Raw genomic sequence first — 144,179 nt, forward strand, 5'->3', positions numbered from 1 at the left:
ATTTAATATATGTGTTGATGAATGTAATGCCTAATTAAAGAGCTTTTCCTTTTGGTTTCACAAGCCCATATGTTCTTATTTTGTGCCTAACTAAATAGGAAGGTATCATACAGATCTGCCCTATTACAGACTGAAGAAACAGGTCCAGGGAGAGGAAAGAACATGCTAAATTTACATACAGATACAACTTTAAAACAAGACTTAAAAGTTCAGCTATCCTAATTCAGCATATATATGTATATGTACTCAAACATTGTTATTTTCTGTGTGTGTAGACTTAGAGACATTTTAATCTCATAGATATCTCTCTTTTGCCTTCACTACTCCTTTGAGTTCATTTACATAATACTTCAATCAACTTTGACAATGAAAATGCACCTGTGTTTGGCTGGTTGGGCCAGTTCTGCAATATGTCATTCCAGTGAAGACTGGGCATGACTAAACGTAGTGCAGGAACAAAAACCGAAGTAGGAGATAAATCATACCTGTGACTATTTGAATCTTGGGCAAAAAATAAATGAACAGGCCTGGCGCGGTGGCTCACATCTGTAATCCCAGCACTTTGTGAGGCCGAGGCGGGCGGATCACGAGGTCGGGAGATGGAGACCATACCATCCTGGCTAACACGGTGAAACCCCGTCTCTACTAAAAATGCAAAAAAATTAGCCTGGCGTGGTGGCAGGCGCCTGTAGTCCCAGCTACTCCAGAGGCTGAGGCAGGAGAATGGCATGAACCCGGGAGTCGGAGCTTGCAGTGAGCCGAGATCGCGCCACTGCACTCCAGCCTGGGCGACAGAGCGAGACTCCGCCTCAAAAATAATAATAATAATAACAATAATAATTGAATAACAATTTGAAATTGTTCATATTTCTCATCAAAATTAATAGAAATCTTTTTCTACTTTACCAGTTTTTGTTCTGTACTACTATATGTATAGTAATTATTTTAGGTATCTTTATTTTTTTTTATTTCAATAGGTTTTGGGGGAACAGGTGGTGTTTGGTAAGATGAATAAGTTCTTTAGCGGTGATTCCTGAAATTTTGGTCCACCCATCACCCAAGCAGTGTACACAGTCCCCTATATACACAGTCCCCCTTACACCCTTTCCCTCAGTCCCCAAAGTCCGTTGTATCATTCTTATACCTTTGCAAGGGATCTTGATACATATTGCCAAATTGCTTTCCAGTAACTTTTTGATCAATCTATTCTGAATACAGCTGCCAGAGTGCCCTTTTTTATTTATTTATTTTGATTATACTTTAAGTTTTAGGGTACATGTGTACAACGTGCAGGTTTGTTACATATATATACGTGTGCTATGTTGGTGTGCTGCACCCATTAACTCCTCATTTAACATGTTAATGCTATCCCTCCCCCCTCCCCCACCCCACAACAGGCCCCAGTGTATGATGTTCCCCTTCCTGTGTACATGTGTTATCATTGTTCAATTCCCACCTATGAGTGAGAACATGTGGTGTTTGGTTTTTTGTCCTTGCGATAGTTTGCTGAGAATGATGGTTTCCAGCTTCATCCATGTCCCTACAAAGGACATGAACTCATCGTTTTCTATGGCTGCATAGTATTCCATGGTGTATATGTGCCACATTTTCTTAATCCAGTCTACCATTGGACATTTGGGTTGGTTCCAAGTCTTTGCTATTGTGAATAGTGCCACAATAAACATACGTGTGCATGTGTCTTTATAGCAGCATGATTTATAATCCTTTGGGTATATACCCAGTAATGGGATTGCTAGGTCAAATGGTATTTCCAGTTCAAGATCCCTGAGGAATCGCCACACTGACTTCCACAATGGTTGAACTAGTTTACAGTCCCACCAACAGTGTAAAAGTGTTCCTATTTCTCCACATCCTCTCTAGCACTTGTTGTTTCCTGACTTTTTAATGATCGCCATTCTAACTGGTGTGAGATGGTATCTCATTGTGCTTTTGATTTGCATTTCTCTGATGGCCAGTGATGATGAGCATTTTTTTCATGTGTCTTTTGGCTGCATAAATGTCTTCTTTTGAGAAGTGTCTGTTCATATCCTTCGCCCACTTTTTGATGGGGCTGTTTGTTTTTTTCTTGTAAATTTGTTGGAGTTCATTGTAGATTCTGGATATTAGCCCTTTGTCAGATGAATAGATTGCAAACATTTTCTCCCATTCTGTAGGATGCCTGTTCACTCTGATGGTAGTTTCTTTTGCTGTGCAGAAGCTCTTTAGTTTAATTAGATCCCATTTGTCAATTTTGTCTTTTGTTACCATTGCTTTTGGTGTTTTAGACATGAAGTCCTTGCCCATGCCTATGTCCTGAATGGTATTGCTTCGGTTTTCTTCTAGGGTTTTTATGGTTTTAGGTCTAACATTTAAGTCTTTAATCCATCTTGAATTAATTTTTGTATAAGGTGTAAGGTTTCAGCTTTCTACATATGCTAGCCAGTTTTCCCAGCACCATTTATTAAATAGGGAATCCTTTTCCCATTGCTTGTTTTTGTCAGGTTTGTCAAAGATCAGATGGTTGTAGATGTTTGGTATTATTTCTGAGGGCTCTGTTCTGTTCCATTGGTCTATATCTCTGTTTTGGTACCAGTACCATGCTGTTTTGGTTACTGTAGCCTTGTAGTATAGTTTGAAGTCAGGTAGCGTGATGCCTCCAGCTTTGTTCTTTTGGCTTAGGATTGACTTGGCAATGCGGGCTCTTTTTTCATTCCATATGAACTTTAAAGTAGTTTTTTCCAATTCTGTGAAGAAAGTCATTGGTAGCTTGATGGGGATGGCATTGAATCTATGAATTACCTTGGGCAGTATGGCCATTTTCACGATATTGATTCTTCCTACCCATGAGCATGGAATGTTGTTCCATTTGTTTGTATCCTCTTTTATTTCCTTGAGCAGTGGTTTGTAGTTCTCCTTGAACAGGTCCTTCATGTCCCTTGTAAGTTGAATTCCTAGGTATTTTATTCTCTTTGAAGCAATTGTGAATGTGAGTTCACTCATGATTTGGCTGTCTGTTTGTCTGTTATTGGTGTATAAGAATGCTTGTGATTTTTGCACATTGATTTTGTATCCAGAGTGCCCTTTTTTAGAGGCAAATCACATCATGTACATACTGGCCTAAAATATCTCAATGGATTTCTGGTCCTCTCAGAATAAAATACAAACTCTTAAATCTGGTCCACATGGTTCCAGTAAAACTTGATCCTGTCTGTGTCTCCACATCTCAAACCAACCTCCGTTTCACTCACTATCCTCCGTCTACCACTAGATACCCACCAAGGTTGGTACTTGTACCCACCACAGAAAGCCTGATCATAGGCTCACCAACCCAATCTCACCCAGTTTTGCACTTTCCAGCTGCTTAGGTTGTAGAGTGTAGTGGAATCCCTGAATGCCCCAGGTTACCATGTCCCAAGGGACACCCTGGTACCTTCTCCAATCAACAAAGGCCAAGTAAAAAATTTCACTGCTATTTTGTATGCAATTGCCTCTTGCTTGCAAGTGTCACCTACTGACGTGAAGATCAAATTGCATTTCCTATTACAACATCTGGTGATATCAGTGTACAGTGCTCACCTGGCTCTAATCTGCAACAACCATCTACTGGCCTTTAAGGTGAACTAAAAAATCCAGTATAATTCCTGCTGACAGCAATGCACAGCACTGGGGAATAAGCCTTCCAAGATGTCCACCTCCCCATCTCCGTAGAAGTCAGTGAGCCTGACCATGTGTCCAGCATGCCTTTACTACAACTGACAAACAACTAGCATTTGAGACAACCGTTACAATAAGGCTCTTCATGCCAAGAAATTCGTATAATACCTTTGATCCCTAAAACCAATAGGTGCAAAGCCAAAGGATGACACCTAACTTGCATGACAGGGACACTTTCAGGAAGGAAAGGAAAAAAAAATCCACTCAAATTAAGGTAATGAAAAAATAATAAGTGACAGCTTCTACAGATAAGAAGGAACCAGCACAATAACTCCAGCAGCATAAAGAAACAGAATGTTGTGATACACGCCCCCCCCCACACACACAAAGGGACACACTAGCTCTCTAGCAATAGATCCTAACAACATGAAAACTTTAAAATAAGAAATAAAGAATTCAAGATATGAATTGTAAGAAAGCTCAATGAGATCCCAGAGAAAGTTAGAAACTAACATTAAAAAATCAGGACAGCAACTTGGGAGACAAAAGATGTAGTAGATATATTTTACAGAACAAAATAGAACTTATAGAAATGAAAAATTTACTGAAGGCATTTCAAAACACAGTTGAAAGCTTTAACAATTTACCAGATCAGATGGAAGAAACATATTTAGAGTTTGCAGACTGTTTTGTTGAATTAACCCAGGCAGATTAAAACAAAGCAAGTTGAATTTTAAAAAATGAACAAAGCCTTCAAGAGATACAGGACTATGTAAATATATCAAGTCTACAACTTATAGGTATTCTTGAAGTAGAAAAAAAGTAAAAAGTTTGTAAAACACAATTGAGGGAATAATTCAGAAAAAAGTTACAGATCTTGCTAGAAGATATCCAGATATAAGAACTTCAGAAAATACCTGGAGGATACTATACAAGATGAAAATCACCAAAGCATATTGTCATTAGACTATGCAAGGGCAAAAATGAAAGAACAAGTCTTAAAGGCAGCCAGAGAGAAGTGTCAAATCACTTGTAAAGAAAATCCCATCAGACAAACAGTGGACTTCTCAGCAGAAACCTTACAAGCCATAAGAGATTTGGGTTCTATTTTTAGCATCCTTAAACAAATGTCAGTCAATAAGTTTATATCCTGTGTGAACTCCCAAAAATTGAGACAGGTCTCAGTTAATTGCCAGGGTTGCCAAGGTTGAAGACATGTGCCTGTGACACAAACTCAGGAGGTCCTGATGATATGTGCCCAAGGTGGTCAGAGCACAGTTTGGTTTTATACATATTAGGGAGACGAGACATCAATCAACATATGTAAGATGAACATTGTTTCAGTCTGGAAAGGCAGGACAACTCAAAGCAGGAAGGGGGCTTCCAGGTCCTAGGTAGATAAGAGACAAATGGTTGCATTGTTTTGAGTTTCAGATTAGCCTCTCCAAAGGAGGCAATCAGATATGCATTTATCTCAGTGAGCAGAGGGATGACTTTGAATAGAATGGGAGGCAGGTTTTTCCTAAGCAGTTCCCAGCTTGACTTTTCCCTTTAGCTTAGTGATTTTGGGAGCCCAAGATATTTTCCTTTCATACCTGCCAAGCTAAGCTTCTTAAACGAAGGAGAAATAAAGTTTTTGTCATACAAGCAAATTCTAAAGGAATGTGGCTTTTGTTTGGCTGGTCATATAAGAAATGCTCAGAAGAGTTCTAAACATGAAATGAAAGGACAATATTGTCCATCATAAAAGCATATGCAGGTAGAGAGCTCACATATCCTATAAGGCAGTTACACAATTGAGACTCCAAGGCAACTAGCTAACAAAACTATGACAAGAACAAACCTCACATGTCAACGTTAACCTTGAACATAAATTGCCTAAATGCTGTACTTAAAAGATGTAAACTGGAAAAGTGAATTAAAAAAATAAGACCCAACAATCTGCTACCTACAAGAGATGAATCTAATGGTTAAAGATGGCTACATAGAGAAAGTAAAGAGGTGGGCAAAGATATATCAAGCCAATCGAAAACACAATCAAGCTGAATAACTATTCTTATATCAGATAAAACAGACTTTAAACCAACAACAGTAAAGACATGCACACACACAGGCACACACACACACACAATCACATGCAGAAGGACATTATATAATGATAAAGTGTTCAATACAATAGGAAGATTTAATTATCCTAAATATATATGGACCCAACACTTGAGCACTCAGATTCAGAAAACAAATACAACTAGACCTAAGAAAATAGAGTGACAGCAATACAATAATAGTGGGGAACATCAACATCACTGACAACACTAGAAACATCATTGAGGCAAAAAGTCAACAAAAATACTCTGGTCTTAAACTGGACTCTAGACCAAATGGACCTAATACACATTTATAGAATATTCTATACAACAACTGCAGAATATACATTTTTCTCATCTGCACATGGAATATTCTCCAAAATTGGCTATATTCTTGACCACAAAGCAAGTCCCAATAAATTCAAAAATCAAAATTATATTAAATATCTTCTTAGACCACAGTGGAATAAAATTAGAAATCAATGCCAAGAGGAACTCTCAAAACCACAGAAACACATGAGAAGTAAACAACTTGTTACTGAATGACCTTGAGTAAACAACAAAATTAATGCAGAAATAAAAAAAAATTGAAATGAATGAAAATAGGTACAGAACTTGCCAAAACCTCTGGAATATGGCAAAAGCAGTGCTAAGAAGAGAACTTATAGTTTTAAATGCCTATGTCAAAAAGATAGAAAAATCTTAAGTTAAAAAACAAATGTCACATCTCAAAGAACTAGAAAAGCAAAATCAAATCAAATCTAAAGTTAACAGAAGAAAAGAAATAACACAGATCAAAACAGAACTAAATGAGACTGACACCAAAAAAGAATACAAAAGATCAAAGAAAGTATAAGTTTGTTCTTTGAAAAGGTAAACAAAATCGATAGACTACTAGTTAGTTTAATCAAGAGAAAAAGAGAGGAGATTCAAAAAACACAATCAGAAATGATGACATTACAACTGATAAAGAGAAATATAAAAGATCCTCAGAGATTACTATGAATATCTCTATGCACACAACCTAGAAAACCTAGAGGAAATTGATACATTTCTGGAAGTATACAACCTACCAAGATTGAATCAGAAAGAAATAGAAATCCTAAACTGACCAATAACAAGCAATGAAATTGAAGCAGAAATGAAAATTATTCTAACCAAACTGACTTGGATCCAATGGATGTATAGACAAATTTTATCAGATGTACAAAGAAGGACTAGTATTAATTCTACAGAAAATATTCCCAAAAATGAAGGAGGAGGAATTGTACCCCAACTCATTCTATAAAACCAGTCCTACCCTGATAGAAAAAATCAGTTGCGGACACAACAACAACAAAAAAGACAACTGCGGTCCAATATCCCTGATGAACATAGATGCAAAGATCCTCAGTAAAATACAAGTAAATGGAATCTAACAGCATATCAAAAAGAAAATTCATCATGATAAAGTGGGTTTTATTACAGCAAATACAAAGATGGTTAAACCTTTACAAATCAATAAATGGGATTCACCACAAAAACAGACTTAAAAACTAAACCACATTTATTACTTACAATAATTGTTATAGATGCGGAAAAAAGCATTTCATTAAACATCCCTTCAAGATAAAAATAATTAACAAATTAGATATTGAAGGCACATACCTCAAAATAATAAGATTACATATATAGCAAACTGACAACTATCATCATACTGAATAGAGAAAAGTTGAAAGGACTCCTCCTATGAACTGGAAAAAGACAAAGATGTTCATTCTCACCACTCATATTCAACATTGCTACTGGAAGCTGTAGCCAAAGCAGTCAAGTAAGATAAAATTTTTAAAAGCATCTAAATTAGAAAAGATGAAGCCAAATTACCTCTGTTCACTGATGACACGATCTTATAACAAGGAAACTGTAAGAACTCTTTCAAAAGACTCAGACTTAATAAGATACTTTAGTAAAGTTTCAGAATATACAATCAATATAAAAAATCAGTAGTACTTCTATATACCAATAACATTCAAGCTGAGTATAGCACACAGCAGGGGGACCTGGGCCTGTCTGGATATTTGTTTATTAATTTCATACCAATGCAGTTTAAAAAATCTATTTATTTAATTTTTAGAGGGCATGCCCATGTCATGCTAGGTTGTTATCTTGATAAACCAACAATCACATTCCCTAGCGTATGTCCTCCTGCATCTCCCCTTGGCCTTTGTCCCTAAACCCACATTGTGTTTTGACTACGATGTTATCTCTGGGTAGTTTTCCTACATGATCTTCTTAACTCTGTTTTTGGATAAAACATAGTCTAACTCTTGTCTATGAATCTGCAATGACAATCTGCCACTTTAAAGCTATCCTCTTCATTTGGGTAATCCCTTACCCCAATTCTTTTACCCCTTTCACATTTCAGAACTCCTGTTGCTAGGTTAAAATATATTATTTAACTCAATTTAGCAATTCACCTTTGTGACCCTTAATTATTTAGACGGCAAGATTAAGATTTCCTTTACAAAGTAATTGTAAAATAATTGAAAATGGGAAAGTAATAACTGAACTCTGTAATAGAGTCTTAAGCGCTGGCTAGGGATATTTTAGTTTTAACAATGGGAATAGGGTGAGGAGTCACATCACCAGGCTTTAATGAAATTAGCTTTATGTAATGTTTGGCCTTATATTTGTTATGAGAATATTATAATAAAGGGTAGAATAAAAATATACTCAGAGATTCTGGAACATTCCTACTGGCAGAATAAGCCGTACAATGTATTTCATCATAGAAATTTTTTCTTTAAAATGTTATTTATATTGAAAACATGTAATATCAAAATTTTTCATATTCTATAATTTTTGTGACCTAGATGATTTGTAATTATTTATGACTTGAAGATGAAGATTGCATTTCTGAGAAGTGAGACAGTAAATTTGTAGTTTACAATGCATAGGGGAATACCCTGACCATGGTGCCATAGCTAAGAAGAAAGACTTCTTCTATTTTATATTTCTTTATTCATGATTAAAATATATACATGGAATATATGGCTAGGCAAGAGTAGGTCAGGATCCTGCCCTCTTTCCCTGTCAGGGTTGTGTGAAGATGTAAGTTTCCGAAATGAGAAGTGTTCTCTCCAGCAATGCTATATAAATATGGGAGTCAGGAGTAATTTCTCCAAAGAAAATCAGCATGCTATTTGGAAAGGAGATGGATACTGAACTCCACCCTTTCACCCAATAACTACCAAAAAGTCTCAGTAGACAGATCAGAAGAGAGAGAAACTTTTCACCCCCTATATGGAGGTCACATGGACATTCTATATAAGATAAAAATCCACAGCAACACTATGTATGGTTGGAGAGAGAGTCCCCTGGCAGGAATACGTGTTTGCTGACTGTTGTGGTTTAATATACCTCTACTGCCTTCTGAAGCTTTCAGCTTGAAAACTGGCTCACTTAGAAAAGAGGCATAAAACATGCCTTATTATGACATCCCAAAAACAGAGAGGTAAAGTGATTGAAAGAATGTCTTCTATGATCATAGGTTGAGAGAAGGCTTTTAATTTTAATCACCAAACTATACATGCAAACAAATAGCTTTGTCATATTCTATATGCACAGAGTACATTTAATAAAGTAATTCTAATGTAAATATGACAGCTATTTTAAAAAATGAAAAATCTTTGTCCTAATAGATATCACTTGCTATAATTAAAGGCTTCTTTATTCCATTAAATTTGATCGATAGAATGAAATCCCTTTTGGTTTGAGATCATGGGACTAGTAGAGCATCTCTCTCTCTCTCTGCCCTTCTTTAGAAGGTAATTTCTAATTTCTTTGAATATTGTTATTAAAATTTATTTTTTTTATTTTTAAGTGAGGTTTTTATTGATCTATTTCTGTTTTGGGAATGCTTCAGTCTGTCACCTCAACTGCCACAGCTTTTGTTTCAATGTGTGGGTCCCAAGTAACAGCTGCAATGTATGAATACTCTCATTTGGTTTGCAAGAGAAAATGCTGCAAAATTTCCTGATCATGATGAATTATAGTGCTAATGAGCCAATGAGCAGGAGGTGAGTTCATTGTGAGAATTTGTGACACTTCTCAAATTTTGAACATTCTGCTATAAGCTTTGGAATTAAAAGCTAAAGTTATTCCAGTGACTTTAGCAAGAGAAATTAATTACCCCTCCTGGCAATAAATATTGGAAATTTTTCAGAGAATCATTCCTCTGCCCATTAGTGTCTTTGTAATGTATTTCCTCACAGCCAGTGGGATGGTTGAATGTGCTACTACAGCACATTCTCTGTATGATGTATAAAGATTAGGATTTAGTATCTCTGGTTTCATGCAGAATTAACTGATTTTGATACTAACCCAAGTAAATGACTCATGTCTTTCTCACCATCATTTTAGAAATCCCTGTGGACAAAATGTACAGCTCTAATGTACTTGCTACAGCAGTAAGTGTTAGGATGGTTAATAAATTGATTGCAATGTAGCAGAAAAAGTTGCCTTTTGTTTTTGCTGTTTGTTTTTAAGAGAATGGGCTGCAAATTACAGAATTAACAGTTATATGCCATCCAACAATTTCTTTCCTTTTAAATTCCTTGTCTGGTAAAGGAACTGATTTAGAACACATGGTGATTGATGACTCCCTTTCAGCACAATATATCACTGCTACTTCCAGACATTTCCAATGGTGAATAGAAATTCTGTGTGTGCAGTCCAACCAAAGGGAATGACCAAATTATTTGACATATACTTAGAAATGTGTAGAGAAGTCGTAACTGATATAAAGTGAAGATGTCACACCACTTTCAGAAAAACACGTATTTTGCAACCTTTCAGACATGCCCTTTATGTGCCTAAGATACACCGAGATAGAAAAAATATTTTTGAAATAAAAGAGCCAAATAACCGCATATATAACACCTCTACTTTATAGTGACGAATTCTCTCATGATATAATGCCTGTCAAATCACTGTCATAATTAAACTATGAAGTGAGTTTTCTCTGCTGAAGGATGTCAGCTAGTAGTTTGGATATATTCCTCTGACCACACTATGCATGCTTCCTGCATGAACATTTCAAGCAATACTGGTCATTTGCTCTGTGCTCATTAGTGACTCATCTTAGACTTCTTTGAAGTGCCTGACCTTGAAAAATAAAGTTAGTGAAGTGTGACAGAAGAGTAATATACTGTAAAGAACAAAGTGATAGTACATGAAGGATTACAATTTGACTAGAGTGATCTGAAATGAAATTAAAGCGCACACCAAGTTCCTTGGTTAATGCTTCATCTCTGGTGTCTGTTTTTAAGTGGAGAAATAAAGACACACTTTCTGAGAAAGTGACATAGATCTCCATTTCCCATGTTTTTGAGCCCTATTAGAGTCAGAAAATATCTTTCTTTTTGATTGAAATTTCCTTTTCCAATGGGTCACAGCTTTAACTTTGAAGACGCACTTTAAAAATTACTTTGCACATGAACAGTTCAGGAGTGTGGTAAAACTCATTTAGCTGTAATGGGAAAATAAAAATTTTATTCCTTTTACTTCTTCATTTTACAAACTCAGTAAATTGCTTAAATTTTGTTTTATAGTATGTTCTTTTTTAAATATAACTCTGAGTTTTAAGATATCTCGCAATCGTAAAAATAAAAAGTATAATGTTACCAAAATATATTTGTATATATTTACTTTAGATAAATCAGTGAATAGAATTTGAAGGGCTTGTAAGGCTACTATGGAAAGATAAAGTCCTCTTTTGACCTGTTGTCTACTTTGGACTATCACAGTCTCAGATTATACAGAGCCCAAAATTGACTAGGCCTAAGGTCTAACTCATACCAATTAAACTATTGTAGAAACTGTAATGTCTTCAGATGACACCAGGGCCTGAGTCCGAATAGCAGTAAATACATTGGCTACCTTGAGCAACAATCACTTAGTTGGACACACAGTCCTGTTGCGGGGGGCAGGGGGCAGGGTGCATGTGTGTGTACATTTGCTGTATACCTATAAAGAACAATTAAGAGAAAATTAATAAAATCTGAGTTTGACTAGTTACTATGTTATACTAAAAGTTTTTCTTGGTTGTAAAAAAAATGGTGTTATAGTTAAGTAGAAAGACGTTTATTTTTAAGATTTATTTACCGTAGTATTGATGATTGAAACATCATTGTGCCAATATGTTATATCAAAACGATCCAGTCAAATGTGTGTATGTTTACTCCCTTCAGGCAAAAAGATAAGGGTTAAAAACAAAAGATCGTTGTGCTTCAGTTTTTGTCTGTAGCGTCTCATGATAATAATCAGTTTCATTATAATCAAGTTGATTCAGACTGATTTTTACTGAGTTTTACTTTTCCCGTTCAATAAATGAATAATGTGGACCAGGAAGGATCAATGCTTAGAGTGTGTCGTGAAGATAAAATCATACTTAGTCCAAGTTTGTACACGTGAGATTCAAAACAAGTGAATAAAATACCCAAATAACAGATATTCTTATTTACAGTTTCTATTACTGCACTTGTTAGCCAAAACAATTCTTTATGGACTGCATGGTCATTGGTTAAGAAAATGTGAACAGACATTAAATTTAGAGAAACCCAAAGTAAGTAGTTAAAAACTAGGGTGTGAAACCTGACATCATCAGTACATTCAAGATAACTTATGAACCAGAATCAGACATTCTCTGAATTGGAAATGAAGCCCCAGGAGTGATGGGAACTGCTGAGGGCCAGGAAATATAGGAATCAGGTGTCTAGGTAAGGAGAAGTAACCAGAAGATGGGCACATCCCTGCCCAACTATTGTAGTAGGTAGATCTACTCCCTCCCTTAACAGCTGTGTTCTAACCAAAGTAATGATTGGTGATAACTTCCTGAATGCACCATGCCCTGCCTTTGTACAACATGGCATTCTACCTAGTATAGTTTTCCCTTTTCTTCAACTAGATGACGTCTCCCAATCTTTCGAGTCTCAGCCCCCAGCACCAGGGTTATTTCTGAGATTCCCTCCCTGTATCCCAGTGTGCACTGAGTACTGCTTCCCTGCCTCTATGATTATGTTCTTAGCTCTGTCACAGCACTTTATCACGTTGCCTTCCTTCTCAGTTTATTCACCTGTCTTGCCTACTGTGTGCACACCATCAGATTGACACCATCTTGATTTATCTTTGTATATTTAGTGCATGTCTGCTATATGCTGAATTAATAAATGAAAGAAATTTTTGAATTTGAAACTAGGGCTCTATCTGAGGGCCATATTACAAGCTGTAAAGGTGATGACTTGAATTCATAAGCAGAGAACATACATCAATACATTTCCTCAGACCTAAGTTCAGAAAAAAATACAATATTGCTCAGCACTCTAAATCTTCCTGCAAAATTCTTAAATTAAAAAAAAATTGACCTTCAAATGTACTTGTATTTAAACTTACACTGTTATATAATATGGATGAGAGTAAGGTAGGATTTTGGAATTTGAATTCTACCTATTATTACTGTTTTACTCTGTGAGTCCCATAAAAAGCAACAACATAATGAGAAATTTCCATAGTATAAATTATGTCTGCCTAGTAAATTCTCTCTCAGGCTTTAATAAAAGTTACTTATATCCTAAGATTTAGAGAGGACTGGCTATATAATTTGAGGGACCAGTATAAAATTAAAAGCCAGAGGCTCTCATTAAAGAGAGAGAATAAAGTATCACAAAAGCTACTAAGCACACAGGTTTTTCCTTTACAAATACTTCAATCCTTATAAAACATAAGGGTGATATATGAATAACATTAGTAACAAAAATTGCATAAACATATTTTGGTATCATGTTTTTATATTACAAAGTAAATAACTCCACTTTAGTAATTCAATAGTTTGATTGATTATAAGACTCTTCTAAGATTTTTTTCTAAAATAATTTTTTGGTAATTAATATTTCTGCATCTAGAAATTTATTTTCAATTGAGGTAGTTGAAAAAATCAGTTTTCTAAGATTTTTTTCTAAAATAATTTTTTGGTAATTAATATTTCTGCATCTAGAAATTTATTTTCAATTGAGGTAGTTGAAACAATCAGTTTTCTAAGATTTTTTTCTAAAATAATTTTTTGGTAATTAATATTTCTGCATCTAGAAATTTATTTTCAATTGAGGTAGTTGAAAAAATTAGTTGATCTTAGTAAATGTAAGATCACATATAATTTTCTACGATTTTAATTTTGAGAAGAATCTTCCCGATAATATAATAGCTGTTAAGAATTTTCATAGGTTGTGACAATATTGGGATAAGTTTCTGATAGAGCATTTTAAAATGTAATTTTTATGCATCTACAGCTTATGATTTTCATGAATCAATTTTTCTAAATATATTTAGCATACCATACAAATCACTTCCTTGTATGTTTGAATTTAATTCAAAATGTAAGTTTATACAATGCTATTTCAGTATTTCTTCCTCTTTTTTTAAATTTTACTTTTAAGTTCCAGGATACACGTGCAGAATGTGCAGTTTGTTACACAGGCATGCATGTGCTATGGCAGTTTGCTGCACTTATCAAATCTTCATCTAGGTTTTAAGCCCCGCGTGCATTCCGTATTTGTCCTCATGCTCTCCTTCCCCTTGACCTTCACCCCCAACAGGCCCCAGTGTGTGATGTTCCCCTCCCTATGTCCATGTGTTCTCATTGTTCAACTCCCACTTATGAGTGAGAACATGCAGTGTTTGGTTTTCTGTTCCTGTGTCAGTTTGCTGAGAATGATGGCTTCCAGCTTCATCCATGTCCCTGCAAAGGACATGATTTCATTCTTTTTTGTTTGTGGGTGCATAGTATTCCATGGTGTATATGTGCCACATTTTCTTTATCCAGTATATCATTGATAGGCATTTAGTTTGGTTCCAACTCTTTGCTATTGTAAAGAGTGCTACAATAAACAGAAGTGTGCATGTGTCTTCATAATAGAATGATTTATAATATTTAGGTTATATACCTAGTAATGGAATATATATATGTATATATATATGTGTGTGTGTGTATGTGTGTGTGTATATATATATATATATATATATATATAGAGAGAGAGAGAGAGAGAGAGAGAGATTCTTGCTATCTTGATTTGTCTTGGCACTCAATTTTACCACTGCAGCAAAGTTGGGCTTAAAATATGAGTCAGCTTAATTCTCTCTGGATAATACTGTCCTATGGAATACTTTTTTTTTGGTAGAATATAGCAGGTTTAAAGGTCTTATGGATATGAAGAATTTGACACATCCAAATAAATGAGTTAAGGCAGAGTGGCACAGATCACATATAGACTGTATTGAGGGATTTGATTATTATTTTCAGTTTATAAAGGAAGCTAATAAAACAAACATTTTAAGTAGAGAAAATAAAAATTCAATGTACATTTGACAACGATTATTGGTTGACATATTCATTAAAGTCTAATAAGCATGGAAGGTAGGAGAGGATTCAAAAAGCTACCTCCAAAAGTTTTGTTTCATCCTAGGAGGTAGCCCTCATTCAATAACTGACGGATGTGGAGATGGAAAGGCACAGCCCCTGTTCCTTATTTCAGGACAGTTCTGGAGAGCCACGCAACTTCACATTATCTCCATGATTGGGGGGAGAATTGCACATTTTCCCTCTGCCTCATCTCACTTCCTTCTTTCCTTCATAAGTATTGTTCTAGATGCACCTCCCATAATCTTCCTGCACACACCATTTCCCAGTCCATTTTTAGGAAACTGATAAAAGCTATAGATTTTATTCAATTTCAGCATATAATAAAATAAATACATGTCTCTTTTTCTGTCCTACCTAAAATCATTACTGCAATGAAAGCAAACTCAGTGAAGAAACTAAATTTAGTAGAGGTTCATGCAACTTGAGAGAAACCATTCAAAATCAAATTCATCAAGTAAACAAAAAGCTACCTGGAAATACCAACACTGACGCTCCCTCTGACTTTACAATAACCTGCTCTGATACCTCCGAATAGCCAGTCTGCATCCAATGATTAATTGATGTTAAAAGATAAAGGCAGGTCCATCTCAGCCCCACTTGAGAAAACTTTGATGAGCTACGTTAGCTCCAGAGATACCTGGTGTATAGGTCAAGACAGTCATTAGACTTAAAACACAACTGGACTTGGCTTCTTCCTCTGCTCATTCCTGCCTCCTTCCACTCACTTATGAAGGTGATGATTACAAGGGCACTCCCTAATAAAACATCTACCTGCTAAATGCAGTCTCAGTCGTCTGCCGCTTGAAGAACTAAACTTATGATAGTATTTACAGTATCACACTATAAAAACTGATACATAGGGAAGGTTAGCAAGCTGAAGAATAGGAAAATCAAGATGGAACAGTAACATCTATGGGGGGAATCCAATATCACTCTATTTCAATTTTGTCAGAAATTATTTATTAAATATGTCCTGGATATCAGACACAACTTTATGTACTGAGGATACAATGGTGAATGAAAAGAAACACAAGGAAACTTACTTCGAGAGGCAGAAGTGCTTTCCAAAAGACTGATATTAAACTGAGGTATGAGTACAGGAAAGAATTGCAGGCAGAAGAAACAGTGTATACAAAGACAGGCTAGAATATGGTAAATGCAACAAACAAAAAGGAAGCCAATTATGAAGAGTAGTGAAACAGAGTGGAAGTCTAAGAAAATGCCTAATCCTACAAGGCTTTTGTAACCAATGCTTGAGCCTTTTTAACGTATCCTTAGAATGATGGGAATAAAATGAAGATGTTAGGATCAAGGGACATATATTGAGCTGTAAACCAAGGAAAACTGAAAAAGCAACCTTAAACACATAATAATTTGATTTGCACAATAAGAAATCTTGGAATATGTGGCCCAAGGCTGGTGCAGTTGTCAAAGAATGTCATCAAGCATCTAGACACTTTCTGTTTTTCTGCTCTAGAATCCTTACCATATGCCATCTATCTTCATGTGTTCAGAGTAACTGCTGCCATCTACAAAAAATGGAATGTGTGGGTCAGATAGTAAAAGTAAAAGCAGAGATGAGCATAATGGGCAAAGTGAAAATATAACCTCCCTCAGAGACTTCTGACTAAATTATATTTTCCAGAACATATTAGCAATATATAGCTTAGTCACAGCTAGCTATAAAACGTCTAAAGAAATAGGCTAGTTTAGTTTCCAGGTTTTATTGTAGGAGTCAAGGGAGAGGGTATCTAAATGACTTTCATAGTATTCAATAGAAGAATAAGCTAGAGATGTAGGAGGAAATAAAAAAGAATGTGGTATGTTTAAATCAGAGGAACATTTTTTCACCACTAATCTATTAGACAGTAGTGTTTAATGTTGCTAAAAGTGTAAACAAAATGGTGATTAAGATTATCCAATGATGTAGTGGCAAAAAGGCCAATGGTGACATCAGTGAGAGTTGCTGGCATGGAGTGAAGATGAAGACACCCAAGTGGAATGAATTAATGAATAAAAGATAAAAACACAGAAGTAATAAATGTATATATTGGCTGTGAAAGAGAAGAAAGAGGATCATACTTGGGGAGTGAAATGAGTTGAAAGAGATTTCTGTATCTTGTTTTTTATTTTTGGTTCTTTTATATAAAATGTATTAGAGAACATATGTACATCCAGGATGTGTAGATTCATATGAATTTTAACAACAGGAAGGAAAAAGTTGACAATATGGGGGGGAGTGAACAAAACATATTGTGATCTCCCTGATGTGATGAAAAGATGTGGCATTCAGATATATACTCACACAGACACAACGGAATACCACTGAGCCCTAAAAAAGAAGGAAATTCTGCAGTATGTGACAACATAAACTTTGAGTACATCGTACTAAGTAAATTAAATCATGGAAGAACAAACAATGCACAATTCCAATTATATGAGGTATCTAAAATACTTGAACTCATAGAAACAGAGAGTGGAATGGTGGTTGCCAAGGCCCAAATAAAGGGAGAAATGGGGACCTGCTGTTCAGTGAGCATGAATTTTCAGCTATGAAGGATGAATTAGTTCTAGAGATCTTCTGTACAGCACTGTGCCTATAGTTAACACTGTATTGTACACTTAATGTTTTAAAAGAGATAATCTTATGTTAAATATTCTTATCACAATCAAAAAATGGTTACAGTGGGCAAAGATGAAAAAATAATCTAGAAGGCCGAGAGACTGTGGTAAAAAATCAATAGAATTACTTATTTAGAAGATAGAATGGTTTTAAAAATACACCTCATTGGAAAGATTATCCTGCACAGAGCCATGCAATTTCATGTATCTATTATCCTGCTAGAAGAGAGAGACTAGTAATACAAAATCACTTTCTCTTTAGCAATGACTAACTCTCAACTATCATCTTGGGAGATGTTCAATAAAAGTTTATTTCAAATTCTATTACAATAGAAGCAACTAGGCTATGCCATCAGACTTACATGTATCCACATTTCTGCTTCATTTCTTGGGTCTGTGACTTTGGCAAATGACATAATCTGCGTTTTAATTCCTTTGTAAGTAAATTGAGTGAAGCAATATATTTCTCTATGGATTTTCTTATGTAGTAAGTGGGACGACAAATATGAATCACTAAGCACAATGTCTGACATTTGGCAGACAATTTATGCATAACGACATATTTCCCTAATATTCTAAATGATTGGGTGTAATGAGAAATTTTATTCATTACAAAAATGACTTCCCAAGGTGTTACTATACAATTAGATTAAGGGAGAAGGTGGTAATTTCATGTCCAGCAGTGAAACCATTTTCTTAGCCAGCTCCAGAAATACTTGAAACAAGAATGACTTTACCATGGAAATAAAGAAAAGCAAATGTCCTGGAAAGTTGACCATTAAAAGTATGGATGATTTGTCTTTAGCTAGATGTTTGCTAGATTTTGCTTTCCCAACTCTGCGAAAAAAAATGGAATTGTTTCCACAGAAATGTTAATTCCAGAGTTATCCATGAAGAAGAGACACATGCTACTAGATTTAACTGTTCATTCTGTGAACTGCACATACTCTGTATAAACACACATTTTCATAGTCCTTTTTCAGTTACGCATATTTTATTGAAATTTATGTATGATGATTGATATAACATGTGTCCGTGTGCAAAAGGGAAATCATTAGTGCCCTTGTATTTTATAATTCCAGGGTGAACCAAGTTTAGCATGGAAAATGTTTTATGTTATATCCCTAATACCCATGAACTGTAGTAATGATAAAATGGAAGAAGTATTGAAAGGATCTCAGCAAGATTATAGTTAGATTGAAGTACAAACTTACTTTCAATAGGATAACTGAATATGTACAATTCAGTACAGGATCGTGTGACATCAGATTTTTATGTGTTTTCATTAAATAATTTAAAATCTTACCTTTTTTCTGTCAGAGTCCTACATCATATATCCGTTTCAATAGTCTGATGAAAGTCAACAGAAAGCTTCTGTTCAAATTGATCTGATGTTCTCCCTGGTGATTGCCTTCTTATTTATTCTCGGCTGGACGTCCACTGTCTTGGTGGTCTCTTAACTGGCCCTTTCTTCTCATTAGTTTTCTGTATCTCTCACAGAAGTCAGGTTGACTTTTGTTTCTTACAACTCTGATTATACCTAGCTTTTACTCTGAGACCTTCACAACTGCTTATTGTCCAATACACAAAATGTTTTCAGCTTAGATTTGAAAAATGTTAAGATTTTACTCCAATCTACTTTCCAGTCTTACCTCTCCCTAACTTATGCAACACTATGTATAAACTCCATCTTAGTTGTTATTTTTTTCACCAAAATTTCCCTGATTACATCAGCCTTAGCCAGATGATCTCTCCTATCTCTAATGATTCATAGTTTCTTTGGAAATTTGTTACATTACACCCTGCATAACAGAATAATCATACCCCATACTTCTGAGACTTTACATTTCATAAGAAGAAGAATCTGTTATTTTAAAGCTGATTTTATCCCTGCCCACTTGTTTAGAGAATAAATATTATTATATATTGGTATATATTCGGTTTTACAGTTAAATATCAATCAATGTAACATATCATATCAATAGAATGAAGGACAAAATCAAATTGCCATCTTAAGAGAAAAAATGAAATGTTTGTAAAAATTGAGCACACTTTCATGATTAAAACTTTCAAAAAAAGTAAGAACAGTAAAGAGCTTCCTCAACCTGGAAAAGTTGTATTAGTCCGTTTTCACGCTGCTGATAAAGACATAACTGAGACTGGGTAATTTATTAACAAAAAGAGGTTTAATGAACTCACAGTTCCACATGGCTGAGGGTGCCTCACAATCATGGCAGAAGGTGGAAGGTGAAAGGCACTTCTTACATGGTGGCAGACAAGAGAGAATAAGAGCCAAGTGAAGGGGGTTTCCTCTTATAGAACCATCAGATCTCTTGATACTTATTCACTACCATGAGAACAGTATGGGGGAAACTACCCCTATGATTCAATTATCTCCCACTGGGTGCCTTCCACAACATGAGGGAATTATGGGAGCTACTAGTCAAGATGAGATTTGGGTTGGGACACAGCCAAACCATATCAAGAGTACCTCTAGAAAACCCACAAATCACCGTGTTCTCTTTTTGGATGATGGGTTCACTAGAAGCCCAAACCATAGCATTACACAGTATACACATATAAGAAACCTGCACATGCACCCACTGAATCTCTAATTATAAAATACAATGAGCAATATGCACATGAAATGGTGCCTAACAATATTAGTTATCAGAGAAATTGCAAGGAAACCACAATGATGGCCAGGCGCGGTGGCTCACATCTGTAATCCCAGCACTTTGGGAGGCCAAGGCGGGTGGATCATCTGCGGTCAAGAATTCGAGACCAGCCTGACCAACATGGAGAAACCCCATCTCTACTAAAAATATAAAATTAGCCAGGTGTGGTGGTACTTGCCTGTAATCCCAGCTACTCGGGAGGCTGAGGCAGGGAATCACTTGAACCCGGGAGGCAGAGGTTGTGGTAAGCCGAGATTGTGCCATTGCATGCCAGCCTGGGCAACAAGAGCGAAACTCCATCTAAAAAAAAAAAAAGAGAAAAGAAAACCACAATCATATGCTACTTCATACTCGCTAAGATTTCTCAAATAAAAAAGACATGAACAACTGCAATTGCTGGCAAGGATGTGAATAAATTAAACCCTCATACATTGCTGGTCAAGATGTAAAACAATTGCATCTGCTTTGGAAAAAAGTATGACAGTTTCACATAATGTTAAACATAGAGTTATCACATAACCTAATAATATTGCAGGTATATACTCAATTTAAATGAAAACCTACATCCACAAAAAATTTATATGTGAATGGCATATAGCAGAATTATTCATAATAGCTAAAAATAAAACAAAATAAATGTTCACCAACTGATGAATAAATGGATACAATGTGATATATCCACAGAATGTAATATATTCAGCAAAAAACAGAACTGAAGAATATATGCTATAACATTTCTAATCCTTGAAAATATTATGGTAAATGATAGAAATTGGTCATAAAACACAACATGTACAACTCTGTTTTAATAAGATGTTTAATAAGGTGCTCAGAAGAGGTAATTCCGTATAAACAGATAGTAGATTAGAGATTTTCAGGAACTGGGAGAGGAGAGAATAGAGAATGACTACTAAATTGGTGAAAGATTTCTTTATGAGTCAATGAAAATGTTCTAAAATTAAATAGCAATAATAGTTGTGCAACCCTACAAATATACAAAAATGTGCCAATTTGTACATTATAATTTTAAAATGTTATGGTAAGTATTGAAATTATTTTTCAATAAAGCTTATTTGCATGTGTGTTTTTTTAATTGACTGCTATTAGAAGAATTTTATGGAATTACTGAAAAGACCTGAGTAAAACCTTAGGGCAAACCAATGAAGTAGATCCACAGTAACCTAAAGAAACTGTTCAATTTGATGGTGAAATGATGGGTAAGGAGATGGTATCCGAGAAGCAGTATAAAGTATTAGGTAAACTAACAATTAAGATGAGTACATCTTTGTGACTTGAGCCTTTTATTTGCTAAGTGCTTTAATGAATGTGCAATAAATGAAGTGAAATCTAGTTGGTAATTTTCCCCATTCTCTCCATTTCATCCTCTTTTTGCATAAAGCTGTAGAATAAAACGGTAAAACATTGATTAATCCAAGGTTAAAATAAGAAGAAACTGAAGACGACTGTTATTAAGGAAAATTGAAGAGGAAATTATCTAACTTAACGAACTGGTTGCAATTCCAGCAACATTTGAAAGAGTTAAGTACTTAAAGATTTCTGCAACATTTATATAACCAAAAACCACATGTCTTTATCCAAAGCCAAATATTTTTCTCTCTAAATATAAAATTGCAGGATATAGTTTCCTAGGTTTACTTATTTACATCTACTTATAAAAACATTTCAGTTATAATTAATTTTAGTGGACTCTCTTACTCATTGTCCCCAGCATATTCCTGTATATGCCTTTCTCATGATTACTCTAATATTTGTGACATAAAAGGTACAGTAACGCATTGCTTAACAATGGGGATAAATTCTAAGCAATGTGTAGTTAGGCAATTTACTCACCATGCAAACACCATAGAGTATAGTTACACAAATGTAGATGGTATAGTTAACTACAATATGGGTTTGTGCTCCTGGCTACAAACCTGCACAGCCCATTACTGTACTGAATACTATAGGCAATGATAACATAATGGTAAGTGTCTGTGTATCTAAACAGACAAGGTACAGTAAAAATATGGTCAAAAAATTAAAAAAAAATAAAGGCTGGGCATGGTGGCTCACGCCTGTAATCCCAGCACTTTGGGAGGCCAAGGCGCATGGGTCACTTGAGGTCAGGAGTTCAAGACCAGCATGACCAACATGGTGAAACCCCATCTCTACTGAAAATACAAAATTAGCTGGGTGTGGTGGCACATGCCTGTGGTCCCAGCTACTTGGGAGGCTGAGGCAGGAGAATCACTTGAACCCGGGAGACAGAGTTGCAATGTGCTGAGATCGAGCCACTGCTCTTCAGCCTGGGCATTAGAATAAGACTCTGTTTAAAAAAGAAATTGAGAAAAATAAATAAAGCAAAGGTATACCTGTATAGAGCATTTACCATGAATGGAGCTCATAGAATTGGAAGTTGCTCTGGGTGTGTCAGTGAATTGATGAGAGAGGCTAGGACGTTACTGGAGACTTTTTGTTTGTTTGTCTTTTGAGACATTCTGTCACTCAGGCTGGAGTGCAGTGGTGTGATCATGGCTTACTGCAGCCTGAACTACCTGGGTTCAAGTGATCTGCCCACCTCAGCTCCTGGAGTAGCTGGAACTACAGGCCTGTGCCAACACACTCAGCTAATGTCTTCTTACATTTTTGATAGAGACGATGTCTCATTATGTTTCCCAGGGTGGTCTTGGACTCCTGGCCTCAAGTTGATCTCCCACCTCAGCTTGCTAACATGTGGGAATTACAGGCATGAGCCACTGCGTCTGGCTTGGAGACTTTATAAACACTGTACACATAAGTGACACTAAATTAATTTAAAATGATTTCTCTTTCTTCAGTAATAAATTAACCTTATCTTACTGTGTATTTTTTACTCTGTAAACTGTAAATTTTTAATCTTTTTCCTCTTTTGTAACAATACATAGCTTAAAACACAAGCACATAGTACAACTGTGCAAAAATATTTTCTTTCTTTACATCCTTATTCAATAAGTTTGCCTGTTTTTAAAATTATGTATTTCCTTTTACTTTTTAAACTTTTATGTTAAAAATTAAGTCCCCTACACATTAGCCTAGGCCTACACAGGGTCAGGATCATCAGTATCACTGTCTTCCACCTGTACATCTCCCACTGCAGGGTCTTGAGTGGCAATAACAGGAATTTACACAACACCTTAAAGATACAAACAGGCTAATCCAGAATGCAAGAAACTCCCCAGAACAAATAATTGGATTTCTTCAACAAATATGTTGCATAAAATAACAGAATAGAATTGCTTTTAAGCTAAAAGGTACTTAGGAGATGTGTCAGCCACATGTTTGTGTTTGCATGTGTGTGTGTGTGTGTGTTGGTGTGAACCTTGCTTGGACCCAGATTTAAACAAATCAGTAATATAAATGTCCTTTTTTAATGCAAGCATAATAAATTGAATACAGACTAGATATTAGATTACAGCTGTTTACAGTTACACACTGTTATACTTTTTCAGACTTCTATAAATTCATATGTATATACATTACATAAGTATCATAGGCACATGTCTATTCACACATAGATTTCTATAATGTGTTGTTACTTTATTTGCTCATTTTATAAATTATCTTGGCTTTCCTTTTATGTCCATGTACATAGAGTCACCTTTTACTTTCATAATGCCTACATACTATTTAATTATACAGATATGCCAAAGTAATATTATTCCCTTATTAATGATAGCCATTTTGTTTTGTTTTGTTGTTGTTGCTATTACAAACAATTACATATATCTTTGTGCAAACATTTCTGTTGAGCCAATTGCTAGGAGAAAATACCCAATTTTTAAAAGAAGAGGAAATAGGGTCTCTGAAAGATTGACTTGCCTAGGATTACACAGTCTGTAAACAGCAGAGCTGGCACTGCAAACCTGGTGTCTGTGTCACTAAAAGCTGATCATATTTCCAATCGCTTTCACTGCCTTCTGCACTGGGGACTCATTTAGATGGTACAATATATTGACAGCAAAAATCTCAGAAGGGGGTGCCAGCAGCATCTCACTTATGTCTCTAATATTTCTGTGGTTCAGAAACATTACTCAATTTGGTAGCCGGTAAACTGATGGAATCCACAAACCATCCTCTCTTAGCATCTCAACAGTCCCCTGGAGGAACAAGGTGATGACTAAATGATGAACCAGTGGAAGCTGAAGAATTCCTGGCTAGGAATTATACTTGGTAACAAACACCCAGCCACACCCAGGGGCTTCACTGTCAATTCTATTGACGAGAGAGCACAGGAGAAGGGAAAACAATGATGCCACTTGAGTGGATGGTTCCAAGAGAGGCTTTCCTGTCCTGCCCCCTTCCAAGGGGAAAGGGGGCTACCTGGAAATAAGAAGGCATTTGTTTGTTGTTTGGTTGGTTGGTTGTGGTATCACCCTACCTTGTTTTGTCCATCTTGGGTGAAGAAGGTGTTTCTTAGCAAGAACAATAACATCCTTGCAATATGCTATTCCCTCCATGTGATACGTAATACTGGTTGATTAGGAGCACAAAGACTGGGGAGGTGGCAACCACCTTAAAGAAAAACAAATTCTACAAAGTCACAATGAGACGAAAAGGGGACTTCTGGTGTGGCTTTGGGAAGGATTCTGACTGGTATGAGATTCTCTTAGTTTTCAGAAAGGATCTTTCTTTCTAAGCCCACACGACTTCTTGGTCAAGTGGACAATAGGTGTTAAGAAATATGAGGCATGCCATTTACTCCCTGTAAAACTGAAATCTGTAAAATTGAAATGTAAATGTAGTGTTTGATGGAATGCCTCCCTGGACATTTTTAGCCTTTATACTTTGTAATTACATTAAGCAACTAAAAATAATATTATGTAGGTAATTATGGAACTAATTCGCTTTCTGTGTCATTTTCTTTATTTTTCTTTTCAACTTTTATTTTAGGCTCAGGGGTACATGTACAGGTTTGTTACATGGGTCAATTGTGTGTTGCTGGGTTTTGATGTACAAATAATTTCATCACCCAGGTAGTGAGCATAGGGAGTTTTTCAGTCCTCCTTTCCTCCCATCTTCCAGCCTCAAGTAGGCCCCATTGCCTCTTGTTACCCTCTTTGCATCCATGTGTACTCAGTGTTTAGCTCCCACTTATAAGTGAGAAATTGTGGGATTTGGTTTTCTGTTCCTGCATAAATTTGCCTGAATAATGGCCTCCAGCTGCATCCATGTTACTGCAAAGGACATGATTTCCTTTTTATGGCTGCATAGTAATCTTTGGTGAGAATGTACCACATTTTCTTTATCCAGTCCACCACTGATGAGCATCTACATTGATTCCATGTCTTTGCTACTGCAAGTAGCGCTGCAATGAACATACATGTGCACATGTCTTATGTAATAACAATTTTCATTCCTTTGGGCATATACCCAGTAATGAGATTGCTGGGTTGAATGGGAGTTCTGTTTTAAGTTGTTTGAGAAGTTGACAAAGCATTTTCCAAATTGGCTGAATTGATTACATTCTCAACAACAGTATACAAGAATGCCCTTTCCTCCACAGCCTTATCAGCATCTGTTATTTTCTGACTTCTTAATCATAGCTGTTGTGACTAGCGTGAGATGGTATCTCACTGTGGTTTTGGTTTGCATTTCTCTAATGATTAGTGATGTTGAGCATTTTTCATGTGCTTGTTGGCCATGCATATGTCCTTTTCTGAAAAGTGCCTGTTTGTGTCCTTTGCCCATTTTTAATAAGTTGTTTGTTTTTGCTTACTGATTGTTTAAGTTTCTTAATTTCTGGATATTAGACTTTTGTCAGATGCATAGTTTGCAAATATATTCTCTCATTCTGTAAGTTGTTTACTCTGTTGACAATTTATTTTTCTGTCCAGAAACTCTTTATTTTAATTAAGTCCCAGTTGTCTATTTATTTGGTTTTTGTTAAAATTGCTTTTCAGGACATTGTCATGAAATCTTTGTAAAGGCCTATGTCCAGAATGGTATTTCCTGTGTTTTCCTTTAGGGCTTTTATAGCTTTAGGTTTTAGATTTCAGTTTTTAAACCATCTTGAGTAGATTATTGTACATGGTAAAAGGAAGGAGTCCAGTTTCAATATTCTACATATAGCTAGCCAGTTCTCCCAGCACAATTTTTGACATAGGGAGTACTTTCCCCATTGCTTGGTATGGTTGACTTTGGAAAAAGTCAGATGGGTTGTAGGTATGTGGATTTATTTCTGATTTCTCCAACCTGTTGCTTTGGTCTATGTGTCTGTTTTTGTAGCACTATCATGATGTTTTGTTTACTGTAGCTATGCAGTATAGTTTGAAGTTGGTAGTGTAATGCCTCTGGCTTTTTTCTGTTTGCTTAGGATCACTCTGGGTATTCGGGCTCATTTTTTGTTTCATATATATTTTCAAATATTATTTTTCCAATTCTGTGAAAAACGATATTGGAAGTTGGATACAAATAGCATTGAATCTGAAAATTCCTTTGGGAAGTATGTCCATTTTAACAATATTGATTCTCCCTACATATGAACATGGCATGTTTTTCCATTTGTTTGTATAATCTCTGATTTCTTTCAGCAGTGTTTTGTAGTTCTTTTTTTTTTTTTAAAGTTTTAGGGTATGTGTGCACAACATGCATGTTACTTACATATGTATACGTGTCCCATGTTGGTATGCTGCACCCATTAACTCATCATTTAACATTAGGTATGTCTCCTAATGCTATCCCTCCCCTTCCCTTCACCCCACAACAGGCCCCAGTGTGTGATGTTCCCCTTCCTGTGTCCATGTGTTCTCATTGCTCAATTCCCACCTATGAGTGAGAACAAGCAGTGTTTGGTTTTTTGTCCTTGCGATAGTTTGCTGAGAATGATGGTTTCCAGTTTCATCCATGTCCCTACAAAAACATGAACTCATCCTTTTTTATGGCTGCATAGTATTCCATGGTGTATATGTGCCACATTTTCTTTTTTTATTATTTTATTATTATTATACTTTAAGTTTTAGGGTACATGTGCACAATGTGCAGTTTTGTTACATATGTATACATGTGCCATGTTGGTGTGCTGCACCCATTAACTCGTCATTTAGCATTAGGTATATCTACTAATATATGTGCCACAATTTCTTAATCCAGTCTACCAATGTTGGACATTTGGCTTGTTTCCAAGTCTTTGCTATTGTGAATAGTGCCACAATAAACATACGTGTGTATGTGTCTTTATAGCAGCATGATTTATAATCCTTTGGGTATATACCCAGTAATGGGATGGCTGGGTCAAATGGTATTTCTAGTTCTAGATCCCTGAGGAATCACCACACTGTCTTCCACAGTGGTTGAATTAGTTTACAGTCCCACAAACAGTGTAAAAGTGTTCCTATTTCTCCACATCCTCTCCAGCACCTGTTGTTTCCTGACTTTTTAATGATTGCCATTCTAACTGGTGTGAGATGGTATCTCATTGTGGTTTTGATTTGCATTTGTCTGATGGCCAGTGATAATGAGCATTTTTTCATGTGTCTTTTGGCTGCAAAAATGTCTTCTTTTGAGACGTGTCTGTTCATATCCTTGGCCCATTTTTTGATGGGGTTGTTTGCTTTTTTCTTGTAAATTTGTTGGAGTTCATTGTAGATTCTGGATATTAGCCCTTTATCAGATGAGTAGATTGCAAAACTTTTCTCCCATTCTGTAGGTTGCCTGTTCACTCTGATGGTAGTTTCTTTTGCTGTGCAGAAGCTCTTTAGTTTAATTAGATCCTATCTGTCAATTTTGGCTTTTGTTGCCATTGCTTTTGGTGTTTTAGACATGAAGTCCTTGCCCATGCCTATGTCCTGAATGGTATTGCCTAGGTTTTCTTCTAGGGTTTTTATGCTTTCTGGTCTAACATTTAAGTCTCTAATCCAACTTGAATTAATTTTTGTATAAGGTATAAGGAAGGGATTCAGTTTCAGCTTTCTACATATGGCTAGCCAGTTTTCCCAGCACCATTTATTAAATAGGGAATCCTTTCCCCATTGCTTGTTTTTGTCAGGTTTGTCAAAGATCAGATGGTTGTAGATATGTGGCATTATTTCTGAGGGCTCTGTTCTGTTCCATTGGTCTATATCTCAGTTTTGGTACCACTATCATGCTGTTTTGGTTACTGTAGCCTTGTAGTATAGTTTGAAGTCAGGTAGCGTGATGCCTCCAGCTTTGTTCTTTTGGCTTAGGATTGACTTGGCAATGTGGGCTCTTTTTTGGTTCCATATGAACTTTAAAGTAGTTTTTCCAATTCTGTGAAGAAAGTCATTGGTAGCTTGATGGGGATGGCATTGAATCTATAAATTACCTTGGGCAGTATTGCCATTTTCACAATATTGATACTTCCTACCCATGAGCATGGAATATTCTTCCATTTGTTTGTATCCTCTTTTATTTCATTGAGCAGTGGTTTGTAGTTCTCCTTGAAGAGGTTCTTCAGGTCCCTTTTAAGTTGGATTCCTAGGTATTTTATTCTCTTTGAAGCAATCGTGAATGGGAGTTCACTCATGATTTGGCTCTCTGTTTGTCTGTTATTGGTGTATAGGAATGCTTGTATACACATTGATTTTGTATCCTGAGACTCTGCTAAAGTTGCCTATCAGCTTAAGGAGATTTGCGGCTGAGACGATGGGGTTTTCTAGATATACAATCATGTCATCTGCAAACAGGGACAATTTGACTTCCTCTTTTCCTAATTGAATTCCCTTTATTTCCTTCTGCTGCCTGATTGCCCTGGCCAGAACTTCCAACACTATGTTGAATAGGAGTGGTGAGAGAGGGCACCCCTGTCTTGTGCCAGTTTTCAAAGGGAATGCTTCCAGTTTTTGCCCATTCAGTATGATATTGGCTGTGGTTTTGTCATAGATAGCTCTTATTATTTTGAGATACGTCCCATCAATACCTAATTTATTAACAGTTTTTAGCATGAAGGGTTGTTGAATTTTGTCAAAGGCATCTATTGAGATAATCATATGGTTTTTGTCGTTGGTTCTGTTTATATGCTGGATTACATTTATTGATTTGTGTATGTTGAACCAGCCTTGCATCCCAGGGATGAAGCCCACTTGATCATGGTGGATAAGCTTTTTGATGTGCTGCTAGATTCGGTTTGCCAGGATTTTATTGAAGATTTTTGCAACGATGTTCATCAGGGATATTGGTCTAAAATTCTCTTTTTTTGTTGTGTCTCTGCCTGGCTTTGGTATCAGAATGATGCCGGCCTCATAAAATGAGTTAGGGAGGATTCCCTCTTTTTCTATTGATTGCAATAGTTTCAGAAGGAATGGTACCAGCTCCTCCTTGTACCTCTGGTAGAATTCGGCTGTAAATCCATCTGGTCCTGGACTTGTTTTGGTGGGTAAGCTATTAATTATTGCCTCAATTTCAGAGCCTGTTATTGGTCTATTCAGAGATTCAACTTCTTCCTGGTTTAGTCTTGGGAGGGTGTATGTGTTAAGGAATTTATCCATTTCTTCCAGATTTTCTAGGTTGTTTGCGTAGAGGTGTTTATAGTATTCTCTGATGGTATTTTGTATTTCTGTGGGATTGGTGGTGATATCCCCTTAATCATTTTTTATTGCATCTCTTTGATTCTTCTCTCTTTTCTTTTTTATTAGTCTTGCTAGTGGTCTATCAATTTTGTTGATCTTTTCAAAAAACCAGCTCCTGGATTCATTGATTTTTTGAAGGATTTTTTTGTGTCTCTGTTTCCTTCAGTTCTGCTCTGATTTTAGTTATTTCTTGCCTTCTGCTAGCTTTTGAATGTGTTTGCTCTTGCTTCTCTAGTTCTTTTAATTGTGATCTTAGGGTGTCAGTTTTAGATCTTTCCTGCTTTCTCTTGTGGGCATTTAGTACCATAAATTTGCCTCCCACACTGCTTTGAATGTGTTCCAGAGATTCTGGTATGTTGTGTCCTTACTCTCGTTGGTTTCAAAGAACATCTTTATTTCTGCCTTCATTTCGTTATGTAGCCAGTAGTCATTCAGGAGCAGGTTGTTCAGTTTCCATGTAGTTGAGCGGTTTTGAGCGAGTTTCTTAATCCTGAGTTCTAGTTTGATTGCACTGTGGTCTGACAGACAGTTTGTTATAATTTCCCTTCTTTTACATTTGCTGAGGAGTGCTTTACTTCCAACTACGTGGTCAATTTTGGAATAAGTGTGGTGTGATGCTGAGAAGAATGTATATGCTGTTGATTTGGGGTGGAGAGTTCTGTAGATATCTATTAGGTCCTCTTGGTGCAGAGCTGAGTTCAATTCCTGGATATCCTTGTGAACTTTCTGTCTCATTGATCTGTCTAATGTTGACAGTGGGGTGTTAAAGTCTCCCATTATTATTGTCTGGGAGTCTAAGTCTCTTTCTAAGTCTCTGAGGACTTGCTTTATGAATCTGGGAGCTCCTATATTGGGTGAATATATATTTAGGATAGTTAGCTCTTCTTGTTGAATTGATCCCTTTACCATTATGTAATGGCCTTCTTTGTCTCTTTTGATCTTTGTTGGTTTAAAGTCTGTTTTATCAGAGACTAGGATTGCAACCCCTGCCTTTTTTTGTTATCCATTTGCTTGGTAGATCTTCCTCTATCCTTTTATTTTGAGCCTATGTGTGTCTCTGCACATGAGATGGGTTTCCTGAATACAGCACACTGATGGGTCTTGACTCTTTATCCAATTTGCCAGTCTGTGTCTTTTGATTGGAGCATTTAGTCCATTTACACTTAAGGTTAATATTGTTATGTGTGAATTTGTTCCTGTCATTATGATGTTAGCTGGTTATTTTGCTCGTTGGTTGACGCAGTTTCTTCCTAGCCTCGATGGTCTTTACAATTTGGCATGTTTTTGCAGTGGCTGGTACCAGTTGTTCCTTTCCATGTTTAGTGCTTCCCTCAGGAGCTCTTTTAGGGCAGGCCTGATGGTGACAAAATCTCTCAGCATTTGCTTGCCTGTAAAGTATTTTATTTCTCCTTCACTTATGAAACTTAGTTTGGCTGAATATGAAATTCTGGGTTGAAAATTCTTTTCTTTAAGAATGTTGAATATTGGCCCCCACTCTCTTCTGGCTTGTAGAGTTTCTGCTCAGAGATCAGCTGTTAGTCTGATGGGCTTCCCTTTGTGGGTAACCTGACCTTTGTCTCTGGCTGCACTTAACATTTTTTCTTTCATTTCAACTTTGGTGAATCTGACAATTATGTGTCTTGGAGTTGCTCTTCTCGAGGAGTATCTTTGTGGCGTTCTCTGTATTTCCTGAATTTGAATGTTGGCCTGCCTTCCTAGATTTGGGAAGTTCTCCTGGATAATATCCTGCAGAGTGTTTTCCAACTTGGTTCCATTCTCACCGTCACTTTCAGGTACACCAGTCAGATGTAGATTTGGTCTTTTCACATAGTCCCATATTTCTTGGAGGCTTTGTTCGTTTCTTTTTATTCTTTTTTCTCTAAACTTCTCTTCTCGCTTCATTTCATTCATTTGATCTTCCATCACTGATACCCTTTCTCCAGTTGATCAAATCGGCTACTGAGGCTTGTGCATTCATCATGTAGTTCTTGTGCCTTGGTTTTCAGCTCCATCAGGTCCTTTAAGGACTTCTCTGCATTAGTTATTCTAGTTAGCCATTCATCTAATTTTTTTTCAAGGTTTTTAACTTCTTTGCCATGGGTTCGAAATTCCTCCTTTAGCTCAGAGTAGTTTGTTTGTCTGAAGCCTTCTCTCAACTCATCAAAGTCATTCTCCATCCAGCTTTGTTCCGTTGCTGGTGAGGAGCTGCGTTCCTTTGGAGGAGGAGAGGCGCTCTGATTTTTAGAGTTTCCAGTTTTTCTGCTCTGTTTTTTCCCATCTTTGTGGTTTTATCTACCTTTGGTCTTTGATGATGGTGACGTACAGATGGGGTTTTGGTGTGGATGTCCTTTCTGTTTGTTAGTTTTCCTTCTAACAGTCAGGACCCTCAGCTACAGGTCTGTTGGAGTTTGCTGGAGGTCCACTCCAGACCCTGTTTACCTGGGTATCAGCAGCGGAGGCTGCAGAACAGCGGATACTGGTGAGCAGCAAATGTTGCTGCCTGATCATTCCTCTGGAAGTTTTGTCCCAGAGGAGTACCCAGCTGTGTGAGGTGTCAGTCTGCCTCTACTGGGGGGTGCCTCCCAGTTAGGCTTCTCGGGGGTTAGGGGCCCACTTGAGGAGGCAGTCTGTCTGTTCTCAGATCTCCAGCTGCATGCTGGGAGAACCAGTACTCTGTTCAAAGCTATCAGACAGGGACATTTAAGTCTGCAGAGGATTTTGCTGCCTTTTGTTTGGCTGTTCCCTGCCCCCAGAGGTGAAGTCTACAGAGGCAGGCAGGCCTCCTTGAGCTGTGGTGAGCTCCACCCAGTTCGAGCTTCCTGGCCACTTTGTTTACCTACTCAAGCCTCAGCAATGGCAGGTGCCCCTCCCCGAGCCTCGCTGCCTCCTTGCAGTTTGATCTCAGACTGCTGTGCTAGCAATGAGAGAGGCTCCGTGGGCTTAGGGCCCTCCGAGCCATGCATGGGATATAATCTCATGGTGTGCCGTTTGCTAAGACCATTGGAAAAGCGCAGTATTAGGGTGGGAGTGACCCGATTTTCCAGATGCCATCTGTCACCCCTTTCTTTGACTAGGAAAGGGAATTCCCTGACCCCTTGCGCTTCCTGGGTGAGGCAATGTCTTGCCCTGCTTCTGCTCACGCTGGGTGTAGTGCACCCACTGTCCTGCACCCACTTTCCAACACTCCCCAGTGTCACTCCCCAGTGAGATGAGCCCGGTACCTCAGTTGGAAATGCAGAAATCACCCATCTTCTGCGTTGCTCACGCTGGGAGCTCTAGACTGGAGCTGTTCCTATTCGGCCATCTTGGCTCCACCCAGTCTTTTGTAATTCTAATTGTAGAGATCTCTCATCTCCCTGGTTAGCTGTATTCCGAAATATTTTATTGTTTTTGTGACTATTGTGAATGATATTGAATGCTTGATTTGGCTCCTAGCTTGGACATTATCAGTGTGTACAAATGCTACTGCTCTTTGTACATTAATTTAGTATCCTGAAGCTTTACTGACCTTGTTTATTAGTTCTAGTGGTCATTGTGTAGACACCATGGTTTTCTATGTAAGGAATTGTATCATTTGAGAAGAGAGATAATTTGATTTCATCTCTTCCTGTTTGGATGCCTTTTGTATTTTTCTCATGCCTGATTGTTCTGGCTAGGACTTCCAGTATTATGTTGAATAGGGGTGGTGAGAGTGAACATACTTGTCTTATTCCATTTCTCAAGTGAAATGCTTTCAGCTTTTTCCCATTCAGTATGACATTAACTGTGGGTCTGTTATAGATGGCTGTCATTATTTTGAGGTATATTCCTTCAATGCCTAGTTTGTTGATGGTTTTAATATGAATGGATGTTAAATTTTATCAAAACCCTTTATGCATCTTTTGAGAAGATCATGTGGTTTTTGTTTTTAGTTCTGTTAATGTGATAAATCATATTTATTGATTTGCATATATTGAACTAACCTCACATATCAGAAATAAAGCCTACTTTCTCATGGTGGATTAACTTTTTGATATCCTGCTGACTTTGATTTGCTAGTATTTTATTGAGGATTTTTGTGTCTAAGTTCATCAGGGATATTGTCATGAAGTTTGTGTTTTTCATTGTGTCTCTACCAGGTTTTGGTGTCAGAATGATTCTGGCCTCATAGAATGAATTAGGAAAAAGTCTCTCCTCAGCTTTTTGGCATAGTTTCAGGAGGATTGGTACCAGGTTTCCATTATACATCTAGTAGAATTTGGCTGTGAATTTGTCTGCTCCAAGACTTTTTTGGTTGGTAGCTTTTTTTTTTTTTTTTTTTTGAGGTGGAGTCTCACTCTGTCACCCAGGCTGGAGTGCAGTGGTGTGATCTGGGCTCACTGCAAGCTCTGCCTTCTGGGTTCACGCCATTCTCCTGCGTTAGCCTCCCGAGTAGCTGGGACTACAGGTGCCTGCCAGCGCGATCAGCTAATTTTTTGTATTTTTAGTAGAGACGTGTTTCACCATGGTCTGGATCTCCCGACCTTGTGATCCGCCCGCCTCAGCCTCCCAAAGTGCTGGGATTACAGGTGTGAGCCACTGTGCCCGGCCTGGTAGCTTTTTTATTACTGATTCAATTTTGGAAATTATTATTGATGTCTTCAAGTATTCAATTTCTTCATGGTTCAATCTTGGGAGGTTTTATGTTTCCAGGAACTTACTCATTTATTCTATGTTTTCTAATTTGTGTGCACAGAGGTGTTTGTAATAGTCCCTGAGGACTTCTTGTATTTCTTTGGGTTCATTGATAATGTCACCCTTGTCATTTCTGATTATGTTTATTTAGAGCTTCTCTCTTTTTTCTTTTTTAGCCTAGCTAGCAGTTTATCAATCTCATTTATTTTTTCAAAAAACAAACTTTTGCTTTCATTGAACTTTTGTATGGATTTTTGTGTCTCAAGTTTGTTCAGTACAATTCTGATTTGGGTTATTTATTTTCTTCTGCTAGCTTTGAGGTTGGTTGGCTCTTGTTTTCCTAGTTGCTTTCGGTGTGATGTTAAGTTTCTAATTTAAGATATTTCTAAATTTTTGATATTGGCATTTAATGCTATGATCTTTGATCTTAACACTGCTTTAGCTGTGTCCCAGAGATTCTTTGTATGATGTACCTTTGTTTTCATTAGTTTCAAATAATTTCTTGATTTCTGCTTTAATTTTGTCATTTACCCAAAAGCCATTCGAGAGCAGGTTGTATAATTTCCATATAATTGTATAGTTTTGAGAGATCTTCTTGGTATTAATGTCTATTTTTATTATGCTGTGGCTCAATAGTGTGGTTGGTGTAATTTTCCTTTGTAAAGTTTCCTTAGAATTGCTTTGTGGCAGAGTGTGGTCAATCTTAGAGTATGTGCCATTTACAGATGATAATATTATATATTCTGTTGTTTTGGGTGAAGTGTTCTGTAGATATCTTATAGGTCTATTTGGTCAAGTGTTGAGTTTAGGTCCTGAATATCTGTTAGTCTTCTGCCTCAGTGATCTGTCTAAAACTGTCAGTGAGGTGTTGAAGTCTCCCCCTACTATTGTGTGGTTATCTAAGTCTCTTTGTAGGTCTTTAAAAACTTGTGTTATGAATCTGGGTGCTCCAGTGTTGGGTGCATGTATGTTTAGGATAGTTAAGTCTTCTTGTTTAATTGAACCATTTATCATTATGTAATGCCCTTCTTTTTCCTTTTTGATCATTCTTAAAGTCTGGTTTGTCTTTATAAAAGACAAATAAGAATTAAAAACTCCTGCTTCTTTTGTTTTCTGTCTGCTTTATAGATCTTTCTCCATCCCTTTACTTTGAGCCTGTATGTGTCACTGCATGTGAGGTGAATCTCGTGAAGACAGCATACAGCTGGACCTGCTTTTTTTTATACAATTTGCCACGCTGTGCCTTTTAAGTGGGGCATTTTGCTCATTTACATTCTAAGAGATTATTGATAGGTAAGGATTTGATCATGTCCTCATGCTGTCAGCTGGTTGTTATATAGACTTGATTGTATAGTTGCTTTATAGTGTCAGTGGGCTATGTACTTCAGTGTGTTTTGTGGTGGCAGTTAACAGTCTTTTGTTTCCATGTTTAGCATTCCCTGAAGGACATCTTATAAGGCAGATCTAGTGGTAATGAATTCCCTAGGCATTTGCTTGTCTGAAAATAGTTTTATTGCTCCTTCACTTAGTTTGGCTGGATATGCAATTATTAGTTGGAGTTTCTTTTCATTAAAGATGCTATATAGAGGCCTCAATTTCTTTTGGTTTTTAAGGTTTCTGCCAGAAGTTTTTCTGTTAGCTTGATGGCGTTCCATTTTAAGGTGACCTGTCCCTTCTCCCCATCTGCCTGTAAATTTTTTTTCTTTCAGATTAACCTTGGAGAATCTACTGATTACGTGTTTTGGGGATGGTCATGTTATATACTATCTAACAGGGGTTCTCTGAATTTCCTGAATTTGCACAATGACCTGTCTAGCTAGGTTGGAAAATTTTTGTGGACAATATCCTCAAATATGTCTTCCAAGTTGTTGGTTCTTGTTCTCTCTTTCTCTCTCTCTCCTTCTGGAATGTCAGTGAGTCATAGGTTTGGTCTGTTTACATAATTCTATGTTTCTCAGATATTTTGTTCATTTTTCATTTTTTTTTCATTTTTTTGGTGTGACTGGGTTGATTTGAAAAACTAGTCTTGAAGCTGTGATATTCTTTCCACAGCTTGGTCTATTCTGCTATTAATACTTCCAATTCTATTATGAAATTCTTGTAGTAAGGTTTTGAGCTCTATAATATCATTTTGGTTCTTTCTTAAAATGGCTATTTCATCTTTTAGCTCTTCTATCATTTTATTGGATTCCTTAGTTTCCTTGTATTGGGGTTCAACTTTCTCCTGAAGCTCTGTGAGCTTCATTGCCATCCAGATTCTGAATTCTATGTCTGTCATTTTAACCATTTCAGTCTGGTTAAGGCCATTGCTGGTAAGCTAGTGCAGTCTTCTGGAGGTAGGACAGAAGATACTCTGGCTTTTAGAATTGCCTGAGTTCTCACATTGGTTCTTTCTTATCTGTGTGGACTGATGTTCCTTTAACGTTTGAAATTGCTGTCCTTTGTATGGACCTTTTTACTTTTATATTATTTGATGCCCTTTAGTGTTTAACTGTAGTACAAGTTGGGTTTTGTAATTTGCTTCATTTCTGGGTAATTTCAGAGGGCCAAAATTCAGCTCAGCCTGCTCGGACTGCATATTCTATCTCTGGGAGGCTGAGACAAGGCCTACATTTTTTCTCTGTCCCATTGAGGCTAGAGAAAAGCTTTTTTCTCTGGCCATGAATGTTAAGCACCTGTTGTCTTGAAGGGGCCAAGGTGTTCCCAGTTCTCTGGCAACAACATTCTGTCAAAAGTGTTCTAGTGCACTGCTGGTAGGGAGGGAGTAGGTCCTGGGTGCAGTATGCACTGGCACTGGGGCAGCGGTGGGGTCCGTGCTTCTGTGCATGGTGGCAAAATGATGGAGGAAGGGTGTGGGCAGGTGCATGCCAGTAAGGCTCTGTCTGCAAAACAAGGCAAGGTCTGCCTCTGAAAAAGCCATGGTCGTAGCCACTGGCATGTGCTTCAGTGGGGCAACTAAGGATGCCTTGCAAGTGGGTGCAGCCAGGCAGGGACCCTGGGAGAGGCCAGCAGACAGAGGGACACTCAGATCAGACTGGCTGCATCCCAAAGGCAAGATATCCCTTCTTTGTTCAGATTTGTCACTCAACAAAGGCTAAACCTATGTGCGGGAGTATGGCAAGCCTTGAGGGATGGGCATCCATGGCTATGCTTCACTGAAGCCATTTCCACACCAAACCCAATGGGCTCTATGCAGGCTGGAGTTCTGTCTCTGACAACTGACATGGAAGTTTTCCCTTTCAGCTCAAATGTCTGTGGTGGTTGTGGGGTGTCATATAGGTAGTATTCTGGAGGTCTATGGTGAGAGTGGGCCACTCCATGCCTATTTTACTCAGCCCTTCCCCAGGAGCCAGTCAAGGCCAGAAATGAGTCTTAGTAGTTGGCAATGCCATACAGCATTCCCAGCTTCCTCTCCTTTCAGCCCAGGGTCTGCATCCTTCCTCCATTTACTCTCAATGCCTCCTTTCCTAGAATCTGTTCAGGATGTTCTAGTCTTCTTGGTGGTCTGGTCTCTGTGAGAGAAGCTCTTTCTGGCTGACTCTAGTAAGCCATCTTTGCTAAGAAGATCTGTGTCCTTTTCTATAAGTGTATAAATAGTTCACATTTTTACCTTGGAGTACTATTGACACAGTGGTAGAAGGACTTTTCATAAAGTGATTTCTATCATCAGGTGGATAATTCTAGATCCACTTTTGGTTATTATGAGACTCAAGTGGAAACTTTAAGGAATGATCTTGGAAAAGTCAACTTGGCTTCCTTCTTTTCATAGGAAAATGGCAATAAAAAAGAAAGTACTTGCTCACACAAAAGAGACATAGGGTGTTTTCCAGGGACTTGTGGTCCTAGAGTCAACACAAAGCAAGAATTGTCTTTGCTCAACACTGCAGGGCAAATTACAGTGATTTTGCCAACCTTGACAATCAAAATCCCTATAAAAAGTGAAAGATAAGAAGTCACTGATATTCCAACATCTATAGATCCACTGTTGAGATTTTAGTGCATTTAATTTAAATCCTTTCTCTGTAGTATATGTGTGTTGTGGGATGCAGGGGGTGAGTGGCTTACATGAACTTTGGATAAAGTCATGGCCATATTGTTGGTGTAACTTCACATTCTGCTTATTTCACTATAAACCTTGTTTGTAACATAAACCTATTAACAAAAATAATTGCAATGCTGGCAGTTTGGGGTAGAGTAAGTAATATCTTATCCTCATCCATTGTAAGGTTCATAGCTGACACCCATATAATGAAAAAGAGTTCTACAAAAGAATATCATAACAAATATATTCAGTCAAAGTTTTATATGACATGAGAGCCCTCAGAAATGAAGACCCAAAGATCCAGGGAAAACTGTACGGTGCGTGTGTGTGTGTGTGTATGTGTATACATATATATGTGTATATGAAATACGCACACATACACACGTATATGTGTGTTTCCAACAGATTTGTTTACACAGTGTACATACCTTTCAAATAATAATGTCATAAATAATGCAAGGATTTGGTGCTAACAAATCTACACTACACAAAATAATAAATAAAGCTTGTCAGGGGAACAACATAAAAAGGAAAATCAGACTTTCAGAAGTAAATAAAAACAAATGTGTAGATATAATATATTATGTTTTCTATTTATTTCTTTAAAATACATACTAATAATAAAAAATATGACATTGTCTTGTCAATTTTACAGCATATGTAGATATAGTGCATATAAGAAACATGCCACAAAGAATAGAGAGTATATGTATTAATCTGTTTTCACATTGCTATGAAGATACTATGTGAGACTGGGTAATTTATACACAAAAAAGATTTATTGACTCACAGTTCCACATGACTGAGAGGCCTCAGGTAACTTATGATTATAGTGGAAGGGGAAGCAGGCACACCTTACATGGCAGCAGGCCAGAGAGAGGTACAAACAGGGGAAATGCCAGATGCTCATAAAATCATTAGACCTCATGAGAACGCACTCACTATCATCAGAACAGCATGGGACAAACCACCCCCATAATCCAATCACTTCCCAACCAAGTTTCTCCCTAAACACCTGGGGATTAGAATTCAAGATGAGATTTGGGTGGGAACACAAAGCCTAACCATATTAGTATGTAAGTGCATTTTCAAAGATTTTACATTTGAGATAAAGTGGTATTATTATATATTAATTATAAATAGATTGCAAAAATTTAGGAAAATACATCTTCATTCCTAGAACAACCACTAAAATAAAATGAATTAAATAAAATAAAATAAAGCAATGCAAACAGGCACTGAGTAAAATTTAACAGAAAAATTAAAATGCAATTATAAGTAATATTTACTTGACCCAAAGACAAGAATAATGGAGATGTAACAGGGGTCAGATTTGGACAGATTTCACATACAGTGAGACAAACTTTGGATTCATCATGAGGATCATGGAGAGCTCCCAGAGTGAGAGCTGTAGAATTTCTCTCTAGGAATTGTATTTGTTAACACACACCTGACCACCTGACCACCCCTAGAGGCTTCACTTTCTATTTCATTGAATTGACGACTCAGGAGAATAAAGAACAACCATACTACTTGAGTGGGTTGCTCTGAGAATCTTCCCTATCCTGTCTCCTTCCAACACAGGAAGAACAGTCATTCTTTCATTTCAATTGCAATGGCTGTTTGGCTGGATTTGATTTGCCCTTTAGGAGAATTTAGGTCCTGAATGAAAAGTAGATTAATGAGACATTAAAGTGAGATGAAAATAGGCTAATTAGAAAATTATTATAGAATCAAAATAGAAACTCAGAGAGCCTGAATTATAGCACCAGCAATGGTGTTAGAAAAAAGGAAGGATAGAACACCAAATCCTAATCCTATTCTTCACAGAATTAAAAAAAACTACTTTAAAATTCAAAGGAAGCCAAAAAAGAGCCTATATAGCCAAGACAATACTAAGCAAAAAGAACAAAGCTGGAAGCATCACGCTACCTGACTTCAAACTATACTACAAGGCTACAGTAACTAAAACAGCATGGTACTGGTACAGGGACAGAGACATAGACCAATGAAACAGAATAGAGAACTCAGCAACAAGACCAAACATCTATAACCATCTGGTCTTTGATAAATCTGACAAAAACAAACAATGGGGAATAAATTCCCTATTAAATAAATGGTGCTGGGAGAACTGGCTAGCCACATGCAGAAAACTGAATCTGGACCCCTTCCTCACACCTTTTGCAAAAATTAACTCAAGATGGATTAAAGACTTAAACATAACAACCAAAACTATAAAAACATAGAAGAAAATCTAGGCAATACAATTTAGGACATAGGAACAGGCAAAGATTTCACGATTAAAACACCAAAAGCAATTGCAATGAAAGCAAAAATTGACAATTGGGATCTAATGAAACCCAAGAGCTTCTGCACAGCAAGAGAAACTATCAACAGAGTGAACAGACACCTTATAGAATGACAGAAAATTTTTGTAATCTATCCATCTAACAAAGGTCTAATATCCGGAATCTACATGGAACTTAAACAAATTTACAAGAAAAAAACAAGCCCATTAAAAAGTAGCAAAGCACATGAACAGACACTTCTCAAAAGAAGACATTTATGCAACCAACAGGCATATGAAAAAAAGCTCAACATCACTGATAATTAGAGACATGCAAATCAAAACCACAATGAGATACTATCTCATGCCAGTCAGAATGGCAATTATTTAAAAGTAAGGAAACAACTGATGCTGGTGAGGCTGTGAAGAAATAAGAATGCTTTTACACTGTTGTTGGGAATGTAAATTAGTTCAACCATTGTGGAAGACAGTGTGGGAATTGCTCAAAGATCGAGAAGGAGAAATACCATTTGACCCAGCAATCCCATTACTGGGTATATACCAAAAGGAATATAAATTATTGTATTATAAAGATACATGCACACATGTGTTTATTGCAGCACTATTCACAATAGTAAAGACATGGAATCAACCCAAATGCCCATCAATGAGAGACTGGATACAGAAAATGTGGTACATATACACCATGGAATACTATGCAGCCATAAAAAGAAATGATATAATGTCCTTTGCAGGGACATGGATAAAGCTGGAAGCCACTATCCTCAGCAAACTAATGCAGGAACAGAAAACCAACACCACATGGTCTCATTTATAAGTGGGAAAAAAACACATGAACAATGCGAACACATATACACAAGGAGGGGGAACAACACACATTACATTGATGCCTGACAGAGGAGGGTGGGAGGAAGGAGAGCATCAGGAAAAAAAATGCATTCTGGGCTTAATACATAGGTGATGGGTTGACAGATGCAACAAACCACCATGGCACATGTTTACCTATGTAACGAACCTACATATCCTGCACATGTATCCCGGAGCTTAAAATAAAATAAAAATAAAATAAAATAAAGGGGGAGAAAAGAGTAGAAGGAAGGAATATCATTAAATTTGAGGATAATAGAACTTGTCACACATAGTGACTGACTGGGTTTAGGATTATGATGGGAGATAGGGGAGTTGAAATAACTTTCAGGGGCATAATTGTGTGGTTCATCTAACATTATAAAATTCTTTAATAAAATTCTTGAACTTTAGTGGGAAGGAATATTTTCCTGAGGAGCTAGTTAAAAATTATTTTATGAACTCCACTCACCTCCAGAAATTCTAAAGGATTCTGGCTCAGGTTCAGAAATATTGCCCTCTGGAGTTTAAAGTGGTATTTATAGGCAATTTTCAAATCCAATGTTACAAATATTTCCTGAATGTGAATTGTGATTTCAGCATTGCATACGTAATTCTGGCTCTGATTACTGCCAGCATTTTTTTCAAATACATACGTAGATTTTTTGAATCTTGCCAAGAAAATGGGTAAATAATGAAGCTCTTAAATAATTACAAAATACAAAACACATTGAAATGTCAAAGAGAGTGTCTATAAATAATGAAATTCACTACTGTCCCTAGCTCAAATGATAATGCTTTTTTCCAAACACATTTTCCTGGCCTATAGTTACTGGGCACAATAAAAGGTGTGAAAACATTTTGGCATCCTTAACACCATTTATAAACTATTTCTTTCTAAGAAAATAATACAAATTGTCTGAATATCTAAGTATTTATTTGACTTTCTGTTGTGTTTTTGTGTACTTTCCAAAATATGTAAGTCAGCCAGGTAGAAACAAACCTCTACCTAGATTAAAACAAAAATTTTAGTTGGTCAGTATCTGCTGTTTCTGAATGCCACATCATCCAGTTGTTACTCTCTAATTATTATATAAGAATATAACACTAATATTATTTAAAGATTTTATTTTTAGGTATAGCAGTATAGTGTAGTCTAGTATTAGAGATGTGCAAATCATGTTTAAAGTTAACAGAGAAAATTACACATGTAAGAAAAATAACTAATCCATAGTTTTGTTTGTTTGTTTGTTTTTTTCCTGAAACACTCTGTGAGTGCTGATGGAACTCTGGTGTCAAATATCTTCTAGAATACAAAGAACATTCCATCATCATGATGCACTGTTATGGCTCCCTCTATAGGCAACCCAGGCCTTCTAATTTAAAAGTTGCTGCATTTGTGATGATTTTCATCTTGACTGGGGATGGTAAGTTCAGGGGAAAAAAGAAAAAGATAAAAGACAGAAGCCTCCCTCAGATACAATTTAAATAGACTGGAAGTCTCATGAAGCTCTGAACTATACAGGTCATTGCCATGAAAGAGGTAGTATAGAGTTTCTAAGTGACTCAGAAAATTCCCTTTGCTCAACTACTAGGCAAGGGAACTGACCCTAGAGAGGACTGTTAGGGGCTGAATGGTATCCCTACAAAATTCATATATTGGAGTCCTAAATCCAGTTCCTCAAAATGTCACTGTATTTGGAGATAAGACCTTTAAAGAGCTAATCATATCAACGTGAGGTTACTGGAGTGGGTGCTAATCCAATTATGACTGGCATTCTTATAAGAAGACTAGATTAGGACACAGACTTTCATAGATGAAAGACTGTGCTTTGACACAGAGAGAAGGTAGCCATCTGCAACTAACACATTGACATAACCTCTAGGCTTCATAGTTGTCATTTAAACAGGTAGAGTATGTTTCCAAGGAAGCATTGACTTTGTAGTTCCCTTTTGAATTACTGGAAATTTGATGTGATTTATCTAATTAAGATTATATGTCAGTGCCCTCAAAGCCTTTTTTTGGCCAATTCTGTCTAGGCAGTGAGTCAAGGATGCTTATTGCTTGACATGCTAAAACAGAAAGGTCATCCTTCCATTTTTTTATTTGTAATTAGTACATTTACAATGTCTTTCATGTCCAGGGAATAATCCTGTATATTTTGAAAACCAAATCAGTTCTGGAATTTAAGAGCTATTATTGCACTGTACTTTCATCAAAAAGCAAGTATCCAAGAAAATCAACCTCATTTTTTTTTTTGTACTGGAGAATATATCCTCGAGATATGACCAGAGTCTTCGAAATCCCAAATTGAAAGGCTTGATGTGACAAAGGAATTTTTTTCAATATGAGCTATGAATTCATTTGGATTGAAATTTTACAAATAGATAAATACAAAATCAATTTTGGTTTATCAAATGAATTACCATTACTGAAAAGAAAAAACTCCTAGAAAATTGGAATTATGGGGAAATCTCAAGACATACGTTGGCTGAAACTTTAGAGAGAAGTTTAATAGCTTAGATTTACAGAGAGAATTTTAAATAAGAAAAGAAAAATTGCTTCAGAAGAATACAGAAATCTCTCCTTCTAGCTTATGACTGACTCATGTTTCCCAGGCATGTCAGCTCCAGGCAAGGATGCAGGTTTTGATGAATGAAAAAGCCCAGTTGAGATGACATAAGAAAAGTTATAAGTGTTTTCCCACACACGAAGAAGTCTGTAGTAGATTCTCAAATTGGGAATAAGAAGCCATGGGGAGTTTTTCAGAAGGAGTAAGAGAAAGCCGCCTTTTAGACAGCTCTGCCCAGTCCTTGGTGAATCATATTATTATACACAGAATCCAGAGGACAGAGAAATCTCCCAGCAAAGGTAGTCTAGGTAAAAGACCTTGAATCCATTCCTCATGAAAAAGAGAAAGAAAAAAGGATCTGGCATTTTGCCATACCCACTCAGCAGCCATTTACCTGATACCTGGTTATTTTAAAATAACTTTGAGTTTGTGTGGTTTTACTAATAGTCTTCAACAGTATCCTAAAATGGAAACATAGCAGCCCAGAACAGAGTCAACATTATGTAAGAACCCATGGGATATTCATATAGAAGAGAATTAGAGAGACAAAGTATAAAGCAAAGAAAATAAAATTTGGGAGGAGGGCACAACAGAAATCACTTCCTGAGGCTTTCTTGTACAGGGCTTTATAGCATCCAGATAATAAGAACATGAAAGTCTTCCAGATCCCTTCTATAAAGTTTTGTCAGTAGTCAACTGTATCATTGTTAATGTTTTACATGTAATCTCATGCCAAACTATCAATTAGTAAATTTTATAAATCTATTTGTTGTGAATATAAATTTCAAAAGTTAGAAACTTCTCTAGGTATTATTAGATGTATATATTCAGGTCAAGTTTACATGTATATCAATAATCTGGTTCCTACAGTTGCTAACTTGGATTACTAGGTTTTCTTCAAGAACACTTTGTTAAACTGTCCATGTGTGCTATTTTTCACAAGTACTCAGAAAACAAAACATAAAGGTGGTGTCTATTGGCCTTTGGTCTACAGTCAAGAAAAGTGTCAAAGGAGCAACAAGTAATTTTACATTGTACTTGGTGACAATTTCTAATGAGCTGGGGAAAATTAGGGATGGAAATATAAGGAAGTAACAAATTAAGTGGAAATTGCCAAGTTTATAGAATGAAGAGTAGGTGTTAGAACACAAGAGAAAGTTAAAGTATGTTTAAGGAAGAAGGAGATCTCAAAATGCAGAGTTGAAGGCCGTCATTTATCTAAGCCATTGATAGTACACAGAACTTTGAGTTGTAAAAGTAAACAGCAGCATGTTTGAACAGAGCCAAAGGCTGAGGTTATATTATTTGGAAAATTCAGTAATATGCTGAATGGGGAGTCTTGAAGGGTACAAAGTGGGGGAGGATTAGCAACTAATTTGTAGGTTAGCAAGACTATTTGAGCCAAAAGAGCAAGATGAATGAAAATTTGTTCAGAAGTATAGTCAAATCAGCAACCACAGTACCAGTTTCAATATTCATCTTAAAATACATTTCTTTTTGCATCCTCAGCTCTTTAAGAAAAGTGTGGGTAATGATGTTATTTTTATTACTACAATCACTACTATTTTTAACATCATTGAAGTATAATTTACACAATAAATGCATCCGTTTTACATATACCATTTGATGAATTTTGACAAATATGTACATCTATGTACACTTACCCATTTTTTATAACCATATTTCCATCACTCATAAAATTATCTCATGCTCCTTAGCAGGCATTTGGCAGATCTATGTATTCCCTTTGGGAAATAGCTTCACAAGCTTTAAATAATGCCATATACAAAGAAAATATTTTAATTTAAATGAAATAAAATTAGTCTTTTTTACTTCTTTTACATTTTATAATATTTGCACCTGGTCAAAAATATAATAAAACATCTTCTGTATTTTCTTCTGGAAAGTTTATAATTATAATTTTTATATTTTGTTCTGGCCCATTTATGGATATTTATATCTGGAAAGGTAATATGGGACATGATGATAAAATATTTTAAATGCAAATTCAAAAATAATTTCTATACATTTTGTAATTTAATGTTAATTGATCTAGTTAAAGACTGTAGAGTCATTGAAAATAGCTATATTTAGCTCTATTTTTAAAAAACTAATCTGACAGCTCTCTTTATACTTTTTTTTTTTTTACTGTTGAGTTGTAGGAGTTTCTTTGAACGTTATCACCTTATCAGATGTTTGCAATTTACTCTTATTCCATAGGTTATCTTTTCACTGTTGATTGTTTTTCTTGCTAAAGAGAGCTGCTATTGTTGTTATTGTCAAGTTATTTATTTTACTCTTTAAAGCTTCGTTATTTTCAATTATTACAGTCCTATAATAGCTGTATATATTTATAGGTATGTGTGATGCTTTAGTATGTAATCACACCAGGGTAACTGGAGTATCCATTACCTCAAGCATTTGTCATTTATGTTAGAAAAATTCCAATTCCACTCTTTAAGTTATTTTAAAATATACAATAAATTATTATTGAATATAGTCACCCTATTGTATTATCAAATACTAGATTTTATCATTTCCATCTAATTATATTTTTACACTTATTAACCATTCCCAATTTTTACCTTCTTTCCATGACCCTTCCCAGCCTATGGTAACCATCATTCTACTCTCTACCTGAGTTCAATAATTTTAATTTTTAGGTCCCACATATGATTGAAAGCATGTGAAATGTGTCTTTCTGTGTCTCGCTTATTTCACTTAACATAATGTCCTTGAGTTCCATCCATGTTATTTGCAAATGACAGAATTTCATTCTTTTTATGTTTGAATAATATTCCATTGTGTATATGTACTACCTTTTTTTTATTCATTCATCTGTTGATGGACATTTAGGTTGATCCCAAATCTTGGTTATTGTGAATAGTGATGCAATAAATATGGCAATGCTGCTATCTCCTCAGTATACTCAGTATGTATATATACAGTATAATTTTCTTTATTTTTAATACATACTTACCAGTAAAATTGCTAGATTATTCATGAATTGCAAGAGCCAATATTGTTTAAATGTCTATACTACCAAAAGTAATCTACAGATTAAATGCAATTCCTGTCAAAATACCAATGACAGTTTTCATGGGAATAGAAATAATAATCCTAAAATTTTGTGGAACCACAAAAATTAGAAGAATAGCTAAAATCCTCCCGAGTGGGGGAAAACTGAAGGAATCACATTCTCTTACTTCAAATTATACTACGGAGCATTAATAACCAAAGCAACATGGAACTGTCATAAAAACAGTTTCATATACCAATGGAACTAAATGTAGAATTCAGAAATAAATCCACACACTTATAGGAAACTCATTTTTAACAAAGGTGCTAAAAACATGCACTGGGGAATGGATAGCCTCTTCAGTAAATGGTGCTGGGGAAACTGAACACATCTAGGCCCCTATCTCTCATCATATACAGAAATCAGATCAAATGGATAAAATTCAAGACCTCAAACTGTGAAATTACTAAAAGAAAACATTGGGGAAACTCCTCAGGACATTGGTCTAGGCAAAGATATCTTCAGTAATATCTCAAAAGCACAGGCAACCAAAGCAACCAAATGATCAAATGGAATCACATCAAACTAAAAATCTTCTGCATGGCAAAGGAAACAATCAACAAATTTAAAAGAAAACCCACAGAATGGGAGAAAATATTTGCAAATTACCCATCTGACAAGGGATTAAAAACCAGAATATATAAGGTGCTCAAATAACTCAATAGGAAAAAATTAAATCCGATTTTTAAAATGGGAAAAAAAGATCTGAATAGACATTTCTCAAAAAACACATACAAATTGCCAACAGGTATATGAACAAATTGTTCAGCATCACTAGACATCAGAGAACTGTTAGAAAACAACTATGAGAGATATCCTCTCACCCTAATTAAAATGGCTTTTATCCAAAAGACAGACAATAATGAATGCTGATAAGGACGTGGAGTCCAAAAGACAGACAATAATGAATGCTGGTAAGGATGTGGAAAAAGGGAAACCCTCTTACCCTGTTGGTGGGAATGTACAATAGTGCAGCCACTATGGATAACAGTATGGAGGTCCTTCAAAAATTAAAAATAGAACAAGCATATGATCCAGTAATCCCACTGCTAGGTATATATTCAAAAGAGAAGACATCAGCATATTAAACAGATATCTGCAGAACTTTAAAATTAAGCGTGCACGCACACACACACACACACACACACACACACGGTTCTACTTGTCTATGTTTGCTTTTACGTTCGCTATGTTATATGTGTTATAGCCAAGATATTATTGTAAATAGACTGTGATAAAGATTTTCCCCTATGTGTTTTTCCAGAATTTTACAGTTTAAGGTTTTACATTTAAGTCTTCAGTACATTTTGACTCTAGTTTTGTGTTTTGTGTAAGATAAGGCCCACTTTTATCTGTTCATATGTGATTTTCAGGTTTTTCCAGCATCATTTGTTAGACTATTCTTACCTCCATGGTGATTCTTGGCGCCATTGTCAAAGGCCAGCTGACTGTATATGTGTAAGTTTATTTCTGGGCTTTAGTCTACTCATTAGTCTATATGCCTGTTCTTATGTCTCTGATAAACTATTTTAATTATTGTAGCTTTGTGGTATGTTAGAAAATCAGAAAGCATGACACAGATTTGTTCTTTTTTTCTCAAGATTGATTTAGCTACTAGGGGTATTCATAAGAGTTTTACGTGATTTTTTCCTTTTTTTTTTTTTTCGAGACGGAGTCTGGCTCTGTCGCCCAGGCTGGAGTGCAGTGGCACGATCTCGGCTCAATGCAATCTGCGCCTCCTGGGTTCACGCCATTCTCCTGCTTCAGCCTCCAGAGTAGCTGAGACTACAGGTGCCCACCACTATGCACGGCTAATTTTTTTGTATTTTAGTAGAGACCGGGTTTCACCGTGTTAGCCAGGATGGTCTCGATCTCCTGACCTCATGATCCGCCCGCCTCGGCCTCCCAAAGTGCTGAGATTACAGGCGTAAGCCACCGCGCCCGACCCTACTTTTTCCATTTCTAAAAAAAAAATGGATTTCTACAGAGATTGCATTGAATTTTTAGATCATTTAGGATGATATGAACATTTTAATGGGAGTAAAGTTGAAGGTGAGGAAACCATTTAAGAAGTTAGCTATTAGGGAGTCTTCATTTAGCTACTAGGGGTCTTCATATGGTTCCATATGAGTTTTATGTTGTTTTTTTCTATTTCTGCAAAACATTATATAGGGATTGCATTGAATTTATAGATCACATTGGGCGGTATAAACATTTTAGTGGGAGTAAAGCTGAAGGTGAGACAACAACTTAAGAAGTTCCTTCCACAGTCCATGGCAGTGAGTAACCAATGACACAACTTTTGCCTTGGGTATTTAAACAAAGAGGGAATGATCTATAGATGCCTGATTTTTCTTTATATGATACAAGAAAAGAACAAGAAAGGATAATGTCCTTGTGTACTGATGCTAAGCTTCCGTCCTAAGAGTTATAGTTGTAGTAGATAAGCTAATTGACCAGGTGGCCAGCAGTAAAGGAAGAACTAATGCAAAAGTGAGTTAAACAATCAGGGGCCAGTGTCAAAACCACAGAGGGAAAATTTCTTTAGATCTGAGGAACAAGTGAAATGTTGAAGGATGACGAATTAAAGCAAATTAGTATGGAACAAGGTAGGAATAATAGTTGAGGTATAAAGGGATCAGTTGGTCCAAACTTTCATTCCTGAAGGGACCTTGAATACTAGGCACAATAGGCATTGGGTTCTTATGTGCATGTTGTAGTCCAAGTTAAAGGTAGAGTTTTAGGTATAATCACTATAAACAGTATGACAAATTATCACCAAGATTAAAAACAGAACTTCCATATTATCTAGCACTCCCACTTCTGGTTATGTATCTAAAAGAAATAAAATCATTACCTCGAAAAGATAATTTCACTCACATTTATTGTGCTTTTCACAATAGCCAAGATATGAAAACAACCTAAGTGGCACTCAACAGATGAATAGATAAAGAAAACAGAGTAAATACATATGACAGAATATCATCTATCTTTCAAAAAGAAGGAAATTATGGCATTTGTGACAATATAGATGAATCTGGAGGACATTAAGCTAAGTAAGACAAGCCAGATGCAGAAAGACAAATGCTGCATAATCTCACTTATATTTGAAATTTTAGAAAAAGACAAATTCATAACAGAGAGTACAATAGTGATTGTCAGGGGCTGGAGGAGGGTGTGGTCATTTAATATCCTTTAACCATTAGCCTTAATAACATATGAGTATTATCAAATTTCATGTTTGACTCTATTAAAAATAATGGTTATGAGATTGAGAAATAATTGGCTGGATGAGATAGGGACAATAGGAGAATTTAAAATATTGAGTTCTGTCAAATTTGATGTGGCTTTGCCTTTTGTAGATTGAAAGCAAAATTCCACATTACACTCTCCAAACTACCATATCAGCATTATACCCCTTCTATAGTCAATCTCACATTATTTCTCTGTTAAATAACTAAAATCGTGGCATTTATAAGCACTTAAGCTGGAATTCCAATCAAAAGAAAAAAAGTTAAAACAGAAATAAAACATTCTATGTGAAAGCCTGCAAGCTCAAAGACAACTAAGCTCCAAAGGGCAAGAAATAATTTGAAAATAGTTTGAGCCTCGGGAGACATTCTTTGCTTTACATACTAAAAAATGAATCTAATTATGTTATAAATAACCAAACATGTAAACACAAGCAGTGATTATCTTAGGCCAATAATAAAGTGGTTTGGACAGACTGCATCATAATGAAAAAATATACCCATGGGCCTATTTTCCAAAGGTCCAAAATCTAAACTTGTGTTTTACACTTAGTGAGATTTCCATGCTGTGTAGAGTTTATTGCACTTATCTTTATCAAGTCTGCTAATTTTAGCCTGCTGATAATTTACACATGATTTTGCTGACAACTTGAAAATTCTGAATGTGTGTTAGATATGAAATTCTAATAATTGTTCCCTTTTGGTATAGCACTGGCTTCCACTGTGAATAAACTGCTATTTCTTACAGGTAGGTCAACAATGGGCTGAAAATGAGTTATTCCTAAATTGCTCCTACCAATTAAAATTAGATTGGTAATTTCTTGCACCATTATTAAGAAATTTTTTTTTTTAGCTATAGGAAAAGTAAAAAATAAGAAGCGTTGGTGATAGCTTACAAACTTTGTGGTTTTGGGATGTATACTGTAACTGAGGGAAAATAAAGGTGATGGACATTATTTAAGTCAAACTTTTCAATGTGCTGACATTTGAAATATTTATATTTTGATTAGTGGTTATGTCACCCAGACAAACAGTATAGCCTGAAAGTGGATTAAAAATAAACGGAGAAGACACTATTTCCTGTAGATTTGCAAACAGAAATTCAAGAATTTAAGTAGAACTAGCCGGGCCTGGTGGCGGACACCTGTAGTCCCAGCTACTTGGGAGGCTGAGGCAGGAGAATGGTGTGAACCTGGGAGGTGGAGCTTGCAGTGAGCCGAGATCATGCCACTGCACTCCAGCCTGGGTGACAGAGCGAGACTCGGTCTCAAAAAAAAAAAAAAAGAATTTAAGTAGAACAAAGAAGAATAAAACATTTTTACCAAATAATGGATGAGGAAGAAGTCAAAATTATGAACTATTAAACATGGAAATGGCAGCATTTTTTGTCTAGATGAAGAAGATCAGGTGTTGAAATTTTATTCTGTGAAATGTCCTTGCTTATTTTATAACATGAATATATTTCTTAACCACCTGATCCTCATATCTAAGATGTAGAGTTTAATGTTTATCATAAAAATCTCATTCATTTGATACTTACAAAAGTAAATGAGGTGAACTATGAAAAACTGTTGTGGAAATCTAGACAGTACTAAGCTCATAATAGCTTCTAAGAGCTCACATCAAGACTAGAGGAAAAGTGGTGATGGAAAAACTTTGTTTTTCTTCAGTTCCCTTAACATTATCTGAGTTGTCATCCTTTTGAAATCACAGAGGTGGGAAGTAGCATAGCAGAAAATAAAAACTACAGTAGAAGAAGAAAATTTGAGCCAGAGGTAATGAGGAGAAATATAATCACCTTCAAAACTTCCTAAAATATTGAGGGTAGGAAAGTAGGAATTGTGATGGGATGAGGATTTGGTTATACATTTAAGCCATTTCTCTCTTAGGTTAAGGTAGTAACTGCTTATATTAAGCACTCGTTAGGCCAATCCTTGAATAATATATAATCTATTGTGCTGCCAAAGATTTAAGCAACTATTCAAATATGCCAGAGTGAAAATAGTGGCTTCAGTAAACAAACACCACTAGCTCATATAAAAGCACATCTTATCTGACCATGATTCATTGTTTTAAAGTAACTTCATATCTTATCCAGGGAGAAGGGATAGTGTTTGAATATATTTCACTTAGGAGAATCAACAGCTCTATGAAATTCTCAAACTACTCACAGGCTTATTAATATTGCTATTAGTCTACTTTAAGAATAAGTATTGAGTGTATGCTAACATTAAGCATTATATGAATAACGTTTTATTTTAAGAATGCATAATGTTAGCATGCACTTCATATTTAGGAGTGTAGAAAAAGCTTTCTTCTACTTTCATCTTTTTCCCATGATAGGGTTTGCTATCCTCATTTTACATATGAGGAAATTCAGGCTTCTAATGATGAGATGACTTGTCCAAGGCTATGCAAATAATGGCATAAAAGCAGGATTAACACCTGGGTGTTTTAACCTATGTTATTCTACAAACATTGTTCACTCTTTTCCACCACTTGACTTCATTTGTGCTATAATTTCACTAATGGTAGGTGTCTGATTTTACCAAAGTTGTTGCTCTAATTTTTCTGTAATTATGATTATTTACATAGAGTCTACTCTTGATATTGGGGACGTATGGAGAGATAATTTCATAGAATATTGGGAGTTAGAAATCCCAAATACAAGTAAAATATATAGTTTTTCTTAAAAGACAGTGAAGTCTAAGAAAAAAAAGTAAAATCTGTCTACATAAAACAAGAATTACTGTATAAAGAAAACAAAAGTTTACTGCATGTGGACACTCTGTGGTCTGCTAAAGGGGTTATCAATCTGCCTGGCTGTGTTTCTGTTTCAAGTTCACTACAAATAAATAAAATACATATAATGGGCTATATTCTTCGCTACTAATTTCACATGATGTTGTCATTCAGCTCATGTTTGGATACTACTACTTTTCTAATGATTTCTGTCTCTCATCTGAATATAATATAAATATATATATATTTATATATTAAGTTGATGCTCATCTTTGTTCTTTTGAGTTCCCTTCCAAGTGAACTTTTCTATTTTGGTCTAAAAATAAATAATTCATTAGACAATATGTAAATGCATATTGTATTATTTTTATATGTCCAATTAATTTATTTATTTTGGGTTTAATCAAAAGAGAAATGCATTAGAACATCCCACAGAAATCAAGGGAAATTTGAATGTGTACCTTCAGAGGTGTGGGATCCAGGATGGTTTCAGAGATCTTGAGATGGTGTAACTATATTTTGGGATTATCATATTTACTTAGGTATAATTTACACAAAATAAAATTCACTATCTGTGGGTGTATAATACAATGTGTTCTGATAAATATATACAATTGCTTAATCATCCACTATATACAATAATTTCGTCACCCCAAAGATTCCCTTGCCACAGTGCTGCAATCACTGACGAGCTTTCTATCCTTGTGAATTCGATTCTATTAAATGTCATGTGATGAAATCACATATGATTCAGTATTTTGTGTCTACTATCGGTTAGCATAATGCTTGTAAGAATCTATATGTTGTTGTCTGTATCGTAGTTCAGGGTTTTTATTGCTAATTAGCATTCATTGTATGAACATAGCATAAATTCTTTTTTTTTTCTTTTTTCTTTTTTTTTTTTTTTTTCTTTTGAGACAGCATCTCTATTACCCAGGCTGGAGTGCAGTGGCGCAATCTTGGCTCACTGCCAATTCCGTCTTCTGGGCTCAAGAGATCCTTGGGGCTCAAGGAATCCTCCCGCCTCAGCCCCCTTACTAGCTGGGAGTACAGTCATATGCCATCACACCCAGCTAATTTTTCCTTTCTTTCGTTTTGTGGGGGGGGGGGGGGGGTTATTTTTATGTTTTGGTAGAGATGGGGCATAATTTATTTGTCCATTCACCTTTCATGAACATTCTCGTTATTTTCAGATCATTGCTGTTATAATAAAGCAGCTATGGACACTTGAATACAAGTCTTTGTGTCTACTTGTGTTTTTATTAATTTTGAGTAGATATCTACAGGTGAAATTTCTGGGTCATATTGTATATTTATTTTAATTTTAAAATAGTTTGTAAATTATTTTCCAAGGTTGCCATACTATGTTGTATTATCAGCAGCAATATATGAGAGTTCCTCTCAATCTTCCCCAACATATGGTGATTTCAGTAATTTTTAATTTATTCAAGCCAATAGGTGTGTCATAGTGTGTTATCATGGTCCTAATGAACATTTTCCTGAAACCTGATGATCCTGGACATTTTTCAGATGTTTATTTGCCATCTTATATTGTTTCAGTTAAGGGTCCAATCAAATATTTTGCCCATTCTTTTATTTAGTTGATTCTCATTATTAAACTACAAATGTCTGTGCATGTGTCTGTGTGTACATGTATTTGCTGGAATGTATTATACTATAAATGTGGATATTTTATAAATGTGTAGTACGATATATCACATATTTATACTCTAAGTATGTAAAGTGCACTATATAATTTCTCACATAAATGGTACATACATCACATATATTTTCATAGCATAGTGATTTCCTATTCATTTAAGTCTAATTATCAAAGTTTCTTATTTTATGTTTTTATATTTGCTTTTTGTGTCTTTTTCAAGAAATATGGAATTAATGTATAGTCACTATAATTTCAATTCTATTTTTTAAAGGTTTTCATTTTGACTCTGACAGTTATTTTATTCTTTTTTTTTTTTTTTTTTTTTTTGAGACGGAGTCTCGCTCTGTCGCCCAGGCTGGAGTGCAGTCAGTGGCGCGATCTCGGCTCACTGCAAGCTCCGCCTCCCGGGTTCACGCCATTCTCCTGCCTCAGCCTCCCGAGTAGCTGGGACTACAGGCGCCCGCTACCACGCCCGGCTAATTTTTTGTATTTTTAGTAGAGACGGGGTTTCACCGTGTTAGCCAGGATGGTCTCGATCTCCTGACCTCGTGATCCGCCCGCCTCGGCCTCCCAAAGTGCTGGGATTACAGGCGTGAGCCACCGCGCCCGGCCTATTTTATTCTTTATTGAAGAAGAAAAATAAATTTCCCCACACTATTGTTAAAAACGTTAGTATTAGAGACACAACCAAAAAAGAGAATTTTAGACCAATATCCCTGATGAACATTGATGCAAAAATCCTCAATAAAATACTGGCAAACCGAATCCAGCAGCACATCAAAAAGCTTATCCACCATGATCAAGTGGGCTTCATCCCTGTGATGCAAGGCTGGTTCAACATACGCAAATCAATAAATGTAATCCAGCATATAAGCAGAACCAAAGACAAAAACCACATGATTATCTCAATAGATGCAGAAAAGGCCTTTGACAAAATTCAACAACCTTCACGCTAAAAACTCTCAATAAATTAGGTATTGATGGGACGTATATCAAAATAATACGAGCTATCTATGACAAACCCAAAACCAATATCATACTGAATGGGCAAAAACTGGAAGCATTCCCTTTGAAAACTGGCACAAGACAGGGATGCCCTCTCTCACCACTCCTATTCAACACAGTGTTGGAAGTTCTGGCCAGGGCAATTAGGCAGGAGAAGGAAATAAAGAGTATTCAATTAGGAAAGAGGAAGTCAAATTGTCCCTGTTTGCAGACGACATGATTGTATATCTACAAAACCCCACTGTCTCAGCCCAAAATCTCCTTAAGCTGATAAGCAACTTCAGCAAAGTCTCAGGATACAAAATCAATGTACAAAAATCACACGCATTCTTATACACCAATAACAGACAAACAGAGAGCCAAATCATGAGTGAACTCCCATTCACAATTGCTTCAAAGAGAATAAAATACCTAGGAATCCAACTTACAAGGGACGTGAAGGACCTCTTCAAGGAGAACTACAAACCACTGCTCAATGAAATAAAAGAGGATACAAACAAATGGAAGAACATTCCATGCTCATTGGTAGGAAGAATCAATATCGTGAAAATGGCCATACTGCCCAAAGTAATTTATAGATTCAATGCCATCCCCATCAAGCTACCAATGACTTTCTTCACAGAATTGGAAAAAACTAAAGTTCATATAGAACCAAAAAAGAGCCCGCATTGCCAAGTCAATCCTAAGACAAAAGAACAAAGCCAGAGGCATCATGCTACCTGACTTCAAACTATACTACAAGGCTACAGTAACCAAAACAGCATGGTACTGGTACCAAAACAGAGATATAGATCAAGGGAACAGAACAGAGCCCTCAGAAATAATGCCACATATCTACAACCATCTGATCTTCGACAAACCTGACAAAAACAAGCAAAGGGGAAAGGATTCCCTATTTAATAAATGGTGCTGGGAAAACTGGCTAGCCATATGTAGAAAGCTGAAACTGGATCCCTTCCTTACACCTTATAAAAAATTAATTCAAGATGGATTAAAGACTTACATGTTAGACCTAAAACCATAAAAACCCTAGAAGAAAACCTAAGCAATACCATTCAGGACATAGGCATGGGCAAGGACTTCATGTCTAAAACACCAAAAGCAATGGCAACAAAAGCCAAAATAGACAAATGGGATCTAATTAAACTAAAGAGCTTCTGCACAGCAAAAGAAACTACCATCAGAGTGAACAGGCAACCTAAAAAATGGGAGAAAATTTCTGCAACCTACTCATCTGACAAAGGGCTAATATCCAGAATCTACAATGAACTCCTATAAATTTACAAGAAAAAAACAACCCCATCAAAAAGTGGGCGAAGGATATGAACAGACACCTCTCAAAAGAAGACATTTATGCAGCCAAAAAATGCATGAAAAAAATGCTCATCATCACTGGCCATCAGAGAAATGCAAATCAAAAGCACAATGAGATACCATCTCACACCAGTTAGAATGGCAATCATTAAAAAGTCAGGAAACAACAGGTGCTGGAGAGGATGTAGAGAAATAGGAACACTTTTACACTGTTGGTGGGACTGTAAACTAGTTCAACCATTGTGGAAGTCAGTGTGGCGATTCCTCAGGGATCTAGAACTAGAAATACCATTTGACCCAGCCATCCCATTACTGGGTATAGACCCAAAGGATTATAAATCATGCTGCTATAAAGACACATGCACATGTATGTTTATTGTGGCACTATTCACAATATCAAAGACTTGGAACCAACCCAAATGTCCAACAATGATAGACTGGATTAAGAAAATGTGGCACATATACACCATGGAATACTATGCAGCCATAAAAAACGAAGAGTTCATGTCATTTGTAGGGACATTGATGAAACTGGAAACCATCTTTCTCAGCAAACTATCGCAAGGACTAAAAACCAAACACCGCATGTTGTCACTCATAGGTGGGAATTGAACAATGAGAACACATGGACACAGGAGGGGGAACATCACAGTCCGGGGACTGTTGTGGGGTTGGGGGAGGGGGGAGGGGTAGCATTAGGAGATATACCTAATGCTAAATGACGAGTTAATGGGTGCAGCACACCAACATGCACATGTATACATATGTAACTAACCTGCACATTGTGCACATGTACCCTAAAACTGAAAGTATGATAATAATAAAATAAAAAAAGTTAGTATTTATTTTTCATTGATTTGTTCAGTCATCCATGTTAATAATTGGTCACATATATGTGTATCTACTTCTGAACACTATTTCATTGATCTATATGTCTATTCTGTATAAATATTACACTTCCTTGATTATAATAGCTTTATAGTAAATCTTGTATTTATGTGGTGTTGGTACTTGAAATTTGTTCTTTTTTTTGCAAAATACTTTGACTAGTTTAATTCATTTACATTTAAATGTAAACTTTGGAATCACCTTGTTAATGTCTATAAAAATCTCCATTGGAAGTTGATTTCACATTGATTGAATTTATAGATTCAAAAAGAAAAACTATTTTAAAAAAGTAATTGACTCTGTTATGTTCATTAGTGTTAGGTTTATAGAAAAACTGAGTGGAAATTACAGAGACTTCTCAAATCCTACCTTAACACCCTCTTCCTTTGGCCTCAATCTCTCTATCCCGTTCTTAATTTTCCCTATGGTTAACATCTTGCATTAGTGTGGTGCATATGTTAAAACTGATGAGCCAATATTGAAACATTATTATTAACTAAAGTCCATAGTTTACATTAGGGTTCACTCATTGTGTTGTACATTATATGGGCTTTGCCAAATATAAATTGACATGTATCCACCATTAGAGTATAATATGAAGTAGTTTCACTGCCCTAAAAATCCTATGCTTCACCTATTCATCCATTCCTCCCTCCTCCAGAACCTCTGGTAATCCCTGATGTTTTTACTGTCTTCTTGGTTTTGCCTTTTGTAGAATGTCTTAAAATTAAAATCATACAGTGTGTAGTCTTTCCATATTGACTTATTTCACTTAGCCATATACATTTAAGTTTCTTTGTTTTTTCATGGCTTGACAGCTCATTTCTTTTTATAACTGAATAATATTCCATTGTGTGAATGTACCATAGCTTGTTAATTCCTATAATTTTAGTAATTATTATAGTTCTATTGAGCACAGTATAAGTTTCTATTTATTGAGGCTTTATAAAATTACACACAGCAATAACTTCTATTTTTTGTGTAAATATTTTGGGCGACTATTTAAAATGTTTATGCCTAAGGTCATTTTTATTGTACTGTGAAGGGTACGTTTTTCTTTTTTTGTGGAGGGCATTTTAATCACTATTTATGATTAGTTTTTAGTTATAATCACTATGTATGGCAATGCCATCAATGAGTAAATACAGCTATACTTTTTTCATTTTAATATGCATGCTTTCTATTTATTTTTCTTGATTTATGGAATTGGCTGGGACCATGAATATAATGTTGAAATAAAGTGATAAGAGAAGACATCATTGCTATATTGCCAATCTTAGGATGAAAACAGTCTTTCAACATTTTGATGTTAGCTATAGGTTTTCCACAGATGCTCTTCATCAGATTGAGGAAATTTCCCTTTATTCCTTGGTTTAAAAAAGTTTTTATCATTGAAGGATAGTAAAATTTTTTTCAAATGCTTTCTATACCTTTACTAATATATTTATTTTAATACAGTGAATTATTTTTATTGGTATTTGAATGTTAACACCTCTTTCTTTCCTGGGATAAATTCTACTTGACTCATTTGATCATGAGTATTTTTTATATATATTGCTAAGTATTGATTTCCTAAAATTTACTTAAGGGTGTTTGTGTCTGTGTTCATGAGAGGTAGTAGCCTGTAAGTTGCTTTTCACATCTTACTCTTAAGGGAACACTGGTGGTGGGGAGTAGAATTTTGCAGGGCTAGCAGGGTGGTGAGCATTCTCCAATGTTCTCATTAATGTGAGTTGAAAGCCAACTCTGTGTTTCTGGATTTCGAAGTGTTGCCTTCACATGTGCTTCTATTCCTCCTCTATATGTAGCATGGATCTAACAAGTATTTCTGTCTCTCTCTCTTGGGATAGTAATGTCCTTTTCCCCCTTCCCGAGCTGCAGTGGGTTTCCATCAGTACCTTCAAGATGACACCTTTTATTGCTCTGCCACATGCAGAATAAGGCATTTGCTTTATAGTGATGTAGCGGAAATAGATCCTGGCAGAGTTTTAGCAATGCCTGCTGTTCTCTCCCAGAATCACCATGAGAATATCTTTTCCAAGATTCTCCCTGTTCTTCTCTATGAGCACTGGTAGAGTTTGTAGAGAAACACATGTAAGAGGGCATAAACCCTTATATAAACAAAAATAAGAGGGCATAAACCCAACCTCATGCTAACCCACAACTAGTTATCAGCAATTCATTAAAATTTGTTACCTATATCTTCCTACAAGCTTATGAGGCAGCAAGCAGCATCTGTCCTAGGTGAGCAGATTCTCAATTGCCGTTTCTTCCACAAGACACCTGTTTCTTTACAAATTGAAGATTTATTTGAATATTATGAAAATTCAGTTTTGTGCTGAATTCAGAAGCATTGTGAATTTTCAGTTTGTCCATGATGATTTCTGTGAATTGATGCAATTTTAGCATGCAATTACCGTGTGTGTGTGTGTGTGTGTGTGTGTGTGTGTGTGTGTGTGTGCAGTGTTTTTAAAAAAGAATGAAAAAACAAAACACGGTCTCTGACAAATGATTATTTTCCCAATGCTTATTTCCCTGAATAACAATTCTATTGGATACTTGTAACACTGTAGTTCACTGAGGCAGTCTCAAAATTGAGAGTTTTAAACTTTAAATTGCAAATTTTTAGAAAAAGTGAGGATTAGTTGGTCTGTTTCCAATATACAAAACCCATAGGATAATATTTTGGTGGGTGAGTAGGTGGTGTGGGTTTTCCAGGTATATTGCAGAATGCGCAGAAATAAAAGGCCACTGTGCTTGGCATTTATCCTTTGCTGTTTAGGTCCTCTCTCCACCTTTCACCATCTCCTTTGCTCCAGAATGTGGCCTTTATGGATCATATCATTTGAGTTCCTTAGCATTCAGATTCTGGTGCAGTTAGACCAAAGGGGACATCAGCAGGAGATTAGCGGGTGGGAGAAAAGCAAGATAGAAAGTACAATGGTGGTTACCATAGGCTGGGGGCAGAAAGGGAGATGTTGATCAAAGGGTACAAAATTGTAGTTAGAGGGAGGAATGAGTTCTGGTGATCTGTGGCATATCATGGTGACTATAGTTAATAATAGAATATTATCCAATTTGAATATGAAGTTTACTTAAAAATATCAATGGTCCAATTTCAGAGCTTGCATTATTCTGCATATTCCTCAATATATTTAAAATTTTAATTTGTAACCTCTGTATGTTAGCATATTGCTATTAATTTAATGGATAAAACATCATGTTAGGTCTACATCTAAGTAACTTAACATTTCTGAAGAGAACTCATCATTTATTTGACTCCCTGACAAAAATGTACCAAACAGAAAACAAAATTAGTACTTACTTGTTCACATCTTAATTAATGTAAACTTGCTGTGTCCAAAACATACACCTTACTTTCTCTAATTCCTTATAATTTCCAATGTTTCAGCAGGAATTGATGAAAGAATTGAAGAGTTGAAAAAATATACTAAAACCAGTGATTTCTCATTACTGCTACCATTACAGCCTCTTTCAAGCCACCATCAGCTTCCACCTGGACTGCTGCAATAACTAATACCCCTCGCCCCAATCGTAACCTACCTCATACTGGCCAGAATCACAACTGGACTAGACAGGATTAGGCCACTGGTAAATTCTTAGATGGAAATTCCCACAGCTCCTCCTTTTATTCTCTCTGATCTGGCATGTAGTCTTCTTGAAGTTTGGAACACATCAAGCTTAGTTCTGCTAAGGTGTTCAGGCTGGACTACCTGCCCCCAGGGCTTTTCATGATTTGCTCAAATTCTCCCTCTTTAGATAGAACTTTTCTTCTTAAAATGCTTAAAGTGAAAGCATTCCCTTCATCATTCTATACTCTCTGTACCTTATCTATATATTTTCCAGGATTCATGTGGTACTAGTAATTTAGTTACTGATTTCTTTATTGCCTCTGCTCCCCACAAAATATATGTTTTGTAAATCAGTAACTTGATCTTATTTACTTCACCATCCTCAGTCTCTAGGTAATGCCTGACATTTTGTTATAACTAAATGTTAATGTTATAAGTAATTTACTTCACCTCATTCATTTGACAGTTATGAGAATTTAAAATGCATTTCTTGTCTCTGAGTGGTGAGTATTGAATGTTTATTTATAAAACTGAGAAAAACAAAGACATGTCCAGGATCTATGAGATTATGTATGTAAAAGTAAAAAAAATAGCAACTTTTAAAATATTTCTTAATATTCTTAGTCTCATCTCTTAGGCCTCTAGCCCATAATTATACCATAAGATACATAGCTCTAGGAATTTTATTAATCTAGTTTCTATCAGAAACTAGACTGCTTTGAATATAAACACCAAACATTTTTTGTCTAGTTAATGCTATATAAAATTTGAATTTTCTTTTAAAATTAGAAATGAAAGCTAATACAAAATAGAACTCTATCTGTGCTCATTTTCTTTTTTTGTAGTACTTTTTTTCCCTGGTATTTTTAAATTTTAGAAAACATAATTTTAACAATGAATATTTATCTCACCATTAGACAATCTTATGATACGTAAATTACTAACAGAAGATTTAAATATTAGTTTAATCATTTGCATAATTTTTTACAGCCTTGTATTAAATTACTATCATAAATGACTATAGTTCAGCTAATAAACAGCATTAACTATGACTTTCAAAGTTAACTCTATAATAAATTGGCTTCATTTTGTAATTAATGAAAACAAAATATTATGGTAGCTAAGATATTAGTTGATAATAATTAAGGAAGCTTCAAGCTACAAAGAACAGAATAGGACTCATTAAGCTAGACAAATTTGGGTAGAATCTTGTATTTTAATTTCACAAGGTTTTAAATTTTTCCTCATCTTCACTTTTTCACACAAAATGATGGTTTGTGGTAAGTTTTTTTGGTTTGAGTAGGTTTTGCTTTTTAAAAATAATATTTGAAAATAATAGTGCAAGAAATCCTGGCAAAATAATCTTAGCAAGGACTCATATAGATCTTAGTAAAATAGGCAAATAAACAAATATTAACAAATAAATAATTTATAATGTTATTAAAGCTGATAATATAAATGAAGCAATATAGTTTTAAAAAAATAAGGTGACATAGAAATTGTAAATTTTTTGGCATATTAGATAATTAACACTGCAGCTTTCTTTGGGGCTGCAAGATTCCTTTTTTTTTTTCTTTTTTTTTTGAGATGATGGAGGCTTTCTCTGTCACCCAGGCTGGAGTGTGGTGGTGCCATCTTGGCTCACTGTAACCTCCGCCTCCTGGGTTCAAGCAATTCTCCTGCCTCAGCCTCCCGAGTAGCTGAGATTATAGGTGTGCACCAGCATGCCCAGTTAATTTTTGTAATTTTAGTAGAGACAGGGTTTCATCATGTTGGCCATGCTGGTTTTGAACTCCTGACCTCAGGTGATCTGCCTGCCTCACCCTCCCAAAGAGCTGGGATTGCAGGTGTGAGCCACTGCGCCCGGCCTGCAAGCTTCTTTTGACCTAACTTGGAATGCTCATAATGTCACTTCCAGTGTATCCAATATCAAAAGAATTTACTAAAGCAGGTGAAAATGCAAGGAGAGGAAAGATAAATTTTATCTCTTTGTAGGGGGTAATGTCTGATAATTTTCTGGCATCTTCAATCTGTCATAATTATGAAAAACAATAACTTTTGCATTGAGTAATATAGCTTGTTTAAGTATGTCTCAAAGCATTCCTACTCTGATGTATTTTGAAAGTAACCTAGCATTTCTGAGGAGAGGAATCAATCAGGGAGAAAGCCTTGATGTCAGTGAAAGTAATAGAGAGCAGGAACGATCACAAAATCTTGGCACAAACTATTCAATGCTGCCTAGAAACTTAGCCTTTGAAGGGAACAGGCACAAAGAAGTGACAAATGGCCACACTTACAAATATCAATCTAGTCTTGAATGGGAAGATGCGAAAAGGCAAGGCAGTCAGGGGCTCACATGCCAGGCTGTTTATATTCTTATTCTCCTCAGAATACATTAGATTGGAACACAATGGCTCTTTTCCAAAGTTTTAGTATTATGAATCTTGTGTTGGAATGGGAAAGAGTTTATATTGAGTCTGGAAGAAGGCATATGTCACTGTGTTTGGCAAGGGTAAGCTACCCCAACTTTCACATGTATCAATTACAGATGGGTGTGGCCATATTTAAAAACTATTGGTAAACTGGGTATCCTAATGAGAGGTGACAATGTGCTGGTGGCCATCGCTCACTCTCAGCACCTCCTCGGCCTTGGCATCTACTCTGGCCACGCTTGAGGAGCCCTTCAGCCCACCGCTGCACTGTGGGAGCCCCTCTCTGGGTTAGCCAAGGCTGCAGCCAGCTCCCTCTGCTTGTGGGGAGGTGTGGAGGGACAGGCATGGGCAGGAACCGGGGCTGTGCATGGTGCTTGCAGGCCAGTGTGAGTTCCGGGTGGGCGTGGGCTAGGCGGGCCCCGCACTCAGAGCACCCAGCTGGCACTGCTGGCCATGGGTAGTGAGGGCTTAGCACCCAGGCCAGCAGCTGCAGAGGGGCCACCGGGTCCCCCAGCACTGCCAGCCTGCCCACACCATGCTCGAATTCTCTCCGGGCCTCAGCCGCCTCCCTGTGGGGCAGGGCTTGGGACCTGCAGCCCACCATGCCCGAGCCCCCACTGCAGTGGCCTCCCGCACTCCCCCTGCTCTGCAGCACCTGGTCCTGTCAACCACCCAAGGGCTGAGGAGTGCAGGTGCGTGGCGTGGGACTGGCAGGCAGCTCCGCCTGTGGCCCTGGTGCGGCATCCACTAGGCAAAGCCAGCTGGGCTCCTGAGTTGGGTGAGGACTTGGAGAACCTTTATGTCTAGCTGGAGGATTGTATATGCACCAATCAGCACTCTGTGTCTACCTTGGAGTTCGTGGATGCACCAATCAGCACTCTGTATCTAGCTAATCTGGTCAGGACTTGGAGAACCTTTATGTCTAGCTCAAGGTTTGTAAACACAACAATCATTGCTCTGTGTCTAGGTAATCTAGTGGGGATTTGGAGAATTTTATGTCTAGCTAGAGGACTGTAAATACACCAATCAGCATTCTGTGTCTAGCTCAAGGTTTGTAAATGCACCTATCAGCACCCTGTCAAAATGGACCAATCAGCTCTCTGTAAAATGGGCCAATCAGCTCTCTGGAAAAATGGGCCAATCAACAGGATGTGGGTGGGGTTAGAAAAGGGAATAAAAGCAGACTGCCTGAGCCAGCAGCAGCAACAGGCTCGGGTCCCCTTCCTCACTGTGGAAGCTTTCTTCTTTTGCTCTTTGCAATAAATCTTGCTGCTGCTCACTCTTTGTGTCTGCACTGCCTTTATGAGCTGTAACACTCACCGCGAAGGTCTGCAGCTTCACTACTGAGGCCAGTGAGACCACAAACCCACCAGAAGGCAGAAACTCTGAACACATCCAAACATCAGAAGGAACAAACGCCGGACACACCATCTTTGAGAACTGTAACACTCACCTCAAGGGTCCACAGCTTCAATCTTGAAGTCAGTGAGGTCAAGAACCCACCAATTTCTTACACACTAAGAGGCTATAGCTTCTTTTAGCCAATGAGTTCATGAGTAAGTTAAGGATGGCGTACCTAGATTGCCTTTAGCCAGGATACCTAACTAATAATTTTGAGTAAATTCTTCAAAGAATAACTGAACAACCACTTTACTTTATATTGTGCTTACCGCTGCTCTCCAAAGATACAAAGATGAAATTTGAGAAAGCGTGTAGAATAGACCTGATATATAGGATAGCATAGGTGTTAACTCAGTGAGAGCTGTTGCCTTGAAATATCTATGAAAAGTCACTAATTTTAGGTATCGAAGCCAATCAATCTCTTCAGATAGACACCTATCTTCTATTACAGAGAGGCTTTTCTGTACCATGTAGATCAATATCAAACATAAAAAGAATTCTAGTTTTACACTAGAGGCTGAGTGTTATTAATAATAATTTAGACATGATATTTTTAACAGTATAGACATTTTCTATTTTATATTACGTATATATTCATTTGGTACCTCTTTGCCCACTCTGGGCAGACCCTGAATTTAATTTTTTCTTCATGGTGTCAAATTTTGAACATAAAAAGGGATTTAAAAAAAGAAATATGTGGTGACTCCAGGGTTATTTCACATCTTCATTCCATTAGAAAAAATTCAATAGTTCCTGTAAAAGCTCTTCTATTACCATGAAAAATCTAGAGCTAAATATGCATATCAAAGCTGCTAAAAAATATATCAAAGTAAAAAATACAGTAATAAATAATTACTATAAAAGTTATTTTTTTCTCAGAAGATGGGTGATTTCTGCATTTCCAACTGAGGTACCTGGCTCATCTCTTTGGGACTGGTTAGAGAGTGGATTCAGCCCATGGAGGGTGAGCAGAAGCAGGGTGGGGCATTGCCTCACCCAGGAAGTGCAAGGGGTCGCAGAACTCCCTCCCCTAGCCAAGGGAAGCCTTGAGGGACTATGCCATGAGGAACTGTGCACTCTGGCCCAGATCCTACACTTTTCCCATGATCTTCACAACCCTCAGACCAGGAGATTCCCTCGGGTGCCTATGCCACTGGGGCCCTGGGTTTCAAGCACAAAACTGGGTGGCCATTTTGGCAGACACCAAACTAGCTGCAGGAGCTTTTTTCATACCCCAGTGGTGCCTGGAATGCTGGTGAGTCAGAACCATTCACTGCCCTGGAAAGAGGGCCTGAAGCCAGGGAGCCAAGTGGTCTGGCTCAGCAGTTACCACCCCCATGGAGCCCAGCAAGCTAAGATACACTGGCTTCAAATTCTTGATGCCAGCACAGCAGTCTGAAGTCAACCTGGGTTGCTTGAGCTTGGTGAGGCAAAGGGTGTCTGCCATTACTGAGGCTTGAGTAGGCAGTTTTCCCTTCACAGTGTAAACAAAGCCTCAGTGAAGTTCTAACTGGGCAGAGCCCACCACAGCTCTGCAAAGCCACCGTAGCCAGACTGCCTCTCTAGATTCCTCCTCTCTGGGCAGGGGGGGTCTCTGAAAGAAAGGGAGCAGCCCCAGTTAGGAGCTTATAGATAAAACTCTTATCTCCCTGGGACAGAGCACCTGGGGGAAGGGGCAGCTGTGGACACGGCTTCAGCAGACTGAAACATTCCTGCCTGCTGGCTCTGAAGAGAGCAGCACACTTCCCAGCACAGTGTTTGAGCTCTACTAAGGGACAGACTGCCTGCTCATGTGGGTCTCTGACCCCCATGGCTCTGGAATGGGAGATAGCTCCTAGCAGTGGTTGACAGACATCTCATACATGAGCGCTCCAGCTGGCATCTCATGGGTGTTCCTCTGGGTTGAAACTTCCAGAGGAAGGAACAGGCAGCAATCTTTGCTGTTCTGCAGCCTCCACTGGTGATATCCAGGCAAATAGGGTCTGGAGTGGACCTCCAGCAAACTCCAGCAGACTTGCAGCAGAGGGTCGTGACTGTTAGCAGGGAAACTAACAAACAGAAAGGAATAGCATCAACATCAACCGAAAGGACATCCATACAGAAACCCCATCCGAAGGTCACCAACATCAAAGACCAAAAGTAGATGGATCCATGAAGATGAGGAAAAAACAGGGCAAAAAGGCTGAAAATTCTAAAAACCAGAATGCGTCTTCTCCTCCAAAGGATCACAACTCCTCACCAGCAAGGGAACAATGAGTTTGAAGAATTGGCAAAAGTAGGCTTCAGAAGGTGGGTAATAACAAACTCCTTTGAGCTAAAAAAAAAAAAAGCGTGTTCTAACCCAATGCAAAAAGCTAAGAACCTTGAAAAAAGATTAGAGGAATTGCTAACTAGAATAAACAGTTTAGAGAAGAACATAAATGACCTGATGGGGCTAAAAACACAGCACAGGAACTTCGTGAAGCATACACAAGTATCAATAGCCGAATCAATCAAGCAAAAGAAAGGATATCAGGGATTGAAGATCACCTTAATGAAATAGAGCATGAAGACAAGATTAGAGAAAAAAGAATGAAAAGGAACCAACAAAGCCTCGAAGAATTATAGGACTTTGTGAAAAGAGCAAACCTACGTTTGATTGGTGTACCTGAAATTGATGGGGAGAATAGAACCCAGTTGGAAAACACTCTTCAGGATATTATCCAGGAGAACTTTCTCAACACAGCAAGACAGGCCAACATTCAAATTAAGGAAATACAGAGTACACCACAAAGATACTCCTTGAGAAGAGCAACCCCAAGACTCATAATCATCAGAAGTTGAAATGAAGGAAAAAATATTAAGGACAGCCAGAGAGAAAGGCCGCATTACCCACAAAGGGAAGCCCATCAGACTAACTGGATCTTTCTGCAGAAACCCTACAAGCCAGAAAAGAGTGGGGGCCAATATTCAACATTCTTAAATAAATTTTCTACCCAGAATTTCATATCCAGCCAAACTAAGTTTCATAACTGAAGGAGAAATAAATTCCTTTACAGAGAAACAAATGCTGAGAGATTTTGTCACCACTAGGCCTGCCTCACAAGAGTTCCTGAAGGAAGCACTAAATATGGAACGGAAAAACGTGTACCAGCCACTGCAAAAACATACCAACTTGTAAAGACCATCGACACTATGAAGAAACTGCATCAACTGACAGGCAAAATAAACAGCTAGCATCATAATCACAGGATCAAATTCACAGATAACATTATCCTTAAATATAAATGGGCTAAATGCTCCAATTAAAAGACACAGACTGGCAGATTGTATAAAGAGTCAAGACCCATCAGTATGCTGTATTCAGGAGACCTATCTCACGTGGAAAGACACACATAGGCTCAACATAAAGGGATGGAGGAAGATTTACCAAGCAAATGGAAAAAAATAAAAAAACAGAGGTTGCAATCCTATTCTCTGATAAAACAGACTTTAAACCAAGAAAAGATCAGAAAAGACAAACGAGGACATTACATAATGGTAAAGAGATCAAAGCAACAAGAGGAGCTAACTATCTTAAATATATATGCACCCAATAAAAGAGCACCCAGATTTATAAAGCAAGTTCTTAGAGACCTACAAAGATACTTAGACTCACACACAATAATAGTGGGAGACTTTAAAACCCCACTGTCAATATTAGACACATCAATGAGACAGAAAAAATGGATATTCAGGACTTGAACTCAGTTCTGGACCAAGTGGACCTAATAGACATCTACAGAACTGTCCACCACAAGTCAACAGAATATACATTCTTCTCAGCACCACATCGCACTTATTCTAAAATTAATGACATAATTGGAAGTAAAACACTCCTCAGCAAATGCAAAAGAACACAAATCATAACAAACAGTCTCTCAGACCACAGTGCAATCAAATTAGAATTTAGGATTAAGAAACTCACTCAAAACTGCACAACTACATGGAACCTGAACAACGTGCTCCTGAATGACTACTGGGTAAATCATGAAATTAAGGCAGAAATAAATAAGTTATTTGAAACCAATGAGAACAAAGACACAAGATACCAGAATCTCTGGGACACAACTAAAGCAGTGTTTAGAGGGAAATTTATAGCACTAAATCCCCACAGGAGAAAGCAGGAAAGATCTAAAATCAACACACTAGCATCAAAATTAAAAGAACTAGAGAAGCAACAGCAAACAAATTCAAAAGCTAGCAGAAGACAAGAAATAACTATGATCAGAGCAGAATTGAAGGAGATAGAGACACAAAAAAACTTTCAAAAAATCAATGAATCCAGGAGCTGGTTTTTTGAAAAGATTAACAAAATAGATAGACTGCTAGCCAGACTAATAAAGAAGAAAAGAGAGAAGAATCAAATTGACACAATTTAAAAAACGATAAAAGGGATATCACCAATAAACCCACAGAAATACAAACTACCATCAGAGAATACTACAAATACCTCTTTGCAAATAAACTAGAAAACCTGGAAGAAATGGATAAATTACTGGACTCATATACCCTCCCAAGACTAAACCAGGAAGAAGTTGAATCCCTGAATAGACCAATAACAAGTTCTGAAATTGAGGCAGTAATTCATGGCCTACCAATAAAAAAAAAAAAAGCCCAGAACCAGACAGATTCACAGCCAAATTCTACCAGAGGTACAAAGAGGAGCTGGTACCATTCCTTCTGAAACTATTCCAAACAATAGAAAAAGGGAGACTCCACTTTTACTCATTTTATGAGGCCAGCATCATCCTGATACAAAAACCTGGCAGAGACACAACAAAAATAGAAAATTTCAGGTCAATATCCCTTATGAACATCCATGCAAAAATCCTCAATAAAATACTGGCAAACCGAATCCAGCAGCACATAAAAAGCTTATCCACCACGATCAAGTAGGCTTCATCACTGGGATGCAAGGCTGGTTCAACATGTGCAAATCAATAAACATAATCCATCACATAAACAGAACCAATGACAAAAATCACATGATTTTCTCAATAGCTGCAGAAAAGGCCTTTGATAAAATTCAATATCCTTTCATTCTAAAAACTCTCAATAAACTAGTTACTGATGGAACATATCTCAAAATAATACAAGCTATTTATGACAAACCCACAGCCAATATCATACTGAATGTGCAAAACCTGGAAGCATTCCTATTGAAAACAGGCACAAGACAAGGATGCCCTCTCTCAACACTTCTATTCAATATTGTATTGGAAGTTCCAGCCAAGTCAGTCAGGCAAGAGAAAGAAATAAAGTGTATTCAAATAGGAAGAGAAGAAGACAAATTGTCTCTGTTTGCAGATGAAGTGATTGTATATATAGAAAACCCCATTGTCTCAGCCCAAAGTGTCCTTAAGCTGATAAGCAACTTCAGTAAAGTCTCAGGATACAGAATCAATGAGCAAAAGTCACAAGCTTTCCTATAAACCAATAATAGACAGAGAGCCAAATTATGAGTGAAATCTGATTCACAATTGCTACAAAGAAAATAAAATACCTAGGAATACAACTTACAGGGAATGTGAAGGACCTCTTCAAAGAGAACTACAAACCACTGCTCAAGGAAATAAAAGAGGATACAAACAAATGGAAAAACATTCCATGCTCATGGATAGGAAGAATCAATATTGTGAAAATGGCCATTCTGCCAAAAGTAATTTATAGATTCAATGCTATCCCCATCAAGCTACCAATGACTTTCTTCACAGAATTAGAAAAAACTACGTTAATTTCATATGGAACCAAAAAAGAGCCCATATAGCCAAGACAGTTCTAAGCAAAAATAACAAAGCTGGAAGCATCATGCCACCTGACTTCAAATTATACTGCAAGGCTACAGTAACCAAAACAGCATGGCAATTGTACCAAAACAGATGTATAGACCATTGGAAAACAAAAGAGACCTCAGAATAATGCCACAAATCTACAACCATCTGATCTTTGACAAACCTGACAAAAACAAGCAATGAGGAAAGTATTCCCTATTTAATAAATGGTATTGGGAAAACTGGCTAGCCATAAGCAGAAAACTGAAACTGGACCCCTTCCTTATACCTTATACAAAAATTAACTCGAGATGGATTAAAGACTTAAATGTAAGACCTAAAACCATAAAAACCCTAGAAGAAAACCTAGCCAATATCATTCAAGATATAGGCATGGGAAAAGACTTCATGACTAAAACACCAAAAGCAATGGCAACAAATGCCAAACTTGACAAATAGGGCCTAATTAAACTAAAGAGCTTCTGCACAGCAAAAGAAACTATCATGAGAGTGAACAGGCAACCTACAGATGGGAGAACTTTTTTGCAATCTACCCATCTGACAAAGGGCTAATATCCAGAATCCACAAGGAACTTAAACAAATTTACCAGAAAAAAACAAACAACCCCATCCAAAAGTAGGTGAAGGATATGAACAGACACTTCCCAAAAGAAGACATTTATGTGGCTAACAAACATAGGAAACAAAAACTCATCATCACTCGTCATTAGAGAAATTCACACCAAAACCATAATGAGATACCATCTCACACCAGTTAGAATGGCAATCATTAAGAAGCCAGGAAACAACAGATGCTGGAGAGGATGTGGAGAAATAAGAACGCTTTTACACTGTTGGTGGAAGAGTAAATTAGTTCAACCATTGTGGAAGACAGTGTGGCAATTCCTCAAGGATTTAGAACCAGAAATACCATTTGACCCAATAATCCCATTACTAGGTATGTACCCAAAGGATTATAAATCATTCTACTACAAAGACACATGCACACATATGTTTACTGCGGCACTCTTCACAATAGCAAAGACTTGGAACCAACCCAAATGCCCATCAATGAAAGACCGGATAAAGAAAACATGGCACATATACACCACGGAATACTATGCAGTCATAAAAAAGAATAACTTCATGTCCTTTGCAGAGCCACATATGAAGCTGGAAACCATCATTCTCAGCAAACTAACACAGGAACAGAAAACCAAACACTGCATGTTTTCACTCATAAGTGGTAGTTGAACAATGAGAACACATGGACACAAGGAGGGTAACATCACACAGCAGGGCCTGTCAGGGGGTGAGGGGATAGGGGAGGGATAGCATTAGGAGAAATACCTAATGTAGGTGATGGGTTGATGGGTGCAGCAAACCACCATGGAATGTGTATACCTATGTAACAAACCTGCACGTTCCACATATGTATACCAAAACTTAAAGTATAATGATAATAAAAAAAGAAAACTTCAATTGCCTAGTATGTAACTGAATCCAGTAACTAATGAATAAATAAATAAAAATGATGTGTCCATGCAATGAAATATTATTCAGTTAAAAGAAGAAATTAAGTCCTGAACATGTTACAACATTATAAAAAATTATGGTAAGTTAAAAAAGCCAGACATGAAAGACAATATATTATAATGTTATTTGTATAAAACATCCAGAATAGGCAAACCCATAGAAAAAGAAAGTAGATTAGGGGTTGCCAGGAGATGGGGATAAGGGAGAAATGACAAGGCAAGGAGTTTCTTTTGGAATGGTGGAAATGTCCTATAATTAGACAGTGGTGATGATTATACAGCATTGCAAATATTCTATAAGCCAATTAATTGTACACTTTCTAATAGTTAAAATAATGAAGTTTATATTATGCAAATTTTATGTTAATAAAAATTTGTTTTTAAAAATTAAAGGATGTGACATCAAATATCCGGTGCCTAGGTCACAAATATCCTCTTCTATGACCATGGTTGATATCACTAACATCTACCAACAGTCTATCCTTCTAAGTCTGAGAGTGCTTCAGAGGGTTTTCAACACAATTCTCCAAGTAGCTCAAAAAATCAATTCAAGAATGTGTACTGCTACTTAGTTATTATCCTTGGTGTTGTTTATCTCTAGAATTTCTTTCAACCATACAATATCCTTACAGCATGAAGTCATATTGGGATTTCAAGGCCCATATAAGTATGCAGTAAATATTTAACTACAATCACTATTATATCAACCAAGACAATACAAGGTAGCGGAGGAACTCCTCAATTATAGAATTTCCAGTGTACCATAAAATGTTCAGGGCTATGCTAGAAATTAGTAGGCCAAAGACCTGAGAACCTGGAACAGAGAGTTGGGGAGGGTAGGTACAAGTCCAGAGGCTGGAGAGCCTGGAATTCTAATGTCCAAGGACAATAGAAGAAGGCTGACCTAGTTTTTTGGTTTTTAATTGTTTGTTTTGTGTGTGTGTGGGGAGAGGGGGGGAAGAGAGTGAGTGAGAGAGAGAGACAGATTAGTCTTTCCTCAGTCTTTTTATTGGATCTAGGTCCCCAGACAATTGGATAGTGCGGACCCACACTAAGGGTGGATCTTCCCCATTCATTCCACCAACTCACATGCCCATCTCCTCTGGAAACACCTTCACAGGCACACCTAGAAATAATGCTTTACCAGATGTCTAGGTAGCCCTTAATCCAGTCAAGTGGACGCCCAAAATTAACTGTCACTCTAGCACATTTTTCTGCCATCTACACACATTTTTCTGTTACCTGTGTTTTTTCATCTATTATGTTATTTGCTTGTATCCTCAGTGTGTTTAAGAGACAACGCATGAAATAACCACAGAACAATATAAACTGAAAATTATTGTAAAGACAAAGTACTTCAAAAAGACTTCTTGAGATTTCACAAAGGAAGGACATTAGCATTTAGAAAATGTTCTGTGATCATCATAGCTGAATCATGGTGCTTTGTATTATTGCATCCTTCATTTACCTTCTAATTGAATTATTAAGCCAAAGTCAGCGTCACCCAGTGCTGCTATGGAATCCAAGTGTTCTCATTTGCCCATTTTTGTATGGAAAACCATTGAATTGCATGACATTTAGGTGAATTCAGATAAAGCCTTTATTGTTAAAGACAACAATGGGTGCAAATATTTAAGTGCATAAACAAGGTGGGATCTGATGCATAAAAGCTAAGAAGACAGTGTTACTGTTCAAAAATATTTTCATGATAACTTAGGGACATTATACAGCTCTGGAAAGCAAGACCACTTGGCTAAGAAGAATAAAGGCTATTCTTCCTCTCACAGTTTTTCTCCTGTGTGTTAGAAGCTAAGATCATTTTTAATCTATCAAAACAGCACTCACAATATTTGTGTGAAATCTGTATTTCTCAGAAGAAAGTATTTTAATTTCTTTCATGTTGAGCACATACAACGTATGCACCAGTGTTTCTGGCTACTGGGGCTACTACTATAAATGCTATTAAGATATTAACTAACTTCAAGGAATTTAACAGGTGTGTGTGTTTGTGATGGGATGTGGTAGTGCAGTATGCTCATAACTAACCATAGGGCAAAGCATAAAGTTTCATGTTATTTTATCTCCAGGTTGATTGTGCCAGCTACTTAGTCCAAGGAAAACATTTTTCCTCTTAAAAACAAATAGTATGCAGAGTTTGCTGCAACTTATGATAATATATCTAAATAAAATCCTCTTCTTTGTTAATGCAAAATAGCCAACTTGAAATAGACTTTTTTTTGTGTGGTAGAGACAAAAGTGAGTAGTCTGCACTAGTGAATGTAGCTTGGTAGTAGGCGATGGTTGCTGATTTTCCTCCTGAAGGTTCATAGCCTTGTTACTATCACTAATGCAAACAAACCTGTGACTCATTAAATGCCAGTGTTTGCCTCTTAAAACTTTATCATGTCTCATCTTCCTTAAGCTCTTTATAACTCATATTTTAAACTTATGACATTTTGCCCATTACAACATTGTTCATTAATCTGAGTTGCTTCTTCAGTTTTTTCCACTAAAAATTTTGTTTGCATTGGTTTAGATTATAAACAGTACAGAAATGCAGCTGGTCTGACAAATGATGAATTCTTCAGGCACTGAAATAAGATTTCATACACTTGGCTAGATAGGATGAGTTAATTTTTCTTTTTTATTTTTATACAATGAGACTGAGAGAAAGGAATCAACCCTTCTCCTCAAATCTTTTTCAGTAACCCTGGGACTTCTGTAATATTGGATCATACTGATAAACCTAATTTCTGACAAATTCTTCCTCATCCAATTCATGGTGAGCAAAAATAAATATTGAAGCAGAAATATTTATTTATAGTAACTTTCAAATGACTTCCTATGCTGGTCTCTAAAATCATTGGCCAAGGGAAAGCTGTAGGATGATGTTATGTTATAGAGGTGATAAATTGACTTTACTATCCTTAAGCTGGGGCTTCTATTTTTCTTTCCTGTCCTTTCTACCAAGCTAAATTTTAATGACTTTCAGGACCACTCAATTTCTAGCTTTACAGGGAGCTACTTCTGATTATTTTACTTTTCATCCAAAGTAATGCGATTTAAAGCTTGCTTTGACTCTTGAGGCAGATAGATCTGGACTGAAACCTTGACTTTATCTGTCTCCAACTATGTAAACTTGGCAAGTTGATTAACATCTATGTTATCAGTTTCCTCACATGAACAGTGAGAATTATTTCAACATATTTCTCATAAAGCTGTTAAGAGACTTACATGTAAAGGACATAGGACTGTGTATAGTACATTTTAAATACTCTCCAGTTACTATATTCATCATCATCATTATACCACAATGCTTAACTCTACCTATATCACATCCACCACACTCTGGACCTTTCTGCTATTATTTAATTATTCATACATTTGTGCTACATGTCTTAAGCTACTTTTTAGCATCCTTTAAGTCAGGAAATAAATTATTATATGTGTTTGTTACAGGGAGGGTATAAGTGATTGGACAATAAATTGGATCAGGAATCTGGTCACTATGAAAAGAAGTCTCAGTGAAACTACAAGTTATTCTATAATGGGAGAGAGAGGAAGGGAAGGGAAGGGGAAAACATGAAGGAAGGAAGGAAAAGAGAGAGGATGGAGGGAGAGAGGAAGAAAGCACAGGCACATATACTTACATATATACAACAAAAAGAAGTGGTGACCACACACTTTGCATTTATTCTCCTTGGCAAAACAGATTGTTTCATGACTACTGAGCTGGAGATGTCAGAATATGTGAGCACATTGTGCCATCTGAATAAATAAATAAATAAATAAAATCTAGTATACACGTCGCAGAAGTAGACAGGAAAAGCAAACTTGAAATTCGCATTGTGTCAAGGTTACTATTGCAGGCATCAGGGTAATTAGAACTTTTTCTTTGTCTCAGACCAAGATAGTCAGAACATTAACATTTCCATTATCTCAGCCCTAGTCACAATAATTAATAATTTGTGACTGTAGAAAGGGATTTTACTGTGTTTGTTTATACATCTAATGAATTTATGCTAATAGGTCATATGTATAAATATAATGGTGTGATAAGATTACCAGTTTGTTAATTAAGTCATTACCAATGAAATCCTGAGTGTAGAGAGAGTGGTGTGTGTGTGTGTGTGTGTGTGTGTGTGTGTGTGTGTGTGTGTGTGTGTGTGTGTGTTGGAGAGTCAGTACTGAAACCAACACTGAACTTTACCATGATATCAATACATGAAAAATTCATATTTTGTGTTCTCATTTTCTTTCTCTTAAAATAAGCAGTCTCTAGGAGAAAAAACTCTAAAGGAGGCTCAGATTAAATTGCTCATATATTTTCCTTTCAATTTTGTGCCTGTATTGAAACAACTCATTTCTTCAGTGGGATGACAGTCTGTTTTTTCAGCCCAGAAGGCACTGCAATTTTTCAGGGGAAAAATTACATCTTGATCTTAGAGACCACTGCTGGGGATTTTTCTTTGTATCTCTCACATCTTTTTCTGAAGGACTTTTTAAGATGTCATAATTATTATCTGATTAGGCAGTACTTGCTCTTTAGCCCAAAGGAAAGCTATTCACTATTCCACCATGCAACTGAGAGCCTTTACTGTGAACTTCTCACTGTTTTAGGAGCTGAGATACATCAAGGAACAAAGAAGATAAAGATCCCAGTATTAATTGAGCTTATATTCTAGCAGGAAGGGGCGGAGACACACAGGAAACAATAAACATGATAAATAAACTATAGTGTATAGTAGAGTTAATAAATGTTATGGAAAAAGAAAAGTAGAACAAGTTGAAGGGGAGGAATGAGTTGTAACTTTAAAGGGATAGTCAGAGAAGGGCCTCTTTTAGAAGCTTAAAGTGGAGCTCAGACATGAAGAACAGCAGAGGGTGAGTCATGTGGGTATCTGAGCAAGAACATTCCTTGCCAAAGGGTGGGGGTGGGGAATCGGAGTAAAGGCATAAAAACAAAGCATATCTAGTATATTTATAAAACAGCAAAGAAAATGCTGTTTCTGGAACAGATTTTAAAAGAGGGGAATTAATAGAAAATGTGGACAGAAGGGTGAGTGTGGTTCTATGTAACTTTTGTAGGCATTTTAGTGACTTTGACAATGTATCTATGCCAGGTCCACGTTGATTACATTTCTCAATTTTAATGGTGAACTCTAACCCAAGCTAAGAATGAGTCTGAGTATAAATGGGTAATCAACTGGATGGCTAAATAGAGAGGGGGAAATTTTTAGAAGAAAAAAACAGTTTTATTTTTTCTTCTGCATTGTTGATTCACCTTTTTTCCTCTCTTGTGGACTGTGCTTCAGGGAGATGTTTTTTTTTAGTGGATTAGGTGGATTCAGATTATATCACAAGAGAATGAAAGCATGCTGTTTTCTGCTAATGTTTGCTTAGAGGAAAAGAGGTCTTAGAAAAGTTACCAAAGAGGATTTCTGTTGTTTCTAAATGATTTCCATCACAACTAACTAAACAGCCTCATATGCATTTGAGACAAATGAAGGGAGAAAGCATAATTTTGCCATCATAGTATATCCTATCACAACCTTCAGAATAAAGATAGATAAAGGATCCTGGATTTTTATCTTAGCAGATATTCCTAGCTCCATGCCAACCTTAATAGGAAACTGCTGCATAGATTAATTTTATACCAATCTAACCTCTATAAGATGTAATCATGTTGTTTCTGTCTTAGGTTTGTGTTATAAGGATTGAGATAATGTCTGTTGCAAGACTAGCATGAGCTATTCAAGATGCCTAGCAAGTAATAGCTGCTCACCAATGACAAGGGAGGCTATTATTTTGTTGCTACTTTCCCTTAGAAGGCATATCCAGATTCTACCTCCCAAACCTTTTTACTCTGTCTTTTTTGTTTCGCAGCTCCTTATTCTGAACACCAGCATCATGCATCCTTTGCTCTGTTCTAGGCACAACAATCAAAAGTGCTAATTCCCAAACTGGACCTGACTTCAGCCAGAGTAAGAACAATACTGATCCTCACCTACCCACTCCCACCATAGTCCCACTAATGAAGCCCTTATTTTACTTCAGAGATAGTTATTTGAACAACTATTAAATCAATTTGGTACATTTAGACAACCATGCTAGAGGATGCAACTTAAACACTAGAGTGTCTTCCTTAGTGTCCATGTTTGTATCTTAATACATCGGTATTCTTCTAATTTACTTGAACAGAATATAAAAATTGCAGCAAATATGTATTTATTCATTTTTATTCAGCAATCACTTCATGATCATTTACCGGGAGCTAGATATTATCCTAGGTGTGGACATATATGAATGTACAAGTTAGACAAAGTCCCTGCTTTGTGAAGTTTCTTTCAGGGACTGAAATAAAGGTAATAACTAAGTAAACTAAAAATCATCGTTGATAGGTGCCATGAAAAAAATGTGTTAGTAACTTCACAGATGCTGACTGGAGGTGGGAGATGATGGAATGGGCTCCTTAGATGGAGTGCTAAGGAGATCTCCTCATGCGTGCCCATTTCTTTGATTTGAAGAACTTAGCAGATCCAACCACAAACAAAAACAAAAACAAAAACAAAAACAAAAAAAAAACTGAGGTTAGAGTTTTTCAGAAAAAGGGAAGAGTAAGTAGAAGGCTTAAGATGGAAGACTCTTGTATACCTGAGAAAGAAATAGAATGTCAGTGTGGATGTCTTGGCAAGGAGCTACTTCAGAAAAGAGATAAAGGAAGAGAGGAAGGCAGAGCTTAGATCATGGAGCACACAGTGATATAATGTTTCACATGAGACACTTTATACAAATATCAAAAGGAAATTAAAATAGAAAAGATCCAGTAATCACACTCCTTGTTACCCCCAGGAGTTGAAAACATGTTTACACAAATATCTGAACAAGGATGTTTATATTGCAGCAGCTTCATTCATAATTGCAGAAACTTGAATACAACCAAGATATCTCTCAGTAGGTGAATAGATAGATAAAGTGTGGTAAATCTAGACAAGGAAATATTATTTAGTACTAAAAAGAAAAGAGCTATCAAGCCATGAAAAGACATGAGGTAAACTTAAACGTATATTTAAGTGAAAAGCAGTCAATCTGAAAAGGCTGCATACCGTATGATTCCAACTATATGACATTCTGGAAAAGACAAACCTGCAGAGACAGGAAAAAGATGAGCACTTGTCAGGGGTTAATGGGGAGAGAGGCACGAATAAGCAGAGCATAGAATATTTAAACACAATGAATCTATCCTATATGATACCATAATAGCAGTTACATGTCACTAAATATTTGTCCAAACTCATGGAGAATACAGCAACAAGAGTGAACACTAATGTAAACCATGAAATTTGGATAAATTATGTGTCAGTGTAGGTTCATTAAGTGTAACAAATGTACTATATTTGGCCTTCTGTATCCATGGGTTCCACATCTGTTAATTCAACCAACTATAGATAGAAAATGTATATTTTAAATTGTATGTGTGTGCTGATCGTGTGAAGACTTTTTGCTTTGTCATTATTCTCTAAACAATATAGCATAATGACAATTTACATAGGATTCACATTATATTAGATATTATAAATAATCCAGAGATGATTTAAAGTATACATGAGCATATGCATAGGTTATATGCAAATATTATGCCATTTTGTATTAGGGACTTGATCATCTTTGGGTTTGGGTTTCCAAAGGAGGTCTTGGAACCAATTTTCCACAGATACAGAGGGATGACTGTACACTGGTCGGGAATGCTGATGATGGGAGAAAATATGCATATGTGGGGCCAGGGGGTATTAGAGAAATCTCTAAATGTTCCTCTCAATTTTGCTATGAATCTAAAACTGCTGTAAAAAATTAAGTATTTAATATAAAAATGAAAAAGAAATAAAAAGCAAAAGGAAGAAGCAATTATGCCATGAGACTAATAGCATTTCAATGTATATTCTCCCAGTATCTGTCTCTGAATATTTTTGTATTTCTCACTTCTCTGTTTCAAATTGTCTCTGTTTGCCACTTTCCTCATATGTACTTTGATGATCATAGGTTCCTCAATTTTCCTCCTTCTCATTCTAATGGTTCTATGCCTCTACATTTTGGATGTTCCTGAGACACAGAACTTCGTAACTCTCTTTCAGGATCCCTGAATTTAAAGCCCTAAATACAGAGTACTAGCCATGTGCCAGGCCTGAACTAAGTTGCTTGGGTTATAAAAATGTATCAGACACCACCACTGCTCTCAGAAGCCTGACATCTGGTTATCTATCTCTTTGTTTCGAGCATATTACTTTCCTTAGACTCTGTGCCAATTCTGGCATGAGTCCATGGCCTGATTTAAGCCAAGGTATAGGCTTAGATCATATTTAGATCAGTTCATTCAAGCTTTTAATATTATTGCCAGGATTTTGAGGGAGGGAATTCTAGACACCCAGATTGCATCCTCTCATGTTATTCAAATAAAATATTAATGTACTTGTAATAAAATGTAGGTTGATTTAATCTCTCACTTATTTTAACAGTTAATTTTGGACTTTATACTAAGAGTATTTATTCTTCTTAGAAATAGTTATTTTAGGAGCAGAGAAGTAGAATTCAATGAGAAAAGATTGGAGGATCTTTCTCATATCAGGTTTAAAATTTTAGAACTACATACCCTGCTTTCCATATACTGACAATTTTCATCTTACAGAAAGGGTATAGCATTCAACTTTCATTTATTTTGAAGGTTGTTCTCAGCCTCTGTCTATCCTCACTTTCAGCATTATTAGAACCTCCAAGTAATAAAAAGTGAAATGACAGGATCGTAAATTCTGAGATGTAGAAAGTCTTTTAAAGGTCGTATTGCCCTACATATTATGGAAGGGGTGAATAACTTCTATACCATATAAATTCAACAGTCATCTGAGTATTGGCAAAGAATTTGTGATCAGGTTTTACTCATAACTTGTGCTAGAAGTGAGGCCTTAGACAAATCACTTCTCTGAAGTACTGTTAAATTATTCTGAAGTGTGGTTCTTATCCCTATCTTGCCCATATACCACAATTACTATGACAATTAACTTTGTTGTAAAATTTCTGGATAATGCAATCTAACATAAAAAAATGAACAAACCGACTACGTAATTTGTAGTTAGTTATTTCAGCTATAAAAGGGTAGCACTCCCTCAATCTTAAAAATAATTTTTAAAAAATGTTTCTTAAGAGTCAGATTGCAAGATCTATATATAATTGGGCAAACAATAATGTAGTTTTTGTTTCTATAGATGTATGTATTCTGGACATTTTATATAAATGGATCATACAATATGTGGTCTTTGGGACTGGCTTATTTCACTTAACATCTTGTTTTCATGACTTAGCTTGGTTTAGCATGTGTCAGTACTTCATTTCTTTTTTATTGTCAAATAATATTACCATATTATATTTATTAATATATTAGCTGATGAGCATTTGGGGTTGTTTCTACCTTCTGGATCTTATGAATAATGCTGCTATGAATATCCAGGTATATAGCTTGCATGAGCATATGTTTTCACTTATCTTGCATGTATACTTATGAGTGTTTTCATTTATCTTGGACATATACCTAGGCATTGCTGGGACATATATAAATCTACATTTAATATTTGAAGACTTGCCAGACTGTTTCCTAAAACACCTGCAGCATTTTACATTCTCACCAGCAAAGTACGAAAAGCTTCCAATTTCTCTAAATCCTCACCAACAATCAGTTTTTTATTTTAAATGCTATAGTTACAAAGAAAAGTTTTAGAATGAATTAATGCTGTGATTTTAATCACAAAGATTAATTTTGCAATAAAAATCCCTGATAATTATGATTATATGTGTGTGTTTGTATTTCAACTGAGAATTGAAGGTTGAGAACTTGGATTGAGACTATATTTGAAAGGTAAATTTCTTTCCATGGATATTATGAAGTCAAAGAATATGAATGTTTTAATTTTAGATATATAAAATTATTTTTTCCAATATATTGTCACAATTTGTAGTTCAACTAAGTCTTCCCAGACCCTTTTCTCTCCTCAGTAACATGAAAGAATACTTGTAAAAGTTGTGACTGGCTTTACTACTTAATTAGAGGTTCACCATTTAATACAGTGGCACATATTGAACAAGAAAATGTTTGTACTTTTTTTTTAAAAAAAAGAAGAAAGTTAAAATTGTCAAATAGAATAAAGGCTTTTATTAAATTTAATAGGGGAAGAAGAGAAATTTTATTTCTCTTCTGTTGTAGATTCATAGATTAATCAGTGAAGAGAAATTTACTACCTGCTTTTATCTTTATTTCTGCACTTTGTTACCTATCTCCAACTGACACATTGCTCCAAGAATACTTTACATGGATTGAATAGCTATGCTGAGACATTTGTGTTTCCATAATGTAAGTGGATTTAAGGGTTATGTAATTATCCAAGAAACAGAGGAACAGTGATGGTAAATATAAAAATGCACACCTGAGGAATAAGAATAACCCAGTGTGGGCCTCCCTCTAATGTCTCTGGTTGTGGAACCTCAGCAAGTCTCTTCTCCTTCCATGTACTCAGTTTTTTCAGCTTTGATGAGAGAGGAGAGGTCTGCATAAATTCCTCCTGTTATTACTATGAATCTCACGCTGAGGAAAAGATTTTAGATACTATTAGACCTCTCAGCCATAAAGATCTGACTTGAGAATTCACCCTAGCTTTATTGCCACCAACTTCCAACATCAACATCTTTTAAATACAAATGAAATGGAGGAAAACACTGCATTTGACAGCATCGTTTTTCTTCTTAGGACTAGCTCCTTTACAAGATTTCCACTACAAAGCAGATTTTAATCCTGCCAATCCCTCAAGTGGCATTTTCTCAATATTTTATATGTTGAGGGAAAAAACCAGCACTTTAACAGCCATAGCACTGAAGATGATGGAGTTATGATTCAAACTTTTGGCTGTCTGACTTTGGTCCCTTGTAAAATTTTAGTGTATAGCAGGACAATTAAAATCCCATTCCACCAGTCTGCATTCTGCCTCAGAAATCAATCCAAACATTTCAGAACTTACATTTATTCATGTTAAGACTCTATCTTCCCCAGATATAAAAATGTATCCAAGTTGATGATTTGACAGATTTAGGGACAGAATAGTTATATCTAGCCACATTAGATGGATAGCAAAATTAGCTGAGACATTTCTATTCCATGTTGCTAAGGAGAATGAGTCAGCCTCAGTGGAGGAATCAGACTGTGAAGGATGTGTTTTCTCAGTCAGAGCAGGAAATGAAAACTTACGGAAGATTTTCTACTCATTCAGAGTATTCTTTCAGCTCTTACTTTCTGCTTTGTATTACAAGTGAGAAATAAGTATGTTTAATTATTACAAAATAATATTATAATGTGGGCTAGTTAACTTGTGGTAGTTTCTAACTCTTGTATCTTATTTATATTTCTAAGTATTGCAACTAGAGGGAAAATGGGATAAGGTAAATGAAGGGTCTATAATTTATTTAACAAATCAAAATCTCTTTCAGTCCTTCTTTTGCCAAAATCTTTCTCTCTCTCTTTTATGCCTCACCATTGTTTTGGCAATCTCTGGATTATCTTTTCCTGCAAACATTGCAATCAATTACATTTTAAATCCACTGTCTATGTTATTTGCAATACATACTCTGGAGAATTACAGTCTGTCTTAAAACGGGTATTGATGGGAAATGAACCTGCTTTGTTTTTTGCCTTTGCCTTTTAAATTCTAGTTTCTAAACTTTATCCTTTCAATTCTATTCTGCCTTTTAAATATTTTAAGCCTTGTCAATAAAGCAGCTTTATGAAAAGAGTTTCTGGAATCATGGGAACATAGAAAGTGCTTTGGGAGTTTTTATTCCACCATTCCCAGAGATCTTTTACATATTTGACATTGTGTTATTATGTGTCATTAACTCAAATGGATGTAACAATGTTGCAAATAGAAATACCATGTGAACTCTTTCGTTTTTTTTTAAATTCTTACAAGCAGGTCATGATTAACAAATTTAGAGAAAATGACAAAATGTAACCTCCCACATTTCTTGCTAAAATATGAAAAATTGCATGCATGCAAAATGATCAGTTGACATAAGAAAGGCAGGTAGTAAATATACAAAAGTGAAAATACTCACCTTTGTTAAGTGATAATAATGTGTATAAATGTATATTTGAGATCAAATTATGCATATAAAGGTATATCAAGGAGCTGGTTTTTACACTAACACATTATTAAAAATTACAATTGTTGAAGCCATTGCTACCAAAACACAGTAAAATTGGAGCATGCCTATACTTTTTGCGTTGTAAGGTGGTATAGGCTTTTGAAAAAACAAGGCAATATGTACCAGTATTTCTAATTACTTCAAAATTTGTCACCAAGGGATTTATCCAACAATTATAGCAAAACACAAGCAGAAAACTTTATGTGCAGAAATGTTCAGTAGTATATAATTTAAAATTATGAAAAATTGAATTACATAACACTGAAATTTATGCATGTCACTACATATCTGTTAAATTATAGTTACTATATTTTTTAAATCCTGAAGAAAAGCCTTTTATAATGCTATGCAAAATCATAAATTTATGTTTGTATAATAGTTGCAATTTTACGTTTTTGTGTGCATCTGTATTTTTTACATCTTATTTTTCTTTTCAGAAGAATGAGAATATTACCTCCTTCATAATCTTTTTCAAGGATTAAATGTGACAATGCAAATAAAGTGCTCAGTTCAGTGTCCATCTCCTAGTAATCCTTCTATGGATGCAGTCTATTATTTCTATTTGTTGTAAACTGACATGAGCCAATTTGAACCTCACCACCATGTGTTATTTTTGGAGATGGGGCAGACAGCCTCTAAAATGGTTTTTAGCGACCTCACCTTTTGATATCCATGTCCTTGTGTAATCCTCTTCTCCTGAGTGTGGGTTGTGCCTAGTGACTCATTTGTAACAAATAAAATTCTATAACAATGATGAAATATCTCTTTTGAGATTATGTTTAAAAAGACTATGATTTTCTCTTGCTTGTCCTTTCCTGTTCTTTCTCATTCTCTTCCTCTCACCTTCATGGATCTAGATATGTCACTGTGAGATTCCCTATGCAGAGGCCCATGTGGCAAGAAACTGATGTGTCCTTCCAACAACCAGGCCTGAGACCTCACAAGACCCAACTGGGTAAGCCTGGAAGTGGATCCTCCACTCATCAAGCCTTGAGATGATTTCAATCAACACCTTGATTGTAAACTTGGGAGACACTGTGATTCAAATTCAGATGTCACACCTGAATTCTTAAACTATAGAAACAATGAGATAAAAAAAAAAAAAACTTGTATTAAGCTACGGAGCTTTGGAGTAATTTTCTAGGAAACAATAGATAGCTAATAGATTTCACTGGTTTTATAGAATTATGGTTTGAGGATTCTTAGACACTATCCCCATGTAAGGTAACATGTTTAAATGGAATAAAGTTTCAACTTAGATCTTGCCTAAAAACTTTCAATAGCAAGAAGACACAAACACACATACATATACACACACACACATGCACTCATACACAATAACTATATGGCCTTGTTGTTTAAATTTGATGAAATTTTAGATCTTAAACTCATGAGAACTCCACCAAAAACTTTGTGTGAAAGTAGTCTTGAGGCAGATGCAACAATTTGTAACAGACATCTCAGCTAATTTTATGGTCAAATTAGGTAACATCAATTCTCCAGTGCATTGCTGTGCATAGAACATCCTGAGGTGATCAAAATATATTATGGTATATCTTGTCTATCCAACACTGTAGCCACTAGGTACATGTGGCCTTTCAGTACTTGAAATGTAGCTAGTGTGATAGATATTAAATTGTATGTAGTTAATCTTAGTGAATTTACATTTAAATTGCTTCATGTGGCTAGCTTCTATCAAATTGGACTGCACAGCTCTAGTAGGTGGTGGGACAAAAGAACCACATCTGAGTTCTAGACTAAGAGCACCAAGGGGGAAACTGGCTGCTAAAACTAACTAGATTTTTACATTCTTAATAATGTCAGAGTACAGAGTACAATATTTCTAACAAATCCACAAATGTTAATATCATTTATTTCATCAATGAAAAAATATCTATCATCACTTATTGTAATTAGCACAGTCTAGTGAAAATTATATAACCATATTAAAGCACTTGTAGAACAATATCCCTGGAGAGTATATTGTTGATTGGCAAGGTTCCAAAATTAACTTCCCTAGATAGAGGAAAGAACTAAGACATGCAGGCATTGTACACTACTTATACTGAAGTTGCTTAAAGCACATTGCAGATAATACAATGAGTGTAATTAGTGTTATTATTTACAATTTTATTTCATGTAGAAGTAGAGAATTGATAATTACACAACAAAACCCTGGGCATTTGCAGTGAGAAGCATGGGAGACCTGATTTAATCACACATGAAATAATAGTGGCAATAACTTCTTCAGAGAATAAAATAATTTTGTAGAGATAATTCTGTTTAGATATGATCCTCCTGCTAAAAGGCAGCCTCTATTATCTCTCCAAGCTGCTGAGCCACAGAGGAGGTGGTCCAGATAGCTGTGACACGCATTCTTAAAGAAGAGCAGACTCTCCTCATCTTATGATTTATTGAATGTGCACAGTAGCTAGTAAGGACCACACTAGACAAGTCAATACACCCAGTGAAGATCTGGATTGATCTACTATATGCTGAGAGACAGATTTCTTTTAATTAATGCAGATGCTGCAGTGCCATTTCAATGTAAAATGATGTGAGAATTTGAAGATTAGTGGGTAACATAAAATTGTGATGAATTAGAAAAAAAAAAGATGCTGGTAACATCAGGTCTGTGCTATTTTCCTTTGTGATATCTGCACAATGGTCTTAGTTTTTACCTGGAGGGGAAGCACTAGATATTAATATGAAAACTTACTAAACCTTATATTTAAAATATGAGATCTTTCTCTATACTTACACATGCACACACATATGCACACATGCTTACATTACGATTATTGCATATGTATACGTGCCTATATATAACGTTATATGCACACATATGTTTATATACATATATAGCATCATTACATATGGTTTTATAATATATATTTGCATGTATTCTAATTTTATATGGGGGCTTAGTTTCTCATTGTTTCAGTGACTTCATTTTACATTGGTCTTAATTATCTCTTTTGGTATTGGTAAATATATATTTAATCTGCTGCCTACAAAAGGCAGCAACATTATACATATTTGTCTGGGTTTCCTCATCTGTAAGTTGAGTGTAATAATGCCTACTTCATAAGGTTATTATTAGGATTATATATAATCCTATTATATATAATAAATAATAATCCTGTTATATATAATAAAATATATATGTATATATTAGGATATATATATAAATTGTTTGGCACAAAACAGTTGCTTTGTGAGGAATAGCCATATCATCATTTATTTCACTAAAGTAAAAAACATATAACGTGTGCAATAAACACATTGAATTTCCACTATGAATACTTTGTGTTAAAAATACACATTAGTTTATTGTTTATCATAACTGTGATGTCCAATTATAATTTATTAACAATCTCAACTTATTTTGATGATAGACTACTGAGAAATGTTATGGTATAATTTATTAAAGATGATCACCTTCAACTCTTACTAGTAAAATTTTAAATAATGACTTAAACATCTTAACCTAAATTTATTTTATTAGGAGGTAGTTAAGTAAAAATATTCAACATTCATATAAAAAGGAAATTATTTACATACAGATAAATGACTTTTTTCTGGTGTTACACTAAGGAATATGGGTACATTTAAAATAATTTTCAGCATTTTCTTGGGACAGATCTCCCAGACAGAGCAGGCAGAACACCATTTCTGCTGCCCCACAGCCCTCAAAGTTGTTACTCCCCGGCTCTGGAAGGTGCTCAGTGACTAGAGACTGGTGCGGACCCCCAGCACAGTGTAGCCACCCCCATGAAAACGTGGTGAGACTATTTCCCATGTGGGTTCACTTCTTATTGGGTGGGTCATCCTGGCCTGAGACTCCAGCACAACTACCCTGCCCCTGCCTGAACACCTCAGTCAGAGGCAGTTCTGAATTTCTGTTAGAAGGAACTTCAGAGACAAACCACAGCCCCTCTGCCTTTGCAACTGCAGGGCTATTTCCCTGACCAGCCTCAGGCTGGGGAAGGAACAAAAGGCCTGGTCATTACTCTAGTACCTCCAGCACACAGCAGCCATTATACAAAAAGAAGCCCAGTCTCCCTTCCCTGTGAGCTCCTATACCCCACTCATCACCAGGCAGGGCCCCCAAGATCAAGACAGCACAAGAGCCACCCCACCCCAAGCTGAGCATACCCACAGGTAGTGGCTCTGTGTTTCCCTTGGGAGGGGCTTCCAGAGGCAACTGACAGGCCCTCTAATACTGCAATGGCAGGGGTTTTGCCCCTGTAGCCTTTGGTCTGATGAAGAAACAAAGAACCTGAGGGCTTCATTTGTGCCTCCAGCACATCACAGCCACCATAGGGAGAGGAGCCTAGTGTCTCCTCCCTGGGAGCACTCAACACCCCACCTCTCATCCCACTGTCTTCAGCAGGTAGAGCCCTCAGCTAGAGCCAGCAGCTCAGTCATCCAGCCCCTGGCTGAACATTCCTGGTAACACTGGCTTCACGTTTCTCTGGGGTAGAGCTCCCAGAGACAACTGAAAATACCTCTATCCACTGCCACTGGATAGTATAGAGTATAGTAGTACTATCCTTGTTGTCCTCAGACTGGAGAAGGAGCAAAGCCCCTTGAGTGATTTAACCACACCTCCAGCAAGCTGCAGTTCCCCTAAGAAGGAGAGGCCAGTCTGTCTCCCTGATGACCTCCCTACTTGACCTCCCTGACCTCCCTACTTAGGGGCAAGATCCCCTAACTTGGGCCCATAGCACAACTGCCCCACCCCAGGCTGATCACACTGATCGATAGTGGTTCTACATCTCTCTTAGGGAACCCTCAAGAGACAAGTGAAAAAATCTCTCTCACAACCATCATCAAGATCCCATTCCCTGCTGCCTCCAAGCTGGGGAGAGAACATAAAGCTTGAGCTTGCCTCAGACCAGTGGTATACAGCTCAGGACAGCCAAGGTGAGATCTGCAACCAACACTCAAGTGGAAGAGGAGCACACACTTTCAGACCACTGAGGGGGTGCATGACTGCAATCGTGAGCAAAATACAGATGAGCATGTGGCTGAAGAAGAGTCTACCTACTGGCCATTATATTTAAGCACCATCTACTGCATCACAGTGTAACATCAACAGCAAAAATACTTTGTTAATATACCCCCTGGGGAACTAAGGACAATAATTTAACTACAAATAAAGACCCTACCTAAAGCCTTAGCCCTCTGAAAATATCCAGAAAAAAAAGTCTACTGACTGTACTCAAATTACACTGCAGTTAAAGGAACATCAACCCACACAGATAACAAAGAAACAACATGAGAACTCTGGCAACTCAAAAAAGCCAGAGTGTCTTTTTTCCTCCAAATGACTACATTAATTCCCCAGTAAGGGATCTTAACTTGGCCGAAATGGCTAATATCACAGAAATAGATTTCAGAATATGGACAGGAAGGAAGATCATTGAGATTCAGGAGAAAGTCAAAACCCAATCCAAGAAATATAAAGATTACAATAAAATGATACAGGAGCTGATACACAAAATGGTCATTATAAGAAGAATGAAACTGACCTGATAGAGCTGAAAAATGCACTATAAGTGTTTCATAATGCAATTGCAAGTATTAACAGCATAATAGACCAAGATGAAAGAATATCAGAGCTTAAGGACTGGTTCTTTGAAATATTCAATCAAAAGTAAAGAGAAAAGAATAAAAGATGAATAAACAAGACCTCTGAGAAATATAGGATTATATAAAGAAACCAAATCTATGACTCATTGGCATCCCTGAAAGAGCTAGGGAAAAAGCAATCAACTTGGAAAACATATTTCAGGTTATCACCCACAAAATCTTCCTCAACCTCACTAGAGAGGACAAAATTCAAATCCAGGAAATTCGGAGAACTCATACAAGATACTACAAAAGACCATCCCCGAGACACATAATCATCAGATTCCCCAAGGTCAAATGTAAGAAAAAAATGCTAAAGGAAACTAGAAAGAAAGGACAGGTCACCTACAAAGAGGACCCCATCAGGCTAACAGCAGACCTTTCAGCAGAAACTCTACAAGCCAGAGGAGACGGGGGCCTATATTCAGCTTTCTGAAAGGAAGAAATTCCAACCAAGAATTTTGTATCCAGCCAAACTAAGCTTTGTAAGTGAATGAGAAACAGAATCCGTTTTAGAGAAGCAAGTGCCAAGGGAATTTTTTACCACCATACTTGCCTAACAAGAGGTCCTAAAAGGAGCACTACATATGGAAAGAAAAGACTGTTACCAGCCACTACAAAAACACACTTAAGTACATAGACCACTGACACTACAAAGCAACCACACAAACAAGTTTGCATAAATAATAGCTAACAACACAATAACATGATCAACTCCACAATATAAATATTAACTTTGAATATAAATGGGCTAAACGTCCCCCATTTAAAAGGCACAGAGGGGCAAGCTTGATAAAGAAGCAAGATATAGTTAATGCTGTCTTCAAGAAGTCTGTCTTACATGCAGTGACACCCATAGGATCACAATAAAGGGATAGAGAAAAATCTACAAAGCAAATGGAAAGTAGAAATTACCAGGGTTTGCTATTCTAATTTCAGACAAAACAGACTTTAAAGCAACAAACATTTTTTAAAAAGGAAATTACATAATGCTATAGGGTTCAATTCAACAAGAAGACATAACTATCCTAAATACATATGCACTCAACACAAGAGCATTCAGATTCATAAAGCAAGTTCTTACAGACCTCTGAAGAGACTTAGATTTCCACACAATAATAGTAGGAAACTATAACACCCAAATGACCATATTAGACAGATTATCAAATTAACAGGGATTAACAAAAAAATTAACAGAGATATTCAGAACTTGAATTTGATGCTTTACCAAGTAGATCTACTAGACATCTACAGAGTTCTTTACCCCAAAACAACAGGATATACATTCTTCTCATCACAACATGGCACATACAGTAAAATTGATCAGATAATCAGACATTTAAAAAACCCTTAGCAAATTCAGAAAAACTGAAATCATACCAACCACACTGTTAGACCACAGCACAATAAAAATAGAAATCAATACTAAGAAAATATCTCAAAATCATACAACTACATGAAAATTAAACAATCTCCCACTAAATGACTTTTGGGTAAATAATGAAATTAAGGTAGAAACCAAGAAATACTATGAAACTAATGAGAACAAAAATTCAACATATATTTAGGATGTAGCCCAGGCAGTGTTAAGAGGGAAGTTCATAGCACTAAGCACCAACACCAAAAAGTTATAACAATCTCAAATTAACAACCTAACATCACAACTAGAGGATCTAGATAAAAAAAAAAAATACCAGAAGAAATAACCAAAATCAGAGCTGAATTGAAGAAAAATGAGATGCAAGAAAACATACAAAAGAGTAATAATTTAGGAATTTCTCCATGAAAAAATTAATAAGAGACAGCTAGCTAGACAAATAAAATACAAAAGGGAGAAGAGCCAAATAAATAGTCAGAAATAACAAAGGGGACATTGCCACTGAATTATAGAAATACAAAAAAAAAAAAAAACTCAGAGACTACCATGAACACCTTTATGCACAAAAACTAGAAAAGCTAGAAGAAATGGATGAATTCCTGAACACATACAACATCCCAAGATTGAACCAGGAAGAAATTGAATCCTTGAACAGACTAATAACAAGTTCTGAAATGGAATCAGTAATGAAAACCTACCACTACCAGCAACAAAAAGCCAGGCAGATTCATAGCTGAATTTTACTAGATGCATAAAGAAGAGCTGGTATCATTCCCACTGAAACTTTCCCAAACATTGAGGAGAAGGGTCTCATCCCTAACTCATTCTACATGGCCAGCAACATTTTGGAACCCAAACCTGATAGAGCCATAACAACAACAACAACAAAAACCTTCAGGCCAATATCCTGGAAGAACATAGATGCAAAAATCTTCGACAAAACATTAGCAAACCCAATCCAGCATCACATCCAAAAGCTCATCCACCACAATCAAATAGGCTTTATTCCTAGAATGTAAGGTTGGAATATACACAATATGCACAAATCAATAAATGTGACTCATCACATGTATATTTCAATAGCTGCAGAAAAGGTTTTCAATAAAATTCAATATTAATAGGGACAAGAAGCAAACAAATTCTAGGCAGAAAAGGGTGGATCCTTGGCAAAACCCCACCTTCAAGCCAGAAAGCCTGAAACCATAGCACAAAGTCAGAACTTATATCTCTGCTTTTCCACTAGAATCCTGCCTTTTCGTAAATCACGCATGGCCACACCTTACCCCATCTTGTGCCTATAAAAACCCCGCATTCAGCTGGTAGATGAGACTTAGTGCCATTTCAAAGCAGTTAATATTATAATATTAACCAGACAGTCAACCATTGTATAACATTTCGTGGAAACAATTTCTGCTATCTTCAATCTGAATTTAAGAAAATAAGGGCTACCAAATTGTAGAAGGTTGAAATTTGTGATTAGCACAACAGACAGTTATGCTATAATTAGCAGTCACACAGACACATGTAAATATCCCTTTCACTGAAACCGATCTTCCAAGCATTGAATATTCATCATGCTTTCCCAAGCTACTCATATTATGTTTTACAATAGCACTGCAGAAAATTTTGTTGTAGAATGTATAGAACACATTAACAGAACATGCACCTAGGGGTAACTATCAGTCCTACAGACCAAGGTTACCAGTATATGCTGTGGTGCTATGTACCATACATAATCTTACCAAATCCAAAGGTTAGGGTATGGAAAAGCTAAAGTAATTCCTTGGTTGAACATAACATAGTTTTCTGTCTTTTTTTTTTTTTTGAAATAGAAATTTAACAACCTTTTTTCCACAAGAACATAATTTTTCTTATGTTCTTCTTAGAGGATTTTCTGGTCTTCTTAGAGTATTTACCAGTAATATTAGGAAACAATTTATAAGCTCCGATGCATAAGTGTAGTGTCTTTCATGATTAGTGCCGTTAATTGAAGAAACAATAATCTTCCAGAAAAAGTTTTCATGGTTAGTACTGTTTTACTTCCTTCTTCCCTTTCTCCTTTTCTTCCTTCCTTGTTGTTGTTTTGTCCCTGTTTTTCTTCCATGCACACATGCGCATGTGCACAAACACACACAATACACAGCAAATTGGAAGCTTTCATGTTTGTTCTATTGGGACTCTTATCAGGCTTTGAATTTAGCTCAGACTGGATGCAAATCTTAGACCTGACAATCAGCTTTGTGACTCTGGTTGTATTACATAGTTTTATAACAAATTACACAAACGAAGATGTTTTAGACAACGCTCATTTATTATCCCACATTGTCCATAGATCAGAAGTCTGGGCATAGTAGAGTTCTCTGCTCAAGGTCTCACAAAACTAAAATAAAGGTGTCAATCAGGGCTACTAATCTGAAATTCAGGTTCCCTTTTAAGCTCATGAGGTTTTTAGAAAAATTCATTTCCTTGAAGCTATGGAATTTATGGAGGCTGTTTCTGCAGGGCCAGCAAGGGAGAGTTACTCCGACCACCAGACTTTGTTTTAAAAGCTTACTTGGCTAGATAAAGGTAACTAGGTAATTTCATTTTTGATTAGCTCTAATTAGAGACCTTAATTCCATTTTCAAAATTCGATTTTGCCATGTAACATAATCACAAAAGTGATACTCCCTCATATTCAAAGATCTCATTGACACTCAAAGAAAGGGTATGATATACAGATGTGGATCATTCAGAGTAATGTATTTATTCTGCTTGACACTATGAGCAAACTGCATAATATTTGTTTGCTTTTTAGACTCCTAACTAGCATGCTCTGAAAAATTACTGAGAAGAGTGAAAGATTAAATACTATAATCAATATAAGCCAGTCTATATTGCTGTAGTAGACATCTTTGGATGTTTGCATATTCACTATGTCACCTTTTTTTCTGGGAAGCTCACCCTCTTTCCAACCTCCAGGTGAAAGACTCTAGAATTCCTAACCCTGCCCAAATGCTACAGTTGGTTGAATGGCTAGTCTACAGATTGCTCAGATACTCAGGAATTTGGAACTGGGATACATAGACATCTTATGACTGTGATTGAGGGAGATGTGTGTGTTGTATGTACAAGAAGCAGAGAAAGTCTATTTGAAAAGAGTGAGCACAAAATTGCATTACCAGCCTAACAAAATTCAGTCTCTACTGTGTAAATTCAAGGCTTTAAAATTCTCACTCATCTTTCTCATAATCAAAATTATTTGGCTGTTGCAAGAACTGGCAGGTGTATAATAATTCCTTGTATTGTTCTCTGCTCCCTTTAGCTTCTGGTTTAGGGTTATTTATCTTGTCAGGTCCCTACAGCTTTGCAGTGCCCTTCACTGGCCCCTATTTGCAAGGTCCACACACTCTACATTTTGTTGTCCTCCCTTCAGTTTGCTTTCCATCCTTTATTACGAGTTTGTCAATTTCCATTGCCTACTTGGGGGACCATAAGGGTATTAGTAGATACTTCTCTTTATTTCATGTTGAAATGTATAAGATCTGGAGACCTTCTGTAGTAATTATGATTTTATTGTTTAGCACTAAATACAGAAATGTATTGTTCAATTAATTTCTAGTGTGAAATTGGAAACTAGTAATAATTAATCTGGGACAAGAAGTGCAATGGTATTTTCTCTGCACATTGGAAAATATGATGGCTGTGAAGTAGAATACAGTGTTGTAATGTGATACACTGCAAGCTAACCAAATTATCTGCAAAGACTGTCAAGTAATGCAACATCACATAGGGGTTTAGCACTGGAAAGATCAGAATGCCAGACTCTTTAAAGCCCTGTGAATCTTCGTCTTTCCAGAGCTGGTCCAACTCTTACTACTTAGAAGGGGAAAACTAGAACTAAATGAGTTTAATTTTATAATCACTTAATGCAATTTAATTATTTTAAATAATTGTATATTACTTTGCAACCAGCAACACAGTGAACTGTTAGAACATTTTATTGCAAAAAGTTTCTTTGTTCCTGTTTTAATAATTCATTTTTAGAGATAAATTTTATGCCTTCTTCCTTCAAAACTTTAAATTTTAATGTTGCAATAGAAGCCTTTTTTTCAAGTTCCTGACTCTTACAATTGAAAATAATAAATTTTCATACTACTGTCTCCATTGTTGATTTATTACAGTTAGAATAGGGTGGAAAAAATTCAGAAACATGACTCTTTATGTTAATTTGCATAATCTCATCCATGGAAAATAAGTCTCACATCTAGGTTTAAGTAATTAAGAGAAAATAAGTGGAATTAGTAAGAAGAAAGTGAAAATGTAATAAGTAATTTTACTAATAATATTCATCAAAATTATTATAAAAATTTATAAAACATCAATAAAAGGTAGACTCTAATGGAACTTTGAAAATATTCATATATTGTTGAATTTACAACTTTTGGACATTTGTATTAATTCAGGTTCACCTAAAGAAGTAGAACCACTTCTTTGTTTCCCATAAATATTATAAGAATAATGTTTAAGAATAAGAATAATTTATCTATGAATTAGATCTCACACACCAGTGGGAGTTGATAGAGACATGAAGTCTGGAAAGGTAAATCAGCGGATTGCAGAAAAGATCCTTCACATGTCTGTCTGAAGTACTAGCTTGGGTAGACAAGCTGCATCATAAAAAACAGAAAAGGAAAAGTACATCAACTGAATAAAATAAAATCATGAAGGAGGAATATATATACAAGCCTTTGGGGAGCTATTGCCTGTGTGTATGTACTTCCTCTGTGAATCTCTAGCCAAGCATCTATTGATGCTCCTGGTACCACTAGTATTGAACACAGGAAGATAAGTTGGATGCAAAGTCAGGAAGTATTAGTTCAAATGGAACCCAATGAACATCTTTGTGATTATTGGTTCTATATCTAACTTCAGTGGCCTCTCAAGTGCAATGTTGCTGCTTCTATTCTGCAGTACAAGTCTTGTGGAAATTCCTTTTTTGGCCATTCTGACTTGAAACCATATAGCAAAGATGGTGCTGGGAAAGCTTCACAAACTGATGTGGTATAATACTTCAAAATATCAGTTGAATAGAAATTAATCATGGACAAAATCAATACCAATCATAATATCAATAAAACCAGTAAGTTACAGTTAGTGATTTAGAGGTCTATGGTATGGAATGACATGGACATAGTGTTTACCCATGAATTTCTTTTTTTCATATAATCATGAAGGAAATATAAAAGAAAAATAATATTTATTAAAACATAATAGATAAACCACTGTACTATGAGATTTTGATATATTCCCTCTTTCAAACCTGAAAAAAAACTATGCTTAATTATAAATATTCACTTTTACAATGTGTCAAATTTAAGGCTAAGAATCACATATGAACTTTGATTTACTTCATAGTTATTTTAGAAGAGATAGGTGAAACAAAACTGAGAAAACTGAATTTCGTATCAATAGCTCTCTTTGAATCCTCCTTGTGCTAAAAAGACAGTAATAGATATGGCATTGTAAACCTCGTTCAGTATATAATCCAATACTCAAGTCCTCATATAATTCACTCACCAGTGAATAGAAGCTGAAAAGTAATGACAATGAAATATTCTGAATTTGCAACCTGCTTTTGACATTTAGAGACTTATGACCTTGGATAAGTTACATAAATGTTTATAAATCTTTATTTTCTCCTCTGTACAAAAAAGATAATAATATTACACATTTCACATGTTGTGAGAATTAAATGGGAAGACAATTTCTCACAATGCCCTAAAAATATTAAACATTCAGATAATGCCAACTACTATGAATAAAATAAGAATATAAAAATTCTATCATCTATCTATCTATCTATCTTTCTTTCTTTCTTTCTTTCTATCCATCCATCCATCCATCCTTAACTTCCAAGAGACTCCACAGAGGCAAATGAAATGACAAACTGCAAATATCATCACCAGTCCACCAGTTTTGAAAATAACAACACCCACAGTCCTCTATATCATTTTATTCTCATCTAAATTAAATATTTTACTTTACAACCTGACATGCCTTTTATATCAACCTCGCTCAAAAACCTTCCGAAATAAGATTGATTAACAAAACAATTTTAAAAACACCATCTGCCTTGTCTTCAATGAATAATAATTATGCCCACTGAATATGACATTACTATCATTTATGGTAATTTGGAATATTTACTGTGCTTTGCATATTACTTTACAATCAAAATATTAGAAGCCTTTATAACTCTGTGAACCATCTGAAACTCAATGAGGCATTTCTCATAAAGCAGGACAATTTTGTTGTGAATATCTCACTAAGCTGACTTAATAATAATTTGTCTGCATTCTGAGAACTGATCTCAGCAGCTTTTATATATATGTACTTTGAATTGTGAGTCATTTAGAGCACTGTAAAAATATAGCAATGCATTCAGGGTGTCAATGGCTCCTTGAACAAATTTAAACTAGTAAGAAAACCCAGATGATCTACTAGTAATTGTGGGAATTGCTTTTCATTAAATTTAATATTGGACAAGATTGATTTTGTTCACTATCATGACATGGACTTATTGTCTATAGTATTCTAGTAACATTACATGGGGGTGCTCCTTGTCCTTTAATGAAGCAACAGGATGGAAAAACTAGTCATTACCATTTTATGGCTGAGTGCAACAAAACTGCTGCACCTAATAGAGTACTGATTGAGGCAAGCAAATATACGAACAAACAGTTGGGAACAGTCCCAGGACACCTGAGAAGTTAAGTGGCATTGCATGTTAGATTTTTGCAAAGTGTTCATGCAATTCCCTTAAGAATTGCTGTTACAACATTTCAGGTTATTTCCTTAGAATGAATATGCTGACAACTACCTATAAAACAATAAAGAGGTACTAAGAACAGAAGTTCCTCTGGCCTTAACAGAGTCCACAGAGTACCAAATGACTTTTTAAGCAAGATTATTTTTTTCCTGTAATCTATGGATAAAATATGTCCTAATTGCTATATGTGGAACACATATTAAACAAGCTATTTGCTTGAATCATCTCTTGAATATCCCCTACTAGAGGTAATTTTTTTTTCTTTTCTATAAAAAAGAAGACTTAATTTTGAAATATATGTCAATAAGTAAGCTAAAATTTATTAATGTCAGATTTTCATAGGTGCTCAGCGAATAGTCACAATTATTATTTCATCTGGGTTTCTTTTAGAATTGTTTAAAATCACAGGGCTAGGATCTTTTTTTTTTCCTTTTAGTGAATTCACGCATACTAAAAAAAGTTTTAGAGACAGATTTATTTGAAGAAAGCAAGACAAATCTTGCTTTCTTTCCTTATGTAAGGAATTTTCAACAAATACTTATTGCTTTCCTTCCTTAAGTAAGGAATTGTCAACAAATAGTTATTGAAAATATGTAAAATACAACAGATACTCTCGATTATTTTTTCCAGCTGAGCAAATATAAGAAACCTGACTAGAAACCATACCTTCTGATTAAGAATTATTATATTGCACATTCAAAGGCTGAAAGTGTCAAAGTTTGTACAAATTATTTTCATATATTTTGCTAAATCCTTAAAATTTTATTCAGTATAGCTCCGGTTTTTTAATTAATAAGTTAATTCTTAAAAATTCTATACCCCCAGTATTCTGCTAAAGCCCTCCAATGTTTTGATATTAACTTTTCCTTTATTTCTTAGATGAAACAAAACTGTGGAGACATAGTTCCATATTTGATGCTAATTCCAGGTCCTTATCAAGATTTCTTAAGTTCCAATGAGGATCCATTGGAAAAAACTCCCTCTGATGCAAGGCTGGTTCAACATATGTAAATCAGTAAATGTAATTCATCACATAAACAGAATCGATGACAAAAAACACATGATAATCTCAATAGATGCAGAAAAGACCTTCAATATAATTCAACACCACTTCATGCAAAAACTCTCAATAAACTAGGTATTGATGGAATGTATCTCAAAATAATAAGAGCTATTTATGACAAACCCACAGCCAATATTAAATCGAATGGGCAAATCCTGGAAGCATAATAATTATGCTTTATTCAATTTACATATAAACAAAAACACTCCTCTCACTTGAGGAAATTCCTTTAGTTTGGAGTTACTTCCTAGGAGCCAAGGAGAAAGACAGAAAAAATTTTAATACATAGTATCTGTATTAATTTATTTTCCTGAGTGTCAACATGAAGTGTCTGCCTCTGATTCTCTTGGACATCTGAAAGATGTCCACTTTCCCCTTGACATAACACAGTGTATTCCAGAGAGACTCTGCACATAAGGAGTGTCAGTAATTCTGATAGGGTACTCTTAATATTATAGATGTACATGCTTTTCTTCTGCTAATTTTAGCATTATTTCCTTCATGTTGATCTTAGACCAGGGTTCCCCAACCCCTGGGCTATGGATTGGTACCAGTCTGTGGCCTGTTGGGAACCAGGCTGCACAGCAGGAAGTGAGTGGTAGGTGGACAAGTGAAGCTTCATCTGTATTTACAGCCACTCGCCATCACTCACATTACTGCCTGAGTTCTGCCTCCTGTCAGATCAGCAACGTCATTAGGTTCTCATAGGAGCACAGGCCCTATTGTGAACGGTGTATGTGAGGGATCTAGGTTGCATGCTCCTTGAGAGAATCTAATGCCTGATGATCATAGGTGAAACAGTTTCATCCTAAAACCATCCCCACCCTACCCTAGTCCCTGGAAAAATTATCTTCCTCAAAGCCCATCCCATGGGGACCACTCGCTTAGACAGTCTGATGACTATGTTTCTAGTTAAGTCCATTTTGCAATGTATTTTACTAGTGTTTGTTGGGACTCCTATATCTGGATGTCTAAATCTCACGCTAGGCTAGGAAAGTTTTCATCAATTATTTCTTTAAATAGTTTTACTAAACTTTTTACTTTTTCTTCTACTTTGAGAACCGATGAGTCATAAATCCAGTCATTTTATGTGGTCCCATACTTCTCAAAGGCTTAGTTCATTTTTAAAATTAATTTTAATTTATTTGTGTGGCTGGATTAATTCTAAAGAGCTGTCTTCACGTCCTGAGATGCTCTCTTTTGCTTGGTCTAATCTATTGTCGAAACTTTCAAATGTATTTTGCAATTCCACCAATATTTTTTTTTCCTTTTGAGAAGTTCTTCCTGTTTTTTTTAAGGTGCCTATCTCTTTGGTAAATTTTTAGTTTATGTCTTGAATTGATTTCTGATTTCTTTACATTGCTTTTAAGATTTATCTTGCATCTCATTGAGCTTCTCTAAAAATCAATATTTTGAATTATTTATTTGACATTTTGTAAACTTGTTTTTGGTTAGGATTTATTTCTAGAGAATTACTGTGTTTCTTTTGGGGTGCGATAACATCCTGCTTTTTCATATTCACAGTATTATTATTCTGATTTCTTTGTATCTGGAGAAACAGTTGCTTCTTATTTTTGAATTTATTTGCGGTGAGAATTTTTGTTGTTGTTGTTTTCCTTGAGGAAGTGACTGACGTATATTGAGTAAGGCTGTTTGGCTTTGCTTCTGAGTGCATTCAGTGATGAAGACTCTGTATGATTTCCTTTGTTATAAATAGCCTTAGTGTGATGGTTTTCTTGAATGCCGGTTGTCGCGGTGGTATATCAATGGGTGAGTTGGTTTGCATTCTGGGTAGCAAGGATGGTGTGGAGATGGTGGTAGCAGAGGTGGAAAGAAACTTGTCTTTTTTCTGAGTGCTGTGAACTTGTGTCTGCAGATATTGTAATGGACCCTGCGGTTTGATCTCCAGGCCAGTAGGCGATGCTTGCACATAACAGCCAGGTGTGATAACTAAAGTTTATGTTTGGCATTTGTTATCTTGCAGAAATGCTCCAGTGTCCTAGATTGTGGGTTGGGCCCTGGAGTGCTCAGGCCTGGGTTCTGCCTTTCCTCTAGGAGGAGGGTGGTAAAACTGGGCAGAGCCGGACTAGGGAAGCCTGAACTCAGGTCCCCCAATGGTAGGTGCAAGCAGCAGCTCCTGTGGGGGTCGCAGGGGAGTCTCCAGGCCCCTGGAGAAATAGCTGGGAGGTGATGTGTGGTCACTGAGTTCTCTGCTCATGGAGGAAGGGTCGTCCCAGCACCAATTTCTCAGCAGGCAGGAATGTGATCTGTTTCCCTTGTGTGCTCCTGTCCCAGTGTTCAGGATATTTGGTTAGGTTAGGCACTGCAGTTTGCTTCTAGACTGCAATGTGGCTCAGGGCTGTAGGAGACTCCAGCCCACTGGCTCAACACTAAACGTCTCTGGCACCTGGAAGTGGGTGCAATGTGGAATCTCTGCTCATAGCCCTAAACACCCAGACTTTGGGCTCTCCTGCTCTCTGTGATAGCAGCGCTGCAGCTCCATGCCGAGAGGGAAGGGTGCAGGCCCAGGCCAGGAGGCCATGCTGCCAGTAGAGTTGCAATCACCCCTCATAGCCAGATGGGCCACCTGCTGGCTTGCTTGCCCCATGTTTCTAGTGCAGCAGTAGGGACCATGCCTTCAGGGGTGTGTGAAAGCTGGAGAGTATTCTTGTTCTCTACTCCTAAGTCCCAGCAAGCACAGTCCGCTTGCCCAGTAGAAGGGGATTTAACTCTTCACCTTTAAAGCCCAGCACACAGTTTGTCTGCTAAGTCAGAGTCACTTTGCACAGCCCAGAACAGGAGCTCTCAGGCTCTCTTGCTGTCTGTGGCAGCAGTGCTACAGGGCTGTAAAGAGTGGGAGAGGGCCCCAACTTTGTTTTAAGTGCAGGTCTGGAGGCTATGCCATCAGTGGGGTCAGCCACTCTTGCCTGAGAGAGGCAGACCTCTGGCTCAACCATGTCAACTTCCTATGCCAGTAATAGAGGCTGTGCCTGCATCAATGTGCAGAAGGGGAGGAGGAATCTCCTTCTCTAGGCCTGCATTGAAGCACAGAAGCTACTCAGCTGGTTGGAGGGGATTTCACTCTTCACTTAGAGAAGCATGGGCAGGGAGTTTGTGCCCATGCTGGAAGCAGGGTCACTTTTCACAGACCCAAGCAGGGAGCTCTTGGGTATGATTTCCTTTGTCCCAAGAGCTGTCTTTTTGGTGTGCTGCCCTCTCCCATCTCCTAGGAGTGGCACTTCCTGAGGGGTAGATTACTGGGAACCCTGTAGCTCCTTTGGGTCCAGCTCACACTGTGTTGCTGCAGCCCTCTGTGCAGGTAGTGAGGAATGTCAGCAGAAGCTCCCAGAATGTGGACATACAAAGGCTAGAGTTCCAAGAGCAAGATTCAGCCCCCTGAAGGCTTTGTGCCACACAGCCACTAGAGTCTTGCAGGGAGAGTGAGTGAGTGAGTAATCCAGCATGAGTTCACAGTCTGGGGCAATGCCCTCAAGGGGTCTCCAGGTCACCACCCACACTACTGTCAGGGTTTGGGAAGGCAGAGGAGTTCTCTCCTAGGTAGAATCCTGGCAGGCTGCAGCAGGGATGAGGGCCACCAAAACACTCTCACCCTTTCCATGCAATACAGGCTCCTAGGGATCTCATCAGAGATGGGGGTCATGCTTCCCTCTTTTTCTGTTTCGCAGGTTTTTTCATTGGTTTTCCTTTAGGTTCTAATGTTCTCTACTTCATATTGTATTTGAGGTATGGTAATATATGAATAGCATTCATAAAAGTGCTGCTTCTTTCTAGAGAGAACTGACATGTCTGGTTAGCCATGTTTAACCTATCTTAAAATCTAAAGTATAACCCTAAATCAGGAGTGTACCTGGTGTGTTGAAGGAAATACAGAAGAGTAACTTGACTCAGGAGGGAGTGACGGAAGGGAAGAGCAGTAGGTATGATATTTGTCAATCTCAGTACTAGTGTCTAATGACTTTAGACATCATTGACTATATAAAACAATAAGAATTTAAGTAATTTCTAACAACTAAGTATTTTTTTATTGTTCTCCTGCCAGTATCTCTTTCTCTAATTATTCTTCTGTTTTCTTCCTTGTTTTGTTCTCCTCTTGATTTATGTTTTCCTGAAAACAGTGCAATTAATTATACTTTAAAACTAATGTCATGTTATTTGCATTATGAATTTCTGAAGAATTATAATCTGTTTTTTAAGTGTCATTTCAAAATATAACATTTTATTCCTTTGCTTAGACTTTCAAATGCTGTTTTATCATATTTATTCTTTCCATTTAATTTTTCCCTTTAGATATTTAACAGTCAATAACACTTTAGCCAAAAAGCCTCTAATATGAAGAAATCCTAAACATACTCTATAGAGTTTTTCCTTCATTTTTTTCGGTCATCAATCATACACCACATCATCACATCAGGAGGTATCATTTACCTTAATATATTTAGTATCTCTCCTAATAGAAATGCCCCCAAAATAGATGTTTTTTTCTTTTATTATTAAAAGTAATGGAAGATTACCAAATAGGGGAAATGCCTATTCTTCTTTATTTGGTGCTGAATTTTAAAGAGTTATACATATGAGAGGCAATTAATAAAAAGAAAATGCAAATACTAAACACTGTCTGAAATGTTTACCAATTTGAGAGATAAAAAAAAACATATGAAAACTAACAAAGCAATATTTTATATTAACTAAACAACCAAAATAATAATTGTAATGCCTACTGCTATCAAAGTTTTAAAGAAAGTACTCCTAGCATCATAAATTGATAGAAACACTTCAAAAAGCAATGAGGTAATGTGAAGCAATAGCTACAAAGATATTTAAATAGTTTGGCCTAGTAAGATGGCTCTAGGAAACTTATTCAGAATGTAACTCACGGAAACAAAGTAAAATGCCCAGTCTCATTAAAAGAAAACCAAAATACTACAAATAGCCAAATTGCACGACAATACTGTGATTGTATGTTATTACAACCAGCAGTTATATATTCATTAAATTTATAATTCTTATGAAGATTAATGAAATTTCTATAAGACTTTTAGTTTAAAAGTCTTGAGTAGAAGGAGAGATGAAATGCAACACAGTGACGAAAATGCCTCAGCTACCCATATAGCATATATGGTTTGTCTCTGGACACAAGGATCCCTAAGTTCCTATATTTTACACATAACTTGTAGGTTAATAGGATTTTTACTGTGTCATCTGGCAAAAGCACACTCCATTTCAGGATTATTTCCAATCTCCTAATAGTCTCTCTTTCTATTGCTTTCTATCACTTCCAAATTTTACTCTATATTTCTGTTATGTGACCTTTCTAACACAAAAGCATGTCAAAATGGTTTAATAGACTCTTACTTCCAGGGCAAAGTCCACATTTTTTGAGTAACATATGAAACACTCTTGCTGTCTGATCTATATCAGTTAAAGTCACTCCCCTATCAAAGTGGTTTCATCAAAGCTTTATGTTGTGCCAACAATTAATCCCACTCAAGTAATTGGGTATAGGCCTTACAGGGAAGAGTGTGTCCTTCAGCAAGGTAGCTCTTTGCAGCTGAGACAAACCATGATGGATCTGTTATCTGGCAGCTGTCTGCAGATTGCTGGGACCACAAGTCTATTCTTGATGATGATTGGGCAGATACTTTCCATGTCCACCCTATTTCATCCACTGTGCTATTCACATCCAGTTTTTCATATCTGTTTGGGCAACAGCTCCTCCAAAATTCCAGAGATTTTTTTTTCTTGGGTGACTCAGAAGAGGAAAGTTACTGTGATTACTGTGATGACCTACAGCCCCTACCACTGCAGCTGGTCTCTGAGCAGAAACCTATACTCATTTGCTTCCTCTTTTATCCATTGTAAATCCCCCTTGTCCTCAGCTACAATCTCTGCTAGTTTCAGTGACTTAGGTGATATGACCAGTTTCTCACTTTTGAGACAACCAGATACCTGTTTACTATGCTCTTTTTAGACCAGGGTTGTGGCATTACCATCATATCTGGGAAAGAGGCTCCCAAGTGTAACATCAAGTTGTCAATCATATTCCTCTCCATATGCTTTGTCGAACAACAGCCCTACCTTGTCCTCTTGATCAGCAGCCCTTGTCAAAATTATGACATTTCATATAGACTGCTTGTCTCTGGACACAAGGATCCCTAAGTTCCTGTATTTTACACATAACTTGTAGGTTAATAGGATTTTTACTGTGTCTTCTGGCAAAAGCACACTCCATTTCAGGATTATTTCCAAACTCCCAATAGTCTTTCTCTTTCTATTGCTTTCTATTACTTCCAAATTTTACTCTATATTTCTGTTATGTGACCTTGCTAACACACAAGCATGTCAAAATGGTTTAATAGACTCTTACTTCCAGGGCAATGTCCACATTTTTTGAGTAACATATGAAACACTCTTGCTGTCTGATCTGTATCAGTTAAAGTCACTCCCCTATCAAAGTCTTATACATATTTTATATTCCTTTAACATAAGCTTCTTGAGGTATCTTATGTATTGAATACACAATATTAAGTAACACTGTCTTACTTCTCTTCTGTAGCTTAGGGTGTGAGCTCCATAATAGAGTTAGCCATGTAGAGGGAGAATTGTCCCCAAGGGGGTCATTGATTAAAGCGACACATATATTTGTGTTAGCTCATGGTGGCTGTATTAGACAGGGTTCTCCAGAGGAACAGAACCAATAGGGTGTGTGTGTGTGTGTGTGTGTGTATTTTCTACAACGAATTAGCTTATACGGTTATGGGCACTGGCAAATCTCAAGATCTTTAGGATGAATAGGCAAGCTGGAGATCGAGGAGAACTTACAATATAGTTCCAGTCTACATCTGAGAGCCTAAGAATCAGGAAAGCCAATGGTATGGTTCAAGTCTGAAGGTCAGCAGGCTCAAGAGCCAGAAATAGCTAATGTTGAAATTTGACTCCAAAGGTAGGAAAGAAACTGATGTATCAGTTTAAAAGCAGTCAGGCATGAAGAAGAAGTTCCTCTTAATCCGGAGAAGATAAATCATTTTGTTTTATTCAGGACTTCAACTAATGAGATGAGGCCCACTTGCATTAGGAGAGAAATATGATTACTCAGTCTATCAACTTAAATGTTAATCTTATATAAAAACATACTGATAGAAGCACAAAGAATAAAATGTTTGATGAAATATCTGAACACCTTGTATCCCAGTCAAGTTGACAGATACAATTACTATCATAGTGGCTAGGTGATTCCAAGTAACAACTGAGTTATACACTTTGTTGCTAAAGCTTAGAATAGATGTGAACATATATCAATGAAAATTGACCTAACAAAATAGTGAAAAGATAGAACAATACCAAAATTCATTTAATTGACTGTACACTAAGAAAAACAGGATTAGGCTGGGCATGGTGGCTCACACCTGTAAACCCAGCACTTTGGGAGGCCAAGGCAGGTGGATCATGAGGTCAGGGGATCAAGACCATCCTGGCCAAAATGGTGAAACCCCATCTCTTTTAAAATACAAAAAAAAAAAAGAAAAAAAAAGCCAGGCATGGTGGTATGCACCTGTAGTCCCAGCTACTCAGGAGGCTGAGGCAGGGGAATTGCTTGAACCAGGGAGGCGGAGGTTGCAGTGACCTGAGATCGCACCACTGCACTCCACCCTGGTGACAGAGAGAGACTCCGTGTCAAAAAAAAAAAAAAAAAAAAAAAAAAGAGAGAGAAAGAAAAACAGGATTATACTTATGTGTGTGTGTGTATATGTATATATATTTATATATACATATATATGCGTGTGCGTGTGTGTAAATATATATATATATATATATAAAGCTGCTATGCAATTAAGCTAATTTTTTTAAAAAGTATCTGTAGCTTCATCCTAACCACTGGTAATAATTGGGTCCAAGATATGACCAAATAAGCTGTGTGCCATGTTTCATGTACTATAATTTTCATCATAAGAGGCATTTAATAAAACTTGCAGCCAAAGCAAATTATACCGAGAGTTGGAGTAGAGAAATCCAAAAAAGATTTAGTTTTCTGTGGAGTAGAAATAGCTAACACAGCTTTCTTAGAACCTAGGTGAAGTAGAATAAATAAAACATTCCACATTCTTGTGCTGTATTTAAAAATAACATTCTGATTGCTAGCAGACTTTCCAGGTTGCTAAATACTAAGCAAAAAAAAAAAAAAAAAAAAAAAAAAAAAACATCTTTTCAAGGAACCCAAGGATTTTAGTTACTAAAGAAGAAATACCTTGACTCTTTTGTTCTCTCATTTTTATGTTCTCTTGATTCAAAAGGCTTTGAAATATCTAAGAAAAAAATCATACTTATAAAGGGAGAGAAACAGAGTAGGATTGCCATAAATCAACTTATGTTTTGACTTAGGAAAGTTCTGCATGAATAGACAGCTATCAAAAATAACCTCTCTCGTTTCATCTCCCACAGTGTCTTTTCAGGTGCTTGTATGATTTGTTCTTCCAATTTGTTGGCATGGCTCTTACAAAGCCTTTGGAAATACTGAAACATTGTTCAAGACGGACATGAGGATAATGTAAATCATGTTGCTATGTTATAGTAAACTAATGTTAATTTACTGTTATTTTTCTAAAGAAATAAGCCATTTGAAAACCTTCCAGGACAGGTGAAAGCTTTTCTGAATAGTTAATGGGTATTAGAAATCAAATTATATGAATGTTCATATATTCAGTACACCTTTTAAGAAACAGTGAGCACTCAAAATTCTTTACTCTGTTCCTTGGCATTACTGATCTTAAAATTCTGCTTCCAGCTTGTTAACAGCTGTCTACCTCACATACCACTTTTTCCACACATTTAACAAATATCTATTGACATGGTTTGACTGTTTCCCCATCCAAAATCTCATCTTGAATTGTAGTCCCCATCATTCCCATAATCCCCACATGTCAAGGGGGAAGCCAGGTGGAGGTAATTAAATCATGGAGGCAGTTTCCCCATGTGTTCTCATGATAGTGAGTGAGTTCTCATGAGATCTGATGGTTTTATAAATGTGTGGTAGTTCCTCCTGTGTTCTTTCTCCTTCCCGCCATCTTGTGAAGAAGGTGCCTTGCTTCCCCTTCACCTTCTGCTATGATCGTAAGTTTTCTGAGGCCTCCCCAGACATGCTAAACTGTGACTCAATTATACCTCTTTCATTTATAAATTACCCAGTCTCAGGCAGTTCTTTATAGCAGTGTGAAAATGGATTAATACATCTATTAAACAAAACTTGTCCTCAGTGTGAAAGTCGAAGCTTAAAGGTTTGCTATGAATGGTTGAAAGTAGCAATGCTATGTTTTGGCTAATAACTAGGTATGGAATGGTGTTATATAGAGTGAGGAAGAACAATAGGCAATAGGAGCAAAACATTTATTTCTTAATTGAGCAGCAATCCAGATATGAGTCTTTCACATGCAACAGTAGATGGCCCATTTTTCCATCAAAATGTCTCTGACATTGAAACAGGAGACTGCAACAGAGAACAGAGACCCAGAGTGTCTACGTCAGGAAGATTGGAAAAAGTCATTGTATTAGGGTTCTCTAGAGGGATAGAACTAATAGGATAGATGTACATATGAAAGGGAGTTTATTAAGGAGGATCACAAGGTGAAGTCCCACAATAGGCCATCTGCAAGCTGAGGAGCAGGGAAGCCAGCCCAAGTCCCAAAATCTCAAAAGTAGGGAAGTCAGCTATGCAGCCTTCAGTCTGTGACTGAAGGCTCAAGAGCCCCTGGCAAACCACTAGTGTAAGTCCAAGAGTCCAAAAGCTGAAGAAGTTGGAGTCTGATGTTCAAGGGCAGGAAGCACCCAGCACGGGAGAGAGCTAAAGGCTGGAAGACTCAGCAAGTCAAGTCTTCCCACTTTCTTCTCCCTGCTTTATTCTAGCTGTGCTGGCAGCTGATTAGATGGTGCCCACCCAGGTTGGGGGTGGGTCTGCTTTTCCAGCCCACTGACTCAAATGCTAACCTCGTTTGGCAACACCCTCACAGACACACCCAGGAACAATACTTTGCATCCTTCAATCCAATCAGGTTGCCACTCAGTATTAACCATCACAGTCATTCCTAAGTGAACAGAATAGCTAGCATTTTGTTAAATCCATTACAGAGAAACAAATAATTTATCAAGATACTTAATCAAGACATATCTGAAAGTTAATTTGGAGCACTTGAAAATGTCAGATTTAGAGCAATTTGCAAAAACAAATATAAATAACAATGCTTATAACCCTTCACAGTTGATACGGGCCAAGAATAGTGAGAGATCTAGCAAAGCATCCACACACATTGAAAGGAGAGGACATTAGAAAAGGTAAAAGCACTTGCTAAAAATATATTAATTTATAACAAAAAAAAATAAATTACAGGCTTCTACCTGTATAGATTGTATGTATGTGCCCCCAAATTAATGTATTCAAATAGGCACCTTGTCTTTGTAACCAATTTAAATTGAATTCAACTAACTTGACTAATGTAAAAAAGGAAATCTATGTTCAACCCAAATTATTAGTGTGAAACAAATTCTTTGTTGTAAGAGTCAGTTGAATTGTGATATGGTGACTTCCCTAACTTTGACAATGTTTAACCAGCAACTGGCTAACTGTAGCTGGGTCTCTTATATACGTATAGTGGTTTTGGCAGATAGCGGGGTTCAGGGGACAATGTATTGTGTGACATATGTAGGTACTTGATAAATGGTAGCAATGGAAAACATTTGAGGCTCACGTTTATAACTATGTAAATTCAGTGACTTGCAGATTTATGTTCTATCTACGCACAAATCTTTCCCTTCTAATTTACATTCTTTAGCAATTAATATTACGCTTTTAAAAAGTTTTATTTTAAGCTATTTTATTGAATTAAAAGCTGCCTTTAATTTTGTACTGCATAAAAAATACACACACACAAGCATTTATTAGAGGAAAAATGAACTGATTCAACTGCTTGACGAATTTTTAAAGCGAAAATATATGAAAAGTAATCTTAGCCGGGCAGGGTGGCTCAAGCCTGTAATCCCAGCATTTTGGGAGGCTGAGGTGGGTGAAACATGAGGTCAGGAGATCGAGACCATCCTGGATAACATGGTGAAACCCTGCCTCCACTAAAAATACAAAAATTAGCTGGGCATGGTGGCATGTCCCTGTAATCCCAGATAATCAGGGGGCTGAGGCAGGAGAACCACTTGAACCCAGGAGGTGGAGGTTGCAGTGAGCTGAGATGGTGCCTCTACACTCCAGCCTGGCGACAGACCAAGACTCCATCTCAAAAAAAAAAAAAAAAAAAGGAAAGGAATACCATGTATTCATAAGGTAACTAAAAAGAAAGAAAACGAATACTTTAATGGAAGGGAATAGCAGTAATAAATCTTGAAAAGTTGAAAAGCTTGCTGAAATGTAGAAAACTCACTCAAACAAAATAAAATTTTCAACAATTACATCAACAGAGTGCATTTAAGCTTAAGGAAAAATCATAGATCTATGCACATTCATGATGAGAATGACCTCTGAAGTCACACTGTCCATATTTTAGCTACTGAAGACTATGGTCTGCTTTGCTTCACAATTTATTTTACCCTTCTGGTTTACCATGTTAGGTGGTATAAATAGACAGAAAAGAATGGCCTTCAGAGATCACAATACCTGGCTTAGCACCACTAAGGCTGACTCTGTAAAGAGCCCATATAAATTGTCAACAAATCATTGATTAGTTGCAGAAAAGTCACAGACAGTGTAATCAGAGATGTCCCATTGTCTTCATAAATAAGAACAATTTTTTTACCGGTGATTTTCTTTTTTTTTTTTTCTTTTTTTTTTTTTTTTTTTGAGTTTGGCTCCTGTTGCCCAGGCTGGAGTGCAGTAGTGCGATCTCCACTCACTGCAACCTCCACCTTCTGGGTTCAAGCAGTTATCCTGCCTGAGCCTCACGAGTAACTGGGATTACAGATGCCCGCCACCACACCTGGCTAATTTTTTGTATTTTTAGTAGAGATGGGGTTTCACCATGTTGGCCAGGCTGGTCTCAAACTACTGACCTCACGTGATCCACCCACCTCAGCCTCCCAAAGTCCTGGAATTACAGTTGTGAGCCGCTGCACCCAACATACCCGTGATTTTTAAAAAGCCTAGAAAAGAATGTTTGCTGAGCAAAGGGAAATTCTTAATTTTGGCAAAATAAATGGAAACAGAGAAATGTACACCAAGCTCCAGCACTTCTTTACTTCTTCCCTAGTCTTTAGTTTTATATATACACACACACACACACACACACGCGTGTGTGTATATTAGTTTTTTTTATTTTTCTGGACAAGATTAGACTTCATTAAGTGTCTTCCAATAACAGTGATTGTCTCAATATCAGCAGTGTAACTTTCCCATAGGAAGATCTTGCTACTCCACTTCTCCAACATCCCCTTTGATCCCCTGAATGAATTGTTGTACTATCCTCTTAACAATATAGATTATGTAATGGAGTGAGTTAGCTCAAGTCTCAGCTCCTTCACTTACTCTGGTGTAACCTTGAGTCATTTAGTGTCTCTAGTCCTCAGTTCCCCTAGTATCCTCCACACATATATGTAATAGTAATACATTTATTAGAAACGTAATTAACTACATGTAACAACAATGACCACAATTACTGATTTAAACAGGGTTCAGTTTTTTGACTAAAAATCCTGAAGCCACGCATCACTGTTGTTGATTGAACTTCTTTTTGACGAAAGCATAAACCCAAACTGTTTTTGTGTTCCTACTATATCATTCTTACAGTGCTGTATTTTATCCCGGTATTTGTTATTTCAAAGTCACCAAATGGCTTCTGCCAGTCCACATTTATTATTACAGGGCTCATGGTAAAGAGCAGAGGAGGAAAGATGCTTTCAGATTAGTCTTTTTATGTTTCCATTTGTTAGGAAAGCAGAAGCATTTTCAGATTCTTCCCACCACCCAGAAGATTCCCTCTCAGTTAATACTGCCCAGGATTTAGACAGCGGGGCTCAGGGGACAATGTATTGTGTGACATGGTAGGTACTTGATAAATGGTAGCAATGGAAAACATTTGAGGCTCACTTTTATAACTATGTAAATTAAGTGACTTACAGATTTATGTTCTATCTACGCACAAATCTTTCCCTTCTAATTTACATTTTTAAGCAATGTAAATTAAAATGTAAGGTAAACCTCTGGCTTTAAGGAAGGCACATACATCCCAGAACATGACTGTCTTGATTGGCTTTGACCAATCATAAACCATCAGAAGATTGGGCATACTGGAAGAAGGAAAAAAATGCACAGGTTAGTAGCAGTATATGTGACTTCTTTATAGACTTTGTAGAGCTGGTACGAGGATTCAATAAGAAAGTATATAAATGTTATTCCAAAATAAATAATGAATAAATATTAGTCCCATAATATTACCTAGAGTTGTGTGCTTGTCTTGTTCTAACATACATTAGGGTATATTAATTGCTATCTAAGGAAGCAATTTATATTTAATTGACCCACACATGTCACACACAACCTAAAATAGTGAACCTGGAAGCAATATATTGGAAATTAGTACATTTACACTTATGACTTTAACTTCAGTGGTTAAAAGTGTGTATCGCTGTATGTTGACATTTGTTTGAAAACGCTCAAATTAGACTATAAGCTTTGTGAAGCCTAGTACTATAGGAGTTCTTTTTTTGAATTAATATCCCAGCATATCAATCTTTAGGTATTATTTGAATGAAAATATTAAGTATCTGGCCATTCATGTGATAAGAACAATTACTAAAGGATCCTTGGCATGACTAGATTTTTAAAATCTGTAAATACACATAGCATTTTGTTTCTTGCTTTGCTAATATTGCACCGGACTTTCTGTTCTCTACTTCCAATATCATCTTCACATGACCTTTCTGAGTTATTTTAAGAAAACACAATAATCCTTTATCTGACACAGATGGAGAGTAAGGAACTAAAATTAACCAGGACTTTTTTTATATCTTCAGGAAGATAAATACTACCACTATTGTGAAATATTTGTATCAAAGAATAAATTCCAGTAGCAAGAAATAAGCAAAAACATAACTTCTCTGAAATCAAAATAAAATTATTAAAAGTGTCTAATTTGAAAAATGTAAATGACAAGCAACAAAATATATCAAATTACTTATAGAAAATATGTCATTATGTGCGTTTCCTAAAGTCCATTTCACTGAAGACAATTGAGATTTACTTCATGATAGACTCAAAATGTATTCTATTAAATTAACCCTGGGAAAACATGGTTGGGACAACATTAAAAATGTTTTGTTTGTTTTGTGTGTTTGTTTCTTCCCATACTTCCTAGAACCTTTAGTATATTAATGTACTGTGAATTTCCAAGAGGAAAAAATGCATACAGTGTCTCCCAAACTTAATCTGTCAAAGAACCCCTATAAAAGCAAATATTGAACAGAAGAAGTATTTAGGGAAACACATTTTGAAGGACACTGGTTAAGTAACTCTGTTCAGAAATACTACAGCCTGGAAAACATTGCTCATATTATAGAACACAAAGGGGTCTGCTTTCAGAGGATGCATAGCATCCAAGTAAACTCTTAGTTTAGGGTGTGGGGGTGGACAGTGGTTTGTATTTACAGGTCAAAATTCATTTAGAAAGTTATTTTTATGTCAATAAGAATTATTTTAAAAACCTCTTGCCACAATTTATAGCAACGTTGTAATTCAATGCAAAGAGAATAGAATGTACAGTTTAAGAATGCACCTTAGCATCAAACAAACAGCTAAAGAGAGAAATTAGCCTGGATTTATTAGAATATACTGGAGAAGCCAGGCGCAGTGGCTCACGCCTGTAATCTCAACACTTTGGGAGGCTGAGGCGGGTGGATCCGAGGTCAGGAGATCGAGACCATCCTGGCTAACTCGGTGAAACCCCGTCTCTACTAAAAATACAAAAAAAATTAGCCGGGCGTAGTGGCGGGTGCCTGTAGTCCCAGCTACTTGGGAGGCTGAGGCAGGAGAATGGCGTGAACCCGGGACACGGAGCTTGCAGTGAGTCGAGATTGCCACTGCACTCCAGCCGGGGCAACAGAGCCAGACTCTGATTCAAAAAAAACAAAAGAATGTATTGGAGATAAATATCAATCTTAGAACTATCATAGAAACCTATTATATTTACAGATAATGAAGCATAAGATACTTACAGGTTCCTGAGAATATGTGGACTCTAGGAAAGCCCTATTTCAACAGAATATGAAAGAATAAACATATAAATAAGAAAAGAAATACCAAAGTCTGGACTCACAAAGAGAATTTCAGATCAGACAATTCTCCATCTACACTACACATTAAAAAATTATACTGAGAAATCTAGAACTAGAAATACCATTTGACCCAGCCATCCCATTACTGGGTATATACCCAAAGGATTATAAATCATGCTGCTATAAAGACACATGCACACGTATGTTTACTGCGGCACTATTCACAATAGCAAAGACTTGGAACCAACCCAAATGGCCAACAACGATAGACTGGATTAAGAAAATGTGGCACATATACACCATGGAATACCATGCAGCCATAGAAATGAACAGTTCATGCCCTTTGTAGGGACATGGATGAAACTGGAAACCGTCATTCTCAGCAAACTATCGCAAGGACAAAAAAGCAAACACCGCATGTTCTCACTGATAGGTGGGAATTGAACAATAACACATGGACACAGGAGGGGGAACATCGCTCTCCAGGGACTGTTGTGGGGTGGGGGGAGGGGGAAGGGATAGCATTAGGAGATATACCTAATGCTAAATGACGAGTTAATGGGTGCAGCACACCAACATGGCACATGTATACATATGTAACAAACCTGCACATTGTGCACATGTACCCTAAAACTTAAAGTATAATAATAATAAAAGAAAAGAAAAAAAATTATACTGAGAAAAGAATTAAAAGGTATTGCATTTCAGTTAACTTACATAATTTTAAAATTGTGGTAAGACACACCTAACAAAAAGCTACCATTTTAATCAATTTTTAAATGTAATACAGGAAAAATGCAAGAATTTATTTCAGTTGTCACCCATTCTTATTATTTTCCTTTTATTTATTACATATACACACATTATAATCCCAACAATATAATTAAGAAAATTATTAAGAGTAAATAAAGGCGGGCCGGGTGCAGGGGCTCATGCCTGTAATCCCAGCACTTTGGGAGGCCGAGGCGGGTGAATCGCCTGAGGTCAGGAGTTCAAGACCAGCCTGGCCAACGTGGTGAAACCCTATCTCTACTAAAAATGCAAAAAATTAGCTGGGCATGGTGGCAGGCACCTGTAATCCCAGCTACTCGGGAGGCTGAGGCAGAACAATCGCTTGAACCTGGAAGGCAGAGGTTGCAGTGAGTCGAGATCATTCCTCTGCACTCCAGCCTTGGCATAAAGGCGAAACTCCGTTTCAAAACAAACAAACAAAAGAGTAAATAAAGGCAGAATTCAATCACAAAAACACAAACAACCTGATTTTAAAAATAGCCAATAACTTGAGTAGACATTTCCCAAAGATAATGTACATATGGCAAATAGGCACATGAAAAGATGCTCAACATCACTAATGATTAGGAAAATGCAGATCCAGACCATTATAGGATATCACCTCACATCTGGTAGGATGGCAACTATCCAAAACACAGAAAATAGCAAGAGTTGGCAAGAATGTAGAGAAATTGGAAGATTTGTACACAGTTGGTGGGAATGCAAAATGATGTCGCCACTATGAAAAACAGTATGGTATTTCCACAAAAAAAATTTAAAATAGAATTACTTTATGCCCCAGCTCTTCCATTTCTGGATATATACCCAAAAAGAATTGAAACCATGGACCTAAAGGCATTGTATACCCATCATCATAGGAGCATTATTTACAATAGCCAAGGGTGGGAGAAAGTAACTTAAGTATCCATCGATAGATGAATGGATAGAATAAGAAATGGTATATACATAATGGACTATTATTTATCCTTAAAAGGGAAGAAAATTCTGACACATCCTAAAACATAGATGAATCTTGGGGCCATTACATTAAGTGAAATAAGCCAGTAACAAATGGACAAATATTGTATGATTCCACATATAACATATATGGGGTACCTAGGGAGTCAAATTCATAGAGACAGAAGTTTAAATGTGGGTCACCAGAGGAAGGGGGAGATGGGAATGGGGAGTTAGTGTTTCATAGACACAGAGCTTCAGTTTTGCAGGATGAAAACAGTTCTGGAGATGGATGGTGGGGATGTTTCACTGCAATGTGAATGTACTTAATGCCACCGAATGGTACACTTAAAAATTGGTTAAAATTGTAAATTTTATGTTGTATATGTTTTACCAAAATTTTTAAAAAGCACAAATGAGGTTATATGTGAATATTAAATTTGAGCTCTCACAGAAGGTAAATTATCTGCTGTGCTAGAATTTGATATAGGAGACCTTCTGTTTCTGCTGTCAGTCAGCACCTCCCACAGCTAGGCAGCACGTAACACACCCCTGTGAGGCAGCCTACAAACATTGTAAGAAGTCTGTACCAGGACTTCACGCTCATTGTTTCATTAGCTAGAATAACTTCTGACTTCTAATGCTGTCTCTGCTAAAACACACTGGGTTGAATTGTTTTTACTTGACCCACTGTGACACAGGCAGTAGTTAAACATCTGCCAGAACACTTCTCACTGGAAAATTTTTCAATCTTTGGAATCTACACATTTTTATATGTTCTTACAATATTGTCAAGGTGATGAGTACTTCTTTCAATCAAAAATATTTTTTAAATTAAAATCTTAGGAAAACGTATCACTTATTTATAGAGGTAATATATTCAACATAAATAAAGGAAGTAAAAAATATAAAAATAATTAGAAAACACCTATCTGTAATTTTTACCAATTCTTTTGAATCATGCATTATCATGCTGTGTTACTGACATAATTCCTAGCATTTTTGAATGACGATTAAAAAACCAATTCATATTGAAATACTATTCTTCCTTCTGGAAAACACAATAATAAGAAAATATTGTTTTTATATTCAGGTAAAATGGAAATTTAAACTATCATTTTTTTGTTAGAACTTCAATAATCTCATTTAAATCATAAAATAAGTGATGGTAAAATAAATTAATACATCTTGTAAGAGACAGTTCTATTTTGTGACCTTGCTTTCCAAATCAGTAACAGCTTGAGCAATGTAAGATGATTAAATACTGAGTCCTAGAAGATACAAAACACTATATTGACTGTTGGACTTTGAGCCATTTTGGAATAGCCCCAATAATATAATTAGTAAGAAGTATATATTAATAAAATGTATATATTAGCTGTGACTAATATACTTTAAATATACTTTAATTAATAAGTATATGAAAGCTAAACCAACTTGCTTCAAACCACCCTGGTACATGATTAAAATTTTGGTTTCCAATTCCACAGTCCATGGTTTTCCCACTCTGCCTTGCTCCCTAAGAGAAAGTCACAGCATCTCTTCAATCTGCAATGACTCATTAGGTGGATATGTTTTAAAATAAGATGACATTTTTCACTCAATGTAAACTTCCAAGAATTGTTCCAAGTGATAGTTCCACATACAAGAAAGTAAGTTGCTATGAGCACAGCTGTGTTCTGGCTTAGAAGGATACAAAGAAATAACCAAAATATGAACTCTAGAGATTAAATATCAAAGCTAAACTTGGAGGGGAGAAGATAATTGCTGTCTTTTGAGAGACTTCACTGCAGTGAGTTCACTGCATTTGAGAGTCTGTCTCATAGTCTTTCAAATTTTGTGAATATGCCTGGCAGTGGGTAAATCAACATTGACCAAGACTCTGAAAATATGTTCAACTCTATCCAACCCTCAAAGGAAACGTCTTTGAAATATTAAATGTACTTACATCAAACTCCCCTCAGCTATTCACATTAGAACTTTAAATCAGAGTGAGAAAAATGCAATAGTTATAGATTTTACACTATAATTCATCAATGCCCACTCCTTAACAGAGAAAGATATTTTTCAGTTTACTGAAAATGTCTAGATAGCTAAACTAGGCTGTTAAATTTTTGCTTTGCATTGATGCTTTGTGTATTGGAGATTAAAAAAAATTGTGGAACTCTTGAAAGGTTAGTTATATATAATTTTATTTTAGAAAAGCCTCAACATAGCCAACAAATAAATATAATTATTACTAAATAATTGTAGAGAAAACAACCACAATCATTGAAGATCTAGGCAGATGATCACAAAATAAATTTTGAAGTGAAAAATCAGAAAGCATATACCTCTAAAAACATTTGGTTGGGAATTTAACACAGAAGGAATCCAAAGAGCAAAACCACCAAATTGCAATTAATTTTGTACAAAATGTTAATGACCCAATTAGTTAAATGCAGAAACAATCTGGGTATTATTTTCTGACTTCAAAATCAAGGAGTCAGTCATCAAACTCTTGCTGGGTGACAGGCTGTTTCTGGCAAGACAGCAAAAAGCTACGGGCATAGCATTTCATCACAACCATCATTAAACCACAAACATGTTAAACAGAGAAATATTCCAGCTCAAAGGCTTTTACTTTATAGGGATAGGGGAGGGAAAGAGAAAGAAATACTAATTTTAAACACCTAACTTGAACTAAGCAATATATTCGATACTTTATTAACTCATTCTTTATGTTGGATATAAAATTTCTTTATTGGCACATAGTATTTCACATCTTTATGAGGTACATGTGAGTATTTGTTCCATAGAATGCATAATGATCACACAAAAGTATTTGGGCTATCCATCCCTCACCTTGATTATTCATTATTTTTATGTGTTGGGAATACTTCAAGGTCTCTTTTCTACCTACTTTTAAATATACAATACATCATTGTCAACTATAGTCACCTTACTATGCTATGGGACATTAGAACTTACGACTTTTATCTAACTGTATGTTTATACCCACGGACCAACCTCTGTCTCATTCTCAAAGGAAAATAAATCAGTGCATCAAATAGATACCTGCATTCACATGTTTACTGCAGCACTATACACAATGGCAAAGATATGCATTCAGCCTAAATGTCCATTAATTGATAAATGGATAAAGAAAATGTGGCATAAATATATATATACACACACAAAATAGAATACTACTTAGCCATAAAAATTATGAAATGAAATTATGACACTTGCAACATGAATGGAACTGGAGGTCATTATGTTAAGTGAAATAGCAAGGCACAGAAAGTAAAATATTCCATGTTCTCACTAATATGTGGAAGCTGAAAAGTTGATCTCAAGGAAATACAGAGTAAAATGATAGATACCAAAGACTGAGAAGGGTTTGTGGATATATACATTTCAATGCAAGGAAAACCTACATCACACTTATTCTATGAAATGAGATGTATTTAAGCATATGAGTATTTTATTCAGTAAGGCTATATGAAAATCTACAGAATCAGCTGTGAAATGTTAGACTTTTATTCTGAAATATTGTTTTAGGTATCAGCTAAAATACTAATTCACTAGAAAAACTGCGATTTTAGAAGTCAATTAGAAGTATCAAAAAACGGAGAGGGAGAGTACTTCCGTATCAGAAAGTCTCAAAACTTTCTCTGAGATATGAATCCAAATGAGCATTCGCAGCAACTTAATTTTTAATAGACTGTATAGAATAGACCTTTTCCTCTAATTTATCTGTTTTGCTGGATCCTACTAGTAAAAGAAGGACGTGCTGATCTTTAAACTCCTTTTTAAAATACTAGATGTATATAGTTCTATTAACCATGGATCTATTTTATGATTTCTTCTATATTGAGATATAAATTGTTATCTCTGATTTCTTTGGCAATAAAACATTTCCAAAAGGAAAGCACAGTCTATAAAATTCAAATAATTCTCTTATGGTTGTCTTTAGACAGAATAAATTCACACAAATGGTATTTTTTTAATACATTAGTGAGTTCAAATGTATCAATTTTATCTATGTGAGAAGTTAGGAAATAAATCAATGCATTATAAACCAAATAATATCAAGTTTATTTTTCTCTTTTCTGATTTTTACAGTTTAGCAGTGAGCTATTTGTTTTAAGTATAATAGTGAACTTCTATCCTTTAGTGTACTCTTTATTAGATGGACCAAAGGAGCCTTTTTATCCAATGTGATTAGGAAGAGTAATGAGTCAGTTAACAGGTAAAGTTAGTTAAAATGAAGGACCACTAAACATAATACAAATATCGTGTACACGTTTTAATTTAAAATATATAAGCTTTTATGTGATGCATATTTAAATTCAGATGATAACTTTTCTTAGCTTGACAAACTGAAGGCCTATCTCATCTTTTATTGCACAAACTACATATATTATGCATCAAACTTTCTTTTACATAAACAAGAATTTTAAAACATTTAAGAAACAATTGGAGTGCAAACTATTACTACACTGTTACAATTTTTCCCCAATTTTGTATGGTTACTCCCCACAACAAATCAGAAGCAATTATTTTTACTAATTTACTTTCATCTGTCCTTTTAGCCCTCATATAAATAAATTTCTCTTGGTTACAATTATGCACATATTTAAATGAATATTTACTTATATACTGACTTAATTGAATTATGTTACAATAGCAAGCACAAGTGGAATCATTATTTTTAGGAATGGCCAATTTATTTTTAATAAATGAGCACAGAACCCCATGGATATCTTAGAATGTAAATTACTAGCCTAGAACGCCTGGTTTATATGAGTTAGAGATGGAATAGAGCTCATTGGTAAATTGTGTGTATCAGTTAAGTGTACAACAGCTAAAAGAATCTGTACTTTTTTTTAATTTTTGAGTGTTAAAAAAATACATGATGTCTTAAAACAATAAGATTTTACAATGAAGTAAGGACTTAATATGAATAACTCTGGGTCTGTACCACATCCTCAATCCTTTGCATCATATTCATAGAAAAATAAACAAATACATGCTAGCTTTGCTGTCAGTTTTCTTAGAGTGTTTTTACAATTTTGATATTTTAATAACAACACAAATGTATCATCATATTTATATAAAGAAAAATTCACATCAGAAATATGTTGGGAACACTATAGGACATACTAAGAGCTGACTCTTCAGCATCATCCTAGATCTACTAAAGCAGAATCTCTGATATTAAAGGTCCTGAATGTGCTTTTAATTTTATTAACAAGCCATCTCAGGGGATTTTGTTGCATATTTCGGTTTGAGATCCACTGCATTAAGGAATTAGGGTAAAAAGCCTATGATTTCTAATCTTAATATGCAACTTTAGACGCGTTTCTAGTTTGAACTTTATCTGCATGACTACATTTTTGAAAGTCTTAACTTTATAGTCCAAATAATCATTTTCAGTCCAAATAATTAATTTTGCACATATAGATATAAAAGAGTAAAAAATTAGAGACATGTCTGAGCACTGCCATAAGGAAAATTAGCCTTCTCTATGTCTAAAGACAATATAATTCTACAGAATAACTCCATTTACTTAAGTCTCGCCATATACTGCTTTACGTCTTCTAAAATAGTTCATGATCCTTCTCTGCCTGATAAGCCTAATTCAGCTTTTAAGATTCGGTTCAAACTACTATCCTCACTCGTGAAAGCTTCTTTATGCTCAAGTATTCTTTCCAGGATCATCTCATATCACTTTATATAAAGTTTTGCAATAATAACTACCCTTTTCATACCAATTTCTGTCAAAACATTTTTAACACATATTTTTCTTTTTTTTAATTTTGTGATTATTATACTTTAAGTTTTAGGGTACATGTGCACAATGTGCAGGTTTGTTACATATGTATACATGTGCCATGTTGGTGTGCTGCACGCATTAACTCGTCATTTAGCATTAGGTATATCTCCTAATGCTATCCCTCCCCCCTCCCCCCACCCCACAACAGTCCCCAGAGTGTGCTGTCCCCTTTCCTGTGTCCATGTGTTCTCATTGTTCAATTCCCACCTATGAGTGACAACATGCGGTGTTTGGTTTTTTGTCCTTGTGACAGTTTGCTGAGAATGATGGTTTCCAGTTTCATTCATGTCCCTACAAAGGACATGAACTCATCATTTTTTATGGCTGCATAGTATTCCATGGTGTATATGTGCCACATTTTCTTAATCCAGTCTATCGTTGTTGGCCATTTGCGTTGGTTCCAAGTCTTTGCTATTGTGAATAGTGCCACAATAAACGTACATGTGCATGTGTCTTTATAGCAGCATGATTTATAATCCTTTGGGTATATACCCAGTAATGGGATGGCTGGGTCAAATGGTATTTCTAGTTCTAGATCGCTGAGGAATCGCCACACTGACTTCCACAATGGTTGGACTAATTTACAGTCCCACCAACAGTGTAAAAGTGTTCCTATTTCTCCACATCCTCTCCAGCACCTGTTGTTTCCTAACTTTCTAATGATCGCCATTCTAAATGGTGTGAGATGGTATCTCATAATGACTTTCTTCATAGAATTGGAAAAAACTACTTTAAAGTTCATATGGAACCAAAAAAGAGCCCGCATCACCAAGTCAATCCTAAGCCAAAAGAACAAAGCTGGAGGCATCACGCTACCTGACTTAAAACTATACTGCAAGGCTACAGTAACCAAAACAGCATGGTACTGGTACCAAAACAGAGATATAGATCAATGGAACAGAACAGAGCCCTCAGAAATAATGCCGCATATCTACAACCAAGTGATCTTTGACAAACCTGACAAAAACAAGCAATGAGGAAAGGATTCCCTATTTAATAAATGGTGCTGGGAAAACTGGCTAGCCATATGTAGAAAGCTGAAACTGGATCCCTTCCTTACACCTTATACAAAAATTAATTCAAGATGGATTAAGACTTACATGTTAGACCTAAAACCATAAAAACCCTAGAAGAAAACCTAGGCAATACCATTCAGGACATAGGCATGGGCAAGGACTTCATGTCTAAAACACCAAAAGCAATGGCAACAAAAGCCAAAATAGACAAATGGGATCTAATTAAAGTAAAGAGCTTCTGCACAGCAAAAGAAACTACCATCAGAGTGAACAGGCAACCTACAAAATGGGAGAAAATTTTCACAACATATTCATCTGACAAAGGGCTTATATCCAGAATCTACAATGAACTCAAACAAATTTACAAGAAAAAAACAACCCCATCAAAAAGTGGGCAAAGGATATGAACAGACACTTCTCCGAAGAAGACATTTATGCAGCCAAAAAACACATGAAAAAATGCTCATCATCACTGGCCATCAGAGAAACGCAAATCAACACATATTTTTCAATGTGTTGCCTAGAAATAAATATCACCTTTGGTGACTACCAAAGATACTAACCTATAGTGCATGAGCAAGAACTGGTTCTTTTTACCATACAAGGGATGTTTAGTCACAAATTAGCATTAGGTTTGAAACCATTTTTGAGTTTTATATAAGGTCATGTTCCCTAGCAGAAAGAGAAGTCCCTATAACTCGCATTTAATCAGTTACTTTTCTGCCTTCTCTAAACCACTATGTAAGTCTTTCAGTTTTCCTTAACTATTAGGAAAACCTTTCACACAAAACCAAGATGATAAGAAAAGTGCAGCATTAGTCATATGCTCATATTAAAACACAAATAGAGTAAATGTCCTAAATTTTAAAGGAGAGAAAACCCAATGGCCCATCAAATGAGAAAAAAAAAAAAAGAAAAAAAAACCATGAAACATGGCATTAAGGCTGGGCACAGCTGCTCATACTTGTAATCTCAACACTTTGGGAGGCTGAGTCTGAGGTGGGCAGATCACTTAAGGTCAGGAGTTTGAGATCAGTCTGGCCAACATGGTAAAACCCCGTCTCTACTAAAAATACACAAATTAGCTGGCCCTGGTGGCATGTGTCTATAATCCCAGCTACTCAGGAGGCTGAGATAGAAGAATGACTTGAACCCAGGAAGCAGAGTTTGCAGTGAGCTGAGATCGGGCCACTGCACTCCAGCCTGGGCGAAAGAGCAAGACTCCGTCTCAAAAATAAAAAAAAATAAAAAAATAAAAAAAAAAAAAGAAAAAAGAAATGTGGCATTAAATAACAAGACTCATAGAAGCTGTGAAACATAAATAATTGTTATATGTGTCCCCTGAATTTCTCATAAATTGAATTCATTTTATATATCCAAAATTATTTGATTATATTATGATTAAATAATTTATATTTCTTGGAAAAGGGGAGTAAAATGAGACATAAAGGAGTTAAATAACTTATGTAATAAATAATAAATGCTGCAGTTCAACACAGGTTTCATGTTTCCAGAATCTATACAGTTCTCCCCATGTTATGCCATATGTAACTGGTCTAAATGGTACAAATCCATACTTGTGTGCCTCTCCTGTGTAAGATATTTTAAGATAAGTAACAAGTATCTGGTGAAATACAAACACTGCCTCATAGCAAAAGGAAGAGAAGAGAGTTTGGAGGTGGAGAGAGAACTAGATAGAATAGAAGGGTGCCCAAAACCTAACTACCTGATAGGGCCAGAAAAATGGATGATTAATACTGTTTCTAAATAAATAACTAGTATAAAACAGGGAAGAAGAATTTGCCACCACACAGACCTCTGTTCAAGTCATATATTTTTAAGTTCCTGGAGATCGAAGAAACATAATCACCTTTAAAATACACTTTTCTAACTTTCAAGAGAATTGTCACTCCCTTTTAGAGTGGGGAAGATTTATTTATAATTTACATAACACACATGACACATTCATTTAAAAAATGTTTCCTCCTTTAAAGTTTTTGTCATTGCAATAGTTTCACAAGGTAAACCAAAAAGCTGTCTTAAAAAGAACTCAATTGTCATTAACATTCAACAATGTTAACATGGGTATCAAATGCAGAATGCAAAAAGTGGTCCAATCTCTTAAACCACACTTCTTCATATGTCCAAAGCAGGAAAGAAATAGTATTTTACTTCAGTGTCAATTTATTCTAAATGGAACAAGCAGGTAATTATTATTTACATTTATGCAGCTATAGAATAAAATTTAGACCTAAAACAAACCTTTGAGTCAATGTCCTACTTGATATAGATGACCGTATTGAAATCCAGAAATGTTAATTTACTTCTCAAAAGTCTTACTGCTAATTAGTGATAAAGCTAAGATTTGACTTTGTTTCCTAACAAGAGTGTACACCAGAAGTATAGAATTTTTGGAGTAAAACTAACAGCACCAGAAGAGGAAGGATAATGATACATAAACAAAATGATAAAGCAAGTATGGATTAAAACAAAAACCTCTTTACAATATGGAAATTTCTAGAGTAGACTAAGAATGCCCATTTGCTCCAAGGGAATTCATAAATGTCTGTAGTTGTGACTCAATCACTTTATCTATTGTAATAATTAATAATATGTACTTTCCCATTAAAGGGGACTTATCTCTATGGAAATTTTAAAAAGGGATTAGGAAGGAAATTATGCAAACTAAATCTACCTTAAAATCTATAAATATATTTTAGTTATGCATTATTCATCACTTGGAAATAAATTGTTGCATTCACTTAGTTAAAATTTTTGAGCACTGGGAGAATAAAAACAAATCTTCTGATTCTGATTTAAATAAAACACATATTGTTTGCTTACTGGAAAAACATAAATCATTAATATATTTATTAAACATATAAATGTTGTTGTTTGAAATACAAGATATCATTTTCACATCAATTTGATGGGAAAATATTCAAGTTGGATATCATCAGTGGTCCCTAGCTAATGTCAGGGTTGCCTTTCACCAGAGCTTTTCTTGACTCCATTTGATATTTAATAGTTTATGGGATATGAGCAACAGGGCAAAGAGACTTTTAGAAGATCTAGCATCTTGTTGAAGAAGAACAAACTGATGTAATTATTATTAATAAACTATTTAACATTCACAGAGGTCTTCTGAAGAATAATAAAAGTAAAAATATTTATATAAAGCATCCAATTTGAATATATTTTCACAAAGGGGACCTGAATATTCTTTTCATGAGAAAAATAAGAATAAATGATAATAAATAAAATAATAGCAGAATAAAATAAGGCACATAAGTAAATAATATGGTTTGGCTGTGCCCCGACCCAAATCTCATCATGAATTGTAGTTCCTATAGTCCCTGCATGTTATGGGAGGGACCAGGTGGAGATAATTGTATCAGGAGTACAGCTTCCCCATCCCGCTCTCATGTAGTGAGTTAATTTTCACAAGATCTGATGGTTTTATAAAGGGCTTCCCCCTTTGCTGGGCTCTCATTCCTCTTCTTCTTGCCACTGTGTGAAGAAGGAACTGTTTGCTTCCTCTTTCCCTTCCGCCATGATTGTAAGTTTCATGAAGCCTCCCCAACCATGCTGAATTGTGAGTCAATTTAACCTCCTTTCTTTATAAATTACCCAGTCTCAGGTATGTCTTTATTAGCAGCATGAGAACTGACAAATACAGTAAATAGTAAATAATATTTATTTATTTATTTAAAAGTTGGAGACTAACATACAATTGCCATTTACATAAGAAGAAAAATATTAAATATACAATTAAGAAAAATTTGCTTGAAAAGGTATATTTTGAGCCCATGTTTCTGAAATAATACCAGTGTGTACCAAATGGGTGTCTCAAGTACAAAAAAAAAAAAAAAAAAAAAAAAAAAAAAGCTGATTTAGCACTGTTTTGAATTTTTTTAATCATAAATTCAAATAACAAAAGAGAAAAGTTCAAAGACAAAAAACGATGACTAATCATGGCAATGTCTCTCTTTGCAGTTGATATAGCTGATGGTAAATCAGTATATGTTACACTAGACATATACTTTCAAAACTGATATTTTTTCTAACTGACTGCAATTCTGGGCAACTCACACGCCCTTTCTGAAATTTAATATCTTCACCTATAAAGTGAAAGTGTCCAATTTGTTGAAATATACAGTGCCATCTTTCTTGAAAATTGTATGTTTTCATTTGACAATTATCATTAAGCTTCTGCTAACATGTATTTGGAGAGGTGCTTAATATAAAGATTTTCTTACTGTCCTTTTCCTCAAATTGCTTAAAATCTATTACATAAAATAAACTTTATGCAAGTAATAGAAATGCAGATTAGTTTGTGAAACAGACTAAAATATATGTGTAAACCAAATAGTATGGGGATCACAGAGGCAAGAGCTAATAATTTTCTGGGGAAGGTGACATAATTATGGATATCTATATTTGTATATTATTGATTTGGTGACCTCCTCTGTTAGCATAGCTTCTCTTTATTTTCTTCAAAATTAACAAATTGGCCCCAATATTTCTTTAGAGCTCCACAAATTTTATGGTAAGAAAATATTTCACATTATCCCATGTTCTTAGATCAGATATTGTATAAAAGAGCTATCTAATAAGGAAAGTAGTCATTTAGTCCGAAAAAAACATGTGAAAACTATTCACCTGGTTTGTAACATCTACTGGCACAAATGCTTCTTTCTGAAAAATACCATAGTAAGGAGAAACTTTTGTATGAAGGCAAACTTTCCAGAGTGTTTTATGTAGTGCAGCCACAGTGATATTTCTGGATATGTGCTCTGTGGTTCAAATTAGAGCAAACCACAATTAACCTAGAAAATAAAATTAATCAAGCTTATGTCAAAAGCTTATCAAAGCCTGCAAATGTCACACATATGATAACCACTGGGAATAAGGACAAATGAATGTTTCCCAAATTTCTAAAATAAAACCAAAAGAACAAACAAAAACATACTTAACTTGAAACTCCTGACATTATTGTCTCTCCTCTGCTCCAGAGCTTAGTTTTTATATATTCCCTTTCTTTATTGTCCCCAGACAATGACTTACTCTTGAATAACTCTCCCTGGTAAGGGATGTGCATGTGAGTGTAACAGCAAGAAACTTAGCAAGACATCCCATTGCGTGCCATTTTTGCTTTCCATTCCCTCAGCTCATTAAGAAAAAAATGAAAATTGCTACACTTAGAAGTTGAAGACATTTGAAAACAAATTTACCTTGACCATTAAGTCTTAATTCCTAAGTGAAAATTAAAATAAAATGCACAATTTCTTTAATTTTTGCTATACCATTAAACAATATGAGGCACAATTTCAAGCTGCATGAAAATGGAACAGAACAGGTATATCCTTTGCTTTCTCTATGTGACTTCAATATTATCCCTTAGGAAAAGCTGCTGAAAATAACTAGTCATTTTAAAGTAATTTAAACATACCCAGGCTGACAATTCAATATGCCTCTAAACTCTCCATAATCCATTTCAAGTTTTCTGAATCAATTTTTAAGAACAAAACTACCAGAGAATTCAAATACCATTTACTAAATAAACCAACCTCACTTATAGAGAATATATTCAGCCTGTGTAATGAACCTGGTATAGTTTAGAGCTGTTCCCCCACCAAATCTCATGCTGAATTGTAATCCTTAATGTTGGAGGTGGGGCCCAGTGGGAAGTGATTGGACCATGGGGGCTGATTTTTCATGAATGATTTAGCAACTTCTCTCTTGGTACTTTCTTTGTGATAGTGGGTGAGTTCTTGCAGAGATCTGATTATTTAAAAGTCGTGTATGATACCTCCCTGCTCTCTCCCTTGCTCCTGCTCCTGCAATGTAAGACATTTGCTTCTCATTTGCCTTCTGCCATAAATGTTAGCTTCTCCAGAAGCTAAACAGATTCCAGCATCATGTTTCCCGTACATACTGCAGAACTGTGAGCCAATTAAGCTTCTTTTCTTAATAAATTATCCAATCTCAAGTATTTCTTTATACCAATGCAAGAATGACTAATACAGAAAATTAGTACCAGAAGTGGGGTATTGCTATAACAATACCTGAAAATGTGGAAGCAGCTTTGGAATTAAGGAATAGATAGACATTGGAAGAGTGGAGAGGGCTTGGAAGAAGAAAGGAAGATGAGAGAGTTTGGAACTTCCCAGAGACTGGTTAAATGATTCTGACCAAAATGCCAATAGTGATGCAGGCAGTGATGTCCAGACTGATGGGGTCTCAGATGGAGTTGAGCAAAGGTTACTTTTGTTATGCCTTAGCAAAGAACTTGGCTGCATTATGCCTCTGCCCTAGGTATCTATGGAACTTTGTACTTGAAAGTGATGATTTAGGGTATCTTGCAGAGGACATTTCTAAGCATTAAAGCATTCAAGAAGTCACCTGGCAGCTCCTGACAACTTATACTCATATGCATAAACAAAAAAACGACCTTAAGTTGGAACTTATATTTAAAGGGGAAGCAGAGCATAAAAGTTTGAAAAGTTTGCAGCCTGGTTATGTGGTATAAAAGAAAAGCCCATTTTCAGGGGAGGAATTCCAGGAGGCCAGGCCCAGGGCCCCACTACACTGTGCAGCCTCAGGACAATGCTCCCTGCATCCTGGCTGCTCCAGCTCCAGCCATGGCTCAAAAGAGCTAAGGTACAGCATGGGCCACTGCTTCAGAGGGTGCAAGCTGTAAGCCTCAGTGGCTTCCACATGGTATTAAGCCTGCAGGCTCACAGAATGCAAGAGTTGATGTTTAGGAGCCTCTGCCTAGATTTCAGAGGATGTATGGAAAAGCCAGGATGTCCAGGTGCCCTCACAGAGAATCTCTACTAAGGCAGTGGGGAGGGGAAATGTGGAACCCCCACACAGAGTCCCCACTGGAGCACTGCCTAGTGGAGCTGTGGAAAGAGGATCACCATCTTCCAAACCCCAGAATGGTAGATCCATCAGCAGCTTGCACCCTGTACCTGGAAAAGCTGTAGGCACTCAATGCCAGCCCAAGAGAACAGCCTTGGGTGCTGCACCCTGCAAAGCCATAGGGGCAGAGCTGCCCAAGACCTTAGGAGCCCACCTCTCACTCCTACGTTCCCTGGATGTGGGACATGCAGGCAAAATAGGTTATTTTGGAGCTTTACAGTTTAATGACTGCCCTGAGTTTCAATCTTGCATGGGGCCTATAGCCCCTTTCTTTTGGCCAATTTCTCCCTTTTGGAATGGGGATATTTACCAATGTATCTATCCCCATTGTAATTTAGAAGTAGTTAACTCACTTTTTATTTTGCAAGCTCATAGGTTGAAGGGGCTAGGTTTTTTTCAGATGAGACTTTCGACTTTGGACTTTTGAGTTAGCGCTAGAATGCGTTAAAATTTTGGAGGACTGTTGGGAAGGCAGGATTGTATTTTGCAATTAAGAAGGACATGAGATTTGGGGGTCCAGGGGCAGGATCATATGGTTTGGATCTGTGTCCTCACAAAATATCACGCTGAATTGTAATCTCCAATGTTGGAGGTGGTTGCCTGGTAGGAGGTGATTGAATCATGGGAGCTAATTTCTCATGAATGTTTAGCAACATCCCTCTTGGTACTGTCCTCATGATAGTGAGTGATTTTGTATGAGATCTGGTCATGTAAAAGTGTGGGGCCCCTCCCCACTCTCTTGCTCTTGCTCCTGCTATGTAAGACGTTTGCCCATTTGCCTTCTGCCATGATTGTAAACTTCATGAAGCAGATTCCAGCATCGTGCTTCCTGTACAACCTGTAGAACTGTGAGCCAATTAAGCCTCCTTTCTTTATAAATTACTCAGCCTCAGGTATTTCTTTATAGCAAAGTGAGAACAGCTAATACAGAAACCAAAAAGATATTTCAGAATAAGCAGGTTCTCTGAGACAAACCTTGGCCACTGAAGATCCAGAAATCTAGAATATTACAATTGCAGAGCAGCTTCTGGAGAAATTACTGCAAAGGAGACTGAAGATATGTTAAACACTGTTAGTGTAATATTAATTATAGATGAACATCTCCATTAATCTACAAAATATTAACATCTATTTTTTTCAATGTGTGGAATAAAAAAATGTGAACAGCAAATGTGCAAGTGACATATTCACAAGTTCACAATATATGTATAATTTACCCTAAAATCTGATAGCCTCAATCAATATTATATGCCTGAGGAGCCCACCCTCAGAATAAAATGGTCATTTGTCCAAAGGACAAGCAATGTCAGGATCTAAATCCAATTGTATTTACCAAATGCCTTTGGTTTGTCATTTGTTCACCAAAATATCAGCTGTGTTCCTACACATTTTCACTGAAGTCTCTCATCGTTATTGAGTCCTGGAGTTGAAAGACATTCTACATTCATTATCTAGCCCCTAACCCCACATTCCCAATGTCTACATCCATGAGTGAATATTTTTTGTTATTCAGTACTATAATTTACTACCTCCACAAGTTCTTTTTTCTATTTTTTTCTGTTTCATATTTAATTGAAATACCCTCTCTGTTGCTATTTTCATGAAAGTGTTTCACATATACTCCTGAAACAACAACTGTATCACCTACTTTATTTAAACTGATCTTAACATCTAAGTTATCCACTAGTGCATTGAATCTCCAGCATTTGGCATTGTTACTATACATGATACCTAACTAACTGTATTGAATTAATGCATGGGAGTCTGCTGATAAGTAGTACTTCACACAGTGCTTCTAGTCACAGAATAATAAGGACCTTATAAAGTTTTGCCATACTGATGTAGTCTTTGGGAAAGGTGGAGGCATTGCGAATCTATTTCCGCTATCCCCCAAAATATACATTATGTTGACTCTTTTGTGTATCACTTTATCTCCATGACAAACATGCAAAATGCTCAGGTAGGGCACTATATACCACAGAGACACAATTATAATATTACTAGTAAGTGTACGAAGATTCATTCTGACTCATCTGAGATCTCACATCAGGATTTCGTGTCCACAGACAACTGTAGCTTTGGTCCTTGCAGTCTTTTCAGTGAAAACACCACTGGGATGTAGATAATTTTTACAACTTACAAAAAGCTTCCTTCAAGCACTCAGGACATTTTGCCAATATATGAATTGAAGTCAACATTTGATATCTTAGTAGCATGTTCAGATTTTGAGACCGTGTTATAAATCAGGGGAATACATTTATTCAGGAGCCAATATGCAAATACTAATTCTAGAAAAAGACTCACATAGATAAAATATGTTGTAAAATGATGAAAATTTAATTTATGTTTATTCTTATTACTGCTCCTCTCTGCATCCTCTGACTCAGCAAAAAGAACAGCAAGGAGAATAACAAAGTAAAGAGGCTATAAATATTATCTAGTAATCTAAAATTGTGTAATAAGATAGTAATAAATAAAAATTAACTGTGACATTTATCAAGTGCCTTTCATGTGACAGATGCTATGTATGTCTGTTTTATTTCACTATCTGAATGGTCTATTGCAAAAACTATTCACTCTTAAAATATATTAAGACTGAGGCTTGGTCATCCAGCAAAAAGTGGGATTTGAACCCAGGTTAGTCTGATTCCTGAACCCATTATCTTTTACTATACCATTCACATTCTGTGATGGGCTGGGTAAGAATGAAAAGAGCTTAGTAAATTTTCATTGTAGAATCAAACTATTCATGTGACTTCTACAATTAGTTCTCCTATGCTGTTGCTCAGAATTTTTTATAGCAGTGGAACTTTTAAAGAAACGAAATCTATTGGCACTTTAGAAATGACTGGATGATGATACAGCCTCAGTCAGAACTAATTAGAATTTTGAGCTAATGTTTGAGGTAAGATTCCCTAGGTATTCTCTAACAAAAGCATTTCTCATAAGAAAAAATCCAGAAATAGTGGAAACGGGTGTCAGGAAAATGACAGATGAAAATAAACTATTGAGACAACATTGAAATTTATGCATGAGCAGACATTTTAGTTCTTAAAAAATGAATCTATTCAGCAAGACTTGTTTTCTTCTACTACACAGAAATTCGCACCCCTGCAAATGGCATGAAAATAAAGCTAAACATGTCTTGCTTTGTAGAGAAGTGAAAACCCTGCTTTGTGACTACCACAGAAAGGTACTGAAGCCACCCTGGAGATAAAACACCTGTATTTAAGTCCTGGCTTCACTATTTCTGCTATAATCTAAGCATTCATTTCCTCATCTGTAAGATGGGGATAATGGTAAAAATTACATCCTGGACATTGTGAGGCTCAAAGGAGATGATGTGGTACACTTGTTCGTAAATTTGCTTGCATATTGGAATCACATGAGGAGCTTCAAAAATTACTTATGGCTGCATCCACCACCAATTACCATGGCTTAACCAGTCTAGTGTAGTTAGTCTGGGCTTTAGAGATTGAACAAGATCCCCAGGTGACTCTAATTAATAGATAATGTGGCAACCCCTGGTCTACTAACATGCTGATGAACACTATGTCTCAACATATAGTGATTCCATTATTATTGTTAATCCCAGATATGCGACCCTGGGCATACTGGTTAGCCACTGATAGGAGTTTAATTATACATTGTAAAAGAATAAAACATGATTTTATTTCTGGGTTGTCATGAAATGCTCACCAAAATGCCTGGGTAGGAGGACATAGAATAAATGTTATTTTTCCTCTTCTTTTCAAAACTACCTTGTGGCTCTTCAGCATTATACCCTCTCACATGATTTATTCATTCTACTTTGAAAGAATCGCACGTACGTGTTCTAAAATCTCCTGTTTCTGTACATTTGGTCATATAGTCAAAGACCTAACCATTTTTTAAAATAAGCCTTCCTTACCTACTATTCTTTCACTTATGGAAGTAAATCACTTCCTCCACTGAACATGTGGAGAGTTTCCACCCCTCTTCCACATTAATATGTCCTATTTGTATTATTTTTGCATACGCCCTCAATCCCTAAGAATGAGAGCAAGGTTGTTGAATTATTCATCTTTTTGATATTTTTTGACAGCCAACAGAAAAATGGGGCTAAACTGGTTTCATATATGCATGGACAGATACACAGAGAGATAGATATGAACATATATTAGAAATATAACTAGAAATAAAGAACATTTACAGAACAATAATAAAATGCACATATCTAATAACGAAACTTTAACATAGGTAACGTGAAAGATGATAGAGTTGAAAGAGCTAGTCAAATTCACAATTACAAATGGAGAATTCTAATATTCTCTTTCTGCAACTGACAGAACAATCTGATTGTCAATAAGGATATAGAAACCTGAAACCATATATCAACAAAATTGGCCTAATGGACTTTTATAGAATATTACAGACAATACTAGAGTACACTACTTATTTCAAATGCACGTGGAATATTTATCTAAATCGACTATTTCTTGGCTATAAAATAAATATTTGTAAATTTAAAAGTGCATTCTAATATATTAAAATTAAATGGAAAAATCACAAATTAGGCAGCATACTTTCAAATAAACCATGGTCAAAGAAGTCATAAGGAGACTTAACAAAATATTTTAATCTCAATAGAAATAAAAGCACAGCATATTAAATTTGTGTGATACATCTAATGCAATACCCCAAAGGAAATTTACGGCAACACATGGTTATATTAGAAGTGTAGTAGATCAATCATCTAAAAGTTCACCTAGGTCAGGTGCGGTGGCTCATGCTTCTAATCCCAGCATTCTGGGAGGCCAAGGTAGGAGAATCACTTAAGCCCAGGAGTTGGAGATGTTCCTGGGTAACATTGCAAGATCACAACTCTACAGAAAGTTTAAAAATTAGCCATGTGTAGTGGCATATGCCTGTGTTCCTAGCTACTCAGGAGTCTGGGGTAGGAGGACTGCTTGAGTTTAGGAGATTGAGATTGTAGTGGGCCATGTTCAAGCCACTGCACTCCAGCCTGGGGTATAGAGTGAGACCCGGTCTCAAATAAGTACATAAATAAATAAATAAAATTTCACTTAAAAATCTTCAAAAAGAAGAGCACAGTAAACCCAAATGAAGCATACATAAGAAATAATAAAGGTAAAAGCAGAAATTAACAAGATAGAAATCAGAAAAATGTTAGGAAGAAAACAATGAAATTATAAGCTGCTGTTTATACACATCAATAAAATTAATAATTTCCTAGACAGAAAAATGTAGACAAAAGGAGAGGAGGTTCAAGTTACCAACATTAAGAAATACTAGAAGGCAGGCCGGGCGCGGTCACTCACACCTGTAATCCCAGCACTTTGGGAGGCCGAGGCGGGCGGATCACAAGGTCAAGAGATCAAGACCATCCTGGCTAACACAGTGACCCGTCTCTACTAAAAAATATAAAAAATTAGCCAGGCGTGGTGGTGGGCACACGTAGTTCCAGCTACTTGGGAGGCTGAGGCAGGAGAATGGCATGAACCTGGGAGGCAGAGCTTGCAGTGAGCCGAGATCACGCCACTGTACTCCAGCCTGGGCGACAGAGCGAGACTCTGTCTCAAACAAAATAAATAAATAAAAAGGAAATATAAGAAGGCACATTACTACTGACCCTCCAGATATTAAAACCATAGTGATAAACTATTAGTAACTTCATGCTCATTAATCTCAAATGTAAATTACATTGAAAAATTAGTAATACAAATGACAAAACTTTCCTTAAAATCAAAGGGATAAGATCAGGATAAACAAAAATATTAATTTTGTTTCTGTATACTAGCAATGAAAAATTAGAAATTAAGAGAAATTATCATTATAATATAATCCAAAGTTGAAATACTTTCGTGTAAATTGGAAAAAAAATTTATAACAGCTGTGCAACAACACACTATTGAAAGACTTTTTTAAAAAAGATCTAAATATACAGAGAGATAAGATGTTTACTTATTGAAAGACTAAATGAAATGTTTAAATGCTGTCTTAGTCCATTTTGCAGTGCTACAACAGAATACTTGCTACTGGATAATTTATAATGAGTGGAAAGGTATTTGGCTCATGAGCCTGAAAGCTGGGAGGTTCAAGATCTAGGGACCACATCTGGTAAGGGCCCTCTTGCTATGTCATCTTATGGTGGAAGGAGAGAAAGGCAAAAGAGCATCAGCGAGAGCAAGATATTGAACTCAGCCTCTTTCATAAACTATTATAAAAGACCCTTTTATAATGGCATTAATCTATTCATGAGGAAGGAGCCCTCAGACCTAGACAATTTCTATTAGGTTCCACCTCTCAACACTGTTGCAGGCATTGGGGATTAAGTCCTAAAACATGATTTTTGGGAGACACATCAAACCATAGTATTCTGCCCAAGGCTAACAAAATGTATGTCCTTCTCAAATTCAAAATACATTCATTCCATCATTTCATCTCAATATCCTGAAATTCTTAACAGGTTTCAGCACCCATTCAAAAGTCCAAAATTCAAAGTCACATCTAAATCAGATACAGATAAGAGTCAAGGCACAATTCACCCTGAGTCAAATTTTTCTCCACCATGAGCCTATAAAATTAAACACATTATCTACTTCCCAAATATAATAGTAGGATAGACACTTTCATTGCAAAGGGAATTAAAAGACAAGAAAACAAAGGATAACTAGATCCAGATAAGTCCATACTCAATAATGCAAACAATGTCAAATCTTAAGTTTCCTCAACAATCTTCTTTTACTCCATATCCCACCTTCTGGATATACTGTGGTGGGAGTTGGGTTTTCAAAGCTCTGGAGGGTCCACCCCCATGGCTTTGCTGGACTCAGGCCACAGAGCAACTCTCATGGATTAAAGTCTTGTTTTTGCGGTTTTCCCAGTGTTGCATGTTCATAACTCTACAATTCTGGGGTCTCAAGGACAACTCTACCACCAGAAATTGCCCTAGTGGGGACTCTCTGTTGGGGTTCCAACCCCACAACCCCACTGGGCATTGTTTTGAGGGGGGTTCTCTGTAGTAGCCCTGCCCCTGTAACAGTCTGTGATAATCTCTACCTGGGCACCCAGGCTATCCTTGACATCCTTTGAAATCTAGGTGGAGAAAGCCATGCTTCCACAGCTCTTGCATTCTGTGTGCCTACAAAATTGTGAATGCCACCCCTTTACAGTCTGCACCTTCAGAAGCAGTGGGTTGAGCTGCACCTGGACCCAATCAAGCCACAGTGGGCCAGTTAAGGCATGCTGTGTCAGTGTATGGAAAGCATGGCCCTGTCTGGAAAGCTTTCCCTTAAGGTCCTTGGCTTGCCTGGAAGACCTCTGAAATGCCTCAGGTTCATTTTCTTATTGTCTTTATAAATAGAACCCAGCTTTATTCTATTACTATCAGTCTCTTTAGCAAATGGTTGCTTGGCCAAACCATTAGCATTCTTTATTAAACATGCTTTTTTTATTCTTTATATGGCCAGGCTAAGAGTTTTTCCAAGTTTTTCATTCTGCTTCACTTTTAGTTATAAATTCTGTCTTTAAATAATTTTTGTCTTATTTTGCTGCAAGCAGCCAAAAGAAGACATGCAGCACCTTGAATGTTTTGCTGCTTAGATATTTGTTCTGCCAGATATCTGACTTAATCATTCCTAATTTCTGCCCCACACAATCCAAGAACATAGAAACAATTCCACCAGGTTCTTTGTAACTGCATAACAAGTATGGCCTTTACTCCAGTTTCCAATACCTTGGTTCTAATTTTCCTCTCAAATCTAATTAGAATGGCCTTGACTGTCCATATTTCTACTGGCATTCTGATCACAGCTTCTAAGTAGTTTCTAACAAGATTTGCGCTCCCCCTCCAGCTCTAATTTTCCTCTGAGCTCTCACCAGAATTGCCCTTAATACTCCCCATTTATGAAAATTTGGGTTTCTTCTAGAGTACCCTTCAAATTCTTCCAGCCTCTACCTATTACCCAGTTGCCGAACTACCTGCACATTTTCAGATTTTTTTTTTATGGCAACGATCCCACTTCCTTGTACTCATTTGTGTGTGTGTGTGTGTGTGTGTGTGTGTGTGTGTGTGTTGTGCTTATAACAGAATACATGAGTAATTTATAATAAACAGAAATTTATTTGACTCATGGTTCCAGTGTCTGGCAAGTCTAAGACCAAGGGGCTGATCTTGGAAGGGCCTTCTAGCTGTATTGTAACAAGGTAGAAGGGCAGAAGGGCAAAAGGGCAAGCATGAGAAAGAGCAAGCAATTAAACTCACAGCCAAAAGCCCTTTTATAATTTGTATGAATCTATTCATGAGGGTACAGCCCTCATGACCTAAACACCTACCATTAGGTCCCAGTTTCCAACACTGTTGCACTGGGAATTAAGTTTCCAAACTATGCATTTGAGGGAAACACATTCAGATGATAGAAGATGCCCTTTCTCTCCAAGTTGATAAATGTTTATTTCAAACTAACAATATTTGGGGAACTTGTGTAGAAACTGATATATTCATTCCAGAATTTAATGGAAATATACCTAAAATTAAATAGCAAAGCAAAATTGAAAAGGAATATTAATGGCCTTATTCTATTTGAGCTCAATATTTACCATAAATCTGCATTAATCAAGACAGTGTGGAAATGGCATAAAAATACAAAGATAGACTGATGGAACAGAAAATACAGTGGCGACATTGATTCGAACCCCAAACTTTCCCATTTTTCTGATGATAATTAAAAATAGTACAACTGGCATGAGGTTCCAAGATGGCCAAACAGGAACAGCTCCAGTCTACAGCTCCCAGCGTGAGCAACGTAGAAGACGGGTGATTTCTGCATTTCCATCTGAGGTACTGGGTTCATCTCACTGGGGCTTGTCAGACAGTGGGGGAAGGACAGTGGGTGCAGCCCACCGAGCGTGAGCCGAAGCAGGGCGAGGCATCGCCTCACCCAGCAAGCTCAAGGGGTAGGAATTCCCTTTCCTAGCCAAGGGAAGCAGTGACAGATGGCACCTGGAAAATTGGGTCACTCCCAGCCTAATACTGCGCTTTTCCAATGGTCTTAGCAAACAGCACACCAGGAGACTATATCCTGCGCCTGGCTCAGAGGGTCCCACGCCCACGGGGCCTCGCTCATTGCTAGCACAGCAGTCTGAGATCAAACTGCAAGGCGGCAGCAAGGCTGGGGGAGGGGTGCCCCCCATTGCTGAGGCTTGAATAGGTAAACAAAGCGGCCAGGAAGCTCGAACTGGGTGGAGCCCACAGCAGCTCAAGGAGGCCTGCCTGCCTCTGTAGACTCTACCTCTGGGGGCAGGGCATAGCCGAATAAAAAGCGGCAGAAACCTCTGCAGACTTAAATGTCCCTGTCTGACAGCTTTGAAGAGAGTAGTCGTTCACTCAGCACAGAGTTTGAGATCTGAGAACGGACAGACTGCCTCCTCAAATGGGTCCCTGACCCCTGAGTAGCCTAACTGGGGGGCACCCCCCAGAAGGGTCAGACCAACACCTCACATGACCGGGAACCCTCTGAGACAAAGCTTCCAGAGGAACGATCAGGAAGCAACATATGCTGTTCAGCAATATTCGCTGTTCTGCAGCCTCTGCTGCTGATACCCAGGGAAACATGGTCAGAGTGGACATCCAGCAAACTCCAAAAGACCTGTAGCTGAGGGTCCTGACTGTTAGAAGGAAAATTAACAAACAGAAAGGACATCCACACCAAAACCCCATCTGTACGTAACCATCATTAAAGACCAAAGGTAGATAAAACCACAAAGATGGGGGAAAAATAGAGCAGAAAAGCTGAAAATTCTAAAAATCAGAGTGCCTCTCCCCCACCAAAGGAACACAGCTCCTTGCCAGCAACGGAACAAAGTGGGACAGAGAATGACTTTGATGAGCTGAGAGTAGAAGGCTTCAGATGATCAAACTTCTCTGAGCTAAAGGAGGAAGTTCAAACCCACCGCAAAGAAGCTAAAAACCTTGAAAACAGATAAGATGAATGGCTAACTAGAATAACCAGTGTAGAGAAGTCCTTAAATGACCTGATGGAGCTGAAAACCATGGCACGAGAACTACGTGATGAATGCACAAGTTTCAGTAGCTGATTCAATCGACTGGAAGAAAGGGTATCAGTGATGGAAAATCAAATGAATGAAATGAAGCAAGAAGAGAAGTTCAGAGAAAAAAGAGTAAAACGAAATGATCAAAGCCTCCAAGAAACATGGGACTATGTGAAAAGACCAAATCTACGTCTGATTGGTGTACCTGAAAGTGATGGGGAGAATGGAACCAAGTTGGAAAACACTCTGCAGGATATTATCCCAGAGAACTTCCCCAACCTAGCAAGGCAGGCCAACATTCAAACTCAGGAAATACAGAGAACGCCACAAAGATACTCCTCGAGAAGAGCAACTACAAGACACATAATTGTCAGATTCACCAAAGTTGAAATGAAGGAAAAAATGTTAAGGGCAGCCAGAGAGAAATGTCGGGTTACCCACAAAGGGAAGCCCATCAGACTAACAGCTGATCTCTCGGCAGAAACTCTACAAGCCAGAAGAGAGTGGGGGCCAATATTCAACATTCTTAAAGAAAAGAATTTTCAACTCAGAATTACATATCCAGCCAAACTAAGCTTCATAAAAGAAGGAGAAATAAAATCCTTTACAGACAAACAAATGCTGAGAGATTTTGTCACACCAGGCCTGCCCTAAAAGAGCTCCTGAAGGAAGCACTAAACATGGAAAGAAACAACCGGTACCAGCCACTGCAAAAACATGCCAAACTGTAAAGACCATCGATGCTAGGAAGAAACTGCATCAACTAATGAGCAAAATAACCAGCTGACATCATAAGGACAGGATCAAATTCACACATGACAATATTAACCTTAAATATAAAGGGGCTAAATGCTCCAATTAAAAGACACAGACTGGCAAATTGGATAGAGTCAAGACCCATCAGTGTGCTGTATTCAGGAGACCCATCTCGCATGCAGAGACACACATAGGCTCAAAATAAAGGGATGGAGGAAGATCTACCAAGGAAATGGAAAACAAAAAAAGGCAGGGGTTGCAATCCTAGTCTCTGATAAAACAGACTTTAAACCAACAAAGATCAAAAGAGACAAAGAAGGCCATTACATAATGGTAAAGGAATCAATTCAGTGAGAAGAGGTAACTATCCTAAATATATATGCACCCAATACAGGAGGACCTAGACTCAAAAAGTAAGTCCTTAGAGACCTACAAAGAGACTCAGACTCCCACACAATAATAATGGGAGACTTTAACACCCCACTGTCAACATTAGACAGATCAATGAGACAGAAAGTTAACAAGCATATCCAGGAATTGAACTCAGCTCTGCACAAAGTGGACCTAATAGACATCTAAAGAACTCTCCACCCCAAATCAACAGAATATACATTCTTCTCAGCACCATATAACACTTATTCCAAAATTGACCACATAGTTGGAAGTAAAGCACTCCTCAGCAAATGTAAAAGAACAGAAATTATAACAAACTGTCTCTCAGACCACAGTGGAATCAAACTAGAATTCAGGATTAAGAAACTCACTCAAAACTGCTCAACTACATGGAAAGTGAACAACCTGCTGCTGAATGACTACTGGGTACATAACGAAATGAAGGCAGAAATAAAGATGTTCTTTGAAACCAATGAGAACAAAGACACAACATACCAGAATCTCTGGGACACATTTAAAGCAGTGTGTAGAGGGAAATTTATAGCACTAAATACCAACAAGAGAAAGCAGGAAAGATCTAAAATTGACACCCTAACATCACAATTAAAAGAACTAGAGAAGCAAGAGCAAACACATTCAAAAGCTAGCGGAAGGCAAGAAATAACTAAAATCAGAGCAGAACTGAAGGAGATACAGAAACAAAAAACCCTTCAAAAAATCAATGAATCCAGAAGCTGGTTTTTTGAAAAGATCAACAAAATTTATAGACTACTAGCGAGACTAACAAAGAAGAAAAGAGAGAAGAATCAAATAGACGCAATGAAAAATGACAAAGGGGATATCACCACATATCCCACAGAAATACAACCTACCATCAGAGAATACTATAAACACCTCTACGCAAATAAACTAGAAAATCTAGAAGAAATGGATAAATTCCTGGACACCTACGCCCTCCCAAGACTAAACGAGGAAGAAGTTGAATACCTGAATAGACCAAAAACAGGCTCTGAATTTGGGGCAATAATTAATAGCCTAACAACCAAAAAAAGTCCAGGACCTGATGGATCCACAGCCAAATTCTACCAGAGGTACAAAGAGGAGCTGGTACCATTCCTTCTGAAACTATTCCAATCAATAGAAAAAGAGGACATCCTCCCTAACTCATTTTATGAGGCCAGCATCATCCTGATACCAAAGCGTGGCAGAGACACCACAAATAAAAGAGAATTTTAGACCAATATCCCTGATGAACATTGATGCAAAAATCTTCAATAAAGTACTGGCAAACTGAATCCAGCAGCACATCAAAAAGCTTATCCACCATGATCAAGTGGGCTTCATCCCTGGGATGCAAGGCTGGTTCAACATATGAAAATCAATAAAAGTAATTCAGCATATAAACAGAACCAAAGACAAAAACCACATGATTATCTCAATAGTTGCAGAAAAGGCCTTCAACAAAATTCAAAAGCCCTTTATGCTAAAAAATCTCAATAAATTAGGTATTCATGGGACCTATCTCAAAATAATAAGAGCTATCTATCAGAAACCCACAGCCAATATCATATTGAATGGGCAAAAACTGGAAGCATTCCCTTTGAAAACTGGCACAAGACAGGGATGCCCTCTCTCACCACTCCTATTCAACATAGTGTTGGAAGTTCTGGCCAGGGCAATCAGACAGGAGAAAGAAATAAAGGGTATTCAATTAGGAAAAAAGGAAGTCAAATTGTCCCTGTTTGCAGATGCCATGATTGTATATTTAGAAAAACCCATCGTCTCAGCCCAAAATCTCCTTAAACTGATAAGCAACTTCAGCAAAGTCTCAGGATACGAAATCAATGTGCGAAAATCACAAGCATTCTTATACACCAATAACAAATAGAGAGCCAAATCATGAGTGAA

The 144,179-nt window shown here is 36.5% G+C and overlaps 1 long non-coding RNA gene across 1 annotated transcript; it reads left to right on the forward strand.

The window, feature by feature from the left end:
* The first annotated feature begins 43,215 nt into the window (after positions 1–43,215).
* LOC130540587 (uncharacterized) lies at positions 43,216–90,594 on the forward strand. The gene is made up of 5 exons (XR_008954582.2): positions 43,216–43,334; positions 79,062–79,159; positions 86,270–86,367; positions 89,056–89,197; positions 90,203–90,594. It is a non-coding gene; the product is annotated as an uncharacterized LOC130540587 (long non-coding RNA).
* Positions 90,595–144,179: the final 53,585 nt, after the last annotated feature.

The sequence above is a fragment of the Pan paniscus genome, chromosome 9 (assembly GCF_029289425.2).
Source record: "Pan paniscus chromosome 9, NHGRI_mPanPan1-v2.0_pri, whole genome shotgun sequence".
NCBI classification, from domain to species: domain Eukaryota; kingdom Metazoa; phylum Chordata; class Mammalia; order Primates; family Hominidae; genus Pan; species Pan paniscus.